Raw genomic sequence first — 121,276 nt, 5'->3', positions numbered from 1 at the left:
TGGAGTCATTCTGCTTCCTTGTAGGGGGAGTCATTCTGCTTCCTTGTAGGGGGAGTCATTCTGCTTCCTTGTAGGTGGAGTCATTCTGCTTCCTTGTAGGTGGAGTCATTCTGCTTCCTTGTAGGTGGAGTCATTCTGCTTCCTTGTAGGTGGGGTCATTCTGCTTCCTTGTAAGTGGAGTCATTCTGCTGCCTTGTAGATGGAGTCATTCTGCTTCCTTGTAGGTGGAGTCATTGATCTTCCTCATAGGTGGAGTAATTCTGCTTCCTCGTAGGTGGAGTCATTCTGCTTCCTTGTAGGTGCGGTCATTCTGCTTCCTTGTAGGTGGGGTCATTCTGCTTCCTTGTAGGTGGAGTCATTCTGCTTCCTTGTCGGTGGAGTCATTCTGCTTCCTTGTAGGTGGAGTCATTCTGCTTCCTTGTAGGTGTGGTCATTCTGCTTCCTTGTAGGTGGAGTCATTCTGCTTCCTTGTAGGTGGGGTCATTCTGCTTCCTTGTAGGTGGGGTCATTCTGCTTCCTTGTAGGTGGAGTCATTCTGCTTCCTTGTAGGTGGAGTCATTCTGCTTCCTTGTAGGTGGAGTCATTCTGCTTCCTTGTAGGTGGAGTCATTCTGCTTCCTTGTAGGTGGGGTCATTCTGCTTCCTTGTAGGTGGGGTCATTCTGCTTCCTTGTAGGTGGGGTCATTCTGCTTCCCTGTAGGTGGGGTCATTCTGCTTCCCTGTAGGTGGAGTCATTCTGCTTCCCTGTAGGTGGAGTCATTCTGCTTCCCTGTAGGTGGGGTCAATCTGCTTCCCTGTAGGTGGAGTCATTCTGCTTCCTTGTAGGTGGGGTCATTCTGCTTCCTTGTAGGTGGAGTCATTCTGCTTCCTTGTAGGTGGGGTCATTCTGCTTCCTTGTAGGTGGGGTCATTCTGCTTCCCTGTAGTTGGGGTCATTCTGCTTCCTTGTAGGTGGGGTCATTCTGCTTCCTTGTAGGTGGAGTCATTCTGCTTCCCTGTAGGTGGGGTCATTCTGCTTCCTTGTAGGTGGAGTCATTCTGCTTCCTTGTAGGTGGGGTCATTCTGCTTCCCTGTAGGTGGAGTCATTCTGCTTCCCTGTAGGTGGAGTCATTCTGCTTCCCTGTAGGTGGAGTCATTCTGCTTCCCTGTAGGTGGGGTCAATCTGCTTCCCTGTAGGTGGAGTCATTTTGCTTCCTTGTAGATGGGGTCATTCTGCTTCCTTGTAGGTGGAGTCATTCTGCTTCCTTGTAGGTGGAGTCATTCTGCTTCCTTGTAGGTGGAGTCATTCTGCTTCCTTGTAGGTGGGGTCATTCTGCTTCCTTGTAGGTGGAGTCATTCTGCTTCCTTGTAGGTGGGGTCATTCTGCTTCCTTGTAGGTGGAGTCATTCTGCTTCCTTGTAGGTGGGGTCATTCTGCTTCCTTGTAGGTGGAGTCATTCTGCTTCCTTGTAGGTGGAGTCATTCTGCTTCCTTGTAGGTGGGGTCATTCTGCTTCCTTGTAGGTGGGGTCATTCTGCTTCCTTGTAGGTGGGGTCATTCTGCTTCCTTGTAGGTGGGGTCATTCTGCTTCCTTGTAGGTGGAGTCATTCTTCCTTGTAGGTGGAGTCATTCTGTTTCCTTGTAGGTGGAGTCATTCTGCTTCCTTGTAGGTGGGGTCATTCTGCTTCCTTGTAGGTGGAGTCATTCTGCTTCCTTGTAGGTGGAGTCATTCTGCTTCCTTGTAGGTGGGGTCATTCTGCTTCCCTGTAGGTGGAGTCATTCTGCTTCCCTGTAGGTGGAGTCATTCTGCTTCCCTGTAGGTGGGGTCATTCTGCTTCCTTGTAGGTGGGGTCATTCTGCTTCCCTGTAGGTGGAGTCATTCTGCTTCCCTGTAGGTGGAGTCATTCTGCTTCCCTGTAGGTGGAGTCATTCTGCTTCCCTGTAGGTGGGGTCAATCTGCTTCCTTGTAGGTGGAGTCATTTTGCTTCCTTGTAGGTGGGGTCATTCTGCTTCCTTGTAGGTGGAGTCATTCTGCTTCCTTGTAGGTGGGGTCATTCTGCTTCCTTGTAGGTGGAGTCATTCTGTTTCCTTGTAGGTGGAGTCATTCTGCTTCCTTGTAGGTGGGGTCATTCTGCTTCCTTGTAGGTGGAGTCATTCTGCTTCCTTGTAGGTGGGGTCATTCTGCTTCCTTGTAGGTGGAGTCATTCTGTTTCCTTGTAGGTGGAGTCATTCTGCTTCCTTGTAGGTGGGGTCATTCTGCTTCCTTGTAGGTGGGGTCATTCTGCTTCCTTGTAGATGGGGTCATTCTGCTTCCTTGTAGGTGGAGTCATTCTGCTTCCTTGTAGGTGGAGTCATTCTGCTTCCTTGTAGGTGGGGTCATTCTGCTTCCTTGTAGGTGGAGTCATTCTGCTTCCTTGTAGGTGGAGTCCTTCTGCTTCTTTGTAGGTGGGGTCATTCTGCTTCCTTGTAGGTGGGGTCATTCTGCTTCCCTGTAGGTGGAGTCATTCTGCTTCCTTGTAGGTGGGGTCATTCTGCTTCTTTGTAGGTGGAGTCATTCTGCTTCCCTGTAGGTGGGGTCATTCTGCTTCCTTGTAGCTGGGGTCATTCTGCTTCCTTGTAGGTGGAGTCATTCTGCTTCCTTGTAGGTGGAGTCATTCTGCTTCCTTGTAGGTGGAGTCAATCTGCTTCCTTGTTGGTGGGGTCATTCTGCTTCCTTGTAGGTGGAGTCATTCTGCTTCCCTGTAGGTGGAGTCATTCTGCTTCCTTGTAGGTGGGGTCATTCTGCTTCCTTGTAGGTGGAGTCATTCTGCTTCCCTGTAGGTGGGGTCAATCTGCTTCCTTGTAGGTGGGGTCATTCTGCTTCCTTGTAGGTGGGGTCATTCTGCTTCCTTGTAGGTGGAGTCATTCTGCTTCCTTGTTGGTGGAGTCGTTTTGCATCCTCATGAGTGGATTCTTTTGCTTCCTCATATAGGAGGTCATCCTGCTAGTGCTTTCCATAGGGTTTAACAAAAGTGGGGGAACCAACCCAAGGGTTGCAATACTCTTCTATTTTACATGGCATGGTGGGAGAAAAAATTGGGGCTTTCATTTTCTAGACTGGGGCCCCATTTTCTTCCCTTTTGAAACCACATATCACTTTGTCCAAAATAGTCAGGGTCCAATATGTCAGTAAAATGGACCATATCACATGAATGATGCAGATGACAGCGGCTCTGAATCTCTGGGCATTTGTATTCATGTTGAAGAGGGTGAAACAGCGCCACTCCTTTACATAGGTTGCTTTTGGTATTGCAGCTGAAGTCCAGAGAAAGTGAATATGGCAGAGCTGCAATGCTACATACAGCCTGTGATCTGGTGGCGTTTTTTGGGAATAAAGCAGCCAAGTCTTCTTACCAAATTGCCGATCAGATGACACATTGATTAAGACTTGACTGCATTTATAAAGTCCCATCTGCACCATTAATACGCCCCCTACAGGCTGTAATGATGGGGTTCCCAGACATAATCGTATCCTTATGTGGGTTTCACCACCACAAGTCAACAAAAACGGCTACTGTAACGTTTTTTGTCTCCGGCGAAAAAGCCGTAAGCGCCGGATCCGGCGCTTCCAGCTTTTTGCTACAATGAAAGTCTATGGGCGCCGGAATGCGCCGGATCCAGAAAAAGACGGATCCAGCCACCGGATCCGGTTTTTTTAAGTCTGCGCATGCTCAGATCCAATTGGCCAGCCCCCAGGAACAGATATAACCTGCTAGACGGATCCAGCAAAAAAACAGATCCGTTTCTACAGTTCTCCAAAATTTATGCCGGATCCGTTTTTTCTAAAAATAGCCGGATCCTGCCTGACAGCAAAAAACTGATGTGTGAAAGTAGCCTAAGCCTTCAAAATTCTGCTCGTTGCAACTTAGAGGCTCTTTTGATTGGCCAAATAGACTTGTGTCTAGGGTGTGACCCTAGTCCTAACCCTCCAGCGACCCCTAGCCCTATCTGTAGGCCTAAACTTTATCATAGCCCTATCGCTAACCCTAGCCCTCCATCTAACCCTAGCCCTAACCCTATGTCTAACCCTAATCCTAACCCTATCCCTATTCCTAAACTTAACCATAACCCTGTCTCTAGTCCTAAACCTAACCCTAGCCCTCCATCTAACCCTAGCCCTAACCCTATGTCTAACCCTAATCCTAACCCTATCCCTATTCCTATATTTAACCGTAGCCCTATCTCTAGTCCTAAACCTATCCCTTTCCCTACTTATAACCCTAGTCCTAACCCTAGCTCTATCCCTAATCCTTAACCTAATCATAGCCCTATCCCTACTCCTAAAACTAGCCCTTACCCTACTTCTAACCCTAGCCCTAAGTCTAGTTTTAAACCTAACCCTAGCCCTAACCATAGTCCTAAACCTAATCATAGACCTATTCCCAGTACTAAACCTAACCTTTACCCTACTTCTAAACCTAGCCCTAAGCCTAACCTTAGTTAAGGTTCAGAAAAAAATATAAAAAAATGTTAACACAGTACTTATTAAAGAGGTTTCGCAGTACTTTTATATTGATGGTGACACCCAGCACCCCACCCCACCCCCGGTCAGCTGTTCTCGGTGCCGGCTATGGCTAGATGTGATCAGTTGTGGAGTGGCACAGAGTGGTGCAGCCGATTACAAACTCATCACCTTCCTCTGTCTGGAGTTTTTCTGCTTCCTCGTCATTCTCGTGCAAAACCCAAATGCCGAGACAATGATTGTGGATTTTAGATCGTCCCCTGTAATTAACGAACGTTCAGTATCATTAATGTCAAGAAAGAATTTGCACAGCGGTGAAATAATTACATCTGCTGCGTACGACCGGCAAATCTGCCACACATACAGCTCTGCTACAACTCCTGCGATATGGGTTTAGGAGGTCGGAGGCTCGAAGTGCCAAGACCAAAACCAAGTGTTGGGGAGATGCCAATTTCCCAGAGGTGTAACTTGATTACCCCAATGAAAAATCACAACCGAGTCCCAACCTACCATGTTATACATGGGATTATGGGTGGTCGTACGGAGTGAGTGGTCATAAGGAATGGGTTGTCGTACAGAATGAGTGGTCATAGGGAACGTGTGGTCGTATTGAATGAGTGGTCGTAAGGAATGGGTGGTCGTACAGAATGAGTGGTCATAGGGAACGTGTGGTCGTAGGTAATGGGTGGTCTAGGTAATGGGTATTCGTAGGGAATGGGTGGTTGCACGGAATGAGTGGTCATACGGAATGAGTGGCCAAAGGGAATGTGTGGTCATAAGGAATGCGTGGTCGTACGGAATGAGTGGTCATAGGGAACGTGTGGTCGTAGGTAATGGGTGGTCATAGGGAATGTGTAGTCGTAGAGAATGGGTATTCATAGGGAATGGGTGGTTGTACGGAATAATTGGTCATACGGAACGAGTGGCCATAGGGAATGTGTGGTCATAAGTAATGGGTGGTCATAAGTAATGGGTGGTCATAGGGAATGGGTGGTTGTACGGAATAAGTGGTTATAAGGAATGTGTGGCTGTAGTGAATGGGTGGTTGTACGGAATGGGTGGTCACAGGCAATGAGTGGTTGTAGGGAATGAGTGGTTGTAGGGAATGTGTGTTCGTAGGTAATGGGTATTCGTAGGGAATGGGTGGTTTTATGGAATGAGTGGTCGTACAGAATGAGTGGCCATAGGGAACGTGTGGTCGTAGGTAATGGGTGGTCATAGCGAATATGTAGGCAGAGAATTGGTATTCGAAGGGAATGGGTGGTTGTACGGAATGATTGGTCATACGGAATGAGTGGCCATAGGGAATGTGTGGTCATATGTAATGGGTGGTTATGGGTGGTTGTACGGAATAAGTGGTTATAGGGATTGAGTGGTTGTAGGGAATGAGTGGTTGTAGGGAATGAGTGGTTGTAGGGAATGGATGGTTGTAGGGAATGGATGGTCATAGGGAATGTGTGGTCATCGGTAATGGGTGGTCACAGGGAATGAGTGGTTGTAGGGAATGAGTGGTTGTAGGGAATGGGTGGTCGTAGGGAATGGGTGGTTGCAGGGAATGGGTGGTCGTAGGGAATGGGTGATTGTAGGGGATAGGTGGTCATCGTTAGGGAATGCAATCACGATTGGTTACAGACAACACGTACAAGCTGTGCAATAAGCAGGGGGTGACCGGTGAGGAGCGGGACATTTATGGGGTAATTTCCAGAGATTATCAGGGGACAATCATTACTTCTCTGCTTTTATGTGTCCTACTTTACTTTGACTTCAATTTATTTGCAGTTTGGTTGCCAGTGACAACCTGGGCTTTTATCATCCGTGGCGCTCCGCGGTGAGTGAGAGCTTTCATTACCGCCTCCTCCCTGAAAAGTCTTTTACAAACAAGCGGCAAAAGAATCAATATTCAATGCTGCAATAAATCAGCCCCTTATCTCCAGCAAACCGGGAACAGAAAACTTCCTTCTTGAGCAACGAAATTAACCTTAAAGGGAATGGCCACTCTACAAAATGCTGCGCTGATGAATACCTTAATATCTCTTTTTTGTGGTTGGAGCACTAGTTTTTTTTGCTACACAGCTCCAAATCACTTTCAGAGATTTACATGATAACATTTTGGCTACCTATACTCACCAGTAGAAGGAGCTCACTGTATAGTGCATCATTATTGAGGCAATGTATAAATCTGTATGTAGTGAGCTCCCTCTAGTGGTGGCTGTATAAATCTGTATGTAGTGAGCTCCCTCTAGTGGTGGCTGTATAAATCTATATGAAGTGAGCTCCCTCTAGTGGCGGCTGTATAAATATGTATGTAGTGAGCTCCCTCTAGTGGCGGCTGTATAAATATGTATGTAGAGAACTCCCTCTAGACGTGGCTGTATAATCTGTATGTAGTGAGCTCCCCCTTCTGGTGGCTGTTTAATCTGCATGTAGTGAGCTCCCTCTAGTGGTGGCTGTTTAGTCTGTATGTAGTGAGCTCCCTCTAGTGGTGGCTGTATAAATATGTATGTAGTGAGCTCCCTCTAGTGGCGGCTGTATAAATATGTATGTAGAGAACTCCCTCTAGACGTGGCTGTATAATCTGTATGTAGTGAGCTCCCCCTTCTGGTGGCTGTTTAATCTGCATGTAGTGAGCTCCCTCTAGTGGTGGCTGTTTAATCTGTATGTAGTGAGCTCCCTCTAGTGGTGGCTGTATAAATCACTATGTACAGTATATTACAAAAGTGAGTACACCCGTCACACACACACATACCGTATATATTTATATTAAACTTACCTTGAGCAGCCAATGCCTGGCAGTGGCTGTCAAGGCAAACAGGATCATGGGGTGCATTAAAAGAGGTCTGGCTACACATGATGAGAGCATTATACTGCCTCTGTACAAATCCCTGGTTAGACCACACTACTGTGTAGTTTTGGGCACCGCTGCTCTGGAAGGATATAATGGAACTAGAGCGAGTACAAAGGAGGGCAACAAAATTAATAAAGGGGGTGGGGGAACTACAATACCCCGAGAGATTAGCAAAATTAGGATTATTTAGTCTAGAAAAAAGACGACTATGGGGCGATCTAATAACCATGTATAAGTATATAATGGAGGAGAGAAGATTTTTCCACCAACATAGAAGAGGATTCTTTACTGTTATGGCAGTGAGAATCCGGAATTCCCTGCCTGAGGAGGTGGTGATGGCGAACTCAGTCGAGGGGTTCAGTAGAGGCCTGGATGTCTTCCTGGAGCATAACAATATTGTATCTTACAGTGATTAGGTTCTTAGGACAATTGAGTATATGTCAATGACCACAGCAGATTCCATCAGCATTAACCCCACTCAGATTGCCAGTAAACTCAAACTATCCTGAATCAGTGGGGGTCTGTACATAGCACATCAAGCCACCCTCCTCCATGGCCAACCTCCCTATCCCTGGAATAACAAGTAGTCGCTTTCCTAGCTCACAGTCTGCTCTTGTAGCAACCAGGCGTTGTACTTCTTCTCTTCCAAACATTTGGACTAGTCAATGTCCATACAGCTTTCCTCAAGAAGTTGTCAAAAATTTCCCTCAAACTCATGCCTCTGTGGGAGAGAGGGTCCCCGCCGAGTGTCCCGGTCAGAACCAAGGGGACCGTGAAAAATGAGGATGAATGAACTCATGGAGATCAACATCCAACACTGCGGAGACACCATCACATCTTTCTCAACGCAGTGATGCTAGAGCATTGCCCCCATCCCTTATGGGAAATATGCAAAAACATGTAAATCAAGAGCCGCGGAGACACCATCACATGTTTCTCAACGCAAGCAATGACTAGCCAGGTCTTTCATCGGGAAGGAACAACCACGGGAAAGGCAGTCTCCAATGAAGGAAACCACCTATGCCAAAACATGGTATCCATCCAAAGACAGCTGTTTCGGGGTATTGCCCCTCATCAGTGTGGAGGGGACCGTCACCTGGGTTCCGGGGGAAACTTTCCGGGGACAGAGTTCAGGGACGGACCGTGGAGACTGACAGGTGGGCTGGGGGAGGAGCCAATATAAAAGGGGTGGGGAACGAGAGTCACAGTGAGTCAGCAGAACGAGACAGAAGGAGCAGGAGACCGTGGGAGTGACTGAGAGCCAGAGCGACTTACCGGAGCCAAGAAGGATGCCAGAGACAGGAGAGATACTCCCCCTGGATATCAGTGGGACGCCGCCGAGATGAACATCCGAGAACCACTGCCCCGCATCGACCAGCGGCCACTGCCGCCTTCCTCCAGCCCGCGGCTGCGGCCTGCCTGCGGTCCCTCGCGGCCGTTGCCACCTCGCTCCTGCCTGCGGACACCATCGGCCGTCGCCGCCTCGCTCCTGCCCGCGGCTGCGGCCTGCCCGCGGACACCAGCGGCCACTGCCACCTCACTTCAGCCCGAGGCTGCGGCCTGTCTCCCGCCGCCCGTAGTCGCCCCGCTTCTACCCGTGGCCGCGGCTAGTTCTGTGCCGTCGGTGGTCACCACTGTCCCGCTCCAGTTGCTCGCCGCGGGAACTTCATTGCAGTCGCTGGCTGCGCAGGTGGCCTGCCAGCTGCCACCCCGCATCGCCGCTGCTTGCCCCTATCCGGGCGCTGCGGCCCATCTGTCCAAGGAATCTTCCAGGGCCTGTTGTGCCCCTGCCTCCCCGGAACGTTGGAACGCTCGAAGACTACGAAAGATCTTCAGCGGCTGGTCCCAGCGGCTGCTACGCCGAAGAACCATCGTCCAGGACGCCGAGGGACATCGAGCCGGTTAAGTGACACTATATAATTAAGGACCAGTAGTCGGCCATACCGCGGCCCTATGGTGACCGGCTTTGCCGGACTTAGTCGTGTTCTTAGATTTCCGTGATGTCTTGTATTGAGTCCCTGCGAGGACAATTCCTGTTATTTTGGTAGGTTGCTTAGACTATCCCTGCGGATAGTTACCTATAAAAGTTGTTACCAAAAACACAAAACCGTCTCGCATCTCGACACTGCATCCTGCGTACCTGCTAGTACCACACCTCCATGGCTGACCACATTCATCTACACCTCTTCTACCCTCATTCACACCCCTTGAATGTACGAATGGATGCTAATAATGGAGAACCCAGTGTCATGCAGTTGGGTCGCCCTCCCAGGGATGTGGGGTACTCGGTACCGGGCCCGATGAACCTCAATGAGAGATGTCATGGCAGCTGGGACCCGGCCCGTGGCCCTGGGTGCCCATTGTTTAAAAAGGGGGAAATGTTCAGTGTGCTTATGATGATTAGAATGAATGAGTCGTGACGCCACCTGTGGTGTTCGGCAATGAAGATGTTAAGCCGACGCTGCAGACAGATCCTCTGGGACAGATGGTGTGGTGCAGCAATGATGTTATAGCCCTCCACAGGCAGGGCTGTAGTCCAAGGGCAGAGTAGGTGAAGTGACACTTAGATGGTGTAGTGTCGGGCGCAGGGGATGTAGCAGTGCCGGGCAGGTTGACGCAGGAATAAGTGGAGGACACCAGGGCATGTAGTTCCAAAGCTTTACTCAGTCTATTGTGGTACAGGTGCCCGCATCTGTGCCGTGTCCTCTGGGTCAGGAGCTCAGCCAACTTCCAGGCAAGATGAAGTACTCCTTTCCAACACTCCGCCAACGTATGTGCCTTTTCTGAACGTTTCCCTCTTAGCGCCTTTAGTGAAGTATTCCTAGTACTGAGTTACACTGGAGTTCCTCCTGTCTGATGTTCCTATGAACTCTACTTGTACGGCAGACAGCTGTAGCCTGCTTCGGGGACTCCTTACTACCTAGTCCCGGTTCACTATCGATGCTGTTGTGCCCCAAGTCTGGTGTGGGAATAAAGTGGTGACAACTTCTATTCCTCCGGTATCTGCTGCAGGACCATTAGTATCCGTACAACCTCGGGGACAGGACCCCAGCCTTGCACTTAGAACTTGGGAAGGGTTCTCCTCTAACCCTAATCCTTAGTTCTCTTGTTCTCCTCACGTTCCGTACTAATCCTTTCCTTCTTATGGAGAGTCAGGTTTTCTATCAAAGTTCCTTTCCTGTGCCAGTGGACCCAGATCACTGAGGTCGGCTGCAGCACTCCCTTCATCCATCCCACTCCGGGGATCTCCTCTCACAGACTGACCTCGTCAGACTCCTGTGACAAACTGACTGAATCCTAAACTCTTCCCGCTCTTTTGATGCAAAACTAAACTCCACCCGCCTCCCAGCACACTTCGTGTTCCAAGCAGGGAGCCACCAAAGGGTACTTTGCTACACTACTATGTTGTGTGGGATGCAGGTGTTGGAGTGTGGTCAGGTGTCTCCACCTTACCTGGATGGTGGGGTACCACACCTCAGGAGGAGGTGCAGTACCTCTGTGGCGCCCGTACCCTCAGGGGCGCCACATACCCCCCCGTTAAGCACAGCACGTCCGCGGGCTGTAAAATAAGCAAAGATGGACAAATACAGGAACATACAAGATTTTTGTAATGCTAAATAAACAGTTCTTATCTAAACTTCCCAATGTGGGAGGCACTGAGTCTTGAATGTTACAAACATTTTAACTAACTATATCTTGCTACAGTTCCTAATTCAAAAGTGCTATTGGCAGTAACTCACTACCACTTCAAGTATTATAACAGATTCCTTCATCATCTCTCCTTTCACATTTTCTACTTTGCATTATTAACCTTAAGTGACAACCGCTGATGCCTGGTTCGTCACCTGCATTTTTCAAATCTTTATCTTTATTCAAATCCTTCATCACTTTATTAAAACATTCCTAATAGTTATTACTATTAACTAGATTCTATATAAATCTGTTCTCTAACTATTAATACTTTCATAAGGCACATTATAAAATACTTTACATCAAAACTTCAATAATTCTTGTAAGTGCTGGACATCACTCCCAGCCGGGATCTCTTGCAGTGTCCTTTTGGTAGGAGCCATGCTCCAAGTGAGGTAGTCCTTATTCCAAAAAGGGCTATGTAAAACCAAGAAAGGGCACCTAAAGAGCTGCAACTATATACATTACAGTTCTGGATCATTCAGTGTCCATGATCTCCACAGTTCAGTAAGAAAAACGCTGCCAATAAAACTGGGCAACAAAACTGGAATCAACAGGGAAACATCATGATAACAAAAATAGAAAAAACAGGCACAATGGTGCAAATACCCTCCTGGATAACAGAGTTAGTGTTTGGTATGCTCTTTAATGTTGGTGACACCCATCAGCTGCTCACACTCCTCTGCTGAAATCAGAAGATGTCGAATGGGACGCGCTTGCTCCAGGGTTACTCTTTTCTGCAGGGACTTCTTCCATTTCCCCATCGCAGTCCGCTTAGTGCTTTTGAATTGAGAGCACAGCTCATCTAATTGTCCCATGTGGAGTTCAAGCATGCCGGCCTCAGTACCGGAAAACTCAAGGGGCAACCCGTTGGGAGGGGTGGTAGTCATACCTGGAGCCTCCCGGCGGTGTACGACGTTCACCGGCGCTGCCGGACCCAAGGTCGGGGACGATGGTAGGGCGGATGGCGGCTCCGGATCCGCAGGTGTCTCCGGTGGGACCTGTGCAGCCGCGTCAGGTCCAGGTTGGGGTTCAGCTTCCTCCGCTCCGGCTCCCAGGTCTTCAGAGAGCTCCTCCCGACAGGCCACGCTCTGCGGTGATGGCAGAGTGCAGGTGGACACAGGTGCTGCCTGCAAGAAGTCTTGTGCAGTGGCTGCAGGTACCGCGGGTGAAGGTACTGGTGTGACAGCAATAGCGGGTACCAATGGTGAGGGTACCGGGCATGGAGGTACCAATAGTTTAGGCCCTTCCTGGGCGCGCTGCCAGTTCAGAGTCCAGAGCGCCTCCTGTCTCAGCCATAGACGATGTGTCAGCTGGGCAATCTGAGCCTCCAGCTGCTGGCGGTCCATTGTGGAAGTCGGATCGGAGCCTTCATCCTATGCGCCGGGGAGGTTCAGCTCAACCTCCTTGCGCTCTTTGGGCCTCCCTCCTTCTTCCATCATGGCGTTCTCTCTTTCTTCCTGTCTGGACTCTTTTCCCGCCACCGGCCCTCGCTCCTCCTTCTGAGGGTGGCGTCTTCTTCCTACTCCTCCATACCAGGCCAGTATACGAACCCCTCGGAGGCTGGGCCATGTTGCAGTTGCATAGAAGTTCAGACAGGGGAGGCCCAGGACAGTTCGCTGTCTTTTCTTAGGACCACCCATATTGTCATGCCCTTCTTCTCCGCACCGGCGGCCATTTATAGAGTCCATTTTACAGTCTATTAATTTGGTTATTCTGCACATTCTCAGCAATGTTTAAGTCCAATATATTCAGGCACACAGAACCCGGTGGCACCGGGCTTCGTCATCCTGTTCGTGACGCCAAGTTGGGTCGCCCTCCCAGGGCTGTGGAGTACCTCAATGGGAGATGTTACGGCAGCTGGGACCCGGCCCGTGGCCCTGGGCGCCCATTGTTTAAAAAGGGGGAAATGTTCAGTGTGCTTGTGATGGTTAGAATGAATCCCACTCCGGGGATCTCCTCTCACAGACTGACCTCGTCAGACTCCTGTGACAAACTGGCTAAATCCTACACTCTTCCCGCTCTTTTAGTGCAGACTAAACTCCACCCGCCTCCCAGCACGCTTCGTGTTCCAAGCAGGGAGCCACCAAAGGGTGCTTTGCTACACTACTATGTTGTGAGGGATGCAGGTGATGGAGCGTGGTCAGGTGTCTCCACCTTACCTGCATGGTGGGGTACCACACCTCAGGAGGAGGTGCAGTACCTCTGTGGCCACTGAACCCTAAGGGGCGCCACAAAAAATTACCTCCTGGAAACATTGCTTTTCGAGATGTTTTTACGAATGCTTGGGAAATTGACCAACTTCTGGGAAGTGTCAGTTTTTTCGATAGAGTTGGCAAGAATAGGTTGCGCTAAGCCACTTCTTTCAGCGCCTTCCTCTGGATCTGCTTTGTCATACCTCTCAGTCATCCAAATTCCACCTGGCAAGCTCTGGATTTGAGCAACTATCCTGCTGTCCAAGGAAGTAGCTGGCATGGCCGGCTTTGAAAGTTTGTCTTTAGAACAACAGCGTAATTGAATATGATGGAGAGAGAAGCATTAGGTTCTTGCTGCACCATTCACGTGGCCCAGCTGGGATTTGGAGTAGGAGGCAAGATGACATCACCTCATCGACCAGACGTCTGATCAAAATGTGTGTTTGCAGACTTTCGGGGCATCATACAGTGTGTGAAGGCTGCTGAGATATAATAATCTGTATGGAAAGCACTGTGGGGGCATCTTTGCCTAGAGGCACTGTAGAGGCATCATGCTGTGTGGTGGGGTGACTGTGAGGGCATCATACTATCTGGGGGAACTGTGGAGGCATCTTTGCCTAGAGGCACTGTAGAGACATCATGCTGTGTGGTGGGGTGACTGTGAGGGCATCATACTATCTGGGAGAACTGTGGAGGCATCTTTGCCTAGAGGCACTGTAGAGGCATCATGCTGTGTGGTGGGGTGACTGTGAGGGCATCATACTATCTGGGGGCACTGTGGGGGCATCTTTGCCTAGAGGCACTGTAGAGGCATCATGCTGTGTGGTGGGGTGACTGTGAGGGCATCATACTATCTGGGGGCACTGTGGGGGCATCTTTGCCTAGAGGCACTGTAGAGGCATCATGCTGTGTGGTGGGGTGACTGTGAGGGCATCATACTATCTGGGGGAACTGTGGAGGCATCTTTACCTAGAGGCACTGTGGAGACATCATGCTGTGTGGTGGGGTGACTGTGAGGGCATCATACTATCTGGGAGAACTGTGGAGGCATCTTTGCCTAGAGGCACTGTAGTGGCATCATACTGTGTGGTGGTGACTGTGAGGGCATCATACTTTGTGGGGCATCATACTATCTGGGGGAACTGTGGAGGGCATCTTTGTATGGAGGCATTGTGGGGGTGTCATATTGCATGGAGATACACTGTCAGGGCATGATATTGTGTGAGGGGAACTATGGGAGCATCTTTGCATGGAGGCACTGTGGTTGCATGATACTGTATGTCAGGGAACAGCTTGGGCATCACACTGTGTTGGGCATTGTGGGGGCATCTTTGCATGGAGGCAATATCAGGCCATCATACTGTGGTGGGTATTGTGACGGCATTATACTATGAATGGAGGTTCTATGGGGGTATCAAATTGTGGGGGGAATTGTTCAGGCATCTTTTGCATGGAGGCACACTGGAGACATCATACTGTGTTTCGGGGGGAAAATGGGGACATCACACTATGTGGTGGGAATTGTGGAGGCATCTTTGCATGGAGGCACTATTGGGGCATCTTACTGGGTGGTGGTGGACAGTGAGTGCATCATACTATCTGGGGGAACTATACGGGGCATCTTTGTAGGAGGGGTATCATATGGAGATGCACTGTCAGAGCACAATCTTTTTCTGGGGGTAAGTGTGGGGGCAGCTTTACATGGAAGCACTGTGGAAGGATCATACTTTGTCGTGGGAAGAAAAGGTGCGGCTATCACACTGCGTGGTGGGAATTATGGGGGTAGAGTCACTGTGGAGGCATCATACTGTGTGAGGGGACTGTGAGGGCATGATATTGTGTGAGGGGACTGTGGGGGCATGATATTGTGTGAGGGGACTGTGGGGGCATCTTTGCATAGGGTCACGGAGTCATCATACTGTGTAGTGGGGAGGATAGGTGTAGTTATCACACTGTGTACTGAGAATTATGAGGGTTTCTTTGCATAGAGGCCCTGTGGAGGCACCATACTGTGTGTGGGGACTGTAGGGACATGCTATTGTGTGGTGGGGAAGTGTAATGGCATGATATTGCGTGGGGGGAACTCTAGGGGCATATTTGCAGGGAAGGACTGTGGACGTATAATATGTGTGGGAGAATCTTTATATGATGGCACTATGGGGGCATCGTACTATGCTGGGGACATATGGGGACATCATACTGTTTGTATAAGGTCGATGAGAGAGCATCAATATGTGTATAGGAAAAACCTTGGGGGTTCTTATTGTGTGAAGGTCAAAAAAGGGGTTTGAAGCTATGTGGAAGCACCAAGGTACCTTTTTAGGAGCACTATTTTTGTGAGGGTGCATAATAAGGATGGAGGGAGTGGTTTAGCTGTCAAAAAAATTGCCACTGTACGTATCGGAAAAGGTGACCCTTTCTCCTGTCTTTCATAGTTGGGAGGTATGAATACTTTACCCCGTACATTCCACTTTTGACATGTATGCATTGCAAGCATTATCAGGGGTTCAGCTGTAGGGGTTGCAGAGGTAGCAAAAGATCTGGGTTGAAGAGGCAGCAGAAGATATGGGTTTAAGAGTCAGCAGAAGATCTGGGTTGCAGAGGTAGCAGAAGATCTGGGTTGCAGATGTAGCAGAAGATCTGGGTTGAAGAGGCAGCAGAAGATCTGGGTTGAAGAGGCAGCAGAAGATCTGGTCTGCAGAGGTAGCAGAAGATATTGGTTGCAGAGGTAGCAGAAGATCTGGGTTGCAGATGTAGCAGAAGATCTGGGTTGAAGAGGCAGCAGAAGATCTGGGTTGAAGAGGCAGCAGAAGATCTGGGTTGAAGAGGCAGCAGAAGATCTGGGTTGCAGAGGTAGCAGAAGATCTGGGTTGAAGAGGCAGCAGAAGATCTGGGTTGCAGAGGTAGCAGAAGTTCTGGATTGCAGATGTAGCAGAAGATCTGGGTTGCAGAGGGAGCAGATGGTCCGGGGCCACTTATATGAGCGTGTTGTTTGGCCAATCTGCCACTATAATAGACCTATAAATAGCTCATTGCAGATCTGGGGGCTGTTAGATATTTTTTGGTGGGGTCTAGAAGCCAAGTTATAGGGGACACTCCACTGCTAATTGGATTACATTATCATGACTGGTATATTTAGAGTGCTGGAGACAGCTGTGACCTCGCCCTGTGGGTTGGGAGCTTTACGGTGTCACCCGCAGGACGTGGCTTTATAATGAGCCTGACATTAAACCTCTGCCGATAGGAAATTCCAAGAATGATGTGTTTAGAAGAACACAATGGAAACATCCTTTAAAAGGGGAGAGCACGGATTGTTCTGGTGCCGGAGGTCGCGGTAGCGGTGGCTTTTCTCTGATTGCGACCGATAGAACATAATATAATAGCTCGTTATTACAGGCTCCTGAGGGCGAGTCTACATAGAAATCTCAGCACCGATAGTCAATTCTAAAAATATACAGTAAGAGCGGACTTCCATGTAACAGGTCGCTGTTCTAGTGGCAAACTACGAGCTCATTAGTGGGAGATCCAATCTATACATCTAATCAGTGCGACACTTCTACCTATATCTAGGTATCGATCTTTATCTATCTTTCTGGTGCATCATGCATCTTCGAGAAATATTGGTAACCGTAGAAGGGAGCGACCATAGCAAATCTGTGCAGGATGGAGATGTAATCTATTGAGAAGCGGTAAGAATGTCTCCCGTGCATTAAACTGCATGTTCTCGTATGGTGGTCACCCAACATGATGTCAGTTGGTTACCAGATAATCTGTACTGTCAAGGGCTCACTGGGTGAGGTGGATCTTCGAAGCCAGAGGAGCGAGCGGGTACACAGGCCATGGGTGTTGTTGCACCAGGTGGGTGTTGCACACGGAAAACAGGTGGCAGAGTCACTGGAAGCCGCAGGCAGGTTGGAGACGTCTCGGGAGATCGCAGACAGGTTGCAGAGTTATTAAAATCTGCAAGCAGACAGGAGACATCCTGGAAACTGCAGTCAGGTAGCAGGGTTACTGAAAGTCACAAACAGACAGTAGATATCCTGGAAACCACAGACAGGTAGCAGAGTTACTGAAAGCCTCAGGAAGACCGGAGATGTCCGGAAGACCGCAGACAGCTAGCACAGTTATTGGAAGCTGCCAGCAGACAGGAGGCATCCTGGAGAAGACAGACAGGTAGCAGGGTTACTGATAGCCACAGACAAATAGGAAATATCCCTGGAAATCACTGACAGGTTACAGAGTTACTGGAAGCCTCAGGCAGACCAGAGATGTTCGGGAAACAGCAGACAGGTAGCAGAGTTACTGGAAGCTGCAAGCAGACAGGAGAAATCATGGAGACTGCAGACAGGTAGCAGATTTACCAAAAGCTGTAGACGGAAAAGCAATGTCCTGGAAACCGCAGACAGGTAACAGAGTTATTGGAAGCCGCAGGCAGAATGGAGACGTCTGGAAGACAGCAGGCTGGCAGCAGAGTTACTGGAAGCTGTAACAGGAGAAATCCTGGAGACTGCAGATAGGTAGCAGAGTTACCGAAAGTCATAGACAGAAAGGAGATGTCCTGGAAACCAATGACTAGTCACAGAGTTACTATAAGATGCAGGCAGACCAGAGATGTCCGGGAGACCATAGAGCAGTAGCAGAGTTATTGGAAGCTGCAGGCAGACAGGAGAAATCCTGGAGGCTGCAGACAGGTAGCAGGGCTACTGACAGTCGCACACAGACAGGAGTTGTACTGGAAAACGCAGATAGTTCACAGAGTTACTATAAGCCCCAGGCAGACAAGAGATGTACTGGAAACCACAGACAGGTAGCAGAGATAATGGAAGCCGCAGGTCTGGAGACATCCTGGAGACTATGGATAGGAACTGTGCACAGACAAACTAAGAGTTACTAGAAAGTAATACCAACACCCAGGTGTGTGTCTTGGGAGGCTTTATGGCTACATGCAAAGCCCAATATGGAGCACAAGAAAGTTTAGAGGACCTGTATGTAGGGAGCAGAGATTAGACCTGAGAAAGGTGTGTAACATGTACAGTCATGGCCAAAAGTTTAGAGAATGACACAAATATTATATTTTCACATGATCTGCTGGCCTCTGGTTTTTATGTGTTTGTCAGATGGTTTTTATCACATACAGAAATATAATTTCAATCATATTATGAGTAACAAAAGGTTATATTGACAGAATGAGTTAATGCAGCAAGTCAATATTTGCAGTGTTGACCCTTCTTCTTCAGGACCTCAGCAATTCTCCCTGACATGCTCTCAATCAACTTCTGGATCAAATCCTGACTGATAGCAGTCCATTCTTGCAAAATCAATGCTTTTATTTTGTCTGAATTTGAAGGTTTTTGTTTGTCCACCCGTCTCTTGATGATTGACCACAAGTTCTCAATGGGATTAAGATCTGGGGAGTTTCTATCTCTATGTTTTGTTCCCTGAGCCATTTAGTTATCACCTTTGCTTTATGGCAAGGTGCTCCATCATGTTGAAAAAGGCATTGTTGATCGCCAAGCTGCTCTTGGACGGTTGGGAGAAGTTGCTCTTGGAGGACATTCTGGTACCATTCTTTATTCATGGCTGTGTTTTTAGGCAAGACTGAGAGAGAGCCCATTCCCTTGGCTGAGAAGCCACCCCACACATGAATGGTTTCAGGATGCTTGACAGTTGGCATGAGACAAGACTGGTGGTAGCGCTCACCTGGTCTTCTCCGAATAAGCCGTTTTCCAGATGTCCCAAACAATCGAAAAGGGGATTCATCAGAGAAAATGACTTTACCCCAGTCCTCAGCAGTCCACTCCCTGTACCTCTTGCAGAATATCATTCTGTCCATGATGTTTTTCTGGAGAGAAGTGGCTTCTTTCCTGCCCTCCTTGAGACCAGGCCTTGCTCCAAGAGTCTCCGCCTCACAGTGCGTGCAGATGCACTCACACCTGCCTGCTGCCATTCCTGAGCAAGCTCTGCACTGCTGGTAGCCCGATCCCGCAGCTGAAACACTTTTAAGAGACGGTCCTGGCGCTTGCTGGTCTTTCTTGGGCGCCCTGGAGCCATTTTGGCAACAAGGGAACCTCTCTCCTTGAAGTTCTTGATGATGCGATAGATTGCACCTCAGTCAACAATCTTTCTAGCTGCGATACTCTTCCTTGTTAGGCCATTTTTGTGCAGTGCAATGATGACTGCACTTGTTTCTTTAGAGATAACCATGGTTAACAGAAGAGAAACAATGATGCCAAGCACCAGCCTCCTTTTAAAGTGTCCAGTGGTGTCATTCTTACTTAATCATGACAGATTGATCTCCAGCCCTGTCCTCATCAACACCCACACCTGTGTTAATGGAGCAATCACTGGAACGATGTTAGCTGGTCCTTTTAAGGCAGGGCTGCAATGATGTTGAAATGTGTTTTGGGGGATAAAGTTAATTTTCTAGGCAAATATTGACTTTGCAAGTAATTGCTGTTAAGCTGATCACTCTTTATAACATTCTGGAGTATATGCAAATTGCCATTAGAAAAAATGAAGCAGTAGACTTTGTAAAAATTAATATTTGTGTCATTCTCAAAACTTTTGGCCATGACTGTATAAGGCAGAACAGGAGAACAAAGGTGGATATTGGTCACATCGGGGGTCATGGACAACCTAGTGCCATTTACATCAGTAATTTACTCCTAGGCCTAAATATGAATGTTGGAAGTTACAGGCCTGAAGCCTGAGGCTGGAGTACCACGTCTATGGTGCAGGGTCTCATCACTGCGTGTACATACTTAGCATGGGTTACACAAACCGTGCTAGATCTGCAGGACCAGGCAGGATTATATTTGGTGATTTAGATCCCAACATGTTTCCATGACAACAGACAACAGAGCGGGACGTGTTGTCATCCGAGTCTCAGTGGTGCAGCCTCAGGCTTTGGATTTGTAACTTCAAGAGGTCATTATTCCTGCCTGAAGTCCTGATTTTGGCAGAACCTTCCTACGAAAAAACAAAGTCCAGGAGCGGACATTTTGGGGCTTAAATGTTCCAAATTTGACAACTGTTAATGTTATCTCAATTCACAAGTAAGTTCTCAGCGGGTCCAGTTATCTCTGCTGCTAATTATTTATTGCAGTACCATGTATGGCTGTTACAAGAAACCCAGGTCAATGTCCACATGAATAATAAACCACAGTTATTTTACAGACTCTCCTTTCTTTGCAAATTGCAGAAGGATTTAACTGAGAATCTGTCAGTGAGCTCCAATGCTTTACTCTATCTTTTTCTGAGCTCCCGTGTGCTTACTTATGACAAGAGACCAGGGACACCATCAGGGCAGTACAGCTAGGTACTGCCATTTTAAAAAATGAAAGGATCCCACTAGGGTGTCATCTGTCATAAATCATCTCAGCCTGAGGTTTATGTATGAGTTTTGACTGACCCTGCTATAGGTATATATATATGTATATAGTTTATTTCTGGTTGGAATATAATATATGTGCAGTTTACTCACAGGGAGAGATTTTGGCTTCTCTCTCTTCAGCTCCAACACAAATCCACTCTGGTCAGCTTCCACAGCCGACTGACTAAGGTGAACACCTATCCTGTTTATATGCAGAGCCGGCCAGGTGCAAATTATCAGAGCTGTAGAGCTAGGATTTAACCCTAGCCTTCCTGAAATTCCTAAATACCTTCCCCCTCTGCCCAAAGTTGAAGGCAGGGCACCATCAGAGCCTACAGAGCTTCAAATTGACCAAAATGTAAGGGTCATGTTTGACACGAGGGTGACCTAGTACCTACAAGAACCTGCCTCCCTATTTTCCGTTACCACTTTTCGGTCGTGCTGATTTTTGGCAGGCGACAAAGTTCCTGCCACTTTGCCACCCCAAATGTTGGCTTCTGACCGGACCAACCAGCAAGGGGTTTCAAGCCGGTCCCTACCCTTCCACTTCCAGGGTTTTAGCAGGTTACCACAATATATAGGAAAGGTCTTCCTTTTCCTTGGTCGTGTACTTCATAGTTGACTTCTACCACCTTTTCCACCACCCTATAGATGAGGGTGAGGGTAAGAAACTTGCTCTACCTGATTCCCATTCTTAACTGTATTACTTGAGCCAACCGATTATACCTCCTGGATTTTTTTCTCTTGGACCTTGAGGAGGCGCCCTCTTACTTGTCCCTTGTAGCCCTTGCCAGGGTCGAAAAGCACCCTTTGCACCCAACTCTGACACCTCCTGCGTCTTTGGACACCCCCAGACGTGGACTTGGGCCCCTTCTTTTAGGTCTGCCAGACATGTGAAGTTAGGCTCCCTTGATAGTTCAGGCCAGGGGGTTCTCCATGGCCACGAGGCTCATTAGGTCATCCATATTCTGGGGATCTCTTTGGGCAAATCAGCTTTGCCTGGATTTCGGTAGTGAGTGGATAAATCAATCTGCTACCACTCTTTCCACCATCTGTGCTGAAGAGCAGGTCTCGAGCTATAGCCATTTTTTCACTAGTTGAAAAAGGCCGAACCCCTGGGACTGGGGAGGTTTGTCCTTTTGGTAGTGCCAGAGGTGTACCCATTGTGCCTGGCCTGCCAGGGTGACACCCAAGCGTGTCAGCTTGTTGTACTCATTGGCATCCTGTAGGTTATGGTTGTAGTATGTTTTTTGTGGTTCTCCAGTAAGATATGGAGCTAGAACCTGTGCCCATTGCTCTATGGACAGTTTCTCTATGCCTGCCACCCTCTCAAATACAGTCAGGAAAGCCAGACATCGTCCTTCAGAGTTATATTCTGTAAGGCCTTCTGCACCGTTCGCTTCACCAGGTTACCTTCACTTTGACTGCCAGATAGTGCCATCTCCCAGACCCAGACAATTTCTGCCAGGTGAACCATCTGCTGCTGCTGAACCTGCTGTAACTGCTGCTGAACCTGCTGTAACTGCTGCTCCTGAACTTGCTGTAACTGCTGCTTCTGAAGCTGCTGTAACTGCTGCTGCTGAACCTGCTGTAGCTGCTGCTGCTGAACCCACTGTAACTGCAGCTTCTGAAGCTGCTGTAACTGCTGCTGCTGAACCTACTGTAACTGCTGCTTCTGAAGCTGCTGTAACTGCTGCTTCTGAAGCTGCTGTAACTGCTGCTGCTGAACCTGCTGTAGCTGCTGCTGCTGAACCTGCTGTAACTACTGCTGCTGAGCCTGCTGTAGCTGCTGCTGAACCCACTGTAACTGCAGCTTCTGAAGCTGCTGTAACTGCTGCTTCTGAAGCTGCTGTAACTGCTGCTGCTGAACCTGCTGTAGCTGCTGCTGAACCTACTGTAACTGCTGCTTCTGAAGCTGCTGTAACTGCTGCTTCTGAAGCTGCTGTAACTGCTGCTGCTGAACCTGCTGTAACTGCTGCTGCTGAACCTGCTGTAGCTGCTGCTGCTGCTGAACCTGCTGTAACTGCTGCTTCTGAAGCTGCTGTAACTGCTGCTGCTGAAACTGCTGTAACTGCTGCTGCTGAACCTACTGTAACTGCTGCTTCTGAAGCTGCTGTAACTGCTGCTGCTGAACCTGCTGTAACTGCTGCTGCTGCTGCTGAACCTGCTGTAACTGCTGCTGCTCAACCTGCTGTAACTGCTGTTGTTACTGCTGAAACTTCTGTTTGAGCTCCTGCTGCTGCTATGGCTGTTGAAACTGCTGGATCAGGAGTTTGTTAGTCTCCTCTTGGGTCAGCTGCTGCTGCTGCAATTGCAGATTGGCCTGGACCAGCTGCTTAACAAGCTCCTCCATGCTTTCAGACTGGGTTTGCAATGCTGTAGCTGTCTTTACCTAGGATATTCAGTCTTTACACTATAATCACCTGTGCTCTCTGGGGCTTCACACCCTGTGTGGTCTCTTCTCAGAGAGAGATTTCAGCTTGTCTCTTTCACTCCAACACAAATCCACTCTGGTCAGCCTCCCTAGCTGACTGACTAAGGTGAGCATCTAGCCTGGATATATGCTGAGCCAGCTGGGTGCAAATAATCAGAGCCTGTAGAGCTAGGATTTAACCCTAGCCTACCTGGTTATATATTTATATGTGTGTGTGTACTTGTACAGCCCATACGGATGTCAACTCTTAACTACAGACCGACCATTTTAGAATTTATTTACTGCCAAGGACAGAATGTCGTACTGGACCCTGGCTATTTAACTCTACTGGGGCCCAGATATTTCTAACAGCAGCCTTGCCATAGAGTATATGAAGTTCAGCTGAACTTTGATGTGGTCATAAATCGGCTGAGAGGAGCTCAGAAAGAAACACTGGAAAGAGTCACAAACTTCTCACAGAATGAGCTCACTGAGTGATTCTCAGAGAGCTCATTCTGCAGTCATCAATGTGGAGGAAACAAAGGGCTTGTAAATGTCAATCGGGGCAAAATTTAGAATGAAACATAACTGCAAGGATTATTTATAGCCCAAAATACATGCAATTAAGTAAAAGAATATACTATATATTGGTAGTCACCCAGCTTTTCCAGGAATTGAGAAAACTGGTAAATGACTGATTTTTTTTGTACTCTTCGGGGGTAATGGTCTTTCGGTCCTCCACTATAATTTGCTGTCTGCTCGATATGACAAGCAGAGGAGTACGAGAACATTGCAGCTCTCGCCCTGCGTGCGCCCTCCTAGCCTGTACTTATCTGTGCCACGTTCTCGTCTCACGCCGGCTCTCGAACAAAGCTTTCCGCTTCCTCGATCCCGGCCTGACGCAGCTGCGCTCCCAACATATTTAATTCATGACCCAATTATCGCTTCCACATCCGAGCAGTCGTCTCCTTCGCGGCCACTAGGGATCAGCGGCGGGTGGGTGCCCGTCTAGTCATTAACCGGGGAGATTTACCCTACGGGTTCACAGGTGGCAAGCGGCGAAAAAATTATAAAATCCGCCCCGTTAACGGTTAAATAACGGGAATTTTTTTTCATTTTCCTTTTCACCCCATCCTGTATGAGCCAATTTTTTGTTTTTTTTTACTCCTTAACTGATTTTTTTCAATATTTTCATGCGATGACTTTTTTTGCAGGACGAGTCATATTTTTAAATCACCGCTTTCATGCTCTGGAAAAAAAAAATTAAATTGTGGTGAAATCCTGGAAAAAAAAATGCAATACCGCCATTAGGTTTTGTTTTTATACAACTAGTGTCGTAATCAGAGTCCGATAGGCCCCGGTGCAAATTTTGGACCTGGGTCAGATGTACGGGTCCTTGTAACGTTCTAGATCCTGTAATGATCTGCGTGTTCACCCCTCATGTAATAATCTCTCCCATCGTGGACTCCTTCCTGGTACAATATTTCCCATCCTGGGCCCTTTCCTGGTGTAACGTCCCCATCCTGTGCCCTTTCCTTGTACAATTCTCCCCATCCTGTGCCATTTCCTTGTACAATTCTCCCCATCCTGGGCCCTTTCCTGGTATAATGTCCCCCTTCTTGGTATAACGTCCCCATCCTGTGATAATGGCTCTAGTCCTAGGCCCCATCCTGGTATAATATCTCCTGTCCTCGATGTCTCACTATTATAATGTCTTTCATCCTGGGCTTCTTTCTTAAAAGCGAAAGACAGCAAAATGTGCTGGAGTGGATTATCAAAATCATAATGATCTAGATGTGTTGGTAATCACAACCAAGATTCCAGCACATGAATGGACAGTGCAGAACACACTGCATATTAAATGTAACAACTGACGAAAAGCCTTCCTCAGGGGGCATCACTACCTATGTTTAGATATTGAGGCACTTCACAATGTTGATGTACTTTCCATGATTGTTCATTTGGAGCAGCCATTGTCACCCGGCCTTTCTTTTCCTGCCTATGTCACTTTTTAGCCATGTTCTGCTTTTTTCACCCTTCAATAAAACCTATTTTGCACTTTACCATGCGATATTAGAGAGAATTTTTTCACTGCTTTTCGTCAGTTGTTACATTGGGCTTGTTTCTTGTATAATGTGCCCCATTCAGCACCCCTTCCTGGTACAATGTTCCCCATCCTGAGCCCCTTCCTGGTATAATGTCCTTGTTCGCCCCTTCTTGGTATAACGTCCCCGTCCTGTGCCCTTTCCTTGTACAATTCTCCCCATCCTGGGCCCTTTCCTGGTATAATGTCCTCCTTCCTGGTATAACGTCCCCATCCTGTGCCCTTTCCTTGTACAATTCTCCCCATCCTGGGCCCCTTCTTGGTAAAATATTCCCCATCCTGGGCCCTTTCCTGGTATAATGTCCTCCTTCCTGGTATAATGTCCCCATCCTGTGCCCTTTCCTTGTACAATTCTCCCCATCCTGGGCCCCTTCTTGGTAAAATATTCCCCATCCTGGGCCCTTTCCTTGTACAATTCTCCCCATCCTGGGCCCCTTCGTGGTACAATATTCCCCATCCTGGCCCCTTTCCTGGTATAATGTCTTTCATCCTGGGCCCGTTTCTTGTATAATGTCCCCCATTCAGCACCCCTTCCTGGTACAATGTTCCCCATCCTAGGCCCCTTCCTGGTATAATGTCACTGTTCACCCCTTCTTGGTATAACATCCCCATCCTGTGCCCTTTCCTTGTACAATTCTCCCCATCCTGGACTCCTTCCTGGTACAATATTTCCCATCCTGGGCCCTTTCCTGGTGTAACGTCCCCATCCTGTGCCCTTTCCTTGTACAATTCTCCCCATCCTGTGCCATTTCCTTGTACAATTCTCCCCATCCTGGGCCCTTTCCTGGTATAATGTCCCCCTTCTTGGTATAACGTCCCCATCCTGTGCCTTTTCCTTGTACAATTCTCCCCATCTTGGGTCCCTTCCCGGTATTATGTCCCCCTTCCTGGTATAACAAAATTTTGGGAATTTTTAAAACTATTTGACCCCAAGGGGTCTTGAACGTGTGATTGCATTTTACTAAAATATTTCAATATCCCAGTATATGGTGAAATTAAGGATCTCCTACGAAACCAGCTCCCTACACGGCGTCACATGTGAGGAAGGGGTTAATTTCGGAAGACAACACACAGCTATAAAATACTTAATAGAGGCTTATGGGGGGCTAAAATGGATGTCGGTGCATTACATAGAGTTCAATGGGAACTGTGTAATGTAGTACTACATTTTGCCAGTGGTGGAGCTGCAGGAAATTAAACACTTGTTTCAAGGCTCCACCCCTGATTACAGACGATCGCTGGTGATTCCAGCCGCAGAAAAACAATTAGGCTGTGTGCACACGCTGCGGATTCTGCTGCGGTTCTGCAGCGTTTTTAGCCCTGCGGATCCGCAGCAGTTCCGCAGACATGGTACAGTACTATGTTAGCCTATGGGTTTTCAACACCGCTGCGTTTTTTTCTGTGCGGTTTTGCTGCGGTTTACAAACCGCAGCATGTCAATTCTTTCTGCGGATTCCGCAGCGGTTTGGCACCTGTTTCATTGTACAGGTGTCAAACCGCAGGCAAATCCGCAGCGTGTGCACATAGCCTTAGGATTGCACATTTATTAGTAGTTCCCGCTCTTTGCCTGTAGGGGGCGAAGGAGAGTAACAAATTCTACAATAACATATAGACAATTACCCGATGCCGCTCACACATTTCTCAGCTTCTCTCCAGTCTTTTCTTATTGCCGGCTGGGATGTACTTGACATTTCAGGTCGATGAACAAGTCGCAGAATGGCGGCTCCGCACTCATCCGGCTATTAGTGCTGGAAGGATAATGAGTTGTTGTTTTTTCATGACATCTGAATAAATTGGCTCTAGTATAAAGAACAACAGCAAAACTTAAAAATAGGGACCCTCTTACTGTACCCCTAACTGCCATTTCCATAATGTCTGTAATTGCCTGTATTATACTCCAGAGCTGCACTCACTATTCTGCTGGTGCAGTCACTGTGTACATACATTACTGATCCTGAGTTACCTCCTGTATTATACTCCAGAGCTGCACTCACTATTCTGCTGCTGCAGTCACTGTGTACATACATTACTGATCCTGAGTTACATCCTGTATTACACTCCAGAGCTGCACTCACTATTCTGCTGGTGCAGTCACTGTGTACATACATTACATTACTGATCCTGAGTTACCTCCTGTATTATACTCCAGAGCTGCACTCGCTATTCTGCTGGTGCAGTCACTGTGTACATACATTACATTACTGATCCTGAGTTACATCCTGTATTATACCCCAGAGCCGCATTCACTATTCTGCTGGTGCAGTCACAGTGTACATACATTACATTACTGATCCTGAGTTACATCCTGTATTATACTCCAGAGCTGCACTCACTATTCTGCTGGTGCAGTCACTGTGTACTTACATTACATTACTGATCCTGAGTTACATCCTGTATTATACTCCAGAGCTGCACTCACTATTCTGCTGGTGCAGTCACTGTGTATATACATTACATTACTGATCCTGAGTTACATCCTGTATTATACTCCAGAGCTGCACTCACTATTCTGCTGGTGCAGTCACTATGTACATACATTTCATTACGGATCCTGAGTTACATCCTGTATTATACTCCAGAGCTGCACTCACTATTCTGCTGGTGCAGTCACTGTGCACATACATTACATTACTGATCCTGAGTTACATCCTGTATTATACTCCAGAGCTGCACTCACTATTCTGCTGGTGCAGTCACTGTGTACATACATTACATTACTGATCCTGAGTTACATCCTGTATTATACCCCAGAGCTGCACTCACTATTCTGCTGGTGCAGTCACTGTGTACATACATTACATTACTGATCCTGAGTTACATCCTGTATTATACCCCAGAGCCGCATTCACTATTCTGCTGGTGCAGTCACAGTGTACATACATTACATTACTGATCCTGAGTTACATCCTGTATTATACTCCAGAGCTGCACTCACTATTCTGCTGGTGCAGTCACTGTGTACTTACATTACATTACTGATCCTGAGTTACATCCTGTATTATACTCCAGAGCTGCACTCACTATTCTGCTGGTGCAGTCACTGTGTATATACATTACATTACTGATCCTGAGTTACATCCTGTATTATACTCCAGAGCTGCACTCACTATTCTGCTGGTGCAGTCACTATGTACATACATTTCATTACGGATCCTGAGTTACATCCTGTATTATACTCCAGAGCTGCACTCACTATTCTGCTGGTGCAGTCACTGTGCACATACATTACATTACTGATCCTGAGTTACATCCTGTATTATACTCCAGAGCTGCACTCACTATTCTGCTGGTGCAGTCACTGTGTACATACATTACATTACTGATCCTGAGTTACATCCTGTATTATACCCCAGAGCTGCACTCACTATTCTGCTGGTGCAGTCACTATGTACATACATTTCATTACGGATCCTGAGTTACATCCTGTATTATACTCCAGAGCTGCACTCACTATTCTGCTGGTGCAGTCACTGTGCACATACATTACATTACTGATCCTGAGTTACATCCTGTATTATACTCCAGAGCTGCACTCACTATTCTGCTGGTGCAGTCACTGTGTACATACATTACATTACTGATCCTGAGTTACATCCTGTATTATACTCCAGAGCTGCACTCACTATTCTGCTGGTGCAGTCACTGTGTACATACATTACATTACTGATCCTGAGTTACATCCTGTATTATACTCCAGAGCTGCACTCACTATTCTGCTGGTGCAGTCACTATGTACATACATTTCATTACGGATCCTGAGTTACATCCTGTATTATACTCCAGAGCTGCACTCACTATTCTGCTGGTGCAGTCACTGTGCACATACATTACTGATCCTGAGTTACATCCTGTATTATACCCCAGAGCTGCACTCACTATTCTGCTGGTGCAGTCACTGTGTACATACATTACATTACTGATCCTGAGTTACATCCTGTATTACTCCAGAGCTGCACTCACTATTCTGCTGGTGCAGTCACTGCTTACATACATTACATTACTGATCATGAGTTACATCCTGTATTACTCCAGAGCTGCACTCACTATTCTGCTGGTGGAGTCACTGTGTACATACATTACTGATCCTGAGTTACATCCTGTATTATACTCCAGAGCTGCACTCACTATTCTGCTGGTGCAGTCACTGTGTACATACATTATATTACTGATCCCGAGTTACATCCTGTATTATACCCCAGAGCTGCACTCACTATTCTACTGGTGCAGTTACTGTGTACATACATTGCATTACTGATCCTGAGTTACCTCCTGTATTTTACCCCAGAGCTGCACTCACTATTCTGCTGGTGCAGTCACTGTGTACATACATTACTGATCCTGAGTTACATCCTGTATTATACCCCAGAGCTGCACTCACTATTCTGCTGGCGCAGACACTCTGTACATACATACATTACATTACTGATCCTGAGTTACATCCTGTATTATACCCCAGAGCTGCACTCACTATTCTGTTGGTGCAGTCACTGTGTACATACATTACTGATCCTGTACTGATCCTGAGTTACATCCTGTATTATACCCCAGAGCTGCACTCACTATTCTGCTGGTGCAGACACTGTGTACATACATTACATTACTGATCCTGAGTTACATCCTGTATTATACCCCAGAGCTGCACTCACTATTCTGATGGTGCAGTCACGGTGTACATACATTACTGATCCTGTACTGACCCTGAGTTACATCCTGTATTATACCCCAGAGCTGCACTCACTATTCTGCTGGTGCAGTCACTGTGTACATACATTACATTACTGATCCTGAGTTACATCATGTATTAGACCCCAGAGCTGCACTCACTATTCTGCTGGTGCAGTCACTGTGTACATACATTACATTACTGATACGAAGATCCATCCTTTATTATTCTCTGTGCTTCCCGACCCTCTTCCTGCAATAATGCACCCCCATCTTGAGCCCGTTCCTACTGTAATGACACCCATCCTGGGCTCCTTCTTTATATGATGTCCCGATCTTGGACCCCATCCTAGTATAATGTACCCCAACCTGGGCCCACTGCAGCAATAATGTCCCCCAGCCTAGTGTAATGTCCCCATCCTGGCCCCTTCCAGTAATAAATGTCCCCCATCCTGGGCCACTTCCTGCTATAATGTCACAGCTCCCGGCCCATCCTGGCCCCTTCCTTTAATATATGCTTCCCATCTTTGGCCGCTTCTCAGTATAATGTTCCACATCCTGGGCACATTCCAGTAATAATGTCCTCCGTGCTAGTGTAATGTCCCCATCCTGGCCCCTTCCAGTAATATATACCCCCTGTCCTGGGTCCCTTCCTAGTATAATGTCCCCATCCTAGTGTAATTTCCTCATCCTGGCCCTTTCCAGTAATATATGTCCCCCATCCTGGACCCTTTCCTGCTATAATGTCCCAGCTCCCAGCCCATCCTGGCCCCTTCCAGTAATATATGCCCCCCCATCTTGGGCCCCTTCCTAGTATAATGTCCCTCATCCTGGGCTCCTTCCAGTAATAATGTCCGCAATCCTAGTGTAATGTCACCATCCTGGCCCCTTCTAGTTATATATGTCCCCCATCCTGGGCCACTTTCTGGTATAATGTCCCAGCTCCTGCACCTGTCCTGTAGTAATGACCCTCATTTTGCTGCTGTTCTCTTAACACATGTAAATGCAACAAATAATTCTTCTCACCTTCTCACTCTCCCCCGACACGCGTTATCCTCTTTGACATCCTGCGCAGAGGCCAACATCTGATTTCGGCATGCCTGCCGTGGACGACGCAAAACATTACTGCTATGTGCCGCAAATTACTGGTGCACTGAAGCATGTCCATGCAAAAAATAATTCTCACCTTCTCACACTCCCCCGACGCACGTTATCCTCTTTTACATCCTGCGCAGAGGCCAACAACTGACTTCAGCATGCCTGCCGTGGACGATGCAAAACATCACTGGTATGTGCCACAAATTACTGGTGCACTGACACATGTCCATGCAAAAATAATTCTTCTCTCCTTCGCATACTCCCCCGATGCGCGTTATCTTTTACATCCTGTGCAGAGGCCAACAACTGACTTCAGCATGCCTACCGTGGACGACGCAAAACATCACTGGTATTTGCCGCAAATTACTGGTGCACTGACGCATGTCCATGCAAAAATAATTCTTCTCTCCTTCGCACGCTCCCCCGACGCGCGTTATCTTTTACATCCTGTGCAGAGGCCAACAACTGACTTCAGCATGCCTGCCGTGGACGACGCAAAACATCACTGGTATTTGCCGCAAATTACTGGTGCACTGACGCATGTCCATGCAAAAATAATTCTTCTCTCCTTCGCACGCTCCCCCGACGCGCGTTATCTTTTACATCCTGTGCAGAGGCCAACAACTGACTTCAGCATGCCTGCCGTGGACGACGCAATACATCACTGCTATGTGCCGCAAATTACTGGCGTCGCTGGAGTCAGCGAGCCTCTCTGTCAGATGGGCCAAATCGTGGTTACACCATCTTGTTACGCCCCTGGCACTTGGGCAAATGCTCTGGCTGACCAGCTTTTAGGACTCGGCACATGGGGATATGGGGAACAAGATGTCCATATTTGCTTTTTCTCCCCCGTCGGTAATTAGTAGATGAAAGAGCGCGTCCGTAAATTACAGCAACCTTAGAAGTCGCCGCCGTCTCTTTTCTTTTTGCTCATTACAGATATCTCCATTCTCCGGCCATCACCATCAAAGAACTTTTCACTCTGTGGCCAAATATCGGGCGGAGAGACGGGGACATTCTAATTAGCAGATTAATAGATACACGGCGCAGACATGGAGTTAATGGCGTCTCTTTGTGTCCTGGTATCGTCTCATCTATCTCCGCCATTGCCCGAGAATATTGATATGTTTCAGGCAAATAATGGATTTTGTTAAAATTTATGAACAGAAGATGATTACAGCCGGAAAAAAAAAATATCACAAATGGTTCCAACAAGAAATAAGGCCAACCGGCGGAGAGGACAACCGGTCTCGGCCCATGTCCTGGTCATCTCTGGTGCCCACTAAGCTCAATAATGTTATGACGTTGTGGGGCCGAGTAAGTACCAGAGGCTCCGAGGATACCAGAAGGCGGCTCAGGAGTGACGATCAGCCAATACGGAGGACAAGAGTGGCGGTCAAACCAAGGCAATGTGAATCAAATTGCTCAGTTATATCAGTACTTCAATTTTCCCCCTAGATTTCCTAAAAATATTAGGCCATGAAACGTCATACATTCCCACTCCTCGAGCTGGCCTTCCAGGAGTTCTCCGAGTTTGGAATATGAAGCACCTGGCCAAATTTTCCCATCTAGCCACACCCTCTTTACAGAACACACCTCCTCCTCTTCCTGTTTCCTGCTCATTGTGAACCACGCCCACTTTTATAGGCCACACCCAGTCCACGCTTCCTATACATTCCAATTCCCGTCTTCTAACCATCATCCCAGCATCATGTACAAGAAATCTAAAAGTTTAGCCAATTCTCCCTAATTCTAACTTTTTTTCTGGGAACCTCACGGAAATTTTGAGAGTTGGAAAATACAATCAAAATCCAGTGGCGTAAATAAAGTCCTATGGGTCCGAGGCAAAATTTGGACCTGGGCTTCCACCAGCATGTTGGTCAGATGTATGGACCCCTGAAATAATGCCTTCCATTCTGGCCCCTGTGATGGTGTGATATGCTATGTGGATATCATTTTGTGTATATTTCTATTGCACTGATTTACATAGTGTTCTCTTGTTGCCCTGTATCATTCCGTGTATTCCCCATATTGTCTAGAGTCTCAATTACCTTCAAAAAGTCTGATAATTGAATTAGCTCACTTACTGTCTGCAGCCTGACTGTATCTATGTCTATTGATGACCCCCTGTAGTGCCTTAATCCCCCAGGCACCTTGGTCAGGTCTGGGAGGCCTGAAAACCACCCCAACCTGTCTGACTACTCCAGGACATAGGGAGGGGGGTGGAAAGGACAGGAGGGGGAAAACAGTTCTTGTGTGATGAGCATCGTGTGAACACAGCATGTCAGAGAGAAAGGGAAGCGTATGGACTTTTTATCCTCTGTCTGCTGGATTATTGGACTCTCATCTCCCTGGACATTTTATCCTGTTACTGAACTTCATGCTTGTTCTGGACTATTGTATCCTCAGTGTAGTGGATTGTTTATGGACCTTCTAATTTTGCCTATAATAAAGGTCTTGGGATTGTTCACACTTCCCTCGCTCTGTTGATTGTGTGGTGTCACAGAAGGACCCCGTGACAGCCCCTATTCTGTAATAATGTCTCTCCCTAAGTCCATTCTAATAATAATGTCCCCTATCCTGTAGCAATTCCCCCCATCCTGTAATAATGTCTCCCATCCTGTTCACATCCTGTAATAATGTCCCCAATCCTGGACCCCTTACTGTAATAATGCCCCATTCCTGTTATAATGTCCCCCATCCTGGGACCCTTCCTCTAATTTTGACCTTCATCCTACAGGACATTCTTGTCCTGCAGTATTGTTGCCTATGCTGCTACTTCCTGTAATAATGTCCTCTATCCAAAGGCTGTTCCATCCCGTAGTAACTCCCCCATCTTATAATAATGCCCCCTTTCCTGGCCCCATCCCGTAATAATGTCCCTATCCTGACCACTTCCTGTAATAATGCACCTTGTCTTGTAATAATGTTCCCCCATCTTGTAATAATGTCCCCCATCCTGTAATGTAATAATGCTCCCATCCTGTAATAATGTCTGCATCCTGTAGTAATGTCCCCTATCCTATCATTCTGTAATAATGTCCCCCGATCCTGGCCTCATCTTGTAATAAAGTCCCATGTCCTGTAATATTGTCCTCTGTCCTGGTCCCTTTCTGTAATAATGTCCTCCATCCTTCCTAAGCCCTTCCAGCAATAATGTCCCTCATCCTGTAGTAATGTCCCCCATCCTGTAGTAATGCCCCCCATCCTGTAGTAATGCCCCCCATCCTGTAATAATGCCCCTTATCCTGGCCCTATCCTCTAATAATGTCCTCATCCTGTAATAAAGTTCCCCGTCCTGGCTTCATCATGCAATAATGTCCCCATCCGGTAATAATGTCTGCATCCTGTAGTAATGTCCCCTATCCTAGCCTTGTCCTGCAATAATGTCCCCCGATCCTGGCCTCATCGTGTAACAAGGTCCCATGTCCTGTAATATTGTCCTCCATCCTGAACCCCTTCCTGTAGTAGTATCCCCCACAGGCATGCTGACACCAGGAGCCGGCCTCTGATAGGCCGGTGGCCACCATAGCTATCGCAGTGCAGGGAGTTGGCGGATCTCTGCACCGCGATACATCTGAGCTGATAACAGGGCTGCCATATTAAGGGGATCCCCGCTCTTATGCTTATTCCAGGACCCCTTTAAGCTTTCTGACTTGTTTCTCATGTTGCTGTGTTCTCCTTTTTGAGTTCTGTTCCCCACCTGTTTGCAGTTACCATGGCGACAAGGCAATTTTGGCTTCAAAATGACTATAATGAAAAGTGAACATTTCATTAAAGTAGCGATGAAAACTTCCCAGATGTTACATTCGGGGAAAATGCCATCCATCGGCAAGGCTATATCAGAAAATTAAATGATGACTTGCCCACCAGGGCCAATATGCCCCACCAAAAAGGGGACCATGTCAGAGGCAGCAAATCCACATCTTAGTGCCTATCAGGGGGTGTAAAGGGCAGGATTTCCCATTAGGTAGTGATTAAGGCAGCAAGTTATAAAGGTAACATGAATGTCCCTGGTGGTCAGAGTTTATGATTCTTGGTGATCCAGATTAACGTCAGCATCTGGGTAATGTAGGGTATTAAAAGGTTTAATGCCCAAATCCCTGGTGGTCTAGTGTAGTGAAGGCATTATGGTAAAGTCCTGGGGTCTAGGGTAGAACATCACTTGATGTTTTGGGCTGTGGAGGGGAAATATTATTACCCCTGGATTGTAAAAACCCACATCCCTGGTAGTCTAGAGCATGTAAAGGATTTATAATAAAGTCCGTGGTGGCCCAGGGCAGAAATGACATTAATGTCAGCATTCATTATGATGCAAAGTTATTACAAAATGTAGTGACAAAATCCCTGGTGGTCTGGAGTAGCTAAGGGTTTTATGGTATGATTCCTGATATCTAGGGCAGAGAAGGGATTAATTTTCTGCATCATTGGAGTTCTTGAGCAATAAAGAGGGTTAATATCCATCTCTGGGAGACGAAAGAGGTCAAAGTTATCATCAATGAAGAGCTAGGGAATTAAAGGGAGTCTGATACCATACCTGGTGGTCCAGGATAGTGAGGAGTTTAATGTTAGCATTCTGTATAATCTGGGGTCTTTAAAGGTTTTTTGCCAACATCTCTGTGGGGTGTCAAGGGTGGTTAAAGATAAGATAACATTGGTATGAAGTAATCAAGAAATTTAAGGTAGCATCCCTGGTGGTCTAGGGTAATCTAACAGTTTAATGTGACATGCCTGGTGGTCTAGGGTAATCAATCAGTTTAAGATGAAATCCCTGGTGGTCTAGGGTATAAAGTTTACGGTTACATCCCTGGTGGCCTAGGGTATAAAGAAGTTTAATATAACATCCCTGCTGGTCTAGGGTAATCAAGGAGTTTAAGGTGACATCCCTGGTGGTCTAGGGTAATCAAGGAGTTTAAGGTGACATCCCTGCTGGTCTAGGGTAATCAAGGAGTTTAAGGTGACATCCCTGCTGGTCTAGGGTAATCAAGGAGTTTAAGGTGACATCCCTGCTGGTCTAGGGTGATATAGATGCAGCAGTCTGTCAGTCTCCTCTTCAAGGAGACTATACTTCTTATCATATATGTTCTCAATAGTCAGCCTCAACGTGTTCTGGGTACATGGTACATAAGGTATGACTCTGGGTAACATCACTGATGGACTAGGCTAATCAAGGAGGTTAAGGTCACATCCCTGGTGTTCTAGGGTAATCCAACAGGTTAACACATTATCGTCGCTGTCCCCGATGGGAGTGTGGGAGGAAACCCACGCAAACACGGGGAGAACATACAAACTCCTTGCAGATGTTGTCCTTGGTGGAATTGGAACCCAGGACCCCAGCACTTCAAGGCTGCAGTGCTAACCACTGAGCCACCATGCTGCCAGAGTAATTGAGGGTAAGAGTGATCCTGCGATGACTAGTGGAGGTCGGCGGGGGCGCTCTGCTGTGAATACTGGGTCAAGAGAGGGGGAAGGTTTTCTTTAAGCAGTTGTGGGGATGGGACAATTGGAAGTACAGTAAATCTCTGCTATCCCCCAATATGTAAAGTTACTATAATGTAATCTCCAAATATAGAGCGCGTCGGGGCAGCGATCCTGTGCGGCGGCGCTGCGTACACTATACGGGTACCGCACTCTCATACGATGTGTAAACAGTGACGACCGCGCCATTCACAGCGATACATGTTATTTTCACACTTATCCGGCTAATGAAGCGAATCCCTCGGGATAATTTGTGTTGAGGATTTCGGCGTCTTTCTCCTTAATGAGACACGCTGCGCTCTCTGCGCGAGACTCAAGTCATTATGAATGAACCTCAGTGTTTCGACTCCACTTGACAGGCAGAGAAGAAAGTAACACATGAAAGGACAGCAGAAGTGGAGATTACTCTAAATGTCATTACAAAATGTAACGCGGAAATGACAAACATAAGGGAAAAGAAAACAGAATGATCATATTACAGAGAAGAGAGCATTCTACTGGTCACATGTCCATGCCGAGAGCATTCTAGTGGTCTCCGGACAATACAGAGAGGTATGTGGTGGTCTTTGTATAATACAAAAGAGAGAACGTTCTTACAATCCCATCATAAAGCAGAGAGCATTCTAGTGATCTCAGCACAAAATAGAGCATTCTATTGACACCATAGAGCATTCTAGTGATCTCGGCACAAAGCAGAGAGCATTCTAGTGACACCATAGAGCATTCTAGTGATACCATAGAGCATTCTAGTGATCTCAGCATAAAGCAGAGAGCATTCTGGTGATACCATACAGTATTCTAGTGATCTCAGCACAAAGTAGAGAGCATTCTAGTGATACCATAGAGCATTCTAGAGATCTCAGCACAAAGTAGAGAGCATTCTAGTGATACCATACAGCATTCTAGTGATCTCAGCATAAAGTAGAGAGCATTCTAGTGATACCATACAGCATTCTAGTGGTCTCAGCATAAAGTAGAGAGCATTCTAGTGATACCATAGAGCATTCTAGAGATCTCAGCACATAGTAGAGAGCATTCTAGTGATACCATACAGCATTCTAGTGATCTCAGCATAAAGCAGAGAGCATTCTGGTGATACCATACAGCATTCTAGAGATCTCAGCGCAAAGTAGAGAGCATTCTAGTTATACCATACAGCATTCTAGTGGTCTCAGCATAAAGTAGAGAGCATTCTAGTGATCCCATAGAGCATTCTAGTGATCTCAACACAAAGTAGAGAGCATTCTATTGATACCATACAGCATTCTAGAGATCTCAGCACAAAGCAGAGAGCATTCTAGTGATACCATACAGCATTCTAGTGATCTCAACACAAAGTAGAGAGCATTCTATTGATCCCATAGAGCATTCTAGTGATCTCAGCATAAAGCAGAGAGCATTCTAGTGATACCATACAGCATTCTAGTGATCTCAGCGCAAAGTAGAGAGCATTCTAGTGATACCATAGAGGATTCTAGTTATCTCAACACAAAGTAGAGAGCATTCTAGTGATACCATAGAGCATTCTAGTGATCTCAACACAAAGTAGAGAGCATTCTATTGATACCATACAGCATTCTAGTGATCTCAGCACAAAGTAGAGAGCATTCTAGTGATACCATACAGCATTCTAGTGGTCTCAGCATAAAGTAGAGAGCATTCTAGTGATACCATAGAGCATTCTAGAGATCTCAGCACAAAGTAGAGAGCATTCTAATGATACCATAGAGCATTCTAGTGATCTCAGCATAAAGTAGAGAGCATTCTAGTGATACCATACAGCATTCTAATGGTCTCAGCATAAAGTAGAGAGCATTCTAGTGATACCATAGAGCATTCTAGAGATCTCAGCACAAAGTAGAGAGCATTCTAATGATACCATACAGCATTCTAGAGATCTCAGCACAAAGTAGAGAGCATTCTAGTGATACCATAGAGCATTCTAGTGATCTTAACACAAAGTAGAGAGCATTCTAGTGATACCATACAGCATTCTAGTGATCTCAGCGCAAAGTAGAGAGCATTCTAATGATACCATACAACATGTATGTTCTCCCCGTGTTTGTGTTGGTTTCCTCCGGGTACTCTGGTTCCTCCCACATACTGATGGGGAATTTAGCTTGTGAGCCCCATTGAGGAGAGTGCCAATAATGTCTGTAATGCACTGTGGAATTAATGGCAGTAAAATAAATACTATAGTTCATTTAATAACACAGGCATAAACTAGAGAGCATTCTAGTAATTTAAGTACAAAGCAGATTGCATTCTAGTGAACCCACTACAAAACAGAGCTTTCTAGAAATCCCAATAGAAGGTTGCAAAGAGCATTCTAGAAATCTGAATACAAAGCAGAGGCCATTGATGTAATACCAGAACAAAGCACAGAGAATTGAAATAACGCCAGTACAAAGCAGAGCGCATTCTATTGATCCCAGTATAAAAACGAGAGAATTCTAGTAATACAAAGCAGAGAGCATTTTAGCGATCCCACTACAAAATAGAGAACATTTATAGTGATACAGTGAAAAACACAAAGCTTTCAAATACTCCATGCACAAAGTTGCAGAGAGCATTTTAGAAATACAAATAAGAAGCAGACGGCATTTTAATGATTCCAGTACAAAGTGGACGAAATTCTAGTCATCACAGTATCAAGTAGAGCATTCTAGTGACCTCAGAACAAGTTAGAGAGCATTCTAGTTATCCCAGTACAATGCAAAGCATTATTGTGATGTCAATACAAATCAAAGAGCATTCTAATGATATACAAAGCAGAGAGCATTCTACTGTTCACAGATCCATGCAGAAAACATTCTAGTGGTCTGCAAACAATACAGAGAGCAATATGGTGGTCTTTGTACAACATAAAGAAAGGACAGTCTTGCAATCCCGGTGTAAAGCAGAAAGCAGTCTAGTGATCGCAGCACAAGATCATTCTAATAACAAGGGGACAAAATACAGAGAGAGAATTCTAGTAATGCAAATACAAAATAGAGAGCATTCTAGTAATTCAAGTATAAAGCATATAGCATCTTAGTGATTCCACTACAAAATAGAGTATTTGTAGAGATCCCAGTACAAAACAAAGAGCTTTCTAATCATTTAAGAACAAGGTTACAGAGAGCTTTCTAGAAATCAAAATACAAAGCAGAAAGCATTAGTGTGATACTAGTGCAATGCAGAGAGCAATCTAGCGATCTCAGTACAAAGCAGAGAGCATTCTAGTCATCCAATTCCAAATCAGGGAGCATTCTAGTGGCCCCAAAACAAAGCAGAAAGCATTCTAATGATGTCAATACAAAGCAACAAGCATTCTAGTGGCCCCAATACAAAGCAGAAAGCATTCTAATGATGTCAATACAAAGCAACAAGCATTCTAGTGGCCCCAATACAAAGCAGAAAGTATTCTAATGACCCTAGTACAAAACAGAAAACATTCTAAAGATCCTAGCACAAAGCAGCAAGCATTCTAGTGACCCAAATTCAAAGCAAAGTGCATTCTAGAACCTATATAAAAAGTACACAATATTCTAATAACACATTTACAAAAAGGAAGAACTCTAGTAATGTAAACCCAAGTTACAGAGCATTCTAATAATTCTAGTATAAAGCAGAGCACATTCCTCTGACCCCCACTACAAAGCTGAGAACATTCTAGTGACCCATTACAAAGCAGAAAGCAGGACAAAGCAGGGGTCAGTCTAGTGGTTTACAGAACAGGAAGCATTCTAATGATCTACTGAGCAGGGAGCATTCTAGTGATCTACAGAGCAGGGATCATTCTAGTGATCTACAGAGCAGGGATCATTCTAGTGATCTACAGAGCAGGGAGCATTCTAGTGATCTACAGAGCAGGGAGCATTCTAGTGACCTACAGAGCAGGGAGCATTTTAGTGATCTACACAGCAGGGAGCATTCTAGTGATCTACAGAGCAGGGAGCATTCTAGTTATCTACAGAGCAGAAAGAATTCTAGTAGTCTGCAGAGCAGGGAGCATTCTAGTGATTTACAGAGCAGGGAGCATTCTAGTTATCTACAAAGCAGGGACAATTCTAGTGATCTACAGACCAGGGAGCATTCTAGTGATCTATGGAGCAGGGAGCATTGTAATGATCTACAGAGCAGGGAGCATTCTAGTGATCTACTGAGCAGGGAACATACTAGTGATCTACAGAGCAGGGAACATTCTAGTGATCTACAGAGCAGGAAGCATTCCAGTGATATACGGAGCAGGGAGCATTCTAGGTATCTACAGAGCAGTGAGCATTCTAGTGATCTACAGAGCAGGGAGCATTCTAGTGATCTACAGAGCAGGGAGCATTCTAGTGATATACAGAGCAGGGAGCATTCTAGGTATCTAGAGAGCAGGGAGCATTCTAGGTATCTAGAGAGCAGGGAGCATTCTAGTGATCTAGAGAGCAGGGAGCATTCTAGTGATCTAGAGAGCAGGGAGCATTCTAGTTACCTACAGAGTAGAGAGCATTCTATGTATCTACAGAGCAGGGAACATTCTAGTGAGCTACAGAGCAGGGAGCATTCTAGTAATATACAGAGCAGGGAGCATTCTAGTGATCTAGAGAGCAGGGAACATTCTACATTCTAGTGATCTACGGAGCAGGGAGCATTCTAGTGATCTACAAAGCAGGGACAATTCTAGTGATCTACAGAGCAAGGAGCATTCTAGGTATCTACAGAGCAGGGAACATTCTAGTGATCTATAGATCAGGGTGCATTCTAGTGATCTACAGAGCAGGGAGCATTCTAGTGATCTAGAGAGCAGGGAGCATTCTAGTGATCTAGAGAGCAGGGAACATTCTACATTCTAGTGATCTACGGAGCAGGGAGCATTCTAGTGATCTACAAAGCAGGAACAATTCTAGTGATCTACAAAGCAGGAACAATTCTAGTGATCTACAGAGCAAGGAGCATTCTAGTGATCTACAGAGCAGGGAGCATTCTAGTGATCTACAGAGCAGGGAGCATTCTAGTGATCTAGAGAGCAGGGAGCATTCTAGTGATCTAGAGAGCAGGGAGCATTCTAGTTACCTACAGAGTAGAGAGCATTCTAGTGATCTTAGAATAAAAGAAAGATCATTCTCTTGATTCTATTGCAATCCGTTCTAGAGGTCTTCATACAACACCGAGAGCATTATAGCTGTCTCTGTACATGATCCATGTACAATATACCATGAACCGTAAAAATAAAGTATTTTTGCCGTCACACACTTCGTTCTTCCATTCTTGTTTCTTCTTCTTCCATGTGTCTCAATAGGTCATTTACACTTTTATCATTGTCTGCGTTTATGAAGAGTCTCCTGGTGATTGTCCAATTGATGTTCCCTTCAATTTCCTCCTTCCTTTTGTCACTTCTCGATCCATACAGAATGTCAAGCCGGGACCGGCAATTCTCGTATCTGGAGCAGTTTGTTTTGTATGGCGCGGCGGACGGGCTAGTGCTGCTATTTTTGGACTTACTTCTTTTTCTTTGAGATACAAACAGATTATCTAGAACAGTCTGGAAAGGGGAAAGATAATTGTGACGCTGTGCAGGTTCACGTCTGTTGATGAATATTGATAAAAGGGGACCTGAATATTTGTTAGAAATAATAAGTTTCGAGCAGGGGTGAAGATTAAGGGGCATTTAAAAAGCGAGTCATATGACCTATAAAGAGTGCTGGGGGCGCTAACAAGTCTCCCGCCTTGGACCAGTTATTTTCTTTGTGTGAGGGAAAGCCAAGATGAAAGTGAAGTATCTTGAAAGTGGCCCAACATTTTTTCTACAGTGGCCACTATTAGGAAAACGTATCTTCCCCTGGACCAAACTTTCCCGGTAGGTCAATATGACTTTCTAAATTCTCTATGACCCAGTCTGTATGGAAGGGTAAACGAGTGGAAGGTCCCAATACCAACCTACCTGCACCTCCAGAAAAACGCAAGTCCCAAAAATTCATCCATCTTGTTTTACTGAAGAACTCAATTTTCCTTGATATCTTCATCTCAGCTAGCGTTCCTGGGGTGGGTACGGTGACTGAAGCAAACTAACGTAACTTTTCCTTGGCTCTAATGCCTATGAACAGCAATATATCTCACCATGTAGCATCTCCAGAGCTGGATTAGTATTGTCTTCTTGAGGAATCCTTTCTAGGTCCACTTGGCCACTTGAGACCACCATCATTTAAGAACTACCATGAGAACATTCTACCATTTTCTTAATTTTGGCAACACTTCCTCTAAAAAAATTCTTACAAGTTGGAGACATATTGTAGACTTTTTCCTCCTGGGAGTTGACCGAGTTGCAGCGGCACCACAGAGGATGTCCCCAGTACAAGGAACATGGAAAGTATGATCAGATCACCAATCCACGAGTGCACTGGATCCCAGATCCAAGGAAAGACAATCCAAACAAAGGGGAATTTGATGCAGCAGATAAAATGTAGTTTATTCCATCAAGAAAAACATTGTTCAAAGGAAAATCCACATCATCAAATGAGAAGGTATATCATCCGAGGAAAAAGTCCCAAGAAGAAGATTCAGGGTCATGGTTGATGCGTTTCGAAGTGATACTTCTTATTCATATCCTGCTGTCCTTAGTATCTAGTTACCTTTCCACCAGGTTGACCTACATCAACATGGCCTACATATCTGACCTAGCGTTGAAGGTCACCAGTTAGACACAGATGATCAGTACTGGTGTAGAGGAACCTGGATCAATTTTTTTACCAGGTAGAAGAGACCTTACTTTTCGATCCTGACAGGTTTGTCCACCTTGATTAACCAGTCATGATCTTTGTTGGCTCAAAGAGAAGCTGTTGATACCCAAAACTAGCAAGAACCTCTGCTTTTATCTTCTCAGTTTAGCGTAGTCCTCGGCATCCTGGTTGCTAATGTCACAGTAGGCTTTTTTGAGGCTCATCCATTAGGTGGGGTGTGAGAACATCAGCAAATATTGTCAGGTAGGCCTCATCGTCGTCCTCAGGTGTCATACTTTGCAAAGATCTCTGCACCCTTTCTTACTTACAGTCTTTCTAAGTGCAGCAACTTGATCCGATACTACCGTTACAAACCAGCTACCTAATTAGCTCCTCCATGGCACTTGAACTGGTTTGTAAGGTGGTAACGGATTTCAACCAGGGCATTAACTCTCACAAATCCAGCTTCTGGCATTATCTCCAGCATAAGTTCTTTTTTTGTGCCCGCATTCTCCACCAATTTTTACAACAATCTTCAGGGTTAGATGGAGGACACTGATTTAGTTGTCATAGCAAAGCGAGTCACATCTGACACCAACCAAAGCAGTTCTCCTCACCTATATATAGATGAAACAGTGCTGCATTCAGTGGGTTTATTTCTCCACAAAATACACAACTTTCTAACCAAGTCGCAATAAACTTCAGACTCTATGTAGTCAAATAATAAGCCCAGAAACTTCGCTTCATCTTACTGAAGGCCCTACACAAAACCCATGCTCTAGGGTAGTGGAGTAGCAGGTCCCTCTGACTAAGTACCTACCGCTGTTTAAAAATCCAAGCCCAGAAATTGGGGTCTAACCAGAGTCCTAAGGTTCCGAGGGCAATTCCCAGTCAAGTCACTATTACCAGTATCTGTAATACCACCTTCTGGCACCTTATATTAACGCCTCATGTGCCACCACATATTAATAATGCCAACATGTGCCCCCATGTAATATTAGTGCTCCTTTGTGCCACCATATTAATGGCCCCATATATTATTGTGCCACCATACATTATTAATGCCCCTTTAGCCACCATTTCTTATTAATGTCCCCTTTTGCCACCATAGAATATTAATGCCCCCCTTTGCCAAGATGTAATATTCATGCCCCCATTTAAAATATTAATGCCCCTTTGTGCCATCACATATTATTAAATGCACCCTTGTGCCTCATTATATTAATACCATGTCCCATTGCGCCACCATATTAATAATACCCCAATCTATTAATTTTGCCCCTTTGTGCTTCCATGTATTCTTAGCTTTATCTTTGTGCCCCTCCCCCCATATAATGGTACTTTCATACCTTCTTTGTGAATTAAAAAAAAAAGAAAAAAAACAATTCAAGTCACCTCAACTCTATGGCCATGATGAGGGACATGGCTCTGCTCCTCTGGTCAGCCCAGCACTTCAATGCAATGAAGTGATGCTGAGGTCAGGGTCATTCCTCTTGTCCTTAGGGTCATTCCTTTTGTCCTTAGGGTCATTCCTCTTGTTCTTAGGGTCATTCCTCTTGTTCTTAGGGTCATTCCTTTTGTCTTTAGGGTCATTCCTCTTGTTCTTAGGGTCATTCCTCTTGTTCTTAGGGTCATTCCTTTTGTCCTTAGGGTCATTCCTCTTGTCCTTAGGGTCATTCCTTTTATCCCTAGGGTCATTCCTTTTGTCCTTAGGGTCATTCCTCTTGTCCTTAGGGTCATTCCTTTTATCCCTAGGGTCATTCCTTTTGTCCTTAGGGTCATTCCTCTTGTTCTTAGGGTCATTCCTTTTATCCCTAGGGTCATTCCTTTTGTCCTTAGGGTCATTCCTCTTGTTCTTAGGGTCATTCCTTTTGTCCTTTGGAGCATTCCTTTTGTCCTTAGGGTCATTCCTCTTGTTCTTAGGGTCATTCCTTTTGTCCTTAGGGTCATTCCTTTTGTCCTTAGGTCCACTCCATTTATTCTTGGGGTAATTCCGTTATCCTTTTGATCATTCCTTATGTTGTTTGGTCCTTAGTGTTGTTCTTTTTGGGCTTTTGACCTATGGGTTATTCGTTTTGTCCTTTGGGTCATTCCTTCTGTCCTTTGGGTCATTTCTTTTGCCCTTTGGGTCATTTATTTTGTCCTTTGGGTCATTCCTTTTATCCCTAGGGCTATTCCTTATGTTCTTTTGTCCTTTATGTCATTCCTTTTGTCCTTTTGGTCATTCCTTTTGTCCTTTGGGTCATTTCTTTTGTCCTTTGGGACATTTATTTTGTCCTTTGGGTCATTCCTTTTATCCCTAGGGCCATTCCTTATGTTCATTTGTCCATTATGTCGTTCCTTTTGTCCTTTGGGAAATTCCTTTTGTCCTTTGGGTCATCTCATTTGTCCTTTGGGTCATTTATTTTGTCCTTTGGGTCATTCCTTTTATCCCTAGGGCCATTCCTTATGCTCTTTTGTCCTTTAAGTCATTCCTTGTGTACTTTGGATCATTTCTTTTGTCCTTTGGGTCATTTATTTTGTCCTTTGGGTCATTCCTTTTATCCCTAGGGCCATTCCTTATGTTCTTTTTTCCTTTGGGTCATTTCCTTTGGCTCATTCCTTTTATCCCTAGGGCCATTCCTTATGTTCTTTTGTCCTTTGGGTCATTCCTTTTGTCCTTTAGGTCATTCCTTTTGTCCTTTGGGTCATTCCTTGTGTCCTTTGGATGATTCCATTTGTCCTTAGGGTAATTTCTTTGCATACACGTGGTGAACTACATCTGCGGATTACTTTATGGGTTTCGTTGAAGGAATACAATGGGGGGCAAAATGTGACATTTTTCATGAAAAATGGCGTCCGGAAACTTGGTGCATTTTACCGCTTCTCGGATATGTAAATATACAGTAAACAAGCAGCACAATATAATAATGGCGGACAGCGGGGGTGCGCGGGTGATGATTAAACCATCATTAAAAACATATTATAGAAAGAAAGTGTAATTTAAGTCTTTATATAGCGCAGATAAGACGGGATGATTGGCAGAGGAAAGTATACATCATCTTACAGAGAATTACCGAGCTCTCTACATATCTCATCCCCGTACCGCCCGAAATAGAGCAGGAATAATCGGAAGTTTATCACATGTATCGCACAGGCGACGATCATGGAAATGTGCAACTACAATCACATTCATGTAATTTCCTCGCTATTTTTGGCTTCAAATTCACCGGAAACCTGATGGATTATTAGTCAGTGGGATCCATTTATGTCTACTAGGAAAAGTCATGAAAACTCCGAGAAGCCAAAAATTAAACATTGTGCAACAATTCTTTACATCTGCCCCAAATATTTATGTGGGACGCTCCCCGACCTAAGGGATATAAAATAGAAGTGATGTTTATAGCCCAAAATAAGTACCGACCCCACCAGATTCCAGAAACAAATGTAGATCTTCCACCCACAGATCAGACCCCATAGTTTAATGCTGACCCCAGATCTTCTAAGATAACACAGATCCTTGACCAAACCATCTAAATAAATAAAGACCAGACTCAAGACCAGACCCTTTAAACCAACACAGACCCCAGACCAGACCCCATAAACTGATACAGACCCCAGACCAGGCCCCCTAAACTGATACAGACCCCAGACCATGCCCCCTAAACTAATGCAGACCCCAGACCAGACCCCCTAAACTAATACAGACCCCAGACCAGACCCCCTATACTAACACAGACCCCAGATCAGACCCCCTTAAGTAATACAGACCCCAGATCAAACCCCTAAACTAATACAGACCCCAGACCAGACCCCATAAACTAATACAGACCCCAGACCAGACCCCCTAAACTAATACAGACCCCAGACCAGACCCCCTAAACTAATACAGACCCCATGTCAAACCCCCTAAACTAATGCACACCCCTGATCAGACCCCCTAAACTAACACAGACCCCAGATCAGACCCTCTTAAGTAATACAGACCCCAGACCAGGCCCCCTAAACTAATACAGACCTCATACCAGACCCTCTAAGCTAATACAGACCCTCTAAACTAATACATAACCCAGATCAGGCCCCCTAAACTAATGCAGACCCCAGACCAGACCCCCTAAACTATACAGACCCCCTAAACTAATTCAGACCCCATGCCAAACCCCCTAAACTAATACAGACCCCAGACCAGACCCCCTAAACTAATTCAGACCCCAGACCAGACCCTCTAAACTAATACAGACCCCAGACCAGACCCCCTAAACTAATGCAGACCCTGTAAACTAATGCAGACCCCAGACCAGGCCCCCTAAACTAATGCAGACCCCAGACCAGACCCCCTAAACTAATTCAGACCCCAGACCAGACCCTCTAAACTAATACAGACCCCAGACCAGACCCCCTAAACTAATGCAGACCCTGTAAACTAATGCAGACCCCAGACCAGGCCCCCTAAACTAATGCAGACCCCAGACCAGACCCCCTAAACTATACAGACCCCCTAAACTAATTCAGACCCCATGCCAAACCCCCTAAATTAATACAGACCCCAGACCAGACCCCCTAAACCAATACAGACCCCAGACCAGACCCCCTAAACTAATGCAGACCCCAGACCAGGCCCCCTAAACTAATGCAGACCCCAGACCAGGCCCCCTAAACTAAAGCAGACCCCAGACCAGACTCCTTACATTTATACAGACATCACACCAAAGCCTTTAAATCTACAGTGGGGAAAAGAAGTATTTGATCCCCTGCTGATTATGTAAGTATTCCCACTGACACAGACATGAGCAGTCTATAATTTTAAGGGGAGGTTAATTTTAACATTGAGCGATAGAATATCGAAAATAAAATCCAGAAAATCACATTGTATAAATTATATAAATGTATTTGCATTTTGCAGTGAGAAATAAGTATTTGATCCCTCTGGCAAACAAGACTTAATACTTGGTGGTAAAACCCTTGTTGGCAAGCCCAGCAGTCAGACGTGTCTTGTAGTTGATGATGACGTTTGCGCACATGTCAGGAGGAATTTTAGTAAAATTTACCTTCCCTTAAAAATGTAGACTGCTCATGTCTTTGTCAGTGAGCAAACTTACAAAATCAGCAAGGGATCAAATAATTATTTCCTTCATTGTATATGGACCCCTTAATATATGCAGCTCTCAGATCAGGACCCTAAATACAGACCTCATACAAAAGCTGTAAATATATATATATGGAATATATACAGACCCCAAAGCGACCCCCAAAATGTAGACAAATCCCAAACCAGTGGAGGGTGCTAGAGAGCGGCAGTCGTGCGCGAGCTGCTGCTTCATGTCACCCTTCTACTCTACAGAAAATCTGTGTCCCGGGTGAAATGTGCCGTGGTGTGTGGGGCGTGTTGCACTCACTTGTAGGCCGCAGCCCTCAGCTGTGACCATGTCTTCAGTTTCCGGAGCCGCCGCACATCAGTCAGGGACCCCCAGTCTGTTTCATGAGAGAGAAGTTCATGTTTCCAGATTTTCCTTCCATTCAGCCTGGACTGTCCCTCCTTTCACTGATTCTGTAAGTCCCAGGGATCCCCAGCCCAGTCCTGCAGTATGTCCGAAGTCCATTACTTCTCCCACCCATGACCCCACACCAATCTTCTTATGCAGATAGGGGTCAAAGTACCCCCCCGCCATAGCACCAGGATCGAGCGATGAGATCCAGACGTTACAGGATTATATTCGCCTAGTAGGGCCTCATACAGCCCAGAACACTGGGTACTCTCCCTTTCCATTCAACCCTCACTCCCTAGCTTAGGAAACAGTCACATGCCCTAACAATAAGCCCCTTCCACTATGGGCTAGCCCCGAATATTAGCGATCTGCTGCCTGCAACATCCTTCAGCATGACCAGTTTGGCAGTGGGTCAGTAATGGTGTGGGGTGGCATTTCTTTGCAGGGCCGCACGGTGTTGGGTTGTGAGCACAACCCCCATCTGTGGACGTCGGGCACTCAGACCATCCTCATGGAGTCGGTTTCTAACCATTTGTGCAGACACATGCACATTTGTGACCTGCTGGAGGTCATTTTGCAGGGCTCCTCCTGTTCCTCCTTGCACAAAGGCTGAGGTAGCGGTCCTGCTGCTGGGTTGCTGCCCTCCTACGGCCCCCTCCACGTCTCCTGGTGTATTGGCCTGTCTCCTGGTAGCACCTCCAGCCTCTGGACACTACGCTAACAGGCACAGCAAACCTTCTTGTCACAGCTCGCATTGATGTGCCATCCTGGATGAGCTGCACTACCTGAGCCACTTGTGTGGGTTGTAGAGTCCGGCTCATGCTACCACGAGTGTGAAAGCACAACCAACATTCAAAAGTGACCAAAACATCAGCCAGAAAGCATTGGTACTGAGATGTGGTCTGTGGTCCCCACCTGCAGAACCACTCCTTTATTGAGGGGTCTTGATATTTGCCAATAATTTCCATCTGTTGTCTATTCCATTTGCACAACACCATGTGACATTGATTGTCAATCAGTGCTGCTTCCTAAGTGGACAGTTTGATTTCACAGAAGGTTGATTTACTTAGAGTTATATTCCGTTGTTTAAGTGTTCCCTTTGTTTTTTTGAGCAGTGTATATATATATATATATATATAAAAGCCGTAGGACATAGTTTACACTACCAAACAATCCTGTTGGTGTCTTCAGGGTCAGAAATGCAATATTCATTGTCCATGATGACGCTTACAGAGGCAAGATATCATAGTCACACTCCCAGCAGCACTATGAATACAGCTCTGGGAGTGACTGGAGTATAAGGATTCCGGGAAGCAGGAAGACTATGAGCCACATACAGTATATTGTGCAGAAACTGACATATCAGTAAAGAACTGAGTGCTGCCGATTCCATAGAGGCCGTCACCCGGCATTATCTAATGTGGCGGTATAATATGGGAGGCGATCACCAGTTCCCTTTTGGTCCCGGATATTTATGGGATACAATGAGAGGCAGAGGTCTTAAGTGCGCAGGATGGAGACACCTGTTACCCTGACAACGAGGAATCTTACACCGAATTATGGCATTGGTATTCAGAGCGACGATTACCAGGAGCAGAAAACCCACACCGTCACCTGGAAGGGCGGCCATGTAATCTCCTGTCATACAAATACCAAGAAATGCCCCGGAACATCGACGGTGGAGGACAAGAAAGGAAAATAGTAACTCTACCATCCCCTATCCATATCATTCCGGGTAACACAGTATTGTAGTTATATTCTTGCACATAGGAGCAGTATTATAGTAGTTATATTCTTGTCCATAGGGGCAGTATTATAGTAGTTATATTCTTGTACATAGGGGCAGTATTATAGTAGTTATATTCTTGTACATAGGAGCAGTATTATAGTAGTTATATTCTTGTACATAGGGGGCAGTATTATAGTAGTTATATTCTTGTACATAGGAGCAGTATTATAGTAGTTATATTCTTGTACATAGGGGGCAGTATTATAGTAGTTATATTCTTATACATAGGGGCAGTATTATAGTAGTTATATTCTTGTACATAGGGACAGTATTATAGTAGTTATATTCTTGTACATAGGAGCAGTATTATAGTAGTTATATTCTTGTACATAGGGGCAGTATTATAGTAATTATATTCTTGTACATAGGAGCAGTATTATACTAGTTATATTCTTGCACATAGGAGCAGTATTATAGTAGTTATATTCTTGTACATAGGAGCAGTATTATAGTAGTTATATTCTTGTACATAGGGGGCAGTATTATAGTAGTTATATTCTTGTACATAGGAGCAGTATTATAGTAGTTATATTCTTGTACATAGGGGGCAGTATTATAGTAGATATATTCTTGTACATAGGGGGCAGTATTATAGTAGTTATATTCTTATACATAGGGGCAGTATTATAGTAGTTATATTCTTGTACATAGGGACAGTATTATAGTAGTTATATTCTTGTACATAGGAGCAGTATTATAGTAGTTATATTCTTGTACATAGGGGCAGTATTATAGTAGTTATATTCTTGTACATAGGAGCAGTATTATACTAGTTATATTCTTATACATAGGAGCAGTATTATAGTAGTTATATTCTTGTATATAGGGGCAGTATTATAGTAGTTATATTCTTGTACATAGGGGACAGTGTTATAGTAGTTATATTCTTGTACATAGGGGGCAGTATTATAGTAGTTATATTCTTGTACATAGGGGGCAGTATTATAGTAGTTATATTCTTGTACATAGGGGCAGTATTATAGTAGCTATATTCTTGTACATAGGGAGCAGTATTATAGTAGTTATATTCTTGTACATAGGAGCAGTATTATAGTAGTTATATTCTTGTACATAGGAGCAGTATTATAGTAGTTATATTCTTGTACATAGGAGCAGTATTATAGTAGTTATATTCTTATACATAGGAGCAGTATTATAGTAGTTATATTCTTGTATATAGGGGCAGTATTATAGTAGTTATATTCTTGTACATAGGGGGCAGTGTTATAGTAGTTATATTCTTGTACATAGGAGCAGTATTATAGTAGTTATATTCTTGTACATAGGAGCAGTATTATAGTAGTTATATTCTTATACATAGGAGCAGTATTATAGTAGTTATATTCTTGTATATAGGGGCATTATTATAGTAGTTATATTCTTGTACATAGGGGACAGTATTATAGTAGTTATATTCTTGTACATAGGGGCAGTATTATAGTAGTTATATTCTTGTACATAGGGGGCAGTGTTATAGTAGTTATATTCTTGTACATAGGAGCAGTATTATAGTAGTTATATTCTTGTACATAGGGGACAGTGTTATAGTAGTTATATTCTTGTACATAGGAGCAGTATTATAGTAGTTATATTCTTGTACATAGGGGCAGTATTATAGTAGTTATATTCTTGTACATAGGGGACAGTATTATAGTAGTTATATTCTTGTACATAGGGGGCAGTATTATAGTAGTTATATTCTTGTACATAGGGGCAGTATTATAGTAGTTATATTCTTGTACATAGGGGACAGTATTATAGTAGTTATATTCTTGTACATAGGGGCAGTATTATAGTAGTTATATTCTTGTACATAGAGGGCAGTATTATAGTAGTTATATTCTTGTACATAGGGGCAGTATTATAGTAGTTATATTCTTGTACATAGAGGGCAGTAGTATAGTAGTTATATTCTTGTATATAGGGGACAGTATTATAGTAGTTATATGCTTGTACATAGGGGACAGTGTTATAGTAGTTATATTCTTGTACATGGGGGCAGTGTTATAGTAGTTATATTCTTGTACATAGAGGGCAGTATTATAGTAGTTATATTCTTGTACATAGGGGACAGTATTATAGTAGTTATATGCTTGTACATAGGGGACAGTGTTATAGTAGTTATATTCTTGTACATGGGGGCAGTATTATAGTAGTTATATTCTTGTACATAGGGGCAGTATTATAGTAGTTATATTCTTGTACATAGGGGACAGTATTATAGTAGTTATATTCTTGTACATAGGGGACAGTATTATAGTAGTTATATTCTTGTACATGGGGGCAGTAATACAGCAGTTATATTCTTGTACATAGGGAGCAGTATTATAGTAGTTATATTCTTGTACATAGGAGCAGTATTATAGTAGTTATATTCTTGTACATAGGAGGCAGTATTATAGTAGTTATATTCTTGTACATAGGGGCAGTATTATAGTAGTTATATTCTTGTACATAGGGGACAGTATTATAGTAGTTATTTTCTTGTACATAGGGGGCAGTATTATAGTAGTTATATTCTTGTACATAGGGGACAGTATTATAGTAGTTATATTCTTGTACATGGGGGCAGTATTATAGTAGTTATATTCTTGTACATAGGAGCAGTATTATAGTAGTTATATTCTTGTACATAAGAGCAGTATTATAGTAGTTATATTCTTGTACATGGGGGCAGTATTATAGTAGTTATATTCTTGTACATAGGAGCAGTATTATAGTAGTTATATTCTTGTACATAGGGAGCAGTATTATAGTAGTTATATTCTTGTACATAGGGGCAGTATTATACTAGTTATATTCTTGTACATAGGGGCAGTATTATACTAGTTATATTCTTGTACATAGGAGCAGTATTATAGTAGTTATTTTCTTGTACATAGGAGGCAGTATTATAGTAGTTATATTCTTGTACATAGGGGCAGTATTATAGTAGTTATATTCTTGTACATAGGGGACAGTATTATAGTAGTTATTTTCTTGTACATAGGGGGCAGTATTATAGTAGTTATATTCTTGTACATAGAGGGCAGTATTATAGTAGTTATATTCTTGTACATAGGGGCAGTATTATAGTAGTTATATTCTTGTACATAGGGGACAGTATTATAGTAGTTATTTTCTTGTACATAGGGGGCAGTATTATAGTAGTTATATTCTTGTACATAGTGGCAGTATTATAGTAGTTATATTCTTGTACATAGTGGCAGTATTATAGTAGTTATATTCTTGTACTTAGGGAGCAGTATTATAGTAGTTATATTCTTGTACATAGGGGCAGTATTATAGCAGTTATATTCTTGTACATAGGGGACAGTATTATAGTAGTTATTTTCTTGTACACAGGGGGCAGTATTATAGTAGTTATATTCTTGTACATAGGGGCAGTATTATAGCAGTTATATTCTTGTACATAGGGGACAGTATTATAGTAGTTATTTTCTCGTACATAGAGGCAGTATTATAGTAGTTATATTCTTGTACATAGAGGGCAGTATTATAGTAGTTATATTCTTGTACATAGGGGCAGTATTATAGTAGTTATATTCTTGTACATAGGGGCAGTATTATAGTAGTTATATTCTTGTACATAGAGGGCAGTATTATAGTAGTTATATTCTTGTACATAGGGGCAGTATTATAGTAGTTATATTCTTGTACATAGGGGCAGTATTATACTAGTTATATTCTTGTACATAGGAGCAGTATTATAGTAGTTATATTCTTGTACATAGGAGGCAGTATTATAGTAGTTATATTCTTGTACATAGGGGCAGTATTATAGTAGTTATATTCTTGTACATAGGGGACAGTATTATAGTAGTTATTTTCTTGTACATAGGGGGCAGTATTATAGTAGTTATATTCTTGTACATAGAGGGCAGTATTATAGTAGTTATATTCTTGTACATAGGGGCAGTATTATAGTAGTTATATTCTTGTACATAGGGGACAGTATTATAGTAGTTATTTTCTTGTACATAGGGGGCAGTATTATAGTAGTTATATTCTTGTACATAGTGGCAGTATTATAGTAGTTATATTCTTGTACATAGTGGCAGTATTATAGTAGTTATATTCTTGTACTTATGGAGCAGTATTATAGTAGTTACAGTATATTCTTGTACATAGGGGCAGTATTATAGCAGTTATATTCTTGTACATAGGGGACAGTATTATAGCAGTTATATTCTTGTACATAGGGGGCAGTATTATAGTAGTTATATTCTTGTACATAGTGGCAGTATTATAGTAGTTATATTCTTGTACTTAGGGAGCAGTATTAAAGTAGTTATATTCTTGTACATAGGGGCAGTATTATAGCAGTTATATTCTTGTACATAGGGGACAGTATTATAGTAGTTATTTTCTTGTACACAGGGGGCAGTATTATAGTAGTTATATTCTTGTACATAGGGGCAGTATTATAGCAGTTATATTCTTGTACATAGGGGACAGTATTATAGTAGTTATTTTCTTGTACATAGAGGCAGTATTATAGTAGTTATATTCTTGTACATAGAGGGCAGTATTATAGTAGTTATATTCTTGTACATAGGGGCAGTATTATAGTAGTTATATTCTTGTACATAGAGGGCAGTATTATAGTAGTTATATTCTTGTATATAGGGGACAGTATTATAGTAGTTATATTCTTGTACATAGGGGACAGTGTTATAGTAGTTATATTCTTGTACATGGGGGCAGTGTTATAGTAGTTATATTCTTGTACATAGAGGGCAGTATTATAGTAGTTATATTCTTGTACATAGGGGACAGTATTATAGTAGTTATATTCTTGTACATAGGGGACAGTGTTATAGTATTTATATTCTTGTACATGGGGGCAGTGTTATAGTAGTTATATTCTTGTACATAGGAGCAGTATTATAGTAGTTATATTCTTGTACATAGGGGCAATATTATAGTAGTTACATTCTTGTACATAGGGGACAGTATTATAGTAGTTATATTCTTGTACATAGGGGACAGTATTATAGTAGTTATATTCTTGTACATGGGGGCAGTAATACAGCAGTTATATTCTTGTACATAGGGAGCAGTATTATAGTAGTTATATTCTTGTACATAGGGGACAGTATTATAGTAGTTATATTCTTGTACATGGGGGCAGTATTATAGTAGTTATATTCTTGTACATGGGGGCAGTATTATAGTAGTTATATTCTTGTACATAGGAGCAGTATTATAGTAGTTATATTCTTGTACATAGGAGCAGTATTATAGTAGTTATATTCTTGTATATAGGGGCAGTATTATAGTAGTTATATTCTTGTACATAGGCGCAGTATTATAGTAGTTATATTCTTGTACATAGGAGCAGTATTATAGTAGTTATATTCTTGTACATAGGAGCAGTATTATAGTAGTTATATTCTTGTACATAGGATCAGTATTATAGTAGTTATATTCTTGTACATAGGGGCAGTATTATAGTAGTTATATTCTTGTACATAGGGGGCAGTATTATAGTAGTTATATTCTTGTACATAGAGGGCAGTATTATAGTAGTTATATTCTTGTACATAGGGGACAGTATTATAGTAGTTATATTCTTGTACATAGGGGCAGTATTATAGTAGTTTTATTCTTGTACGTAGGAGCAGTATTATAGTAGTTATATTCTTGTACATAGGGGCAGTATTATAGTAGTTATATTCTTGTACATAGGGGGCAGTATTATAGTAGTTATATTCTTGTACATAGGCGCAGTATTATAGTAGTTATATTCTTGTACATAGGAGCAGTATTATAGTAGTTATATTCTTGTACATAGGAGCAGTATTATAGTAGCTATATTCTTGTACATAGGGGGCAGTATTATAGTAGTTATATTCTTGTACATAGGCTCAGTATTATAGTAGTTATATTCTTCTACATAGGGGCAGTATTATAGTAGTTATATTCTTGTACATAGGGGGCAGTATTATAGTAGTTATATTCTTGTACATAGGGGACAGTATTATAGTAGTTATATTCTTGTACATAGGGGCAGTATTATAGTAGTTATATTCTTGTACATAGGGGACAGTATTATAGTAGTTATATTCTTGTACATAGGGGACAGTATTATAGTAGTTATATTCTTGTACATAGGGGACAGTATTATCGTAGTTATATTCTTGTACATGGGGGCAGTATTACAGTAGTTATATTCTTGTACATAGGGAGCAGTATTATAGTAGTTATATTCTTGTACATAGGGGACAGTATTATAGTAGTTATATTCTTGTACATGGGGGCAGTATTATAGTAGTTATATTCTTGTACATAGGAGCAGTATTATAGTAGTTATATTCTTGTACATAAGAGCAGTATTATAGTAGTTATATTCTTGTACATGGGGGCAGTATTATAGTAGTTATATTCTTGTACATAGGAGCAGTATTATAGTAGTTATATTCTTGTACATAGGGAGCAGTATTATAGTAGTTATATTCTTGTACATAGGGGCAGTATTATACTAGTTATATTCTTGTGCATAGGGGCAGTATTATACTAGTTATATTCTTGTACATAGGAGCAGTATTATAGTAGTTATATTCTTGTACATAGGAGGCAGTATTATAGTAGTTATATTCTTGTACATAGGGGCAGTATTATAGTAGTTATATTCTTGTACATAGGGGACAGTATTATAGTAGTTATTTTCTTGTACATAGGGGGCAGTATTATAGTAGTTATATTCTTGTACATAGAGGGCAGTATTATAGTAGTTATATTCTTGTACATAGGGGCAGTATTATAGTAGTTATATTCTTGTACATAGGGGACAGTATTATAGTAGTTATTTTCTTGTACATAGGGGGCAGTATTATAGTAGTTATATTCTTGTACATAGGGGACAGTATTATAGTAGTTATATTCTTGTACATAGGGGACAGTATTATCGTAGTTATATTCTTGTACATGGGGGCAGTATTACAGTAGTTATATTCTTGTACATAGGGAGCAGTATTATAGTAGTTATATTCTTGTACATAGGGGACAGTATTATAGTAGTTATATTCTTGTACATGGGGGCAGTATTATAGTAGTTATATTCTTGTACATAGGAGCAGTATTATAGTAGTTATATTCTTGTACATAGGAGCAGTATTATAGTAGTTATATTCTTGCATATAGGGGCAGTATTATAGTAGTTATATTCTTGTACATAGGAGCAGTATTATAGTAGTTATATTCTTGTATATAGGGGCAGTATTATAGTAGTTATATTCTTGTACATAGGCGCAGTATTATAGTAGTTATATTCTTGTACATAGGAGCAGTATTATAGTAGTTATATTCTTGTACATAGGAGCAGTATTATAGTAGTTATATTCTTGTACATAGGATCAGTATTATAGTAGTTATATTCTTGTACATAGGGGCAGTATTATAGTAGTTATATTCTTGTACATAGGGGGCAGTATTATAGTAGTTATATTCTTGTACATAGAGGGCAGTATTATAGTAGTTATATTCTTGTACATAGGGGACAGTATTATAGTAGTTATATTCTTGTACATAGGGGCAGTATTATAGTAGTTATATTCTTGTACATAGGAGCAGTATTATAGTAGTTATATTCTTGTACATAGGGGCAGTATTATAGTAGTTATATTCTTGTACATAGGGGGCAGTATTATAGTAGTTATATTCTTGTACATAGGCGCAGTATTATAGTAGTTATATTCTTGTACATAGGAGCAGTATTATAGTAGTTATATTCTTGTACATAGGAGCAGTATTATAGTAGCTATATTCTTGTACATAGGGGGCAGTATTATAGTAGTTATATTCTTGTACATAGGCTCAGTATTATAGTAGTTATATTCTTGTACATAGGGGCAGTATTATAGTAGTTATATTCTTGTACATAGGGGGCAGTATTATAGTAGTTATATTCTTGTACATAGGGGACAGTATTATAGTAGTTATATTCTTGTACATAGGGGCAGTATTATAGTAGTTATATTCTTGTACATAGGGGACAGTATTATAGTAGTTATATTCTTGTACATAGGGGACAGTATTATAGTAGTTATATTCTTGTACATAGGGGACAGTATTATCGTAGTTATATTCTTGTACATGGGGGCAGTATTACAGTAGTTATATTCTTGTACATAGGGAGCAGTATTATAGTAGTTATATTCTTGTACATAGGGGACAGTATTATAGTAGTTATATTCTTGTACATGGGGGCAGTATTATAGTAGTTATATTCTTGTACATAGGAGCAGTATTATAGTAGTTATATTCTTGTACATAAGAGCAGTATTATAGTAGTTATATTCTTGTACATGGGGGCAGTATTATAGTAGTTATATTCTTGTACATAGGAGCAGTATTATAGTAGTTATATTCTTGTACATAGGGAGCAGTATTATAGTAGTTATATTCTTGTACATAGGGGCAGTATTATACTAGTTATATTCTTGTGCATAGGGGCAGTATTATACTAGTTATATTCTTGTACATAGGAGCAGTATTATAGTAGTTATATTCTTGTACATAGGAGGCAGTATTATAGTAGTTATATTCTTGTACATAGGGGCAGTATTATAGTAGTTATATTCTTGTACATAGGGGACAGTATTATAGTAGTTATTTTCTTGTACATAGGGGGCAGTATTATAGTAGTTATATTCTTGTACATAGAGGGCAGTATTATAGTAGTTATATTCTTGTACATAGGGGCAGTATTATAGTAGTTATATTCTTGTACATAGGGGACAGTATTATAGTAGTTATTTTCTTGTACATAGGGGGCAGTATTATAGTAGTTATACTCTTGTACATAGTGGCAGTATTATAGTAGTTATATTCTTGTACATAGTGGCAGTATTATAGTAGTTATATTCTTGTACTTAGGGAGCAGTATTATAGTAGTTATATTCTTGTACATAGGGGCAGTATTGTAGCAGTTATATTCTTGTACATAGGGGACAGTATTATAGCAGTTATATTCTTGTACATAGGGGGCAGTATTATAGTAGTTATATTCTTGTACATAGTGGCAGTATTATAGTAGTTATATTCTTGTACTTAGGGAGCAGTATTATAGTAGTTATATTCTTGTACATAGGGGCAGTATTATAGCAGTTATATTCTTGTACATAGGGGACAGTATTATAGTAGTTATTTTCTTGTACACAGGGGGCAGTATTATAGTAGTTATATTCTTGTACATAGGGGCAGTATTATAGCAGTTATATTCTTGTACATAGGGGACAGTATTATAGTAGTTATTTTCTCGTACATAGAGGCAGTATTATAGTAGTTATATTCTTGTACATAGAGGGCAGTATTATAGTAGTTATATTCTTGTACATAGGGGGCAGTATTATAGTAGTTATATTCTTGTACATAGTGGCAGTATTATAGTAGTTATATTCTTGTACTTAGGGAGCAGTATTATAGTAGTTATATTCTTGTACATAGGGGCAGTATTATAGCAGTTATATTCTTGTACATAGGGGACAGTATTATAGTAGTTATATTCTTGTACATAGGGGCAGTATTATAGCAGTTATATTCTTGTACATAGGGGCAGTATTATAGCAGTTATATTCTTGTACATAGGGAGCAGTATTATAGTAGTTATTTTCTTGTACACAGGGGGCAGTATTATAGTAGTTATATTCTTGTACATAGGGGCAGTATTATAGCAGTTATATTCTCGTACATAGGGGACAGTATTATAGTAGTTATATGCTTGTACATAGGGGACAGTGTTATAGTAGTTATATTCTTGTACATGGGGGCAGTGTTATAGTAGTTATATTCTTGTACATAGAGGGCAGTATTATAGTAGTTATATTCTTGTACATAGGGGACAGTATTATAGTAGTTATATTCTTGTACATAGGGGACAGTGTTGTAGTATTTATATTCTTGTACATGGGGGCAGTGTTATAGTAGTTATATTCTTGTACATAAGAGCAGTATTATAGTAGTTATATTCTTGTACATAGGGGCAGTATTATAGTAGTTATATTCTTGTACATAGGGGACAGTATTATAGTAGTTATATTCTTGTACATAGGGGACAGTATTATAGTAGTTATATTCTTGTACATGGGGGCAGTAATACAGCAGTTATATTCTTGTACATAGGGAGCAGTATTACAGTAGTTATATTCTTGTACATAGGGGCAGTATTATAGTAGCTATATTCTTGTACATAGGGGGCAGTATTATAGTAGTTATATTCTTGTACATAGGCTCAGTATTATAGTAGTTATATTCTTGTACATAGGGGCAGTATTATAGTAGTTATATTCTTGTACATAGGGGGCAGTATTATAGTAGTTATATTCTTGTACATAGGGGACAGTATTATAGTAGTTATATTCTTGTACATAGGGGCAGTATTATAGTAGTTATATTCTTGTACATAGGGGACAGTATTATAGTAGTTATATTCTTGTACATAGGGGACAGTATTATAATAGTTATATTCTTGTACATAGGGGACAGTATTACCGTAGTTATATTCTTGTACATGGGGGCAGTATTACAGTAGTTATATTCTTGTACATAGGGAGCAGTATTATAGTAGTTATATTCTTGTACATAGGGGACAGTATTATAGTAGTTATATTCTTGTACATGGGGGCAGTATTATAGTAGTTATATTCTTGTACATAGGAGCAGTATTATAGTAGTTATATTCTTGTACATAAGAGCAGTATTATAGTAGTTATATTCTTGTACATGGGGGCAGTATTATAGTAGTTATATTCTTGTACATAGGAGCAGTATTATAGTAGTTATATTCTTGTACATAGGGAGCAGTATTATAGTAGTTATATTCTTGTACATAGGGGCAGTATTATACTAGTTATATTCTTGTACATAGGGGCAGTATTATACTAGTTATATTCTTGTACATAGGAGCAGTATTATAGTAGTTATTTTCTTGTACATAGGAGGCAGTATTATAGTAGTTATATTCTTGTACATAGGGGCAGTATTATAGTAGTTATATTCTTGTACATGGGGACAGTATTATAGTAGTTATTTTCTTGTACATAGGGGGCAGTATTATAGTAGTTATATTCTTGTACATAGAGGGCAGTATTATAGTAGTTATATTCTTGTACATAGGGGCAGTATTATAGTAGTTATATTCTTGTACATAGGGGACAGTATTATAGTAGTTATTTTCTTGTACATAGGGGGCAGTATTATAGTAGTTATATTCTTGTACATAGTGGCAGTATTATAGTAGTTATATTCTTGTACATAGTGGCAGTATTATAGTAGTTATATTCTTGTACTTAGGGAGCAGTATTATAGTAGTTATATTCTTGTACATAGGGGCAGTATTATAGCAGTTATATTCTTGTACATAGGGGACAGTATTATAGTAGTTATTTTCTTGTACACAGGGGGCAGTATTATAGTAGTTATATTCTTGTACATAGGGGCAGTATTATAGCAGTTATATTCTTGTACATAGGGGACAGTATTATAGTAGTTATTTTCTCGTACATAGAGGCAGTATTATAGTAGTTATATTCTTGTACATAGAGGGCAGTATTATAGTAGTTATATTCTTGTACATAGGGGCAGTATTATAGTAGTTATATTCTTGTACATAGGGGCAGTATTATAGTAGTTATATTCTTGTACATAGAGGGCAGTATTATAGTAGTTATATTCTTGTACATAGGGGCAGTATTATAGTAGTTATATTCTTGTACATAGGGGCAGTATTATAGTAGTTATATTCTTGTACATAGGAGCAGTATTATAGTAGTTATATTCTTGTACATAGGAGGCAGTATTATAGTAGTTATATTCTTGTACATAGGGGCAGTATTATAGTAGTTATATTCTTGTACATAGGGGACAGTATTATAGTAGTTATTTTCTTGTACATAGGGGGCAGTATTATAGTAGTTATATTCTTGTACATAGAGGGCAGTATTATAGTAGTTATATTCTTGTACATAGGGGCAGTATTATAGTAGTTATATTCTTGTACATAGGGGACAGTATTATAGTAGTTATTTTCTTGTACATAGGGGGCAGTATTATAGTAGTTATATTCTTGTACATAGTGGCAGTATTATAGTAGTTATATTCTTGTACATAGTGGCAGTATTATAGTAGTTATATTCTTGTACTTATGGAGCAGTATTATAGTAGTTACAGTATATTCTTGTACATAGGGGCAGTATTATAGCAGTTATATTCTTGTACATAGGGGACAGTATTATAGCAGTTATATTCTTGTACATAGGGGCAGTATTATAGTAGTTATATTCTTGTACATAGTGGCAGTATTATAGTAGTTATATTCTTGTACTTAGGGAGCAGTATTAAAGTAGTTATATTCTTGTACATAGGGGCAGTATTATAGCAGTTATATTCTTGTACATAGGGGACAGTATTATAGTAGTTATTTTCTTGTACACAGGGGGCAGTATTATAGTAGTTATATTCTTGTACATAGGGGCAGTATTATAGCAGTTATATTCTTGTACATAGGGGACAGTATTATAGTAGTTATTTTCTTGTACATAGAGGCAGTATTATAGTAGTTATATTCTTGTACATAGAGGGCAGTATTATAGTAGTTATATTCTTGTACATAGGGGCAGTATTATAGTAGTTATATTCTTGTACATAGAGGGCAGTATTATAGTAGTTATATTCTTGTATATAGGGGACAGTATTATAGTAGTTATATTCTTGTACATAGGGGACAGTGTTATAGTAGTTATATTCTTGTACATGGGGGCAGTGTTATAGTAGTTATATTCTTGTACATAGAGGGCAGTATTATAGTAGTTATATTCTTGTACATAGGGGACAGTATTATAGTAGTTATATTCTTGTACATAGGGGACAGTGTTATAGTATTTATATTCTTGTACATGGGGGCAGTGTTATAGTAGTTATATTCTTGTACATAGGAGCAGTATTATAGTAGTTATATTCTTGTACATAGGGGCAATATTATAGTAGTTACATTCTTGTACATAGGGGACAGTATTATAGTAGTTATATTCTTGTACATAGGGGACAGTATTATAGTAGTTATATTCTTGTACATGGGGGCAGTAATACAGCAGTTATATTCTTGTACATAGGGAGCAGTATTATAGTAGTTATATTCTTGTACATAGGGGACAGTATTATAGTAGTTATATTCTTGTACATGGGGGCAGTATTATAGTAGTTATATTCTTGTACATAGGAGCAGTATTATAGTAGTTATATTCTTGTACATAGGAGCAGTATTATAGTAGTTATATTCTTGCATATAGGGGCAGTATTATAGTAGTTATATTCTTGTACATAGGAGCAGTATTATAGTAGTTATATTCTTGTATATAGGGGCAGTATTATAGTAGTTATATTCTTGTACATAGGCGCAGTATTATAGTAGTTATATTCTTGTACATAGGAGCAGTATTATAGTAGTTATATTCTTGTACATAGGAGCAGTATTATAGTAGTTATATTCTTGTACATAGGATCAGTATTATAGTAGTTATATTCTTGTACATAGGGGCAGTATTATAGTAGTTATATTCTTGTACATAGGGGGCAGTATTATAGTAGTTATATTCTTGTACATAGAGGGCAGTATTATAGTAGTTATATTCTTGTACATAGGGGACAGTATTATAGTAGTTATATTCTTGTACATAGGGGCAGTATTATAGTAGTTATATTCTTGTACATAGGAGCAGTATTATAGTAGTTATATTCTTGTACATAGGGGCAGTATTATAGTAGTTATATTCTTGTACATAGGGGGCAGTATTATAGTAGTTATATTCTTGTACATAGGCGCAGTATTATAGTAGTTATATTCTTGTACATAGGAGCAGTATTATAGTAGTTATATTCTTGTACATAGGAGCAGTATTATAGTAGCTATATTCTTGTACATAGGGGGCAGTATTATAGTAGTTATATTCTTGTACATAGGCTCAGTATTATAGTAGTTATATTCTTGTACATAGGGGCAGTATTATAGTAGTTATATTCTTGTACATAGGGGGCAGTATTATAGTAGTTATATTCTTGTACATAGGGGACAGTATTATAGTAGTTATATTCTTGTACATAGGGGCAGTATTATAGTAGTTATATTCTTGTACATAGGGGACAGTATTATAGTAGTTATATTCTTGTACATAGGGGACAGTATTATAGTAGTTATATTCTTGTACATAGGGGACAGTATTATCGTAGTTATATTCTTGTACATGGGGGCAGTATTACAGTAGTTATATTCTTGTACATAGGGAGCAGTATTATAGTAGTTATATTCTTGTACATAGGGGACAGTATTATAGTAGTTATATTCTTGTACATGGGGGCAGTATTATAGTAGTTATATTCTTGTACATAGGAGCAGTATTATAGTAGTTATATTCTTGTACATAAGAGCAGTATTATAGTAGTTATATTCTTGTACATGGGGGCAGTATTATAGTAGTTATATTCTTGTACATAGGAGCAGTATTATAGTAGTTATATTCTTGTACATAGGGAGCAGTATTATAGTAGTTATATTCTTGTACATAGGGGCAGTATTATACTAGTTATATTCTTGTGCATAGGGGCAGTATTATACTAGTTATATTCTTGTACATAGGAGCAGTATTATAGTAGTTATATTCTTGTACATAGGAGGCAGTATTATAGTAGTTATATTCTTGTACATAGGGGCAGTATTATAGTAGTTATATTCTTGTACATAGGGGACAGTATTATAGTAGTTATTTTCTTGTACATAGGGGGCAGTATTATAGTAGTTATATTCTTGTACATAGAGGGCAGTATTATAGTAGTTATATTCTTGTACATAGGGGCAGTATTATAGTAGTTATATTCTTGTACATAGGGGACAGTATTATAGTAGTTATTTTCTTGTACATAGGGGGCAGTATTATAGTAGTTATATTCTTGTACATAGTGGCAGTATTATAGTAGTTATATTCTTGTACATAGTGGCAGTATTATAGTAGTTATATTCTTGTACTTAGGGAGCAGTATTATAGTAGTTATATTCTTGTACATAGGGGCAGTATTGTAGCAGTTATATTCTTGTACATAGGGGACAGTATTATAGCAGTTATATTCTTGTACATAGGGGGCAGTATTATAGTAGTTATATTCTTGTACATAGTGGCAGTATTATAGTAGTTATATTCTTGTACTTAGGGAGCAGTATTATAGTAGTTATATTCTTGTACATAGGGGCAGTATTATAGCAGTTATATTCTTGTACATAGGGGACAGTATTATAGTAGTTATTTTCTTGTACACAGGGGGCAGTATTATAGTAGTTATATTCTTGTACATAGGGGCAGTATTATAGCAGTTATATTCTTGTACATAGGGGACAGTATTATAGTAGTTATATTCTTGTACATAGGGGGCAGTATTATAGTAGTTATATTCTTGTACATAGTGGCAGTATTATAGTAGTTATATTCTTGTACTTAGGGAGCAGTATTATAGTAGTTATATTCTTGTACATAGGGGCAGTATTATAGCAGTTATATTCTTGTACATAGGGGACAGTATTATAGTAGTTATATTCTTGTACATAGGGGCAGTATTATAGCAGTTATATTCTTGTACATAGGGGCAGTATTATAGCAGTTATATTCTTGTACATAGGGAGCAGTATTATAGTAGTTATTTTCTTGTACACAGGGGGCAGTATTATAGTAGTTATATTCTTGTACATAGGGGCAGTATTATAGCAGTTATATTCTTGTACATAGGGGACAGTATTATAGTAGTTATTTTCTCGTACATAGAGGCAGTATTATAGTAGTTATATTCTTGTACATAGAGGGCAGTATTATAGTAGTTATATTCTTGTACATAGGGGGCAGTATTATAGTAGTTATATTCTTGCACATGGGGCAATATTACAGCAAATTTTCATGCAGATTATTGTCGGATTCCCCTTGTTTCAGCGTAGGTTACAGTTTGGCAGGGAATACAAAACATTCACTTGTAGTTGATTTAGAAAATTGTAAAATTTGATTCAGCATCAGGCGAGCAGCAGAAACATTGCATCCGACAAGTATCTTCTATAATTGCATTTCGCTCAGACCCATAAACACAGATGTAATATCATTAAACATCAGTTAATTGCGAAGCAATTTTGGCTGATTTGTTTTCCCCGACTGTCAATCATTCTCCAAGAAAAGCGCAAGAAATCATCTCCGGTGATGCTCAGGAGTTAATTACAGGTGTCGATGCTGCAATGACAACTTTTATTCTGAGGGAGTGTTGCCCGTGTGGCGCCATTTATTCTCCGTCCGGTGGCCACTCAGGATACGTTGCTTTATCATGGTGACAGATTATCTGATGTGGGATCTCAGGCCATTCTGCACCAGATATGGAGGAGACACAAGATGCGCCATCTTCTTCAGGACGATGCAAAGAAGGGTCTGACTACGCACGGTGCATCTGTAGTCTGTAGTCATGGCAACACATAGGTCTTGCTAGGAGCTGTGTATGGAAAAGAGAACAAGATTTTTGATCAAGACTTTCTTGCAGCCACCAGTCACATAAATGTGGAGCCTTTTACAGAAATGTCAGTCCCGGATACAGTCCAGTAACGGGATAAATTCCCCGGGAGATAAGAGTCACAATCCTCTGCTTAGAGATCGATATGGCAGTGCGGCTCCAGATACTTCTCCGCATAGGCTCCTCCAGCAGCATTATCCAGGGTGATCAGTGTTTCTCCAAGTCTCTCTGGGGTGCTAACCTTAAAATCAGCATCGCACAAAGGATCTATCTTACTGGTCTCTCTTCTCAGAAGGATAGAAAATCCCTCTTTATACCCCCACTTGTGTTTCAGGTCATCATCCACAGGTCAGGGAGGAGGTGGGATGAGTTGAACTCTCAATCGACCGAGTTTTTCCTCTACTGTTTTGCAGGTCAACAAACCAGCTGACCTGGTACAATATATAATCAACATATTAACAAACATCTATTGTTCAATTACCCTGTGTTCCTGTCTTGCAAAGATAGCAGTACAATGAGTTGCAGCTAACGGCAACTGAAAAGTCAGTACCCAGGCTCATACAAACAAGCTCATGCGAACAATAGTCTGTGTTTCTTGACCTACTGGAAATTGACATCTGGATAATTAAGATTAAATGCTGTGTCATCACATTAGAGGGAATACACCGAATGACTCAGAGCAAGAAGACAACACTCTGTAAATCAGTAAAAATATGAAAATATACAGAATGATACCCCACACACCAACTTCCCAGGTTGTGCTGAAAATTGCAATAGCATCCAAGTAAGCACAGGCAAAGTCCTGACATTGCTCTAACAGTCGATCTGCCAATCTCTGGAAAGCAGCGGGGACTTTTTTTTATTCTGAAAGGCATTCCCTGGAACTCAAAAGACCTAAATGTGGTAATGAAGGCTGAACGCTCTTGAGCGTCCTCTGCCAGTACCCCTTGCTCAAGTCTACTAGGTGTGAACAGCTGTTTTTAATCGCCTTACCGTGGCTGCCAGGTACACATGAATTGGCCAATGTATGCATTAAGCATTCTGAATTTTTCATCTTTCTAGTGCAGGAATGCAATTCAATTTTCATATTTCATATTTGCATGCTATAGCGCTGACATGAACTGAGTCCCTTGATCCGATAACATTTCACTGGGGAAACCTACCCTGGTAAAGATGGTAACAAGAGCCTCGGCTACCTTTACAGCTGTAATACTGAACAGGGCCACGGTTTCAGGATATCGCGTGGCGTAGTCCACCACTGTCAGGTTGTATTTATTCCCCGACCGGCTGGTGTGGGCTAGAGGTACTATGATGTCCACAGATACTCCTTGAAGTGGTTCTTCAATTGCAGGGGTACCTTATGTCGAGCTCCTGGATGCCGCATTTTCAGGGACACTTCGCAGGTGCAGCAATAATGGTCTACCGACTGCGAGATGCCAGGCCTGTAAAAACTTTGGGTAAGTTTCTATTCAGTCCTTTTTCGCCAAGGGGATGTCATGGGCCAATTGGAGTAGCTGTGCCCCGTACTTCTGAAGGACAATGAGTTGCCTGGCATCACATTAGGGATGCCCTTGTCACTCATCTTTTTTATGCAAATAATACAATCCCTTTTTGTCGGGTGAAGCCATCCCCATTATCTCCCACATGCCCAGTTTCTGCCCTTAGGCTAAGGACTGCCAAGGTATTGTCACCATCTATTTCTCTCCTAAACTCCTCGCTATCCCAAGACTCTCCCAATGTAGCAGCAACGGATGGTTTATTTACCAACTCTAAGTTGTGTCGTGGTGGTTGTTCCACGGCGAAGTCTGGATTTCGAGGTGCTTGAAGGGCCTGTAGTCGGGTGAAGACTCCCACAAAATGGCACTGTAACTCTTCATCAGGCAGGATGGAGTGCACAAAATTCCCCAGATGAGGTGAAGGTGCGTGGGGCTCCCTCCGAGGCCATGAGGAACAGCTGGATTGCAGATGCCGAGGTTGCCCGCACTCATAACATCTCCTCTCTGTGATTCCCCCAGGTCGTGGATGGAACTGTTGGGGCCATGGGCTATGAGGCGTCGTTGAAATCGGCCTGCGGCTGTGTGGAGGGACAGATATAACAGGAGGTAGCTGGGGCGAAGGAGCAGGCTGTGGTTTATTGTACAGAAGCCTTTGAGAAGTCTCCTCCATTGCAGTTGGATAGTAAGGGCCTCATTGGCCACTGCTGCAGTTCTATCCAAGGTGCACGGCAGGCCATGCCTGGGACATCTTAAGAGCATACTGTACATCCTAAACAATCCCCCCATGGTGCATGTGAGGTCTCGGAACTGGACCCTATATGAGGATAGTCCGCTTTACAGTGTTATAATCCCGATTCCGCAGTGCATCAATGGTTCGGTAAGCCTCCGCCAAGCTTCCGTTCAGGAGCGCCACTAACAAACAGATCCAGCCAGAGTGGGGCACCTCCATCATGGCACACTGCTATTCAAAGTCCTTGTAGAACCCCTCCACATCTCCGGAAGCCTTATCAACTGGCTTGAAGTCTGTCCGGGTGATCCGTATAGGCTCCTGGATCATTGAGTTTACACTCCAAGTCGGATTACTTCCTCTTTTGGGCTCTATTGCTTCTTGTCTCCGCTGTGCCCAGCGGGCAGCCTCCTCCTTATACTCCTGAAAGACGCCTGAGCACAGAACCGCCATCTCTTCATTGTACCAAACCAACCACTGGCTTTTTGGGGTGGGGATCACCCTTCTCCAGCGCTTTTTTATTAGGAAGTTGTAAGGTTTAAAAGTTGACCAGCGATTTCTCATTTTTACAACACCATTTTTTTTTAGGGACCACATCATATTTGAAGTCACTTTGAGGGGTCTATATGATAGAAAATACCCAAAAGTGTCACTATTCTAAAAACTGCACCCCTCAAGGTTCTCAGAACCACATTCAAGACATTTATTAACCCTTCAGGTGCTTCACAGGAATTTTTGGAATGTTTAAAAAAAATGAACATTTAATTTTTTTTCACAAAAATTTACTTCAGATCCAATTTGTTTTATTTTCACAAGGGTAACAGGAGAAATTGTACCCCAAAAGTTGTTGTGCAATTTGTCTTTAGTACTTTGATACCTGACATGTGGGGGGTAAACCCCTGTTTGGGCGCATGGCAGAGCTCGGAAGGGAAGGAGCGCCGTTTGACTTTTTCAACGCAGAATTGGCTGGAATTGACATCAGACGCCATGTTGCATTTGGAGAGCACCTGATGTGCCGAAACAGTGGAAACCCCCCAATTCTAACTCCAACCCGAACCCCAACACACCCGTAACCCCAACCCTAACCATAACCCTAAACACAAACCTAACCCTAACACACCACTAACCCTAATCCCAACCCTAACCCTAATCTCAACTTTAGCCCCAACCCTAAACCTAACTTTAGCCCCAACCCTAACCCTAGCAGGAAAATGGAAATAAATACTTTTTTTATTTTATTATTTTTACCAAACTAAGGGGGTGATAAAGGGGGGTTTTGATTTACTATTTATAGCAGGTTTTTATGTTTGGCAGCTGTCACACGCTAAAAGATAATTTTATTGTAAAAACAGTTTTTGCACCATCACATTTTGAGACCTATAATTTTTACATATTTTTGGCCCACAGTCATGGCCCAAAGTCAAAGACGAGATGACATTTTTATTGGTATCATTTTCGGGCACGTGATATTTTTTGATCACCTTTTATTCTGATTTTGGGAGGCAGAATGAATAAAACCAGCAATTCATGAATTTCGTATTTTTTTTTTGGGGGGGGGGGCGTTTATGCCGTTCCATGTGTGGGAAAAATTGATAAAGTGGTTTTAGTCTTCGGGTCAGTACGGTTACAGCAATACCGCATTTATATAATTTTTTAAAGTGTTGGCGCTTTTATATTGTATTGCTTTAATCTGAGAGCTATAACTTTTTTATTTTTCTGGTGATGGAGCTATATGGGGGCATGTTTTTTGCGGGGCAAGATGTCGTTTTCAGCGGTACCATGGTTATTTATATCCGCCTTTTTGATCGCGTGTTATTCCACTTTTTGTTCGGCGGTATGATGATAAAGCATTGTTTTTTTACCTTGTCTTATTTTTTAATGGTGTTAACTAAAGGGGTTAACTAGTGGGACAGTTTTATAGGTCGGATCGTTAGGGATGCCGCGATACTAAATATGTGTACTTTTATTGGTTAGATTTTTTTTGTTCAAATTTTGATTTAATGATAAAATAAATATTGATTTTGTAATATTATTTTTTATTTTTTATATTTTTACAATTATTTTAATTTTTTTATTAAATTTCATTCTTACTTTTACACTGTGTCCCACTATGGGACACTCATTTTGTGCAGATCTTCATGCCATATAAGTTGTCAGCGCTGCAGGGATTTGTCAATAACCTCAGAGACTTCCTGACATGCACTGCGCATGACAGGAAGTCTCTCAGCTCTGGTAACCCGGATATCATCATGACGACATCGGGTTACCATAGGAGCGATCGGGACCCCACGTCATGCCGCGGGGTCTCTGATCCAAACCTCCGAAACACTGCGATCATTAATAATCGCAGTGTTCCGGGTGTTAAAGTGCCGAGAGCGGTCCGTGACCTCTCCAGGCACTTGATGCCGGGTGTCAGCTGTGAGAATCAGCTGACAACCGGCCGCGATCACCCACAATCCCCCCGTGAGCGCGGCTGATCGCGTATGACGTACTATTCCGGCCAAGGGCATTAAGTCCCAGGGCACATGGACGGAATAGTACGTGCAATGTCAGGAAGGGGTTAACAAACATCTATTGTTCAATTACCCTGTGTTCCTTTGTTGCAAAGATAGCAGTACAATGAGCTGCAGCTGATAGCAACTCAAAAGTCAATATCCAGGCTCAAACGAATAAGCTCATAAGAAGAATAGTCTGTTTTTCTTGACCTACTGAAAATAGATGACGGGATAATTAAGATTAGGGGGAATAAACAGAATGACCCAGAGCAACAAGACAACACTCCCAAAGTCAGTAAAAGTATGAAAATAGACAGAATGATACCCCACACACCACATCACACCATCGGTTCCACTCAGGTCCTATACTCACTTTGTGGATCTCCAAACAAATAAAATCCCAAACATATAAGCAGGAGCACTTCTTAAATAAATAACTAAAGTCAAAGAAGACAAAGCTATGTAATCTCCATGGCCTCAGACTGTCTCTTTAACTGCTCTGTAAGAGCCTCCGTATACAGCTGAGCTCAGTATTGGCTGATACGTCCTGTTCTCAGGCACAAAGCGCACGTCTTCTCTTCAGTTGGCAATCTATAATTATTTTTTTCCTTAACAAGTGTTATCATTAGGATTAGTCATCCCCTTATGTGATAATAGAGTCAGACGAACATGTGGAAACCTGGAAATGTCTGTGATATTTCCTCCATCTACTCTGAGCGACTACATAACAAAATCCTGCAAATGGCACAGCCATCCATCACAAATTATACCGAGCAAATCATTGTAATACCACTAACTATTATAGTACAGCCCCCTATGTACATGGAAATAACTACTATAATACTGCCCCTATTAACAAGAATATAACTACTATAATACTGCCCCCTATTAACAAGAATATAACTACTATAATACTGCCCCTATGTACAAGAATATAACTACTATAATACTGCCCCTATGTACAAGAATATAACTACTATAATACTGCCCCTATTAACAAGAATAGAACTACTATAATACTGCCCCCTATTAACAAGAATATAACTACTATAATACTGCCCCCTATGTACAAGAATATAACTACTATAATACTGCCCCCTATGTACAAGAATATAACTACTATAATACTGTCCCTATGTACAAGAATATAACTACTATAATACTGCTCCTATGTACAAGAATATAACTACTATAATACTGCCCCCTATGTACAAGAATATAACTACTATAATACTGCCCCTATGTACAAGAATATAACTACTATAATACTGCCCCCTATGTACAAGAATATAACTACTATAATATTGCCCCTATGAACAAGAATATAACTACTACAATACTACCCCCTATGTACAAGAATATAACTACTATAATGCTGCCCTCTATTAACAAGAATAAAACTACTATAATACTGCCCCTATGTACAAGAATATAACTACTATAATACTGCCCCCTATGTACAAGAATATAACTACTATAATACTGCCCCCTATGTACAAGAATATAACTACTATAATACTGTCCCTATGTACAAGAATATAACTACTATAATACTGCTCCTATGTACAAGAATATAACAACTATAATACTACCCCTATTAACAAGAATATAACCACTATAATACTGCCCCCTATGTACAAGAATATAACTACTATAATACTGCCCCATGTACAAGAATATAACTACTATAATACTGTCCCTATGTACAAGAATATAACTACTATAATACTGTCCCTATGTACAAGAATATAACTACTATAATACTGCTCCTATGTACAAGAATATAACAACTATAATACTGCTCCTATTAACAAGAATATAACCACTATAATACTGCCCCCTATGTACAAGACTATAACTACTATAATACTGCCCCTATGTACAAGAATATAACTACTATAATACTGTCCCTATGTACAAGAATATAACTACTATAATACTGCTCCTATGTACAAGAATATAACTACTATAATACTGCCCCCTATGTACAAGAATATAACTACTATAATACTGCCCCTATGTACAAGAATATAACTACTATAATACTGCCCCCTATGTACAAGAATATAACTACTATAATATTGCCCCTATGAACAAGAATATAACTACTACAATACTACCCCCTATGTACAAGAATATAACTACTATAATGCTGCCCTCTATTAACAAGAATAAAACTACTATAATACTGCCCCTATGTACAAGAATATAACTACTATAATACTGCCCCCTATGTACAAGAATATAACTACTATAATACTGCCCCCTATGTACAAGAATATAACTACTATAATACTGTCCCTATGTACAAGAATATAACTACTATAATACTGCTCCTATGTACAAGAATATAACAACTATAATACTACCCCTATTAACAAGAATATAACCACTATAATACTGCCCCCTATGTACAAGAATATAACTACTATAATACTGCCCCATGTACAAGAATATAACTACTATAATACTGTCCCTATGTACAAGAATATAACTACTATAATACTGCTCCTATGTACAAGAATATAACTACTATAATACTGCCCCCTATGTACAAGAATATAACTACTATAATACTGCCCCTATGTACAAGAATATAACTACTATAATACTGCCCCCTATGTACAAGAATATAACTACTATAATATTGCCCCTATGAACAAGAATATAACTACTACAATACTGCCCCCTATGTACAAGAATATAACTACTATAATGCTGCCCCCTATTAACAAGAATATAACTACTATAATACTGCCCCTATATACACGACTATAACTACTATAATACTGCCCCTATGTACAAGAATATAACTACTATAATACTGCCCCCTATGTACAAGAATATAACTACTATAATACTGCCCCCTATGTACAAGAATATAACTACTATAATACTGCTCCTGTGTACAAGAATATAACTACTATAATATTGCGCCTATGTACAAGAATATAACTACTATAATACTGCCCCTATGTGCAAGAATATAACTACTATAATACTGCCCCTATATACAAGACTATAACTACTATAATACCGCCCCTATGTACAAGAATATAACTACTATAATACTGCCCCCTATGTACAAGAATATAACTACTATAATACTGTCCCTATGTACAAGAATATAACTACTATAATACTGCTCCTATGTACAAGAATATAACAACTATAATACTGCTCCTATTAACAAGAATATAACCACTATAATACTGCCCCCTATGTACAAGACTATAACTACTATAATACTGCCCCTATGTACAAGAATATAACTACTATAATACTGTCCCTATGTACAAGAATATAACTACTATAATACTGCTCCTATGTACAAGAATATAACTACTATAATACTGCCCCCTATGTACAAGAATATAACTACTATAATACTGCCCCTATGTACAAGAATATAACTACTATAATACTGCCCCCTATGTACAAGAATATAACTACTATAATATTGCCCCTATGAACAAGAATATAACTACTACAATACTACCCCCTATGTACAAGAATATAACTACTATAATGCTGCCCTCTATTAACAAGAATAAAACTACTATAATACTGCCCCTATGTACAAGAATATAACTACTATAATACTGCCCCCTATGTACAAGAATATAACTACTATAATACTGCCCCCTATGTACAAGAATATAACTACTATAATACTGTCCCTATGTACAAGAATATAACTACTATAATACTGCTCCTATGTACAAGAATATAACAACTATAATACTACCCCTATTAACAAGAATATAACCACTATAATACTGCCCCCTATGTACAAGAATATAACTACTATAATACTGCCCCATGTACAAGAATATAACTACTATAATACTGTCCCTATGTACAAGAATATAACTACTATAATACTGTCCCTATGTACAAGAATATAACTACTATAATACTGCTCCTATGTACAAGAATATAACTACTATAATACTGCCCCCTATGTACAAGAATATAACTACTATAATACTGCCCCTATGTACAAGAATATAACTACTATAATACTGCCCCCTATGTACAAGAATATAACTACTATAATATTGCCCCTATGAACAAGAATATAACTACTACAATACTGCCCCCTATGTACAAGAATATAACTACTATAATGCTGCCCCCTATTAACAAGAATATAACTACTATAATACTGCCCCTATATACACGACTATAACTACTATAATACTGCCCCTATGTACAAGAATATAACTACTATAATACTGCCCCCTATGTACAAGAATATAACTACTATAATACTGCTCCTGTGTACAAGAATATAACTACTATAATATTGCGCCTATGTACAAGAATATAACTACTATAATACTGCCCCTATGTGCAAGAATATAACTACTATAATACTGCCCCTATATACAAGACTATAACTACTATAATACCGCCCCTATGTACAAGAATATAACTACTATAATACTGCCCCCTATGTACAAGAATATAACTACTATAATACTGCTCCTATGTACAAGAATATAACTACTATAATACTGCTCCTATGTACAAGAATATAACTACTATAATACTGCCCCTATGTACAAGAAAATAACTACTATAATACTGCCCCTATGTACAAGAATATAACTACTATAATACTGCCCCCTATGTACAAGAATATAACTACTATAATACTGCCCCTATGTACAAGAATATAACTACTATAATACTGCCCCCTATGTACAAGAATATAACTACTATAATATTGCCCCTATGAAAAAGAATATAACTACTACAATACTACCCCCTATGTACAAGAATATAACTACTATAATACTGCCCCTATGTACAAGAATATAACTACTATAATGCTGCCCTCTATTAACAAGAATAAAACTACTATAATACTGCCCCTATGTACAAGAATATAACTACTATAATACTGCCCCCTATGTACAAGAATATAACTACTATAATACTGCTCCTATGTACAAGAATATAACTACTATAATACTGCCCCTATGTACAAGAATATAACTACTATAATACTGCCCCCTATGTACAAGAATATAACTACTATAATACTGCTCCTTTGTACAAGAATATAACTACTATAATACTGCCCCCAATGTACAGGAATATAACTAGTATAATACTGCCCCCTATGTACAAGAATATAACTACTATAATACTGCCCCTATGTACAAGAATATAACTACTATAATACAGACGCCTATGTACAAGAATATAACTACCATAAAACTGCCCCTATGTACAAGAATATAACTGCTGTGGGGATAGATAGCTCAGCTGGGATCTTTGCTTTGGCACAAGCGTGAGGCTATGAAGTTACTTCAGCAGACTAGCAAGTTCCACATGGATATGGACACGGCATATTTATTGTGCACACTTGTTATTCAATGTTACACATGCCAAACATGAAATAAAACATCTAAGGCCATCTGGCCGCTAACTAGAAAATAAACCTATATAACAGCAAACAAGTCCATGTAATCTTACTGTGTCAGCTCCCAGCTCAGCAGACGAGAGACTGAGAGATCCCAGCTCCTCCTGATTATATCAGCTGGACCAGTCAGGAAACCAAAACCTGGATTGAATTAGTGGAGGGGAACTACCAGTCCTTTCCATGCTGATCACTAAGGAAACCAGGACTGGATTACAGTGAAATAAACTGGCTTCATCATCAGTACAGGGAGACATATGAAATGAAACGGGGAGAAACATACCTGTTTTCTAGTACCTCTCCCCTTGGCACCTCACACACCCCCCTCCTCTGTTCGAGCCCGTGGGGTAGGACACGACGAGTCACCAAGCAGTGCGTTCTAGACAATGCATCTGCATTTCTGTGCGCTGAGCCCGCCCTGTGCTCAACGGAAAATTTAAACCCTTGTAATGCTAAGAACCAGCGTGTCACCCGCGCATTGCCTTCTTTTGCCCGGGACATCCACGTTAGGGGCGAATGGTCCGTCACTAGCCTAAACTGGCGACCTAGTAAATAATAGCGCAAGGTGCACAGGGCCCATTTCACAGCCAGGGCTTCCCGCTCAACTACACTGTAGTTCTTTTCTGCTCTCGTAAGCTGTCTGCTTAGATAGGCCACTGGGTGTTCCTCGCCATTTACTTCTTGAGACAAAACCGCGCCGAGGCCCACCCCAGAGGCGTCTGTTTGGACAATAAACTCCCGTTTAAAGTCTGGTGCAACCAACACTGGTTGGTCACAGAGGACTGTTTTCAATCGCTGAAAGGCCTCCTCTGCTTCTGCGTTCCACTTTATTGTGACAGATTTCGACCCCTTAGTAAGATCTGTGAGAGGAGCTGCGATGGTCGCAAAATGTTTGATGAACCGCCTATAATAACCAACGATCCCTAAAAAAGCTCCAACCTGTTTTTTGGTTACTGGTCGTGGCCAATTTTGAATAGCGTCCACTTTATTGGCTTGAGGCTTCACGACGCCTCTCCCTATGCTATATCCCAGATAGCGAGCCTCTTCCAATCCCAACGAACATTTCTTGGGATTGGCAGTCAACCCAGCTGTTTTTAGGGAGTCTAAGACGGCTTGTACTTTTGACAAATGCGTGTCCCACTCATCGCTAAAGATAATGATGTCGTCCAAGTACGCGGATGCATACTGGCCATGGGGTTTTAGGACAATATCCATTAGACGTTGGAAGGTGGCTGCGGCACCATGCAACCCAAATGGCATATGTCGGTACTGGAATAATCCCTGGGGCGTAACAAAGGCAGTTTTCTCTTTGGCTGATTCCGTGAGGGGAATCTGCCAATAACCTTTTGTTAAGTCAATAGTGGATTTGTACCTGGCCGAACCCAGTCTCTCTATCAGTTCATTGACTCTTGGCATCGAGTAGGCATCGAATTTCGATACTTCATTTACTTTCCGAAAATCGTTACAAAATCGGATAGTCCCATTGGGTTTGGGCACCAGTACGATAGGGCTAGCCCAATCACTCCGGGACTCCTCAATGACCCCGAGCTCTAACATCTTCTTCACTTCCTGGGCAATGGCTTGTCTCCGAGCCTCCGGAATTCTATATGGTTTTAGCCGTACCCGCGCCTGTGGATCAGTAGCAATGTCATGTTTAATTAGGTGAGTCCGGCCAGGAAGTTCCGAGAAAATATCTGCGTTCCTCTGTATGAACTCCCTGGTCTCTCGTTTTTGGCTTTCGGATAGCGTGTCTGCAATACCCACTTCTGGCGGAGCTACCTGGGGGTCCTTTACCTAAGAAGGTGGTGCCCCTCGAGGCCCATCCTCAAGGGCAGCTCCTGCCACCAGACTCTCCCTGTCCCGCCAGGCCTTAAGCAAGTTTATGTGGTATATTTGTTTGGGCTTACTCTTGTCTGGTTGGTGTATCTTATAATTTACTTCACCTATTCGTTCCAGCACTTCGTATGGTCCCTGCCATTTCGCAAGAAATTTATTCTCTACGGTAGGCACCAATACCAACACCCTGTCTCCGGGTTGAAAGACTCGTGTTTTTGCCGCTCGGTTGTATACCGTGCTTTGGGCATGTTGTGCGCGCTCTAAACACTCTTTAACTATTGGCATAACTGCTGCAATTCGGTCCTGCATAAGTGTTATGTGTTCAATTACACTGCGATAAGGAGTCACCTCTTGTTCCCAAGTCTCCTTGGCAATATCTAACAGGCCTCTAGGACACCGCCCATAAACCAACTCAAAAGGTGAAAAGCCTGTGGAGGATTGGGGTACCTCACGTATAGCGAACAGGAGGTATGGTAGTAGGGCATCCCAATCTCTCCCGTCCTTATCCACCACCCTTTTCAACATTCCCTTTAAGGTTTTGTTAAAGCGCTCCACCAAACCGTCAGTCTGAGGGTGATATACTGAGGTACGCAAATGGGAGATTTTTAGTAGCTTACATAAATCCTTAAGTATACGAGACATAAAGGGGGTCCCTTGATCCGTAAGTATCTCTTTCGGAATGCCGGTGCGGGAAAACATATTAACCAGCTCCTTTGAAATTGATTTTGCATTGGCATTCCGGAAGGGCACTGCTTCGGGATAACGCGTGGCGTAATCCAATACTACCAAAATGTACTGATGACCCCTGGCAGATTTAACTAATGGACCGACTATATCCATTGCTATTCTCTCGAAGGGCACCTCTATTATTGGTAAGGGCACTAAGGGGCTTCTAAAATGTGACATAGGTGCGGTCAATTGACACGTAGGACATGACCGAAAGTACTGGGTCACGTCTCCCACTAGACCCGGCCAAAAGAAACGTTGCAGAATACGGTGTTTTGTCTTTTCTACCGCCAGGTGTCCTCCCAAGGGATGTTTATGTGCCAACTCCAAAACTACCTGGCGAAAGGACTTAGGTACCACTAGTTGTTCTACGACCACCCCTCGCACCTTGTCTATGTGATATAACATATCCTGCTGCACCGCCACGTGTGGGAACTCGTTTTGAGCCCCTTGGTACAATGGTCTTCCCTCGGAGACCTTTATGTTTTCCCACGCCCTTGCTAGAGTAGGATCCTGGTGCTGAGCGGTCCCGAACTTACCACGGGCCACGTCAAGGTCAGACATTTCTAAAACATCCTCTAGCTGGTCTGCCTCGCCTGCATACACAGCCAGAGGAGAGTCCGCAGATCCTAGTACTTCCTCTGAGATGGGTTCTCCGTCGTCTTGCTGCAATGGTTCAGGGGCTAGCTCCGGAGTACCGTCTTCAACTAGAGGGTTCACGCCACTTTTGAAGTTCCACAAGTCCCAAAATAAGGGAAAGTCTCTCCCCAGGATTACACTGTGTCCCATAGACTTTATGACTGCCGCCTGATGTCTTTTGGTCCCTACTGGCGTGGCAAGAGTAACCCAGGCAGTGGGGTAGTTCTTAGTATCCCCATGGATGCAACTAATGCCCACGGTTAAGTTCGTTAGGGCGCTAGAGTCCACCAAACTGGCATGTACCAAAGTTACTTGACTGCCGGAATCCAAGACGGCATTCACACTATAACCGTCAACCTCGACGTGGCACACGTGTTGTTCATTTCCCGTGAGGGTCTCCGCCACACAGACTGACTGCACATATAACGAAAGACGCCTCATAGCGTTACAGTCCATTGGCTCTGTAGTCATTGGGCAGTTAGCTGCTACATGGCCAAGCCCGCGACATCGCCAACATTGTATAGGCCCTTGTCTCCTCGATGGAGATCCCAGACGAGGTCTACTGGCTTGATGTGAGCCCGTACCACCTCCATAGTCCTTTGTAGGTCTGCTACCCTTCATTGTGACGTTCTCTTCTTTTGAAGATGAAGTAGGTTTCGCAGGACTCTCCAGCGATTTCTTGGGGAGCCAGTGGGGTGCTAACGTCCCTTGGAGTAGGCTTTCAGAAGCATTGTAGCGTTCGACCATATTCACCAACTGGTCAGCGGTAGTTGGGTCACCCTGTCCAACCCACCTCTGGATCTTAGCGGGTAAGGACCGCAGGTACTTGTCTAGAACAACACGCTCCACCATCTGTGCGGACGTCAAAGCCTCCGGTTGCAGCCATTTTTTTACTAGATGGATGAGATCATGCATTTGTGAGCGGGCTGGCTGATGCTCCACAAAATTCCATAAATGCACCCTCTGTGCACGTACATACGTGTTTACTCCCAGCCTTGCCAGGATTTTGCCTTTGAGTTTGATATAGTCCATAGCATCCGCTCCACTCAGATCGTAATAGGCCTTTTGTGGATCTCCGCTCAGAAATGGAGCAACTACCTCAGCCCATCTGTCCAGCGGTAAGTGCTCACGTTCTGCAATACGTTCAAACACGGTGAGGTATGCTTCCACATCATCGTCTGGGGTCATTTTAAGCAAAGTCTTCTGTACGGCTTTCTGCGCACTAGCAGCGCTTTGTGCACGGTCTCCCTCATCTCGGGGTTGCCGAACCAAGGCCTGTTTTATTGCCTCCAACTGCTCTTGCTGCATCTGGTGTTGCTGCTCCAGAGCCTTCTGGAAGCAAGCATTAGTCTGCTGTTGTTGCACATTTGCTTGCAATAACTGCTTCACTAGTTCCTCCATATTACTGGACTCTTGGCTCTTCAAAAGCGCAGAAGCTTTCAGCCAGGACATACACAGCGTTTTCTCTGCAGTCACAGTCCAGCAGCCACAGTTGCCCGCATTCGAAACACCATTTGTGGGGATAGATAGCTCAGCTGGGATCTTTGCTTTGGCACAAGCGTGTGGCTATGAAGTCACTTCAGCAGACTAGCAAGTTCCACATGGATATGGACACGGCATATTTATTGTGCACACTTGTTATTCAATGTTACACATGCCAAACATGAAATAAAACATCTAAGGCCGTCTGGCCACTAACTAACAATAGCAGGCTAACTACAAAATAAAACTATATAACAGCAAACAAGTCCATGTAATCTTACTGTGTCAGCTCCCAGCTCAGCAGACGAGAGAGACTGAGAGATCCCAGCTCCTCCTGATTATATCAGCTGGACCAGTCAGGAAACCAAAACCTGGATTGAATAAGTGGAGGGGAACTACCAGTCCTTTCCATGCTGATCACTAAGGAAACCAGGACTGGATTACAGTGAAATAAACTGGCTTCATCATCAGTACAGGGAGACATATGAAATGAAACGGGGAGAAATATACCTGTTTTCTAGTACCTCTCCCCTTGGCACCTCACACAACTATAATACTGCCCCCTATGTACAAGAATATAACTACCATAATACTGCTCCTATGTACAAGAACATAACTACTATAATACTGCCCCTATGTACAAGAATATAACTACTATAATACTGCCCCTATGTACAAGAATATAACTACTATAATACTGCCCCTATGTACAAGAATATAACTACTATAATACTGCCCCCTATGTACAAGAATATAACTACTATAATACTGCCCCTATGTACAAGAATATAACTACTATAATACTGCCCCTATGTACAAGAATATAACTACTATAATACTGCCCCCTATGTACAAGAATATAACTACCATAATACTGCTCCTATGTACAAGAACATAACTACTATAATACTGCCCCTATGTACAAGAATATAACTACTATAATACTGCCCCTATGTACAAGAATATAACTACTATAATACTGCCCCTATGTACAAGAATATAACTACTATAATACTGCCCCCTATGTACAAGAATATAACTACTATAATACTGCCCCCTATGTACAAGAATATAACTACTATAATACTGCCCCTATGTACAAGAATATAACTACTATAATACTGCCCCCTATGTACAAGAACATAACTACTATAATACTGCCCCTATGTACAAGAATATAACTACTATAATACTGCCCCCTATTTACAAGAATATAACTACCATAATACTGCTCCTATGTACAAGAACATAACTACTATAAAACTGCCCCTATGTACAAGAATATAACTACTATAATACTGCCCCTATGTACAAGAATATAACTACTATAATACTGCCCCCTATGTACAAGAATATAACTACTATAATACTGCCCCCTATGTACAAGAATATAACTACTATAATACTGCCCCCTATGTACAAGAATATAACTACTATAATACTGCCCCTATATACAAGACTATAACTACTATAATACTGCCCCATATGTACAAGACTATAACTACTATAATACTGCTCCTATGCACAAGAATATAACTACTATAATACTGCCCCCTATGTACAAGAATATAACTACTATAATACTGCCCCCTATGTACAAGAATATAACTACTATAATACTGCCCCTATGTACAAGAATATAACTACTATAATACTGCCCCTATGTACAAGAATATAACTACTATAATACTGCCCTCAATGTACAAGAATATAACTACTATAATACTGCTCCTATGTACAAGAATATAACTACTATAACACTGCCCCTATGTACAAGAATACAACTACTATAATACTGCCCCTATGTACTAGAATATAACTACTATAATACTGCCCCTATGTACAAGAATATAACTACTATAATACTGCCCCTATGTACAAGAATATAACTACTATAATACTGCCCCCTATGTACAAGAATATAACTACTATAATACTGCCCCCTATGTACAAGAACATAACTACTATAATACTGCCCCTATGTACAAGAATATAACTACTATAATACTGCCCCCTATGTACAAGAATATAACTACCATAATACTGCTCCTATGTACAAGAACATAACTACTATAATACTGCCCCTATGTACAAGAATATAACTACTATAATACTGCCCCCTATGTACAAGAATATAACTACTATAATACTGCCCCCTATGTACAAGAATATGACTACTATAATACTGCCCCTATATACAAGACTATAACTACTATAATACTGCCCCATATGTACAAGACTATAACTACTATAATACTGCTCCTATGTACAAGAATATAACTACTATAATACTGCCCCTATGTACAAGAATCTAACTACTATAATACTGCCCTCAATGTACAAGAATATAGCTACTATAATACTGCTCCTATGTACAAGAACATAACTACTATAATACTGCCCCTATGTACAAGAATATAACTACTATAATACTGCCCCCTATGTACAAGAATATAACTACCATAATACTGCTCCTATGTACAAGAACATAGCTACTATAATACTGCCCCTATGTACAAGAATATAACTACTATAATACTGCCCCTATGTACAAGAATATAACTACTATAATACTGCCCCCTATGTACAAGAATATAACTACTATAATACTGCCCCCTATGTACAAGAATATAACTACTATAATACTGCCCCTATATACAAGACTATAACTACTATAATACTGCCCCATATGTACAAGACTATAACTACTATAATACTGCTCCTATGCACAAGAATATAACTACTATAATACTGCCCCCTATGTACAAGAATATAACTACTATAATACTGCCCCTATATACAAGACCATAACTACTATAATACTGCCCCATATGTACAAGACTATAACTACTATAATACTGCCCCTATGTACAAGAACATAACTACTATAATACTGCCCCTATGTACAAGAATATAACTACTATAATACTGCCCCCTATGTACAAGAATATAACTACCATAATACTGCTCCTATGTACAAGAACATAACTACTATAATACTGCCCCTATGTACAAGAATATAACTACTATAATACTGCCCCTATGTACAAGAATATAACTACTATAATACTGCCCTCAATGTACAAGAATATAACTACTATAATACTGCTCCTATGTACAAGAATATAACTACTATAATACTGCCCCCTATGTACAAGAATATAACTACTATAATACTGCCCCCTATGTACAAGAATATAACTACTATAATACTGCCCCTATATACAAGACTATAACTACTATAATACTGCCCCATATGTACAAGACTATAACTACTATAATACTGCTCCTATGTACAAGAATATAACTACTATAATACTGCCCCTATGTACAAGAATATACCTGCTATAATACTGCCCTCAATGTACAAGAATATAACTACTATAATACTGCTCCTATGTACAAGAACATAACTACTATAATACTGCCCCTATGTACAAGAATATAACTACTATAATACTGCCCCCTATGTACAAGAATATAACTACCATAATACTGCTCCTATGTACAAGAACATAGCTACTATAATACTGCCCCTATGTACAAGAATATAACTACTATAATACTGCCCCTATGTACAAGAATATAACTACTATAATACTGCCCCCTATGTACAAGAATATAACTACTATAATACTGCCCCCTATGTACAAGAATATAACTACTATAATACTGCCCCTATATACAAGACTATAACTACTATAATACTGCCCCATATGTACAAGACTATAACTACTATAATACTGCTCCTATGCACAAGAATATAACTACTATAATACTGCCCCCTATGTACAAGAATATAACTACTATAATACTGCCCCTATGTACAAGAATATAACTACTATAATACTGCCCCTATGTACAAGAATATAACTACTATAATACTGCCCCTATGTACAAGAATATAACTACTAAAATACTGCCCTCAATGTACAAGAATATAACTACTATAATACTGCTCCTATGTACAAGAATATAACTACTATAACACTGCCCCTATGTACAAGAATACAACTACTATAATACTGCCCCTATGTACTAGAATATAACTACTATAATACTGCTCCTATGTACAAGAATATAACTACTATAATACTGCTCCTATGTACAAGAATATAACTACTATAACACTGCCCCTATGTACAAGAATACAACTACTATAATACTGCCCCTATGTACTAGAATATAACTACTATAATACTGCCCCTATGTACAAGAATATAACTACTATAATACTGCTCCTATGTACAAGAATATAACTACTATAATACTGCCCCTATGTACAAGAATATAACTACTATAATACTGCCCCTATGTACAAGAATATAACTACTATAATACTGCCCCTATGTACAAGAATACAACTACTATAATACTGCCTCTATGTACTAGAATATAACTACTATAATACTGCTCCTATGTACAAGAATACAACTACTATAATACTGCCCCTATGTACAAGAATATAACTACTATAATACTGCCCCTATGTACAAGAATACAACTACTATAATACTGCCTCTATGTACTAGAATATAACTACTATAATACTGCCTCTATGTACTAGAATATAACTACTATAATACTGCCCCTATGTACAAGAATACAACTACTATAATACTGCCCCTATGTACAAGAATATAACTACTATAATACTGCCTCTATGTACTAGAATATAACTACTATAATACTGCTCCTATGTACAAGAATATACCTACTATAATACTGCCCCTATGTACTGTACAAGAATATAACTACAATAATACTGCTCCTATGTACAAGAATATAATACTATAATACTGCCCTCAATGTACAAGAATATAACTACTATAATACTGCTCCTACGTATAAGAATATAACTACTATAATACTGCCTGTTGTGAGTTCATTTTCCCCTTCATTACTGAGGCCCGAGGAACTCCCTCTTCTGGTAAAGAAAGGTAGTGAGCCTGATTATCAAACACCTGAGGCTGATGATGATGACTGGCTGAGTGGAGTTACTGACTGGATATAAGGCTGCCGATGCCCTTCTGCCCTGCGGGTGATTTCTCTGTGGGATCCTTGGAGACCAGTCTGAATTCCTGCTCCTCTAAAGCTAAGTTTGCTGCTCGGCCTTTTGCTTTTGTGCTTTGACTTTGTTTTGCTTTGTTTTTCTGGATTTCTGCCATTCCCTGCTGAGGTGTGCTGAATTCAATTAGCTCTGTCTTCTGAAAATACCTGAGTGCTGATTTAGTTTTTGAAGCCTAGCTGCTTCAGGGCCTTTTTCATATCAGCTTGTTGGCTTATGTCTTTGATAGGGTTTTGGCAGATTGCAGACAGCAGCCTTCCTGTCCTTTCCTATCTAGGTAGTTTTGGGCCCCGTCTTTGCTCAGTCTATCTTTCTGTCTGTGTTAGTATTTTCATCTTGCTTCACCGTCATTATATGTTGGGGGCTGCCTATTGCTTTGGGGTCTGCTCTGGGGCAGTTTAGATTTCCCCTTTCTTTCTTTCGAGGGGCCTAGGGCATCGTAGGAACCCCCCACGGCTACTGCTAGTTGTGTTGATAGGTTCAGGGGTCTGCAATCTGATAGTTGCAACTTCTCTGGTTTTCTGGACTTAGCTTGTATTTCTGCTTTTGCCTCCTACGGTGACTCATTCATAACAACTGCCCCTATGTACAATATAACTACTATAATACTGCCCCTATGTACAAGAATATAACTACTATAATACTGCCTCTATGTACAAGAATATAACTACTATAATACTGCCCCTATGTACAAGAATATAACTACTATAATACTGCCCCTATGTACAAGAATATAACTACGATAATACTGCCCCTATGCACAAGAATATAACTACTATAATACTGCCCCCTATGTACAAGAATATAACTACTATAATACTTCCCCCCTATGTACAAGAATATAACTACTATAATACTGCCCCTATGTACAAGAATATAACTACTATAATACTGCCCCTATGTACAAGAATATAACTACTATAATACTGCCCTCAATGTACAAGAATATTACTACTATAATACTGCTCCTATGTACAAGAATATAACTACTATAACACTGCCCCTATGTACAAGAATACAACTACTATAATACTGCCCCTATGTACTAGAATATAACTACTATAATACTGCCCCTATGTACAAGAATATAACTACTATAATACTGCCCCTATGTACAAGAATATAACTACTATAATACTGTCCCCTATGTACAAGAATATAACTACTATAATACTGCCCCATGTACAAGAATATAACTCCTATAATACTGCCCCCTATGTACAAGAATATAACTACCATAATACTGCTCCTATGTACAAGAACATAACTACTATAATACTGCCCCTATGTACAAGAATATAACTACTATAATACTGCCCCCTATGTACAAGACTATAACTACTATAATACTGCTCCTATGTACAAGAATATAACTACTATAATACTGCCCCATATGTACAAGACTATAACTACTATAATACTGCCCCTATGTACAAGAACATAACTACTATAATACTGCCCCTATGTACAAGAATATAACTACTATAATACTGCCCCCTATGTACAAGAATATAACTACCATAATACTGCTCCTATGTACAAGAACATAACTACTATAATACTGCCCCTATGTACAAGAATATAACTACTATAATACTGCCCCTATGTACAAGAATATAACTACTATAATACTGCCCTCAATGTACAAGAATATAACTACTATAATACTGCTCCTATGTACAAGAATATAACTACTATAATACTGCCCCCTATGTACAAGAATATAACTACTATAATACTGCCCCCTATGTACAAGAATATAACTACTATAATACTGCCCCTATATACAAGACTATAACTACTATAATACTGCCCCATATGTACAAGACTATAACTACTATAATACTGCTCCTATGTACAAGAATATAACTACTATAATACTGCCCCCTATGTACAAGAACATAACTACTATAATACTGCCCCTATGTACAAGAATATAACTACCATAATACTGCTCCTATGTACAAGAACATAACTACTATAATACTGCCCCTATTTACAAGAATATAACTACTATAATACTGCTCCTATGTACAAGAACATAACTACTATAATACTGCCCCTATGTACAAGAATATAACTACTATAATACTGCCCCTATGTACAAGAATATAACTACTATAATACTGCCCCCTATGTACAAGAATATAACTACTATAATACTGCCCCCTATGTACAAGAATATAACTACTATAATACTGCCCCTATATACAAGACCATAACTACTATAATACTGCCCCATATGTACAAGACTATAACTACTATAATACTGCCCCTATGTACAAGAATATAACTACTATAATACTGCCCCCTATGTACAAGAACATAACTACTATAATACTGCCCCTATGTACAAGAATATAACTACTATAATACTGCCCCCTATTTACAAGAATATAACTACCATAATACTGCTCCTATGTACAAGAACATAACTACTATAAAACTGCCCCTATGTACAAGAATATAACTACTATAATACTGCCCCTATGTACAAGAATATAACTACTATAATACTGCCCCCTATGTACAAGAATATAACTACTATAATACTGCCCCCTATGTACAAGAATATAACTACTATAATACTGCCCCCTATGTACAAGAATATAACTACTATAATACTGCCCCTATATACAAGACTATAACTACTATAATACTGCCCCATATGTACAAGACTATAACTACTATAATACTGCTCCTATGCACAAGAATATAACTACTATAATACTGCCCCCTATGTACAAGAATATAACTACTATAATACTGCCCCCTATGTACAAGAATATAACTACTATAATACTGCCCCTATGTACAAGAATATAACTACTATAATACTGCCCCTATGTACAAGAATATAACTACTATAATACTGCCCTCAATGTACAAGAATATAACTACTATAATACTGCTCCTATGTACAAGAATATAACTACTATAACACTGCCCCTATGTACAAGAATACAACTACTATAATACTGCCCCTATGTACTAGAATATAACTACTATAATACTGCCCCTATGTACAAGAATATAACTACTATAATACTGCCCCTATGTACAAGAATATAACTACTATAATACTGCCCCCTATGTACAAGAATATAACTACTATAATACTGCCCCCTATGTACAAGAACATAACTACTATAATACTGCCCCTATGTACAAGAATATAACTACTATAATACTGCCCCCTATGTACAAGAATATAACTACCATAATACTGCTCCTATGTACAAGAACATAACTACTATAATACTGCCCCTATGTACAAGAATATAACTACTATAATACTGCCCCCTATGTACAAGAATATAACTACTATAATACTGCCCCCTATGTACAAGAATATGACTACTATAATACTGCCCCTATATACAAGACTATAACTACTATAATACTGCCCCATATGTACAAGACTATAACTACTATAATACTGCTCCTATGTACAAGAATATAACTACTATAATACTGCCCCTATGTACAAGAATCTAACTACTATAATACTGCCCTCAATGTACAAGAATATAGCTACTATAATACTGCTCCTATGTACAAGAACATAACTACTATAATACTGCCCCTATGTACAAGAATATAACTACTATAATACTGCCCCCTATGTACAAGAATATAACTACCATAATACTGCTCCTATGTACAAGAACATAGCTACTATAATACTGCCCCTATGTACAAGAATATAACTACTATAATACTGCCCCTATGTACAAGAATATAACTACTATAATACTGCCCCCTATGTACAAGAATATAACTACTATAATACTGCCCCCTATGTACAAGAATATAACTACTATAATACTGCCCCTATATACAAGACTATAACTACTATAATACTGCCCCATATGTACAAGACTATAACTACTATAATACTGCTCCTATGCACAAGAATATAACTACTATAATACTGCCCCCTATGTACAAGAATATAACTACTATAATACTGCCCCTATATACAAGACCATAACTACTATAATACTGCCCCATATGTACAAGACTATAACTACTATAATACTGCCCCTATGTACAAGAACATAACTACTATAATACTGCCCCTATGTACAAGAATATAACTACTATAATACTGCCCCCTATGTACAAGAATATAACTACCATAATACTGCTCCTATGTACAAGAACATAACTACTATAATACTGCCCCTATGTACAAGAATATAACTACTATAATACTGCCCCTATGTACAAGAATATAACTACTATAATACTGCCCTCAATGTACAAGAATATAACTACTATAATACTGCTCCTATGTACAAGAATATAACTACTATAATACTGCCCCCTATGTACAAGAATATAACTACTATAATACTGCCCCCTATGTACAAGAATATAACTACTATAATACTGCCCCTATATACAAGACTATAACTACTATAATACTGCCCCATATGTACAAGACTATAACTACTATAATACTGCTCCTATGTACAAGAATATAACTACTATAATACTGCCCCTATGTACAAGAATATACCTGCTATAATACTGCCCTCAATGTACAAGAATATAACTACTATAATACTGCTCCTATGTACAAGAACATAACTACTATAATACTGCCCCTATGTACAAGAATATAACTACTATAATACTGCCCCCTATGTACAAGAATATAACTACCATAATACTGCTCCTATGTACAGGAACATAGCTACTATAATACTGCCCCTATGTACAAGAATATAACTACTATAATACTGCCCCTATGTACAAGAATATAACTACTATAATACTGCCCCCTATGTACAAGAATATAACTACTATAATACTGCCCCCTATGTACAAGAATATAACTACTATAATACTGCCCCTATATACAAGACTATAACTACTATAATACTGCCCCATATGTACAAGACTATAACTACTATAATACTGCTCCTATGCACAAGAATATAACTACTATAATACTGCCCCCTATGTACAAGAATATAACTACTATAATACTGCCCCTATGTACAAGAATATAACTACTATAATACTGCCCCTATGTACAAGAATATAACTACTATAATACTGCCCCTATGTACAAGAATATAACTACTAAAATACTGCCCTCAATGTACAAGAATATAACTACTATAATACTGCTCCTATGTACAAGAATATAACTACTATAACACTGCCCCTATGTACAAGAATACAACTACTATAATACTGCCCCTATGTACTAGAATATAACTACTATAATACTGCTCCTATGTACAAGAATATAACTACTATAATACTGCTCCTATGTACAAGAATATAACTACTATAACACTGCCCCTATGTACAAGAATACAACTACTATAATACTGCCCCTATGTACTAGAATATAACTACTATAATACTGCCCCTATGTACAAGAATATAACTACTATAATACTGCTCCTATGTACAAGAATATAACTACTATAATACTGCCCCTATGTACAAGAATATAACTACTATAATACTGCCCCTATGTACAAGAATATAACTACTATAATACTGCCCCTATGTACAAGAATACAACTACTATAATACTGCCTCTATGTACTAGAATATAACTACTATAATACTGCTCCTATGTACAAGAATACAACTACTATAATACTGCCCCTATGTACAAGAATATAACTACTATAATACTGCCCCTATGTACAAGAATACAACTACTATAATACTGCCTCTATGTACTAGAATATAACTACTATAATACTGCCTCTATGTACTAGAATATAACTACTATAATACTGCCCCTATGTACAAGAATACAACTACTATAATACTGCCCCTATGTACAAGAATATAACTACTATAATACTGCCTCTATGTACTAGAATATAACTACTATAATACTGCTCCTATGTACAAGAATATACCTACTATAATACTGCCCCTATGTACTGTACAAGAATATAACTACAATAATACTGCTCCTATGTACAAGAATATAATACTATAATACTGCCCTCAATGTACAAGAATATAACTACTATAATACTGCTCCTACGTATAAGAATATAACTACTATAATACTGCCTGTTGTGAGTTCATTTTCCCCTTCATTACTGAGGCCCGAGGAACTCCCTCTTCTGGTAAAGAAAGGTAGTGAGCCTGATTATCAAACACCTGAGGCTGATGATGATGACTGGCTGAGTGGAGTTACTGACTGGATATAAGGCTGCCGATGCCCTTCTGCCCTGCGGGTGATTTCTCTGTGGGATCCTTGGAGACCAGTCTGAATTCCTGCTCCTCTAAAGCTAAGTTTGCTGCTCGGCCTTTTGCTTTTGTGCTTTGACTTTGTTTTGCTTTGTTTTTCTGGATTTCTGCCATTCCCTGCTGAGGTGTGCTGAATTCAATTAGCTCTGTCTTCTGAAAATACCTGAGTGCTGATTTAGTTTTTGAAGCCTAGCTGCTTCAGGGCCTTTTTCATATCAGCTTGTTGGCTTATGTCTTTGATAGGGTTTTGGCAGATTGCAGACAGCAGCCTTCCTGTCCTTTCCTATCTAGGTAGTTTTGGGCCCCGTCTTTGCTCAGTCTATCTTTCTGTCTGTGTTAGTATTTTCATCTTGCTTCACCGTCATTATATGTTGGGGGCTGCCTATTGCTTTGGGGTCTGCTCTGGGGCAGTTTAGATTTCCCCTTTCTTTCTTTCGAGGGGCCTAGGGCATCGTAGGAACCCCCCACGGCTACTGCTAGTTGTGTTGATAGGTTCAGGGGTCTGCAATCTGATAGTTGCAACTTCTCTGGTTTTCTGGACTTAGCTTGTATTTCTGCTTTTGCCTCCTACGGTGACTCATTCATAACAACTGCCCCTATGTACAATATAACTACTATAATACTGCCCCTATGTACAAGAATATAACTACTATAATACTGCCTCTATGTACAAGAATATAACTACTATAATACTGCCCCTATGTACAAGAATATAACTACTATAATACTGCCCCTATGTACAAGAATATAACTACGATAATACTGCCCCTATGCACAAGAATATAACTACTATAATACTGCCCCCTATGTACAAGAATATAACTACTATAATACTTCCCCCCTATGTACAAGAATATAACTACTATAATACTGCCCCTATGTACAAGAATATAACTACTATAATACTGCCCCTATGTACAAGAATATAACTACTATAATACTGCCCTCAATGTACAAGAATATTACTACTATAATACTGCTCCTATGTACAAGAATATAACTACTATAACACTGCCCCTATGTACAAGAATACAACTACTATAATACTGCCCCTATGTACTAGAATATAACTACTATAATACTGCCCCTATGTACAAGAATATAACTACTATAATACTGCCCCTATGTACAAGAATATAACTACTATAATACTGCCCCCTATGTACAAGAATATAACTACTATAATACTGCCCCATGTACAAGAATATAACTCCTATAATACTGCCCCCTATGTACAAGAATATAACTACCATAATACTGCTCCTATGTACAAGAACATAACTACTATAATACTGCCCCTATGTACAAGAATATAACTACTATAATACTGCCCCCTATGTACAAGAATATAACTACTATAATACTGCTCCCTATGTACAAGAATATAACTACTATAATACTGCCCCTATATGCAAGACTATAACTACTATAATACTGCCCCATATGTACAAGACTATAACTACTATAATACTGCTCCTATGTACAAGAATATAACTACTATAATACTGCCCCTATGTACAAGAATATAACTACTATAATACTGCCCTCAATGTACAAGAATATAACTACTATAATACTGCTCCTATGTACAAGAACATAACTACTATAATACTGCCCCTATGTACAAGAATATAACTACTATAATACTGCCCCCTATGTACAAGAATATAACTACCATAATACTGCTCCTATGTACAAGAACATAGCTACTGTAATACTGCCCCTATGTACAAGAATATAACTACTATAATACTGCCCCTATGTACAAGAATATAACTACTATAATACTGCCCCCTATGTACAAGAATATAACTACTATAATACTGCCCCTATATACAAGACTATAACTACTATAATACTGCCCCATATGTACAAGACTATAACTACTATAATACTGCTCCTATGCACAAGAATATAACTACTATAATACTGCCCCCTATGTACAAGAATATAACTACTATAATACTGCCCCTATATACAAGACTATAACTACTATAATACTGCCCCATATGTACAAGACTATAACTACTATAATACTGCCCCTATGTACAAGAACATAACTACTATAATACTGCCCCTATGTACAAGAATATAACTACTATAATACTGCCCCCTATGTACAAGAATATAACTACCATAATACTGCTCCTATGTACAAGAACATAACTACTATAATACTGCCCCTATGTACAAGAATATAACTACTATAATACTGCCCCTATGTACAAGAATATAACTACTATAATACTGCCCTCAATGTACAAGAATATAACTACTATAATACTGCTCCTATGTACAAGAATATAACTACTATAATACTGCCCCCTATGTACAAGAATATAACTACTATAATACTGCCCCCTATGTACAAGAATATAACTACTATAATACTGCCCCTATATACAAGACTATAACTACTATAATTCTGCCCCATATGTACAAGACTATAACTACTATAATACTGCTCCTATGTACAAGAATATAACTACTATAATACTGCCCCTATGTACAAGAATATAACTACTATAATACTGCCCTCAATGTACAAGAATATAACTACTATAATACTGCTCCTATGTACAAGAACATAACTACTATAATACTGCCCCTATGTACAAGAATATAACTACTATAATACTGCCCCCTATGTACAAGAATATAACTACCATAATACTGCTCCTATGTACAAGAACATAGCTACTATAATACTGCCCCTATGTACAAGAATATAACTACTATAATACTGCCCCTATGTACAAGAATATAACTACTATAATACTGCCCCCTATGTACAAGAATATAACTACTATAATACTGCCCCCTATGTACAAGAATATAACTACTATAATACTGCCCCTATATACAAGACTATAACTACTATAATACTGCCCCATATGTACAAGACTATAACTACTATAATACTGCTCCTATGCACAAGAATATAACTCCTATAATACTGCCCCCTATGTACAAGAATATAACTACTATAATACTGCCCCTATGTACAAGAATATAACTACTATAATACTGCCCCTATGTACAAGAATATAACTACTATAATACTGCCCCTATGTACAAGAATATAACTACTATAATACTGCCCTCAATGTACAAGAATATAACTACTATAATACTGCTCCTATGTACAAGAATATAACTACTATAACACTGCCCCTATGTACAAGAATACAACTACTATAATACTGCCCATATGTACTAGAATATAACTACTATAATACTGCTCCTATGTACAAGAATATAACTACTATAATACTGCTCCTATGTACAAGAATATAACTACTATAACACTGCCCCTATGTACAAGAATACAACTACTATAATACTGCCCCTATGTACTAGAATATAACTACTATAATACTGCCCCTATGTACAAGAATATAACTACTATAATACTGCTCCTATGTACAAGAATATAACTACTATAATACTGCCCCTATGTACAAGAATATAACTACTATAATACTGCCCCTATGTACAAGAATATAACTACTATAATACTGCCCCTATGTACAAGAATACAACTACTATAATACTGCCTCTATGTACTAGAATATAACTACTATAATACTGCTCCTATGTACAAGAATACAACTACTATAATACTGCCCCTATGTACAAGAATACAACTACTATAATACTGCCTCTATGTACTAGAATATAACTACTATAATACTGCCTCTATGTACTAGAATATAACTACTATAATACTGCCCCTATGTACAAGAATACAACTACTATAATACTGCCCCTATGTACAAGAATATAACTACTATAATACTGCCTCTATGTACTAGAATATAACTACTATAATACTGCTCCTATGTACAAGAATATACCTACTATAATACTGCCCCTATGTACTGTACAAGAATATAACTACTATAATACTGCTCCTATGTACAAGAATATAATACTATAATACTGCCCTCAATGTACAAGAATATAACTACTATAATACTGCTCCTACGTATAAGAATATAACTACTATAATACTGCCTGTTGTGAGTTCATTTTCCCCTTCATTACTGAGGCCCGAGGAACTCCCTCTTCTGGTAAAGAAAGGTAGTGAGCCTGATTATCAAACACCTGAGGCTGATGATGATGACTGGCTGAGTGGAGTTACTGACTGGATATAAGGCTGCCGATGCCCTTCTGCCCTGCGGGTGATTTCTCTGTGGGATCCTTGGAGACCAGTCTGAATTCCTGCTCCTCTAAAGCTAAGTTTGCTGCTCGGCCTTTTGCTTTTGTGCTTTGACTTTGTTTTGCTTTGTTTTTCTGGATTTCTGCCATTCCCTGCTGGGGTGTGCTGAATTCAATTAGCTCTGTCTTCTGAAAATACCTGAGTGCTGATTTAGTTTTTGAAGCCTAGCTGCTTCAGGGCCTTTTTCATATCAGCTTGTTGGCTTATGTCTTTGATAGGGTTTTGGCAGATTGCAGACAGCAGCCTTCCTGTCCTTTCCTATCTAGGTAGTTTTGGGCCCCGTCTTTGCTCAGTCTATCTTTCTGTCTGTGTTAGTATTTTCATCTTGCTTCACCGTCATTATATGTTGGGGGCTGCTCTGGGGCAGTTTAGATTTCCCCTTTCTTTCTTTCGAGGGGCCTAGGGCATCGTAGGAACCCCCCACGGCTACTGCTAGTTGTGTTGATAGGTTCAGGGGTCTGCAATCTGATAGTTGCCAACTTCTCTGGTTTTCTGGACTTAGCTTGTATTTCTGCTTTTACCTCCTACGGTGACTGATTCATAACAACTGCCCCTATGTACAATATAACTACTATAATACTGCCCCTATGTACAAGAATATAACTACTATAATAGTGCCTCTATGTACAAGAATATAACTACTATAATACTGCCCCTATGTACAAGAATATAACTACTATAATACTGCCCCTATGTACAAGAATATAACTACTATAATACTGACCCTATGTACAAGAATATAACTGCTATAATACTGCCCCTATGTACAAGAATATAACTACTATAATACTGCCCCTATGTACAAGAATATAACTACTATAATACTGCTCCTATGTACAAGACTATAACTACTATAATACTGCCCCTATGTACAAGAATATAACTACTATAATACTGCTCCTATGTACAAGAATATAACTACTGTAATACTGCTCCTATATACAAGAATATAACTACTATAATACTGCCCCCTATGTACAAGAATATAACTTATATAATACTGCCCCTATGTACAAGAATATAACTACTATAATACTGCCACTATGTAAAATAATGTAACTAATATTAATAAATCTCTATTTAGTCATGGTATTGCAGTATTATTTTGGCAGATTATTTTGGCGGTATTGCTCTGTAATTTCCCCGGTGTGCATGTGTTGTGCTTTGTAGCTCTGTGTATGGCACACGGGGGTAATCAGAGGTCGGGGCTGTGCACCATATACTTATAAACAACCTAAAACCTGTGTAATTTTCATTCTAGATCCTGGCTTTGTGCTCGGCGCAGTCACAATGCCGCGTGCTTTAATGATGGGGAGCAGCGTGCGTGGCCATGGTAACCGGCTCGGCTTCTGATGAATGGGCTGTCAAGAAAATGGCTCTCATCAGTTTAAGTAAGAAGAAAAAGGCATTTCCCAGAATATTTATCAGTAGAGTGAACAGCGAGAATCTAAATAATGGCGCCATATACCTATAGAAGCGGATGGAGCACTGGTCACACATACACTACACCGCTCCGCACCACTGGACTGATATTTTTGGTTTTTTTTGCTGACACCAAACAATGATTTAGGTATTTACACTGTGCCTCATTCCCTATGAGATCACTCATAAAATGACATTAAAATTTGCATAGTGTGCATATTTTTCCAGCCATCCACCCCCCCATGTAGGATGCACAGCCATGATCCCGAGTTATTATACAGCTACAGTATAATGGGAGGTGATGCATGTAGGATGCACAGCCATGATCCCGAGTTACTATACAGCTACAGTATAATGGGAGGTGATGAATGTAGGATGCACAGCCATGATCCCAAGTTACTATACAGCTACAGTATAATGGGAGGTGATGAATGTAGGATGCACAGCCATGATCCCCAGTTATTATACAGCTACAGTATAATGGGAGGTGATGAATGTAGGATGCACAGCCATGATCCCGAGTTATTATACAGCTACAGTATAATGGAAGGTGATGAATGTAGGATGCACAGCCATGATCCCGAGTTACTATACAGCTACAGTATAATGGGAGGTGATGAATGTAGGATGCACAGCCATGATCCCGAGTTACTATACAGCTACAGTATAATGGGAGGTGATGCATGTAGGATGCACAGCCATGATCCCGAGTTATTATACAGCGACAGTATAATGGGAGGTGATGAATGTAGGATGCACAGCCATGATCCCCAGTTATTATACAGCTACACTATAATGGAAGGTGATGAATGTAGGATGCACAGTCATGATCCCGAGTTATTATACAGCTACAGTATAATGGGAGGTGATGAATGTAGGATGCACAGCCATGATCCCGAGTTATTATACAGCGACAGTATAATGGGAGGTGATGAATGTAGGATGCACAGCCATGATCCCGAGTTATTATACAGCTACAGTATAATGGGAGGTGATGAATGTAGGATGCACAGCCATGATCCCGAGTTACTATACAGCTACAGTATAATGGGAGGTGATGAATGTAGGATGCACAGCCATGATCCCGAGTTACTATACAGCTACAGTATAATGGGAGGTGATGAATGTAGGATGCACAGCCATGATCCCGAGTTACTATACAGCTACAGTATAATGGAAGGTGATGAATGTAGGATGCACAGCCATGATCCCCAGTTATTATACAGCTACACTATAATGGAAGGTGATGAATGTAGGATGCACAGTCATGATCCCGAGTTATTATACAGCTACAGTATAATGGGAGGTGATGAATGTAGGATGCACAGCCATGATCCCGAGTTATTATACAGCGACAGTATAATGGGAGGTGATGAATGTAGGATGCACAGCCATGATCCCGAGTTATTATACAGCTACAGTATAATGGGAGGTGATGAATGTAGGATGCACAGCCATGATCCCGAGTTACTATACAGCTACAGTATAATGGGAGGTGATGAATGTAGGATGCACAGCCATGATCCCGAGTTATTATACAGCTACAGTATAATGGGAGGTGATGAATGTAGGATGCACAGCCATGATCCCGAGTTATTATACAGCTACAGTATAATGGGAGGTGATGAATGTAGGATGCACAGCCATGATCCCGAGTTATTATACAGCTACAGTATAATGGGAGGTGATGAATGTAGGATGCACAGCCATGATCCCGAGTTATTATACAGCTACAGTATAATGGGAGGTGATGAATGTAGGATGCACAGCCATGATCCCGCGTTATTATACAGCTACACTATAATGGAAGGTGATGAATGTAGGATGCACAGTCATGATCCCGAGTTATTATACAGCTACAGTATAATGGGAGGTGATGAATGTAGGATGCACAGCCATGATCCCGAGTTATTATACAGCGACAGTATAATGGGAGGTGATGAATGTAGGATGCACAGCCATGATCCCGAGTTATTATACAGCTACAGTATAATGGGAGGTGATGAATGTAGGATGCACAGCCATGATCCCGAGTTACTATACAGCTACAGTATAATGGGAGGTGATGAATGTAGGATGCACAGTCATGATCCCGCGTTATTATACAGCTACAGTATAATGGGAGGTGATGAATGTAGGATGCACAGCCATGATCCCGCGTTATTATACAGCTACACTATAATGGAAGGTGATGAATGTAGGATGCACAGTCATGATCCCGAGTTATTATACAGCTACAGTATAATGGGAGGTGATGAATGTAGGATGCACAGCCATGATCCCGAGTTATTATACAGCGACAGTATAATGGGAGGTGATGAATGTAGGATGCACAGCCATGATCCCGAGTTATTATACAGCTACAGTATAATGGGAGGTGATGAATGTAGGATGCACAGCCATGATCCCGAGTTACTATACAGCTACAGTATAATGGAAGGTGATGAATGTAGGATACACAGCCATGATCCCGAGTTATTATACAGCTACAGTATAATGGGAGGTGATGAATGTAGGATGCACAGCCATGATCCCGAGTTACTATACAGCTACAGTATAATGGAAGGTGATGAATGTAGGATGCACAGCCATGATCCCGAGTTACTATACAGCTACAGTATAATGGGAGGTGATGAATGTAGGATGCACAGTCATGATCCCGCGTTATTATACAGCTACAGTATAATGGGAGGTGATGAATGTAGGATGCACAGTCATGATCCCGCGTTATTATACAGCTACAGTATAATGGGAGGTGATGAATGTAGGATGCACAGCCATGATCCCGAGTTATTATACAGCTACAGTATAATGGGAGGTGATGAATGTAGGATGCACAGCCATGATCCCGCGTTATTATACAGCTACAGTATAATGGGAGGTGATGAATGTAGGATGCACAGTCATGATCCCGCGTTATTATACAGCTACAGTATAATGGGAGGTGATGCATGTAGGATACACAGCCATGATCCCGCGTTATTATACAGCTACAGTATAATGGGAGGTGATGAATGTAGGATGCACAGCCATGATCCCGAGTTACTATACAGCTACAGTATAATGGGAGGTGATGAATGTAGGATGCACAGCCATGATCCCGAGTTATTATACAGCTACAGTATAATGGGAGGTGATGAATGTAGGATGCACAGCCATGATCCCGAGTTACTATACAGCTACAGTATAATGGGAGGTGATGAATGTAGGATGCACAGCCATGATCCCGAGTTACTATACAGCTACAGTATAATGGGAGGTGATGAATGTAGGATGCACAGCCATGATCCCGAGTTATTATACAGCTACAGTATAATGGGAGGTGATGAATGTAGGATGCACAGCCATGATCCCGAGTTATTATACAGCTACACTATAATGGAAGGTGATGAATGTAGGATGCACAGTCATGATCCCGAGTTATTATACAGCTACAGTATAATGGGAGGTGATGAATGTAGGATGCACAGCCATGATCCCGAGTTATTATACAGCGACAGTATAATGGGAGGTGATGAATGTAGGATGCACAGCCATGATCCCGAGTTACTATACAGCTACAGTATAATGGGAGGTGATGAATGTAGGATGCACAGCCATGATCCCGAGTTACTATACAGCTACAGTATAATGGGAGGTGATGAATGTAGGATGCACAGCCATGATCCCCAGTTATTATACAGCTACAGTATAATGGGAGGTGATGAATGTAGGATGCACAGCCATGATCCCGAGTTATTATACAGCTACACTATAATGGAAGGTGATGAATGTAGGATGCACAGTCATGATCCCGAGTTATTATACAGCTACAGTATAATGGGAGGTGATGAATGTAGGATGCACAGCCATGATCCCGAGTTATTATACAGCGACAGTATAATGGGAGGTGATGAATGTAGGATGCACAGCCATGATCCCGCGTTATTATACAGCTACAGTATAATGGGAGGTGATGAATGTAGGATGCACAGCCATGATCCCGCGTTATTATACAGCTACAGTATAATGGGAGGTGATGAATGTAGGATGCACAGCCATGATCCCGAGTTATTATACAGCTACAGTATAATGGAAGGTGATGAATGTAGGATGCACAGTCATGATCCCGAGTTATTATACAGCTACAGTATAATGGGAGGTGATGAATGTAGGATGCACAGCCATAATCCCGAGTTATTATACAGCTACAGTATAATGGGAGGTGATGAATGTAGGATGCACAGCCATGATCCCGAGTTATTATACAGCTACAGTATAATGGGAGGTGATGAATGTAGGATGCACAACCATGATCCCGAGTTATTATACAGCTACAGTATAATGGGAGGTGATGAATGTAGGATGCACAGCCATGATCCCGAGTTATTATACAGCTACAGTATAATGGAAGGTGATGAATGTAGGATGCACAGTCATGATCCCGAGTTATTATACAGCTACAGTATAATGGGAGGTGATGAATGTAGGATGCACAGCCATGATCCCGAGTTATTATACAGCTACAGTATAATGGGAGGTGATGAATGTAGGATGCACAGCCATGATCCCCAGTTATTATACAGCTACAGTATAATGGGAGGTGATGCATGTAGGATGCACAGCCATGATCCCGAGTTACTATACAGCTACAGTATAATGGAAGGTGATGAATGTAGGATGCACAGCCATGATCCCGAGTTATTATACAGCTACAGTATAATGGGAGGTGATGAATGTAGGATGCACAGTCATGATCCCGAGTTATTATACAGCTACAGTATAATGGGAGGTGATGAATGTAGGATGCACAGCCATGATCCCGAGTTATTATACAGCTACAGTATAATGGGAGGTGATGAATGTAGGATGCACAGTCATGATCCCGAGTTATTATACAGCTACAGTATAATGGGAGGTGATGAATGTAGGATGCACAGCCATGATCCCGAGTTATTATACAGCTACAGTATAATGGGAGGTGATGAATGTAGGATGCACAGTCATGATCCCGAGTTATTATACAGCTACAGTATAATGGGAGGTGATGAATGTAGGATGCACAGCCATGATCCCGAGTTATTATACAGCTACAGTATAATGGGAGGTGATGAATGTAGGATGCACAGCCATGATCCCGAGTTACTATACAGCTACAGTATAATGGGAGGTGATGCATGTAGGATGCACAGCCATGATCCCGAGTTATTATACCGCTACAGTATAATGGGAGGTGATGAATGTAGGATGCACAGCCATGATCCCGAGTTATTATACCGCTACAGTATAATGGGAGGTGATGAATGTAGGATGCACAGCCATGATCCCGAGTTATTATACAGCTACAGTATAATGGGAGGTGATGAATGTAGGATGCACAGCCATGATCCCGAGTTATTATACAGCTACAGTATAATGGGAGGTGATGAATGTAGGATGCACAGCCATGATCCCGAGTTATTATACAGCTACAGTATAATGGGAGGTGATGAATGTAGGATGCACAGCCATGATCCCGAGTTATTATACAGCTACAGTATAATGGGAGGTGATGAATGTAGGATGCACAGCCATGATCCCGAGTTATTATACAGCTACAGTATAATGGGAGGTGATGAATGTAGGATGCACAGCCATGATCCCGAGTTATTATACAGCTACAGTATAATGGGAGGTGATGAATGTAGGATGCACAGCCATGATCCCGAGTTATTATACAGCTACAGTATAATGGGAGGTGATGAATGTAGGATGCACAGCCATGATCCCCAGTTATTATACAGCTACAGTATAATGGGAGGTGATGAATGTAGGATGCACAGCCATGATCCCGAGTTATTATACAGCTACAGTATAATGGGAGGTGATGAATGTAGGATGCACAGCCATGATCCCGAGTTACTATACAGCTACAGTATAATGGGAGGTGATGAATGTAGGATGCACAGCCATGATCCCGAGTTACTATACAGCTACAGTATAATGGGAGGTGATGAATGTAGGATGCACAGCCATGATCCCGAGTTACTATACAGCTACAGTATAATGGGAGGTGATGCATGTAGGATGCACAGCCATGATCCCCAGTTATTATACAGCTACAGTATAATGGGAGGTGATGAATGTAGGATGCACAGCCATGATCCCGAGTTATTATACAGCTACAGTATAATGGGAGGTGATGCATGTAGGATGCACAGCCATGATCCCGAGTTAATATACAGCTACAGTATAATGGAAGGTGATGAATGTAGGATGCACAGCCATGATCCCGAGTTATTATACAGCTACAGTATAATGGGAGGTGATGCATGTAGGATGCACAGCCATGATCCCGAGTTATTATACAGCTACAGTATAATGGAAGGTGATGAATGTAGGATGCACAGCCATGATCCCGAGTTATTATACAGCTACAGTATAATGGAAGGTGATGAATGTAGGATGCACAGCCATGATCCCGAGTTACTATACAGCTACAGTATAATGGGAGGAGATGAATGTAGGATGCACAGCCATGATCCCGAGTTACTATACAGCTACAGTATAATGGGAGGTGATGAATGTAGGATGCACAGCCATGATCCCGAGTTACTATACAGCTACAGTATAATGGGAGGTGATGAATGTAGGATGCACAGCCATGATCCCGAGTTATTATACAGCTACAGTATAATGGGAGGTGATGAATGTAGGATGCACAGCCATGATCCCGTGTTATTATACAGCTACAGTATAATGGAAGGTGATGAATGTAGGATGCACAGCCATGATCCCGAGTTATTATACAGCTACAGTATAATGGAAGGTGATGAATGTAGGATGCACAGCCATGATCCCGAGTTATTATACAGCTACAGTATAATGGAAGGTGATGAATGTAGGATGCACAGCCATGATCCCGAGTTACTATACAGCTACAGTATAATGGGAGGTGATGAATGTAGGATGCACAGCCATGATCCCGAGTTACTATACAGCTACAGTATAATGGGAGGTGATGAATGTAGGATGCACAGCCATGATCCCGAGTTATTATACAGCTACAGTATAATGGGAGGTGATGAATGTAGGATGCACAGCCATGATCCCGAGTTAATATACAGCTACAGTATAATGGAAGGTGATGAATGTAGGATGCACAGCCATGATCCCCAGTTATTATACAGCTACAGTATAATGGGAGGTGATGAATGTAGGATGCACAGCCATGATCCCCAGTTATTATACAGCTACAGTATAATGGGAGGTGATGCATGTAGGATGCACAGCCATGATCCCCAGTTATTATACAGCTACAGTATAATGGGAGGTGATGAATGTAGGATGCACAGCCATGATCCCCAGTTATTATACAGCTACAGTATAATGGGAGGTGATGCATGTAGGATGCACAGCCATGATCCCCAGTTATTATACAGCTACAGTATAATGGGAGGTGATGAATGTAGGATGCACAGCCATGATCCCCAGTTATTATACAGCTACAGTATAATGGGAGGTGATGAATGTAGGATGCACAGCCATGATCCCCAGTTATTATACAGCTACAGTATAATGGAAGGTGATGAATGTAGGATGCACAGCCATGATCCCGAGTTATTATACAGCTACAGTATAATGGGAGGTGATGAATGTAGGATGCACAGCCATGATCCCGAGTTAATATACAGCTACAGTATAATGGGAGGTGATGAATGTAGGATGCACAGCCATGATCCCCAGTTATTATACAGCTACAGTATAATGGGAGGTGATGAATGTAGGATGCACAGCCATGATCCCCAGTTATTATACAGCTACAGTATAATGGGAGGTGATGCATGTAGGATGCACAGCCATGATCCCCAGTTATTATACAGCTACAGTATAATGGGAGGTGATGAATGTAGGATGCACAGCCATGATCCCGAGTTACTATACAGCTACAGTATAATGGGAGGTGATGAATGTAGGATGCACAGCCATGATCCCCAGTTATTATACAGCTACAGTATAATGGGAGGTGATGAATGTAGGATGCACAGCCATGATCCCGAGTTATTATACAGCTACAGTATAATGGGAGGTGATGAATGTAGGATGCACAGTCATGATCCCGAGTTATTATACAGCTACACTATAATGGAAGGTGATGAATGTAGGATGCACAGCCATGATCCCGAGTTATTATACAGCTACAGTATAATGGAAGGTGATGAATGTAGGATGCACAGTCATGATCCCGAGTTATTATACAGCTACAGTATAATGGGAGGTGATGAATGTAGGATGCACAGCCATGATCCCGAGTTACTATACAGCTACAGTATAATGGGAGGTGATGAATGTAGGATGCACAGCCATGATCCCGAGTTATTATACAGCTACACTATAATGGAAGGTGATGAATGTAGGATGCACAGCCATGATCCCGAGTTATTATACAGCTACAGTATAATGGGAGGTGATGAATGTAGGATGCACAGTCATGATCCCGAGTTATTATACAGCTACAGTATAATGGGAGGTGATGAATGTAGGATGCACAGCCATGATCCCGAGTTACTATACAGCTACAGTATAATGGGAGGTGATGAATGTAGGATGCACAGCCATGATCCCGAGTTATTATACAGCTACACTATAATGGAAGGTGATGAATGTAGGATGCACAGCCATGATCCCGAGTTATTATACAGCTACAGTATAATGGGAGGTGATGAATGTAGGATGCACAGCCATGATCCCGAGTTACTATACAGCTACAGTATAATGGGAGGTGATGAATGTAGGATGCACAGCCATGATCCCGAGTTATTATACAGCTACACTATAATGGAAGGTGATGAATGTAGGATGCACAGTCATGATCCCGAGTTATTATACAGCTACACTATAATGGAAGGTGATGAATGTAGGATGCACAGCCATGATCCCGAGTTATTATACAGCTACAGTATAATGGGAGGTGATGAATGTAGGATGCACAGCCATGATCCCGAGTTACTATACAGCTACAGTATAATGGGAGGTGATGAATGTAGGATGCACAGCCATGATCCCGAGTTACTATACAGCTACAGTATAATGGGAGGTGATGAATGTAGGATGCACAGCCATGATCCCGAGCTATTATACAGCTACAGTATAATGGGAGGTGATGAATGTAGGATGCACAGCCATGATCCCGTGTTATTATACAGCTACAGTATAATGGGAGGTGATGAATGTAGGATGCACAGCCATGATCCCGAGTTATTATACAGCTACAGTATAATGGAAGGTGATGAATGTAGGATGCACAGCCATGATCCCGAGTTATTATACAGCTACAGTATAATGGGAGGTGATGAATGTAGGATGCACAGCCATGATCCCGAGTTATTATACAGCTACAGTATAATGGAAGGTGATGAATGTAGGATGCACAGTCATGATCCCGAGTTATTATACAGCTACAGTATAATGGGAGGTGATGAATGTAGGATGCACAGCCATGATCCCGAGTTATTATACAGCTACAGTATAATGGGAGGTGATGAATGTAGGATGCACAGTCATGATCCCGAGTTATTATACAGCTACAGTATAATGGAAGGTGATGAATGTAGGATGCACAGCCATGATCCCGAGTTATTATACAGCTACAGTATAATGGGAGGTGATGAATGTAGGATGCACAGTCATGATCCCGAGTTATTATACAGCTACACTATAATGGAAGGTGATGAATGTAGGATGCACAGCCATGATCCCGAGTTATTATACAGCTACAGTATAATGGGAGGTGATGAATGTAGGATGCACAGCCATGATCCCGAGTTACTATACAGCTACAGTATAATGGGAGGTGATGAATGTAGGATGCACAGCCATGATCCCGAGTTACTATACAGCTACAGTATAATGGGAGGTGATGAATGTAGGATGCACAGCCATGATCCCGAGCTATTATACAGCTACAGTATAATGGGAGGTGATGAATGTAGGATGCACAGCCATGATCCCGTGTTATTATACAGCTACAGTATAATGGGAGGTGATGAATGTAGGATGCACAGCCATGATCCCGAGTTATTATACAGCTACAGTATAATGGAAGGTGATGAATGTAGGATGCACAGCCATGATCCCGAGTTATTATACAGCTACAGTATAATGGGAGGTGATGAATGTAGGATGCACAGCCATGATCCCGAGTTATTATACAGCTACAGTATAATGGAAGGTGATGAATGTAGGATGCACAGCCATGATCCCGAGTTATTATACAGCTACAGTATAATGGGAGGTGATGAATGTAGGATGCACAGCCATGATCCCGAGTTATTATACAGCTACAGTATAATGGAAGGTGATGAATGTAGGATGCACAGCCATGATCCCGAGTTATTATACAGCTACAGTATAATGGGAGGTGATGAATGTAGGATGCACAGCCATGATCCCGAGTTATTATACAGCTACAGTATAATGGGAGGTGATGAATGTAGGATGCACAGCCATGATCCCGAGTTATTATACAGCTACAGTATAATGGAAGGTGATGAATGTAGGATGCACAGCCATGATCCCGAGTTATTATACAGCTACAGTATAATGGGAGGTGATGAATGTAGGATGCACAGCCATGATCCCGAGTTACTATACAGCTACAGTATAATGGGAGGTGATGAATGTAGGATGCACAGCCATGATCCCGAGTTACTATACAGCTACAGTATAATGGGAGGTGATGAATGTAGGATGCACAGCCATGATCCCGAGCTATTATACAGCTACAGTATAATGGGAGGTGATGAATGTAGGATGCACAGCCATGATCCCGTGTTATTATACAGCTACAGTATAATGGGAGGTGATGAATGTAGGATGCACAGCCATGATCCCGAGTTATTATACAGCTACAGTATAATGGAAGGTGATGAATGTAGGATGCACAGCCATGATCCCGAGTTATTATACAGCTACAGTATAATGGAAGGTGATGAATGTAGGATGCACAGCCATGATCCCGAGTTACTATACAGCAACAGTATAATGGGAGGTGATGAATGTAGGATGCACAGCCATGATCCCGTGTTATTATACAGCTACAGTATAATGGGAGGTGATGAATGTAGGATGCACAGCCATGATCCTGAGTTACTATACAGCTACAGTATAATGGGAGGTGATGAATGTAGGATGCACAGCCATGATCCTGAGTTACTATACAGCTACAGTATAATGGGAGGTGATGAATGTAGGATGCACAGCCATGATCCTGAGTTACTATACAGCAACAGTATAATGGGAGGTGATGAATGTAGGATGCACAGCCATGATCCCGTGTTATTATACAGCTACAGTATAATGGGAGGTGATGAATGTAGGATGCACAGCCATGATCCCGAGTTATTATACAGCTACAGTATAATGGGAGGTGATGAATGTAGGATGCACAGCCATGATCCTGAGTTACTATACAGCTACAGTATAATGGGAGGTGATGAATGTAGGATGCACAGCCATGATCCTGAGTTACTATACAGCTACAGTATAATGGGAGGTGATGAATGTAGGATGCACAGCCATGATCCTGAGTTACTATACAGCAACAGTATAATGGGAGGTGATGAATGTAGGATGCACAGCCATGATCCCGAGTTATTATACAGCTACAGTATAATGGGAGGTGATGAATGTAGGATGCACAGCCATGATCCCGTGTTATTATACAGCTACAGTATAATGGGAGGTGATGAATGTAGGATGCACAGCCATGATCCCGAGTTACTATACAGCTACAGTATAATGGGAGGTGATGAATGTAGGATGCACAGCCATGATCCCGAGTTATTATACAGCTACAGTATAATGGGAGGTGATGAATGTAGGATGCACAGCCATGATCCCGAGTTATTATACAGCTACAGTATAATGGAAGGTGATGAATGTAGGATGCACAGCCATGATCCTGTGTTATTATACAGCTACAGTATAATGGGAGGTGATGCATGTAGGATGCACAGCCATGATCCTGAGTTACTATACAGCTACAGTATAATGGGAGGTGATGCATGTAGGATGCACAGTCATGATCCCGAGTTATTATACAGCTACAGTATAATGGGAGGTGATGAATGTAGGATGCACAGCCATGATCCCGAGTTATTATACAGCTACAGTATAATGGGAGGTGATGAATGTAGGATGCACAGCCATGATCCCGAGTTACTATACAGCTACAGTATAATGGGAGGTGATGAATGTAGGATGCACAGCCATGATCCCGAGTTACTATACAGCTACAGTATAATGGGAGGTGATGAATGTAGGATGCACAGCCATGATCCCGAGTTATTATACAGCTACAGTATAATGGGAGGTGATGCATGTAGGATGCACAGCCATGATCCTGAGTTACTATACAGCTACAGTATAATGGGAGGTGATGAATGTAGGATGCACAGCCATGATCCCGAGTTACTATACAGCTACAGTATAATGGGAGGTGATGAATGTAGGATGCACAGCCATGATCCCGAGTTATTATACAGCTACAGTATAATGGGAGGTGATGAATGTAGGATGCACAGCCATGATCCTGTGTTATTATACAGCTACAGTATAATGGGAGGTGATGCATGTAGGATGCACAGCCATGATCCTGAGTTATTATACAGCTACAGTATAATGGAAGGTGATGAATGTAGGATGCACAGCCATGATCCCGAGTTATTATACAGCTACAGTATAATGGAAGGTGATGAATGTAGGATGCACAGCCATGATCCCGAGTTACTATACAGCTACAGTATAATGGAAGGTGATGCATGTAGGATGCACAGCCATGATCCCGAGTTATTATACAGCTACAGTATAATGGAAGGTGATGAATGTAGGATGCACAGCCATGATCCTGTGTTATTATACAGCTACAGTATAATGGGAGGTGATGCATGTAGGATGCACAGCCATGATCCTGTGTTATTATACAGCTACAGTATAATGGGAGGTGATGCATGTAGGATGCACAGCCATGATCCTGTGTTATTATACAGCTACAGTATAATGGGAGGTGATGCATGTAGGATGCACAGCCATGATCCTGTGTTATTATACAGCTACAGTATAATGGAAGGTGATGCATGTAGGATGCACAGCCATGATCCTGTGTTATTATACAGCTACAGTATAATGGGAGGTGATGCATGTAGGATGCACAGCCATGATCCTGAGTTATTATACAGCTACAGTATAATGGAAGGTGATGAATGTAGGATGCACAGCCATGATCCCGAGTTATTATACAGCTACAGTATAATGGAAGGTGATGAATGTAGGATGCACAGCCATGATCCCGAGTTACTATACAGCTACAGTATAATGGAAGGTGATGCATGTAGGATGCACAGCCATGATCCCGAGTTATTATACAGCTACAGTATAATGGAAGGTGATGAATGTAGGATGCACAGCCATGATCCTGTGTTATTATACAGCTACAGTATAATGGGAGGTGATGCATGTAGGATGCACAGCCATGATCCTGTGTTATTATACAGCTACAGTATAATGGGAGGTGATGCATGTAGGATGCACAGCCATGATCCTGTGTTATTATACAGCTACAGTATAATGGGAGGTGATGCATGTAGGATGCACAGCCATGATCCTGTGTTATTATACAGCTACAGTATAATGGGAGGTGATGCATGTAGGATGCACAGCCATGATCCTGTGTTATTATACAGCTACAGTATAATGGGAGGTGATGCATGTAGGATGCACAGCCATGATCCTGAGTTATTATACAGCTACAGTATAATGGGAGGTGATGCATGTAGGATGCACAGCCATGATCCTGAGTTATTATACAGCTACAGTATAATGGGAGGTGATGCATGTAGGATGCACAGCCATGATCCCGTGTTATTATACAGCTACAGTATAATGGGAGGTGATGCATGTAGGATGCACAGCCATGATCCTGAGTTATTATACAGCTACAGTATAATGGGAGGTGATGAATGTAGGATGCACAGCCATGATCCTGTGTTATTATACAGCTACAGTATAATGGGAGGTGATGCATGTAGGATGCACAGCCATGATCCCGAGTTATTATACAGCTACAGTATAATGGGAGGTGATGAATGTAGGATGCACAGCCATGATCCTGTGTTATTATACAGCTACAGTATAATGGAAGGTGATGAATGTAGGATGCACAGCCATGATCCCGAGTTATTATACAGCTACAGTATAATGGAAGGTGATGAATGTAGGATGCACAGCCATGATCCTGAGTTATTATACAGCTACAGTATAATGGAAGGTGATGAATGTAGGATGCACAGCCATGATCCCGAGTTATTATACAGCTACAGTATAATGGAAGGTGATGAATGTAGGATGCACAGCCATGATCCTGTGTTATTATACAGCTACAGTATAATGGGAGGTGATGCATGTAGGATGCACAGCCATGATCCTGAGTTATTATACAGCTACAGTATAATGGAAGGTGATGAATGTAGGATGCACAGCCATGATCCCGAGTTATTATACAGCTACAGTATAATGGAAGGTGATGAATGTAGGATGCACAGCCATGATCCTGTGTTATTATACAGCTACAGTATAATGGAAGGTGATGCATGTAGGATGCACAGCCATGATCCTGTGTTATTATACAGCTACAGTATAATGGAAGGTGATGCATGTAGGATGCACAGCCATGATCCTAAGTTACTATACAGCTACAGTATAATGGGAGGTGATGAATGTAGGATGCACAGCCATGATCCCGAGTTACTATACAGCTACAGTATAATGGGAGGTGATGCATGTAGGATGCACAGCCATGATCCTGTGTTATTATACAGCTACAGTATAATGGGAGGTGATGCATGTAGGATGCACAGCCATGATCCTGTGTTATTATACAGCTACAGTATAATGGAAGGTGATGAATGTAGGATGCACAGCCATGATCCTGTGTTATTATACAGCTACAGTATAATGGAAGGTGATGCATGTAGGATGCACAGCCATGATCCTGAGTTACTATACAGCTACAGTATAATGGGAGGTGATGAATGTAGGATGCACAGCCATGATCCCGAGTTACTATACAGCTACAGTATAATGGGAGGTGATGCATGTAGGATGCACAGCCATGATCCTGTGTTATTATACAGCTACAGTATAATGGGAGGTGATGCATGTAGGATGCACAGCCATGATCCCGAGTTATTATACAGCTACAGTATAATGGGAGGTGATGAATGTAGGATGCACAGCCATGATCCTGTGTTATTATACAGCTACAGTATAATGGGAGGTGATGCATGTAGGATGCACAGCCATGATCCCGAGTTATTATACAGCTACAGTATAATGGAAGGTGATGAATGTAGGATGCACAGCCATGATCCTGAGTTACTATACAGCTACAGTATAATGGGAGGTGATGCATGTAGGATGCACAGCCATGATCCTGTGTTATTATACAGCTACAGTATAATGGGAGGTGATGCATGTAGGATGCACAGCCATGATCCTGTGTTATTATACAGCTACAGTATAATGGGAGGTGATGCATGTAGGATGCACAGCCATGATCCCGAGTTATTATACAGCTACAGTATAATGGGAGGTGATGAATGTAGGATGCACAGCCATGATCCTGTGTTATTATACAGCTACAGTATAATGGGAGGTGATGCATGTAGGATGCACAGCCATGATCCTGAGTTATTATACAGCTACAGTATAATGGGAGGTGATGAATGTAGGATGCACAGCCATGATCCTGTGTTATTATACAGCTACAGTATAATGGGAGGTGATGAATGTAGGATGCACAGCCATGATCCTGTGTTATTATACAGCTACAGTATAATGGGAGGTGATGCATGTAGGATGCACAGCCATGATCCCGAGTTATTATACAGCTACAGTATAATGGGAGGTGATGAATGTAGGATGCACAGCCATGATCCTGTGTTATTATACAGCTACAGTATAATGGGAGGTGATGCATGTAGGATGCACAGCCATGATCCTGAGTTATTATACAGCTACAGTATAATGGAAGGTGATGAATGTAGGATGCACAGCCATGATCCCGAGTTATTATACAGCTACAGTATAATGGAAGGTGATGAATGTAGGATGCACAGCCATGATCCTGTGTTATTATACAGCTACAGTATAATGGGAGGTGATGAATGTAGGATGCACAGCCATGATCCCGAGTTATTATACAGCTACAGTATAATGGGAGGTGATGAATGTAGGATGCACAGCCATGATCCCGAGTTATTATACAGCTACAGTATAATGGGAGGTGATGCATGTAGGATGCACAGCCATGATCCTGAGTTATTATACAGCTACAGTATAATGGAAGGTGATGAATGTAGGATGCACAGCCATGATCCCGAGTTATTATACAGCTACAGTATAATGGAAGGTGATGAATGTAGGATGCACAGCCATGATCCCGAGTTATTATACAGCTACAGTATAATGGGAGGTGATGCATGTAGGATGCACAGCCATGATCCTGAGTTATTATACAGCTACAGTATAATGGAAGGTGATGAATGTAGGATGCACAGCCATGATCCCGAGTTATTATACAGCTACAGTATAATGGAAGGTGATGAATGTAGGATGCACAGCCATGATCCTGTGTTATTATACAGCTACAGTATAATGGGAGGTGATGCATGTAGGATGCACAGCCATGATCCCGAGTTATTATACAGCTACAGTATAATGGGAGGTGATGCATGTAGGATGCACAGCCATGATCCCGAGTTATTATACAGCTACAGTATAATGGGAGGTGATGCATGTAGGATGCACAGCCATGATCCCGAGTTATTATACAGCTACAGTATAATGGGAGGTGATGCATGTAGGATGCACAGCCATGATCCCGAGTTATTATACAGCTACAGTATAATGGGAGGTGATGCATGTAGGATGCACAGCCATGATCCCGAGTTATTATACAGCTACAGTATAATGGGAGGTGATGCATGTAGGATGCACAGCCATGATCCTGAGTTATTATACAGCTACAGTATAATGGGAGGTGATGAATGTAGGATGCACAGCCATGATCCTGTGTTATTATACAGCTACAGTATAATGGGAGGTGATGCATGTAGGATGCACAGCCATGATCCCGAGTTATTATACAGCTACAGTATAATGGGAGGTGATGAATGTAGGATGCACAGCCATGATCCTGTGTTATTATACAGCTACAGTATAATGGGAGGTGATGAATGTAGGATGCACAGCCATGATACTGAGTTATTATACAGCTACAGTATAATGGAAGGTGATGAATGTAGGATGCACAGCCATGATCCCGAGTTATTATACAGCTACAGTATAATGGGAGGTGATGCATGTAGGATGCACAGCCATGATCCCGAGTTATTATACAGCTACAGTATAATGGGAGGTGATGCATGTAGGATGCACAGCCATGATCCCGAGTTATTATACAGCTACAGTATAATGGGAGGTGATGCATGTAGGATGCACAGCCATGATCCTGAGTTATTATACAGCTACAGTATAATGGGAGGTGATGAATGTAGGATGCACAGCCATGATCCTGTGTTATTATACAGCTACAGTATAATGGGAGGTGATGCATGTAGGATGCACAGCCATGATCCCGAGTTATTATACAGCTACAGTATAATGGGAGGTGATGAATGTAGGATGCACAGCCATGATCCTGTGTTATTATACAGCTACAGTATAATGGGAGGTGATGAATGTAGGATGCACAGCCATGATCCTGAGTTATTATACAGCTACAGTATAATGGAAGGTGATGAATGTAGGATGCACAGCCATGATCCCGAAATATTATACAGCTACAGTATAATGGAAGGTGATGAATGTAGGATGCACAGCCATGATCCTGTGTTATTATACAGCTACAGTATAATGGAAGGTGATGCATGTAGGATGCACAGCCATGATCCTGTGTTATTATACAGCTACAGTATAATGGAAGGTGATGCATGTAGGATGCACAGCCATGATCCTAAGTTACTATACAGCTACAGTATAATGGGAGGTGATGAATGTAGGATGCACAGCCATGATCCCGAGTTACTATACAGCTACAGTATAATGGGAGGTGATGCATGTAGGATGCACAGCCATGATCCTGTGTTATTATACAGCTACAGTATAATGGGAGGTGATGCATGTAGGATGCACAGCCATGATCCTGTGTTATTATACAGCTACAGTATAATGGAAGGTGATGAATGTAGGATGCACAGCCATGATCCTGTGTTATTATACAGCTACAGTATAATGGAAGGTGATGCATGTAGGATGCACAGCCATGATCCTGAGTTACTATACAGCTACAGTATAATGGGAGGTGATGAATGTAGGATGCACAGCCATGATCCCGAGTTACTATACAGCTACAGTATAATGGGAGGTGATGCATGTAGGATGCACAGCCATGATCCTGTGTTATTATACAGCTACAGTATAATGGGAGGTGATGCATGTAGGATGCACAGCCATGATCCCGAGTTATTATACAGCTACAGTATAATGGGAGGTGATGAATGTAGGATGCACAGCCATGATCCTGTGTTATTATACAGCTACAGTATAATGGGAGGTGATGCATGTAGGATGCACAGCCATGATCCTGAGTTACTATACAGCTACAGTATAATGGAAGGTGATGAATGTAGGATGCACAGCCATGATCCTGAGTTACTATACAGCTACAGTATAATGGGAGGTGATGAATGTAGGATGCACAGCCATGATCCCGAGTTACTATACAGCTACAGTATAATGGAAGGTGATGAATGTAGGATGCACAGCCATGATCCCGTGTTATTATACAGCTACAGTATAATGGAAGGTGATGAATGTAGGATGCATAGCCATGATCCCGTGTTATTATACAGCTACAGTATAATGGGAGGTGATGAATGTAGGATGCACAGCCATGATCCCGAGTTACTATACAGCTACAGTATAATGGAAGGTGATGAATGTAGGATGCACAGCCATGATCCCGAGTTACTATACAGCTACAGTATAATGGGAGGTGATGAATGTAGGATGCATAGCCATGATCCCGTGTTATTATACAGCTACAGTATAATGGAAGGTGATGAATGTAGGATGCACAGCCATGATCCCGAGTTATTATACAGCTACAGTATAATGGGAGGTGATGAATGTAGGATGCACAGCCATGATCCCGAGTTACTATACAGCTACAGTATAATGGGAGGTGATGAATGTAGGATGCACAGCCATGATCCCGAGTTATTATACAGCTACAGTATAATGGGAGGTGATGAATGTAGGATGCACAGCCATGATCCCGAGTTATTATACAGCTACAGTATAATGGGAGGTGATGAATGTAGGATGCACAGCCATGATCCCGAGTTATTATACAGTTACAGTATAATGGGAGGTGATGAATGTAGGATGCACAGCCATGATCCCGAGTTACTATACAGCTACAGTATAATGGGAGGCGATGAATGTAGGATGCACAGCCATGATCCCGAGTTACTATACAGCTACAGTATAATGGGAGGTGATGAATGTAGGATGCACAGCCATGATCCCGAGTTACTATACAGCTACAGTATAATGGGAGGCGATGAATGTAGGATGCACAGCCATGATCCCGAGTTACTATACAGCTACAGTATAATGGGAGGCGATGAATGTAGGATGCACAGCCATGATCCCGAGTTACTATACAGCTACAGTATAATGGGAGGTGATGAATGTAGGATGCACAGCCATGATCCCGAGTTATTATACAGCTACAGTATAATGGGAGGTGATGAATGTAGGATGCACAGCCATGATCCCGAGTTATTATACAGCTACAGTATAATGGGAGGTGATGAATGTAGGATGCACAGCCATGATCCCGAGTTATTATACAGCTACAGTATAATGGGAGGTGATGAATGTAGGATGCACAGCCATGATCCCGAGTTACTATACAGCTACAGTATAATGGGAGGCGATGAATGTAGGATGCACAGCCATGATCCCGAGTTACTATACAGCTACAGTATAATGGGAGGCGATGAATGTAGGATGCACAGCCATGATCCCGAGTTATTATACAGCTACAGTATAATGGGAGGTGATGAATGTAGGATGCACAGCCATGTTCCCGAGTTACTATACAGCTACAGTTTAATGGGAGGTGATGAATGTAGGATGCACAGCCATGATCCCGAGTTACTATACAGCTACAGTATAATGGGAGGTGATGAATGTAGGATGCACAGCCATGATCCCGAGTTATTATACAGCTACAGTATAATGGGAGGTGATGAATGTAGGATGCACAGCCATGATCCCGAGTTACTATACAGCTACAGTATAATGGGAGGTGATGAATGTAGGATGCACAGCCATGATCCCGAGTTATTATACAGCTACAGTATAATGGGAGGTGATGAATGTAGGATGCACAGCCATGATCCCGTGTTATTATACAGCTACAGTATAATGGGAGGTGATGCATGTAGGATGCACAGCCATGATCCCGAGTTATTATACAGCTACAGTATAATGGAAGGTGATGAATGTAGGATGCACAGCCATGATCCCGAGTTACTATACAGCTACAGTATAATGGGAGGTGATGCATGTAGGATGCACAGCCATGATCCCGAGTTATTATACAGCTACAGTATAATGGAAGGTGATGAATGTAGGATGCACAGCCATGATCCCGAGTTATTATACAGCTACAGTATAATGGGAGGTGATGAATGTAGGATGCACAGCCATGATCCCGAGCTATTATACAGCTACAGTATAATGGGAGGTGATGAATGTAGGATGCACAGCCATGATCCCGAGTTATTATACCGCTACAGTATAATGGGAGGTGATGAATGTAGGATGCACAGCCATGATCCCAAGTTATTATACAGCTACAGTATAATGGGAGGTGATGAATGTAGGATGCACAGCCATGATCCCGAGTTATTATACCGCTACAGTATAATGGGAGGTGATGAATGTAGGATGCACAGCCATGATCCCGAGTTATTATACCGCTACAGTATAATGGGAGGTGATGAATGTAGGATGCACAGCCATGATCCCAAGTTATTATACAGCTACAGTATAATGGGAGGTGATGAATGTAGGATGCACAGCCATGATCCCGAGCTATTATACAGCTACAGTATAATGGGAGGTGATGAATGTAGGATGCACAGCCATGATCCCGAGTTATTATACCGCTACAGTATAATGGGAGGTGATGAATGTAGGATGCACAGCCATGATCCCGAGCTATTATACAGCTACAGTATAATGGGAGGTGATGAATGTAGGATGCACAGCCATGATCCCGAGTTATTATACCGCTACAGTATAATGGGAGGTGATGAATGTAGGATGCACAGCCATGATCCCGAGTTATTATACAGCTACAGTATAATGGGAGGTGATGAATGTAGGATGCACAGCCATGATCCCGAGTTATTATACCGCTACAGTATAATGGGAGGTGATGAATGTAGGATGCACAGCCATGATCCCGAGTTATTATACCGCTACAGTATAATGGGAGGTGATGAATGTAGGATGCACAGCCATGATCCCAAGTTATTATACAGCTACAGTATAATGGGAGGTGATGAATGTAGGATGCACAGCCATGATCCCGAGTTATTATACAGCTACAGTATAATGGAAGGTGATGAATGTAGGATGCACAGTCATGATCCCGAGTTATTATACAGCTACAGTATAATGGGAGGTGATGAATGTAGGATACACAGTCATGATCCCGAGTTATTATACAGCTACAGTATAATGGGAGGTGATGAATGTAGGATGCACAGCCATGATCCCGAGTTATTATACCGCTACAGTATAATGGAAGGTGATGAATGTAGGATGCACAGCCATGATCCCGAGTTATTATACCGCTACAGTATAATGGGAGGTGATGAATGTAGGATGCACAGCCATGATCCCGAGTTATTATACAGCTACAGTATAATGGGAGGTGATGAATGTAGGATGCACAGCCATGATCCCGAGTTACTATACAGCTACAGTATAATGGGAGGTGATGAATGTAGGATGCACAGCCATGATCCCGAGTTACTATACAGCTACAGTATAATGGGAGGTGATGAATGTAGGATGCACAGCCATGATCCCGTGTTATTATACAGCTACAGTATAATGGGAGGTGATGCATGTAGGATGCACAGCCATGATCCCGAGTTATTATACAGCTACAGTATAATGGAAGGTGATGAATGTAGGATGCACAGCCATGATCCCGAGTTATTATACAGCTACAGTATAATGGAAGGTGATGAATGTAGGATGCACAGCCATGATCCCGAGTTACTATACAGCTACAGTATAATGGGAGGTGATGCATGTAGGATGCACAGCCATGATCCCGAGTTATTATACAGCTACAGTATAATGGAAGGTGATGAATGTAGGATGCACAGCCATGATCCCGAGTTATTATACAGCTACAGTATAATGGGAGGTGATGAATGTAGAATGCACAGCCATGATCCCGAGTTATTATACCGCTACAGTATAATGGGAGGTGATGAATGTAGGATGCACAGCCATGATCCCGAGTTATTATACCGCTACAGTATAATGGGAGGTGATGAATGTAGGATGCACAGCCATGA

The 121,276-nt window shown here is 41.5% G+C and overlaps 1 protein-coding gene and 1 long non-coding RNA gene across 2 annotated transcripts; both read left to right on the top strand.

Annotated features, from left to right (window-relative positions):
• Nucleotides 1-31,908: 31,908 nt before the first annotated feature.
• On the top strand, nucleotides 31,909-41,469 carry LOC141083698 (uncharacterized). Its single transcript, XM_073568092.1, has 2 exons — nucleotides 31,909-31,989; nucleotides 40,011-41,469. The coding sequence occupies exons 1-2, from the start codon at nucleotides 31,909-31,911 to the stop codon at nucleotides 40,935-40,937; spliced, it is 1,008 nt and encodes a 335-aa protein (XP_073424193.1). The 3' UTR covers nucleotides 40,938-41,469.
• An 8,347-nt stretch (nucleotides 41,470-49,816) lies between these two features.
• Nucleotides 49,817-98,791, top strand: LOC141083198 (uncharacterized). The gene is made up of 2 exons (XR_012230667.1): nucleotides 49,817-50,189; nucleotides 98,425-98,791. It is a non-coding gene; the product is annotated as an uncharacterized lncRNA (long non-coding RNA).
• The last annotated feature ends 22,485 nt before the right edge of the window (nucleotides 98,792-121,276 follow it).

Source organism: Dendrobates tinctorius, unplaced genomic scaffold (assembly GCF_039654945.1).
Source record: "Dendrobates tinctorius isolate UK_male_01 unplaced genomic scaffold, ASM3965494v1 ptg000020l, whole genome shotgun sequence".
NCBI classification, from domain to species: Eukaryota; Metazoa; Chordata; class Amphibia; order Anura; family Dendrobatidae; genus Dendrobates; species Dendrobates tinctorius.
This window is presented reverse-complemented; position numbering and strand designations above follow the sequence as displayed.

Coding starts and splice junctions, on each gene's coding strand:
- LOC141083698 (XM_073568092.1), top strand. CDS start 31,909: ATGGAGTTAATGGCGTCTCTTTGTGTCCTGGTATCGTCTCATCTATCT. Junction 31,990..40,010: donor AGAATATTGATATGTTTCAG/GCAAATAATGGA, acceptor ATTACAAAGCAG/AAAGCAGGACAAAGCAGGGG.